At 38.6% G+C, this 144,179-nt stretch overlaps 1 protein-coding gene and 1 long non-coding RNA gene across 5 annotated transcripts; one reads left to right on the plus strand and one right to left on the minus strand.

Moving 5' to 3' along the window:
• Positions 1-12,602: 12,602 nt before the first annotated feature.
• On the minus strand, positions 12,603-15,956 carry LOC138742506 (uncharacterized). Its single transcript, XR_011344223.1, has 2 exons — positions 15,117-15,956; positions 12,603-14,444 (listed from the first exon to the last, which is right to left on the minus strand). It is a non-coding gene; the product is annotated as an uncharacterized lncRNA (long non-coding RNA).
• On the plus strand, positions 14,182-112,131 carry LOC138742505 (ephrin type-B receptor 3-like). 4 transcript variants are annotated; one of them, XM_069897003.1, is made up of 16 exons: positions 14,182-14,326; positions 44,520-44,584; positions 48,579-49,251; positions 77,471-77,626; positions 86,184-86,519; positions 90,819-90,943; positions 91,338-91,500; positions 91,827-91,935; positions 92,052-92,116; positions 92,728-92,862; positions 92,959-93,206; positions 93,786-94,001; positions 97,353-97,502; positions 102,426-102,619; positions 109,218-109,373; positions 110,082-112,131. In XM_069897003.1, exons 1-16 carry the CDS (start codon positions 14,272-14,274, stop codon positions 110,188-110,190), a joined length of 2,955 nt encoding a protein of 984 aa, XP_069753104.1. In that variant the 5' UTR covers positions 14,182-14,271; the 3' UTR covers positions 110,191-112,131. The 4 variants fall into 4 exon arrangements, with proteins under 4 accessions (XP_069753104.1, XP_069753105.1, XP_069753107.1 ...); XM_069897004.1 differs by having other exon boundaries at positions 92,728-92,850; XM_069897006.1 differs by lacking the exon at positions 93,786-94,001.
• The last annotated feature ends 32,048 nt before the right edge of the window (positions 112,132-144,179 follow it).

A 144,179-nucleotide genomic window follows, 5' to 3' on the forward strand; every position in this document is an offset into this window, starting at 1 on the left:
TGATAAGGATAAAATAATAGATAAAAAATATGAACATTTAAAATTGGCACACCTTGCCATTAGTTTGCCATTCCACCACTTGCACACTAGGTGGATTTGTCACGGTATATTAGACTTGTCTGGTGAGCTCAAATTATTGGATCATGAGGCAGTGGATGGATTTTAGTTAGGCATTAAAAGAGAAAATCTCAAGCAACCAGAAAACACACTTATCCAGCATCTAGCAATCCCCATTGGTGCCAGATACCAGGGGTTTAACTGTAAATATAGAAATGATGATAATGAGAGCTACCACCATGTTGTAAAATCCATCTGGTTCACCAGTGTCCTGATAAGGACATCTGCTATTCTATCTGGTCCTTGTGTGTTTGAGTAAGCCATTCCGCAATTGCATTAGAGCTCGGTTCAAAAATAAAAAAAATAATACAGGACAGCATCAATCTAGGCACTAAATTCAAACCTGGTGAGATGCTTCGATGATGATCTCACAACATCTGGGTGCTTGTACCTGACTTGGGAGATGAGTCAGCCAACAGCCTGATGTAATTCTCCTCACTGCCAGTGTGCCAGTTCTTTCCATTGTAATCCTTGAGCAAGACAGACCCACCAGAGGTGGTGGCACAGTAGTGTACAGCCAGGAGAGTGTGCCACTTAGAGTCCACAATGATGACTCCATATCTCAAGTTGGCTGGTGAATCAGTCTTACTCCATGCTGAACATTTGGAAAAAAATATTGCACGTCAAAAGTATATAAAATTTACCATGTGGGGATGTTTTATAATTTATTATGATATAATGATTAGCAAGACTAAGATTTATTGCCCATTGCTAATTGCCCATGAGAACATGGTGTCTTGTTGAGCCATTGCAGTCCTGCTGAATAAGGAATTTCTCCAGTGCATGTTCTAGGTTTAGATCCAATAATCATGAAAGACTGTCAACATTCTGAGTAAGAATGCTGTGCAATCTGGAAGAGAAACTGCAGGTGATAATGTTCCCATCCACCTGCTGCCCTAGTTATTTGTAGTAGTCAAGGTTCCAGGTTTGGGAGGTACTGGGTGAGTAACAGCAGTGCATTTTGTAGATGATACGAACTGCAGCCACTCGTTGTGAAGGGAATGAATTTTTTTGGGGGGTGGGTGAATAGAATGTCAATCCAATTGGCTAATATGCTTTTGATGATGGTTAACTTTTAAAGAGTTAGTGGGGTTGCACTCATTCAGACAAATGGAACATATTTCAGCATGTTTCTGAATTGAGACTTATAGATAGTGGAATGATTTTGGATGTCAGGGGGTCAGTCATTCTTTACTGGATATCCAACCTCTCTTCTGTTCTTGTGGCCATACTATTTATTCAGCTAGTCCAACAAAATTTATGGTCAATGGTTATACCGAGCATATTGAATACATGGCCTGTGTAGATGGTGGAGACAAGCACTCTCTGAACATTTAAGAACTGTTTAGATAACAATTTAAATCTCTAATACATAGATGACTACTGACCAAATATTGGTAAATGGAATTAGTGTAGCTGGGTACTTGATGACCAGCATGAACACAGTGGGCCAAAGATAAGATTCTTTGAGTCTATGTCGACATTTGATGAATCCCGGTCTTTCCAAGAACTGGTTACTCCTGTCCCTCAGATCATTTTTACAATACCTTCCTTTCCCCTGATGGTAGACTCACAGGTCATTAATTACCTTGTTTTATTCATGTTGCTTTTCTCAAAGAAAGTTATCCCATTCACTGTCCTTATAGGACAGCACAAAAGCAGGGCCTTCGACACACAGCAACTCTAGACTAACCTTTTAATTCTCACCACATTCCCATCAACTCCCCTCACATTCTACCACTCACCTATCCACTAGAGGCAATTTACTGTGACCAATTTACCTCTGGAGATGTGGAAAGAAACCAGAGCATGTGGAGGTATCCCACATCCCACAGGAAGAAAATGGCAACTCCACCTAGACAGCACCAGTAGTGAGGATTGCATTGGATCTCTGAACCTGAAAAGCAGCAGATTTAATTACTGTACCACCTTCTTATCTCCCACTCTTACTATTAAATGCTCTACAGTTGAGCTGATGGAAATCAACATTGCACAAGGGATCGAGAAACAACTGCAAGCAGGTTGGCTTTTCTGTACTGTTTTTACCTGTGCTGAAATTGAACCAGACACCAAGATATCAAATTCTGCATTATGGTTGATTTCACAGATGTTAATGTCAAAATGCCACCACATAGTTACAACCTCCACATTAAGCCCAAAGTCTTGCGTCAGACCCAAACTCTCCTTATGCTGTTTTCCAGTTTATTCAGACTTACAGGCAATCCTGCCAGTGCCTCAATGTATAGAAATCCTCCTTCTTCTTCAGGAACAGAACATGGCAGTTGGTGCTCAGACTAACCTTCACTCTGCCTTGGCTGCTGTTAACCTATGGCTTGAACCCTCTGTGGATTTGCAGCAAAGCTGCCTCTTCAGTTGGCAAACTTACAGTTTTAGGGATGGGTGCAGGGAGAAATTGTCAGCCTGAGTGACAATGTGTCTTCCGCTTCACTTTCCTCCAGCTAATTTCCCACCACTTCCGAGCCAAGTGGGACAATATTGAGGATGAGAGATATTGGTGTGGGAAAGAGGCAAGAAAGAGTTGAAGGGTTTCACCATCTGTGTTTTGTAAATCTGAGGAGCTGTAATATAAAATGGGAATGGGGAGTGAGGAGGATTGGATATAAGAAACTTGGACAAAGCTGCGCTCAGTACCTTTCGTTGGCCATTTAATGTTTACTGATATTAAATTTAACCTGATATAAAATTATTGTTACATGAATATGTCAGAAATCAACTTCTGCAAAGTAAACTTAAATCTTGGAAATTCTGAGGAAAAGTTATGAAATTAATACCTTTGTTCAGTTTCTGGTGTTAGATGAAGAAAGAATTTGGCCAAGTCATTCGTTATTTTTGCCAAGACTTATTTAACTTCAACTGAATTTCTGAAAAACAGAACCATCTTACAACTCAAATAACTCACAAACCACTCTGTCCCGATTTTGTGTTGAAGTACAGAGTGAGATTTTGACCTAATATCTTTTTTTAAAAATTAGAGTCTTGTGAAGTGAGCCAAAGTCACATGTAGGGTAATTTGTCTTGCTCGTTGCACTCATGATTTATGTTTAAGTTTTTCATTACTTGCCAAATACATAATTTTTCTTCAAATTATTTTACCTGTATTAGCTGTGAAAGTGGAGGTCTAGAACTTCCCAAGAAGCCCTCTCAGGCAATTTTCCAACATCACATCATCGACATTGCAATATCCCAGCAGTTACACTGGGAATCCATCAACAAATGTTCCCAGGTTAAATCTGGCACAGGTTCAATTACTTTTTAAACTTCAATGAGAAGCATGTTTCAGGTCATTTGTCTCTTTTTAAAATTAATAATTGAACTTATTTGAATGTTTCATGTTTTTAGTGGTTTTAAGATTTTTTTAATTTAATTTTTAATAGAACAATTATTTTTGTTAGTTTTCAATAATATTAGTTTTCAGTAATTCACAAACATTTCAATAGCAGACCACCTATTATCTGAGGCCAGGTTTTTGAAGAGCACAGGAGACATGACTAATATGCTACCTACAGTACAAGGGTTCAGCTCCCGTACTCCTTTGATCTCTTGAACTTTTTCAGATGAAATGGCACATTTCCAAAAGAGGTATTATTCTCACATGAATACTGTGATCAAGCGACATGAATTCTTGGAGACTGCATGCATTCATCTGACACATAGCTGTGGGAATTTGAGAACATCCACTTCCGAAAACCCTCAGTGATATTTGTACTTGAATATCAACCTGACGTTGGACCCAAAACTTTGCCATTGAGGAGGTGAGTTTGGGCATTTCAAAGAGCAAAATGGAAAATGATTGAGGTGGGAAGAAATCCTTGACCAATGTGTTACTGATTATTAGCTAGATAATTCTGTTCCTTTGTGAATTTCAATTGTCCTTGTCTCAACATTTCATTTTAAAACAATGGAGACAGTAATTTAATACAATTGTGTCAAATTTTTGAATGATAATATCACTTGCAATATATTTAATCAATTATGCTGAAGTTTTGGGGTACAGGGAGTCCCTGGATTACAAACAAGATCCATTCCTAAGTCTTCAAGTTGAATTTGTAGATAAGTCAGAACAGGTAGACAAGATTCTTATTTAGCATCAGTTAGTCAAATGTTTGTCTTAGTACAGTAAAAAAAATTAAAGGAAGGGTACTTAAAACAGTTTAGATAGAAAAAGAGAAAAATGATCATGATTAAAAAAAAAACACTCAATCTTGTTCCATCAATATCTTGCATACGGGAAGGAGGATTCGTGAGTAACATCATGCGCGTGCGTGGATTGGGGGCACAATTTGTTCGTAAGTACGAGTTGTCTGTAAGTTAGATGTTCATAACCCAGGGACTCCCTGTAATTCAATAGTTAAAGAGTAAAAAGAGGTTTCAGATTTGTCATCAGAATACATACATCACGTACAACCCTGAGATTCTTTTTCCTGCAGTCAAGGCAGAATCACCACTTATTAGTAGGGCAAAAAAAAACTGTACTCAGTGTACACATGCAAACAAATAATGAAATGTAAACAAAAGAAGGAGTCCTTAAATTGGTCCCTAATTGAGATTGACTTTTGAAGAGTCTGATGGTGGAGGGGTAACAGCTATTCTTGAACCTGATGCTGTGAGTCTTGTGACATCTATACTTCTTTCCTGATGGTATCAGCGAGAACAGAGCATGTGCTGGGAGATGTGAATCCTTGATGATTGCTACTGCTCTCCAAAGGCAGCATTCCCTGTAGATATTCTTGATGGTGGGGTCGGTTTTGCCTATGATGTCCTGGGCTGTGTCCACTACTTTTTGCAGGGCTTTATGCTCAGAGTTATTAGTGTCCCCATACCAGACTGTGATGCAGCCAGTTAGCACACTTTCCACCATAAACCTGTACAAATTTGGCAAACAAGATGCTAAGATGGATGAGAGTGCTTTGACTTTTAACCATTTGCTAACTGAATTTGTGAGGAGTTTAAAATATTGTGTTCATGACAAAAATGAAACATTATCCAAAATGTATGAATGTTCTTGGTTTTAGTCTGTAACACCAGATTGTTTGCATCCAGTCAACCAGTAACGTTCAGTGTAAACAAGAGACAATGAAGATAGTGGAAAACTGGAGCAACACACAAAATGCTGGTGGAATCAACTTTCAATGTAGTTTCTGAAAATTGCTTTGACAGGAATAAATTGAACACATAGTGTTCATGTGCATGGTTGCTACATTCTAGTTAACTTAAAACCATTATTTGTTTGCTTTAATCTAACCTTTTCTTCAACATTTCCTTGGAAATGAGGATAATGCTTCCAAGATGTATAGATTCTGGAATAACTGTGTGAGGAAACTGAAGATTAGGTCACAGGTGGGGCAAGACATATGTGGCAAAATTGGGATGGGTAATTTCTTTGGGAGGTGCTATGTTCCTATTACCTTTAGCTCTGGAGTTCTATATTAATCTGACAAATGGACTTCTCTGTCCAATCCTGATGGGTCCTACCCAACTTTTCCTTAATCAAATAAAAGCTACGCTGGAACACTAAAGGAATTATGTCAGATGCCTGTCTTTGCTAGGAAATAGTTGCCAGGGTATTGGAAGTACAGGTACTCCCCGACTTGAGACCAATGCAACTTACATCCATCCACACATATGAACAAATTTTTTTAAAGAAATAAAATAAAGAAAAAATATAAAACTTGCACAATTACGGTGAAAATTTGGACTTTCCGTGGTGGCCAACCTTTTGCAAGTCCTGGCCTTGGTGGCTGCCAAGTTGACTGGTATCCAATCTCTCACAGGAGCTGGCCTTGGTGGCTGCCATGTTGAAATATTTCACCACATTTTAACTCCTTGTGTCCCATTTTTTTCTGATTCTGTTGCTCTATGTTCTGATGGTCAGACAGATTTTAGAGGCCAGTAGAGTCTGCAGGGTGTTCAGGGTTCACAGCAACAGAGAGAATGAGAAGGATTCATAGATAGAGAATGGAAGGAAATGGATCGTTTTACTCTTCAATAAAACAGGCAAGGCAATTCCGACATACATCCATTCTGACCAGCCATCCAGAACGGAACGTGTGTCAGGGAGTAAGTACCTGTAGTCATGATTTTTAGGATCTTGCAATTAATCCCTTTGTCAGAGGGTGGCGCTACAGAGAGGGGCAGGTTGGAAGATGGCCTTTAATTTTTAGCTATAAAGAGTATAAAAGGAATACTCCCATCAGCTTCAGTGAGAAAGAGAATGTTTGCTGTTGAAAACATCAGACTGAAAAGACCTTTGTGCTCAGAAATGTTTGTTGTTCAACTTGTATATTTTAAAATTTTCACCTGGTGAAATTATTTTATCTGTAAAATGAAAATTGAATTATTCGAGGAAGACTACCTTGAAACATTTTAATTTTCTTTTCCTTCAGTTTTGCAAACAAATGTATTTTGGAAAGAGACAAGTGTTTTGGATTTTTTTTAAACTTAATCCAGGCTGAAGTGGATGAGTTTGCACTGTAGACTTGCTACATGGAATCAATGGAATAAATGGAAGCTATTAAAAATAACTGAGAATTCAAAAGAGCAAAATCCACTCTTTTTGGTAGGTTATATCATTTCAAAATTTCTAAATTCAGAGTTTCACCAGTGTAAAGGCCTGGAAGCTCCACATGTGAGTTTATGGTCAGTCAATATTGAACAATCTTCTGTTTTTATCTCAAATATGTTTCTCCATTTTATGTTTAGTTTAAATTGGGAGGAAAAATTGAGAAGTGTTGTAAAGGGAAGTACCTGGAATGAGATTTATTAACAAAAATGGTAAACAGATAGGAAAAATATTTGGAGTTATGGTCTAGTCTTATACACATCAAACTGCGTCATAGCTTCGCATCATAATGACTGATATTTCAACTGAATGAAATGTCACAGATCTGAAATCTATTTGACTGCAATAACAAATAAGGCACATCTTGAATTTAAACCATTTTTTTAAGCAATATGAACATTTTGTGAACCCTGAACACTGCTTCTCTCTACACATATGCTAGATGACTAGTTGAGTGTCTCCAGAATTTGCTATTTTTATTTTTGATTCTCTGCAGTTTCAGTATTTAATTCAACTATTCTCAATAGGGGACAAAAGCACATTTAAGTGGGGATAGGGTTTGGATCATCAAGCCTTTGGTTCTTTCCACATGCACTACAACTAAGGTAGATTTTCTCTACTAATAATATTTTAAAACTTACAATTTTTTTAGATTTCTTTCATTGGGTGATCACTCATGTGTTTACCTGATACCGATTATTTTCCCTTTCGAACCTCTGTGTCCTATTTAATGTGTGGTTTTTTTTTTCCATATAATTTGCACTGTTACACCTCGGCATTAAAGATCTATTTAGGAAGTTTAGTCATTTCACCCCGTGCGAGAAAAAAATAACTCCAAAAGAATATATTTGAGTTCGAACGATGCCGGTACATGGTCGCTCCCTCGGAGCTGCAGGGCTCGGCTTCTCCACGCAAAGTCACCTTTCCGATGAAACTTCTGAGTTGGTCTCTCACCACGACCCTGGGTGGCTGTCTCGCCATCCTCTCAGTTCGCTGAATCCATGTGAAAGAAGCATCTTGAGTATGAGATAAGACCATTGCCATTCCACAAACAATGGGAGCTCTCACCACACCACCCCCCCCCCCCCCCCCATTCATTCTCTGGATACAGTCACCTCTCAGAAGGTGCATGAACGCTGTGCTCCTCAGTGCCAATTGACCTCTCAGCGGCCTCCTGCCACTGCAGTGAGCTGGTTCCCTGCTGCGATGGAAGGAATCTGGTTGAAGCCACAGAAGTGCGCTCAGGTTCAATCTCATTGCAATAACAACTTAAGAGTTTGCTCTACTTTCGAGTTATTTATTTTCTGAACAAGCATTCTATTCTCACATGCGTTGGTTATTTTTCAACACTTTAGGGGGCGCAAGAGGCTTAGCATTGAACTGGCATCCTGTCTGAACTAGTTTCTGCAAACAGATCGAGAGACACCCAAAAAAAAAGCATGCTTTGCAATGCGCTGACAACCTTCCCCTGCGTACCAGATCCCTTTATTCTGCGGACACTGTCCCGGCGACTGGGTACAAGTTGTTGATGATGCCTCATCTCTTATCTGGGTTTGCCAGTCAGATGCCTGTGCATACGCAAGTGAGAAGATTCTGTGTTCATTGCTCAGAGAGACTGAATCAATAGCCGGAACCATGGTCTCCCCTGCGATGCCATTAGAAATACACCTGGATATTTGTTTTCCTAATAAAAAGATTTGCAATGGATTTTATGACATTGCTTCACAACCACTTTTTTCCTCTTGCCCTTATTTAGAAGAGATGTTTGGGCAATCTGATTATCAGAAAAATATTAGTTGTTCATAATGGACAGCCAGGAAGAAATAAAACCTCAGTGTATCATGAAAGAGTTGACTGGGGCACAAAGAACATGAAACACTTCACCCTTTAATCCAGACCTAACCCGTCTATTTTTGATCATTTGGTGTTAAATTCTACACTGCAACCTTTCAGTCCCTGTATCAAGCATACAGGAGATTGATTTCCTGTCAAATTTCTCCATATTTCAATCTCTCTGAAGATTTGTAATCACTAAAATCCTGTGGCCCATCCTCCAATCTGATCGTAGGCCGGATGAAGCGACCCCATCCACACTTTTGTTTTCACTTATGAAGGACACAGAAGTTGTTGAACTGAATTGCCTGCCAGCTGAGGAATTTCCAGGAGCAGGCCTCTGAACATCTAGCTTGGGCATGAGTGGGTTGTAGTTTAATATCTCCTTCACTTCGCTTTCCATTTTTAAGATTATTCCGTTGTGAAGAAGTAAAGATTGTGATGGCTCATTGTCCTCTGCTTTCGTGGAAATCTCCTGATTTTATTGACGTCCCCTACCCCATGCTTATTTATTTGTGGGATATGGCGTAGGGAGCACAGAATACATAAGATTTTGCTATCATTCCAAAAAACCAACACCACTCGTGTGACCAGTTAAATGAGTTGGCAAGGATCTGCCAAATGGAGTGTAATTGGGAAAATGAGAAATCTTCCTTTGTCAGTAAAATAAATTATTACATTTCACGTTAAATGGCGAAAGATGGCAAAGGTCTGCTTTGCAGGCGGAATTGTGTGTCAGAGAGCAAGGTTTGTTGATACAGAAATTAATTAGGAAAGTCAAGGGGTCTGCTTAGGGAATTGAATAGAAGCGATGTTTTACTTCAGCTTTACAGGACATTCGTGACACCACATCTTGAGTACCATGTTCAATATTGGCGTCCTTACTGAGGAAGAATATTTAATCCATTAGAAACAGAGAAGGTTTACCAGACTAATTCCCAGTATTGGGAATCAAAAACAATCAAGAAGCTCTAAATATGAAACAAAACAGAAAATGTTGGAAAGGTTAGTCAGACAACATCAGTGAAAAAAAAAACAGATCAACAGTTGACTCCTCTCAGTTACTATTTATACAAACCTGTTTTCTTTTTTACTCAATTCTGCTTCAGTCTTTGATCTGTTACATTAAATGTTTCTCTTTCTGCATATACTGCCTGACAAGCTGATTTTCTACAGCATTTTCTATTTTTATTCCTGGAGCAGGCAAGTTATTTTATGGGGAAAGATTGGATAGGCTAGAATTACATTTGCTGGAGTTTAGAAGAACCAGAGGAAATTCATGAGAACATCCTGAGAATCTTGACAGGGCGATTGTGTGGAGAGGATGTTGCCCTCGATAATTATAATAATGGCAAGGAATTTTATATACATTGTGCAATGTACAAATCAAAATTATTACTTGCGACAGCTGAACAAGTTCTTTGTGGAAAATTTAACGACAATAGTATACTTAATTAAATTAAAAAGAAATAATAAGTACAAAAACATAGTTAATAAATATTCAGTTCTTTGGCTTGGCTTCGCGGACGAAGATTTATGGAGGGGGTAAATGTCCACGTCAGCTGCAGGCTCGTTTGTGGCTGACAAGTCCGATGCGGGACAGGCAGACACGGTTGCAGCGGTTGCAGGGGAAAATTGGTTGGTTGGGGTTGGGTGTTGGGTTTTTCCTCCTTTGCCTTTTGTCAGTGAGGTGGGCTCTGCGGTCTTCTTCAGTTAGACCAGTGCAAAAGGGCAACTTGGCAAAAGTGCAGACAGTCCTTTTGTGGTGTTGGAGCAGTCCCTGATTAGTGTAACAAGAGAGTTTCAAGAACCTGATAGATGTTGGAAAGAAACTTCTTGAACCTACAAGTGCTGGTCTTCGCGTGTTGGTACCTTCTGCCCAAAGGTAAGCAGTAAAATGAGGATCTCACCAGGGTGTGGAAGAACAATGATCCTTGTTTACAAATAAGGACTGTACACAGAGATGGGAGGGGGGGGGGAGAGAGAATTTATAAATCTTTTACTCCAAGGGTCATGGAAACAAAACCAATATATTAATTTTAAAAAAACACATTGATAAAAACGATGGATAAGCACGGGAATGGGCAACTGAGAATGCAGAGTTGCGTTGTAATGTCATCATCTACGATCTCATTTAAAGGCGGAGCAAGGTGGAGAGCCCGAGTCACCCACTTTCCTGCTCCGAATTCGTACGTTCATATCCCTCCTTGTATTTACTGTCAACATTCCGTTCAATTGTTCGTGCTATGCTGAGTTTGTTTTAGGTGATTTTTTTTAATGCTAACTTCGGTTGCAATGGTTTTGTTATACTTGATTGTCCCTCAATGCAAATAACAAGTTACACATGAGGGTAAGCACCTGTAAAGTCGGAAGTGTTGGACGTGTGCCTTCGCTACAGAAATACAACCCTGCGTGAACAGAAAGGAGGTGGGGTGGGTTCCAGGGATGAGCCCTCCCAATCTGAAATAATAACACTTTTAACCAAACTGCGACTGATACGTACTTGATACTCGACTATAACTGATTATAAAATTACAAGGTCATTGATTGAAACGTGTGCAAATTGGCAAAGTGAACCTATTACACACCTGTATTATAAGGGTATAACGTAGGATTTGACCCACCCCCCCAAAAAAATCCTCTTTAATCTTTGAAGCCCGTACACTAAACGATTATTCTCAGCTTGCTTTCGCCGCATTTAAGGTTCTGTAGTTTGAAATCCTTTGTAGGCGTAATGCGAGTGAGGGTCAAAGATTTGATGACTGCTTGTTAGTGAAGCAATACACCGTTCAGCTGGCTCACGCACATCCAGGTGACGAATCATTCCTATCTGTTGCTCACCTATCGTATTGATTCCAATTACCCGAGTAAAAGTAGCAATTGTTAAAGACAAGAGATCATTGAATTAAGAATTTCTAAAAAAAACTCTTGTGTGGAACTGCACATTTTATATGGAAAGTCAACGTCAGAATAAATGATAATGCCCTTTGCAGATAAAAGCAAATAATACACTAGAACTTGATTGTTTACTTTCACGTCTAACATTATTAAACTATCCATTGATAACGATCTGACAAAATAGTATATCATGCGATAGACTCACATTAAAACGATCGTCTGAACGGTTCCTTATAAATTTCCATAATAATTCTATTGATGGCACCGTTTTGCACATATAAATGTGGATAATGCCTTCTTTTTCAGGAGGGAAAAATAGTTTTCAGAACACGTCCTATCTTACTCTTAGCACTTTGTAGCATTAGATTTTGTTCCTCTCTACAGGCGGGAGTCACTCTGTGAAAACCGATAGCAAACTCACGTGTGATTTTAAAAAAATCTTTCAACTATTCTGGCTGCTTCAAAATCCGAAACATCAATTCAATAGAAGACTCTATTTCCTGCTGTAATCATTTCGAAGAACAATAATTTCCACAGGTTAAATTAAACCTAAAAGTACAAGCCTTAAATGTTTATAGTCTCCAGAAATGCTTCAAGCTGGGAGCAATCTTGTCTACTGGTTTTCACGTAAGAATAGAGAAAAGGAATGAAAATAAATGAGGGAGCCAACTCTTAGCTTCTTCTTTCAAAGCTGTGAAGAAATATTGTTTCGGTCAGTGGAGATGCCTTAATAGGGTTTCAAAAAAAGATGATTTTTTTAAAATTCAAACTTAAACCTGCCGATCTTTGACATAAAAGGCAACAGTCAGACTTGTTTTACTCTGGTAGGTGTTCCGTCAAGATCTCTTTGTAGACAAAATATATTAGAAAAATAAACCAAGCGCGGCTTAACTCTGGGGAATTCTTCATAACTTAAGATCGTCATTTTTGGATTGAGCATCAGTTGCTTGATTTCTAAAACACATCCTGGTTTCAACAATTGATAGGACGAAAAAAAAAACACATGAAGACAATGATTTGTGGAACAAACATTGCAGACAAAGTTTAGGTAGACTCGAACACTTTATACAACAGAGGTGGATGTGACCATTCTGGAACATATTGATAAGACGGACGTTGCTGTGAGCTGTTTATTCAGCCGACTGCACTTAATATAGGACCATTAACCAAACACTTTTAAAACCAAATCCCCATCTTTATTATTTCTATAGACTCCCATTTGTTAGTTACAAAATCAAATGTTTCTTTCTGCTAAAATGCTATTTTCTAGACAGCTTTGACATTTATTTTAAAATTTAAGGTGCTGAGTATTTTTCTCCCTATCTTCAGTCCAGGAGTCACGTCCACGTTGTACGAGTCTGAATCCATTCTTTGCTCAGTTGAGTTTATTATTTAGATGTTCGTATTTGAAGGTCCTTGGAATTGCTGTGAATATTCATTGCATTCAGGAGTGCGTAATGCGATTAACCTTCAACGATCGCAGAGGGCTTGCTGACCATGTATAAGGATTTTGAGACGTCGCAAAACATGTTCTAAATTGTTATTAGGTGATCTATGGAGCTGGTTTGCTTCCGCCCAGCAAACAAGCGCACACACAAAACATGCAAGGAACACGAGCTGAATCGGACAACTGGAACCAACGAAGTGCAAAGCGCGAATTGAAGAGGTGCATTGATCTGTTTCGCAACAAAATAACACCGCAGTCCGGCGCTGCACTCCGAATGTTTCAAACCAAGTCTCCTAATCCATTGTTTTCAGCCAAAATGAGATGTAATACATGAGGGGTTTTTTTTTGTGTTACTTCTAATATATTATCACATAAAGTTTAGGAATATCACAACCAACCAATGTTTAGAAAATATACGCCCTCCCCAGGAAAGGAAATAGTTGAGTTGCCAAAATAATGGCTGACGGAGAACATCAATATTTTAACATACTTGTTAAGCCTATTGTGAACACAGTTCGGTATCAATAACATACGCTAAGTATTCCAGCAAGGTGAACTTATTGGACAACAAAGTTATTTCAAGTTTTATTCTTTATCACATTAAAGACTTGTAATTAAAACGAGCGTCAAAGACCCGCAAGTCTGTTTTGCACCTGAACAGATGTGCCTTCTTTGTTCAAGAAGCACTTTTGTACTTCACAATAATAATAATCTTTAGCTTTGAGGTTAACGATATATAGAATGAACAGAAACAATGCGGCTTCATTTGAATATGAGCTATACCTATGTTTATATAACATTTAACGCTTCATGCTGAATATATGTCTGTGTGTGCGAGAGAGAAAGAGATGTTTAACACTCCACATAAGCGATGTGACAATCTGGCGAAGCAACTAATAGGTTTTGGAGATTCCAAAATTGGTGAGATGCCAACATGACCGACGAGATCGATATACAACTCTCCCTGCGAGATGACCTATTTGTCAATACGTTTTATACATTGTCCCCCCCCCCCCCAAAAAAAAACAAATCAGCAATATCTCTGTGACCTTTAGTGATTTGAAGAGTAAATCAATAAACCAGGGTGAAGCCTTGCAGATTGTTTTTGTTAAAGAGCCCCATTCTCTTCGAGTTCACCAGCGAGCGGGTGCTGAAGGTGTTGGTGTCCGGGAGGAGGCGCTCAGAGCACGCACTCCAAGCCCGGGATCGCCGCCCTGCTCCATCGCTGAGCCTGGTGGGCGGACGGCTTTGTGACTGACAGCCCGATGACTTTCCCAGCAAGCCGCACTCATTCACTCCTGTTTCCTGACGGAGTGCCAGGGCGAGCGAGCAGTGTGAGCTCAGCACTGGACTAAGAGGAGGCGAAGGAGAGGGAAAAGGGGCCAACCTTAACATTATGGATACCTCGGTGCTTTTGTACTTCTTCTTCCCGCTAACGATGGCTGTTGAAGGTAGGACAAGGCTGTCCCTGTTAATCTGTGGCGAAACGCAGCAGTTTTCATGGGATTTATGCAGGGGATGGAGAAGGCATCAAGATCGCGGCAGCTCCGTTCAAGTGTCTGAGCCCATCTGATGGGAAAACAGAATGATCTTGATATTTTGCCGACGTTTAATCCTCTCAACGCAAAGCCAACCACATTGTTATGGACGTAGAGTTCATCTGGAAACAGTTGCTCCATTAAACTTCGTGCTCGTTACTTCGCAGTGGCTGGTTCCCGTATCTTTTACGAGCCGTGCAGTTAACGTTGAACCTAGCGGTACGGGGTGCATTTGAACACTCGGATGAAGCACTCAGAGCAGAAGTTTAGGCTCGACCGGGGTGGGCGGGGGGTCCGGGCTCAGCAACTCATTCCGGGGACCTGCACGGCGAGGGTTGCGGGGGTCGCCCGATGTGCGTGCGGGCGGGTCGAAGATGTTGCGATCACCCCGCCCGTTCCCGTCAGAGGGGCGGCCACCCTTCCACGGGCCGCCGAGCTGTTCGTACCCTCTTACTGTTCATTTCGGGGCAAATCTCAACAAGAGGGCGATTGAAAGGGAGGCTGGAGGGGTTGGGAGCTGGGAAATGCGCGTTTTATTGATCGCCATGCACAATTAGCAACTTTCTCGCGGCGGATGATCAGGAAAATAAAGTTGGGTGACCTCTGATCTGTGGACAAAGTTGAAGTCTCCCCAATCCCATGCGGATTTGAGGACTTTTTGTTTAAAAAATCCGAGTATCAGAATGTCTAGGATTGTACTCACCGATTGCACTCCCAGAAATGTCATTCAGGGTTTGGTATCGTTCTTAAGTTCGTCTCCTGCCGCCTTGTTTTGGAAAACAAGGTAGCTTGGAATCGTATCCACTGGATACAGTTGACCGCCAAACCTACGTTGCCTCTTGGTCACAGAAGGAGGATTCCTGGGCAATTGTGGACGAGCACAGGCATTGCAAGTTGTGCTCATGGTTCGGCGTGAGCGCAGACAAAATGGGTTTTTTTTTCCCAAAAAATCCCCAGAACGATTATTTGCCTTCTAAATGAGGTTCGATAAGGCGCCCAGATTACTGACGATGGCTCCTCTTGACTCGACAAGGTGGAAAAGTTAAAATCAAGTCAGCCTATGGAATTTATAGTCTTGGAGTCACATCGGCTGTCTTTGGTTTTAGATTTTTTTTTGTGGTCGTAACAAGTTTATGTGAAGTTATCTTCTATCAACTCAATGGATTTCGGTCATAGATGACTGGGTGGAATAGAAATTGGCAGATCCGATATCACATTTTCATTTACGTCAAGGAGTAGCAAAACCAAGCTCTTGTAAATAGTTCTGTAACAATACACACAGCGTGCTGGAACCATTGGATAATAAAGCACAATTAGAAATCTCCCCAGGCACGAAATCACAATAGATAGAACCACGCTTCCCACATGTCTGCTGTCATTGAAACCCCGAGAATAGCATGAGCCGGAGAGAGAGAGGGGGACGAGCGGCGGCGGTAACAAAGCGAGGTTGTCTCACTGAGAAAATTGATCAATCCGTCGCTCACCCGCAAGTATTGCCATTATATTTCGCGTGCTAGATTAAGCATCGTTTCTGTTACATGCTGGTCTGGCGAATTGATGCAGCGTTTAGTTTTATTGTCTGATCTTCTCCAAAACTGCATAGAAGCCTGGCTTTCCAGGGCGGATCGTGTCCTTGGATACCTCCAGTGCTGAATTGCCAGGAGGTTCACAGAAAGTCGAGTGTTCAAGCCCCAGCATATCCTTTCCACTTTAAGTTCGCACAAATCGGGCCAACCATTGCAATTTTGGATTCGTGGAGGAGCTCAGCGGATCCATGAAAGGCAAATGGGCAGTCAACGTTTCGGACCGAACCCTTCATCAGAACTGACAAGCGGGCAGAGCCAACTTTCGCATGGGGACCTCACTCCGAGAAGGTCAATCTCCCCCCCTCCCCAAACACTTCTATTTTAGAAACGCTGGCGCAGGAAACACTTAAATCTGATCTTTGTATGTTTCATAACACAGTAGGATTCAAGCTGAGGAATTGTTACTCATGATGACTGATCTTAAATTATATGCAGGCTGACATTGCTTTAATCTTTTGCCGCACTGCATCGAGTAGGGAAACCTGTCTCTAAATATTTTTCAGGGATTTGGATTCTTTTTAAATTTCCGCAAGGCAAGGATCCTAAAATTGACTGCGCCGTCAATTATGACCATTGAGGTTTTAATATTAATTCAAGAACCATAACGTTTCGGTCAAGTCAATAAATTGCTAAATATATACACGGCCAGAAACCAACCCACCCATTACTGAAACATTCCAGCCTTGTCAATAACAGCAATCGCTGAGATCCCACCCACTGGCGGGTCTCTGCCTGGCCGCCCCCCAGCCGCGGAGGTGAGGACGCAGCGAATGATTTGCGAGCTGGAACCAGATTGACAACAACTTTATTGCGGTAGCACCAACGTCACCGGCGAAGATGCATCTTTTGTTGGGCGAAGAGCCGACGAGGGGGGTGGAAGAGGAACGCCGGCGCTTCCGCGGGGCCGAGCCCTGGGCTGCGGTCCGTCTGAGTGCCCGGTGTGGCGGCCCGGGTCAGCCTCTGGTTTCCGCCATCCAGTCCATTCTCTTCGGCCAGACCTGCTCCCGATCTTTCAATGAGGGAGACGGCGGCGAATAATGCAGCCCTCTTCTATTGATCAGCCTGTGCTTGCTGGTTGAGGCATTTGCACACCTTCAGTGGAAAGGAAACAAATCTCCAGATCCTATGAGTGTGATTTTTTAAAAGTTATTTTAATTGTTTTCCTCTTTTATTTTAACCAACGGGCTAGATTTGCAACTCTTGAGAGGACTGTGTGAAGCAGTCTCCAATTATTTATCAACAGCTCATCTTTAATCCCAAACTTTGATCGTATTTTTTATGATGGGGCGCCACGAAGTACATGGTTCCTTGGTTGCAACCTGACACACTTTAACATGACTAAAAATAATATCCTGGAACAACTGGATCTGATGAAAGCTTCTCATTCTTCGTTGACTGTGTCTCATTTCCCACGTGCAAAGCTGTGTCATATGTCTGCACTGTCAATTGCCACACAAGTGAAGTGGAACAGGTCTTTCAGGGTTGCTAGATTGGGCTGGTACTGTGTGCGGACAGATCATGAAAAACAGGGCCACTGCAGAGACTTGCCAGAGGAACAAAAACCGCACTTTCAAGTCGCTTGATCAAATGGCTGAAACCAACAAAATTAATTTCACCTATTTGAGGGTGCCTACTGGGATAGAATTGTTTCATTTTAGGGTGGGGTACAGAAAATAAATGAAATAACCCATGATTGAATGCACTTTTAATTCCTTGGTTTTAATCTTCCCTGGATGTCTTGTTTGGTCTGCTATCAGACAATGTGGACTTGGAATATTTGTTCATGTGAAGGCAGCTGTGTTGAAAACCAGCCCTAAAGTATACACAGAAGAAACCTTGGAGTAGAATGGTGAATTGAATTAATGCACTGAGACCTTGCAGTTTTTAAATCCTGAGGCATGAACTGTCATCAAGAGGGCAGGAAGAGGTCATGAACTCGCTGATAGAAAATCAGAAATAGCTATGGCCCAATACCGAAATGGCTGATTGGGAAAAGGATAGATCCATTGGATTATATTTAAAATGTACGATGAGGTGTGGCAGGAGATGCAGCATTTAAAAATATCGCATTCACTTTTTTCCTCAGTTGTTTCAAAATCTTGCTATTCATTGACTCCAATTTTCATAATTATTTTCTCCATTTAAGTGTTAATGATTTTAATCAGTTTCTGAAATTATTGTTCCTTTTAAACAGGTCATGACAGTGTTTGCATGATCATCTAAAAGTTGGAAGCTGTAAATTAGAGTCAGGGGGGTTGAATAGAACAGGAAAAGGCCCTTCAACTTCAGCTCACCACAACCTTGCCCATCTGCGGATATAGTATTTGCCCACATTAGGCATGTATCATGATATTTTGTGTATTAAAATTCCTGCCCAAATATTGCTTGAATATAGTGATTATATCTGAATCCACCTCCTTGTCTAGCAAATATCAATCTCTCTTTGTGTACATTTAAAAAAAAGCTTTTCGTTAAATCTCCTGTACAAAAATTTCTCACATTAAATCTATGGACTCTTGAATCATGGGCAAAAGATTCTGTTCTCTTATATTTTTAATTACCTCCTTCAGGTCACCCCCTCAACCTCCTCCATTCCAGGGAAAACGAACCAAAACAATTTGAGTAATCAACTAGATGCAAAAGCGCATAGTAAAAGTGTTGTGGGATGGCAGAGTATCAGACATTATGTGAGAGGGTGGGGTGGGGGGGGGGGGAGCTGTAGGTTAGGCAGCTGCAGGCTGTACAAACAATTGAAACAATAGATAAGTTTGTTTTTACATGAAGTGATAGTAATATAAACTATGACCCTCAAATATAATTAAAGATGCAAGACATGGCATTAAAAATCTAGATGAATACTGACATTTGTTGGCTGCTCTGTTGTTCACTAATCTACAGGTTGGTGTCTCTCACCAGCCGGTCAGCCACATCCTCATTTGAAACCGAGCTGGATTCTAACTGTAGGGATGATTCCATAAATGCTTGCACTCACTGAATCACAGTTTCAACATCAATGGAATGAATATTAGAGCGGAGAAGCAAACTTTGATATTGTCACATAGGGTTACCGATCAAGGATGAATTCTAGTAATGGATTTCAAATTTGATAGGTGAAATTCCATGGTAACCCTTGCATACATTACCTTTGCCTTGCTGTGAGGAAAATTACTCTTCTTGGTCTTGAACGTAGTTATTTTTCAAATATATGTTATTAATATGCATATATTTTATTGCTTCTTTCATACTTTGTGTCAATAAACCAAAATGATAAGACAACATACATAAATTTCCTGTACAGTTGCCTTTTTGTTCTAATAGTCAGTTTAAATTGATGTAACTGTTTTGGGTGTATACAAAATACAAGGACATAGTGTAGATAATAAACCTATAAATGTTAGATGAGACGGTAGCACTAGGTAATACTTCGGGATAGATGAGAAGGATTGTGAGAAAATTAATTGTCCTCGGTGCAAGATGTGACTCTTTTTTAAGTAGGCAAATGGATCATGTTTAAACGTCAACTCTGCAGATGCACAAACCAGGGCCTTGATAACACTTCACACAGCCCGCCCGCTCTGCAGACAAGCCTGTGAAAAAAAGTCAATGACTCCCTCTGTCAAGTGCCCTTCGAGACAACAATGAGCATGAGTGTGTGCTTCACTAGGGAAGGGGAGGCACTCCACAGCACTAATGGAGCTTTTGATTCCTCCCTTTGCGGGGCAGTAATTAGTGATCGATGGTGTGTGCAGCTGGCCAGATGTTTTACAGTCTGTTTTGCCTTTTGCTAAACATTCTTAAGCAGCAGGAGTTTGAAGTTAACACAGGACAAATGAACAGAACATTGTGATAGCTTGATTTAAAATACTGAGCAATCAGGAAGTAATTTAATTAAAGAGTAAAATGAAGGACAGCTACAGTGGGGTCTGAAGTGCTGGTCATCTAATTGAAATTCAGTTCAATCACAAGATTGACCTTGAGTTTTATGTTACTGCATAAAAAATTCAAAGAAAAAAATATATGAAGCAGGTCAAGATGAAAAATGGGAAAAGTGTCTAATTATTATAAACTTTAATATCACTGAAAACCACAAGTTTTATTTACCCTACCAGTAGTTGCACTTAATATTTTTGTGGGGGTTATGAAAGTGAATAGAGAAGGTAAATTTGTGACTATCTCTGTACCGACTAAACTTTAGGAGTCAAACCTAAACAACTTCAGTTAGTCGTGGTCAGCAGCCCAGCATTGGATCGGTGTTTTACAATTTAATATTGTACTCTGCATTCTGAACTCTCTAGATGGAGAAAAGTTGTTTTTTGTTGGAATATATTTCTTCCTTTGACCTGTTTCTACATCAGATTGTTGAGACTTGCGACAGTGCCTTGAGCGAAATTTGGTAAAATTTTGATTACAATTCACTATCTACCAACCTCAAACATTAACACAATAAATGCAGTCAATGAACAAGTCTGAAACAACCAGTAATTAGTACAAATGACCATGTTTGAAAACAAATCATACCGATTCATCATTGACCATTTTAGCTTTGAGTCGTAGAATTATTTAGATATTTATTTTCTCTTGAACTGGTGTTGAAAGAACATTTTTTTGTATACCCTTGGTTTGTGTATGTTGTGTTTACATTTTATAGTTTGTGTGAATGCATGAATGAAGTTGGTTTCTGAAAGTTATTGACAGAAGAACCAAAAACTCTGGAACAACAGATTAGAAACTGATGTTTGATTCTAATCATGAGTACCATCCATTGATTCACTGTGCACAGATAAAATGTAGGGATGCTGTTAGTACAATCACACTACCCCAGTTCTGACAAAGGGCCATGAACCTGAAATATTTATATTATTTTTCTCTTCATAGTGTGCTGCTTGACCTGCTGTGTTTTTCCAGCATAAATAAAAAAAATCTTTTTATTTCTATTAATCTTGGTGTCATGATATCCATGTATTATTTCATGTTTGTGTCTGTATGATTTTATATATATTACATGTGTGTGTGTGTGTGTGTGTGTGTGTATGTATTTCTGTATATTTATCTCCCCACCCTGTTGGCCATTCACGTCTTCTCTACAAGCGCGATCTCCAATCATTCCATGTCAACCATAGTGACTGGAAGGGCTTCACAAAAAATTGCACTGCATGGTGTTCCATGATTCGCAGTGGCACATCACAATGTGCCAACAACTACAAAAAGTTCTGTGAGGACAGAAGAGCTACAAGGCACCGTGTTCATCTTTGCTCGCGAAGGGATGGGCCATGATGATGGATATATATATATATAAAAACATGCATACATATATACACACATATATGTATGTGTATGTGTGTATATATATATGTGTGTGTTTGTGTGTGTGTGTTTATGCACATACTGTATATATACAGTACATTGCTCTGTATCAAAATTCTGAATACCAAAATGATTAAAAAACTGAACCTTTTTTAAGCATTGACATGTTGTCACAAGTTGAAAAAAATTTATCACCCAACTTGCCCATGTGGGGCTCTGATGCTCTGTTGGTGCCAGCTTGGTAACAACAGAGCTCAGAACCAGCCAGGAGGACAGATGCTGAACTGCTGAATAATGTTTGCTCAGAGAAACAGGCTGAAACCTTGAGCCATCAATGTCTGGAGGAAGTCAGTGGGTCAGGCAGCGCATGGAGAGAAATTAGGTGCAAGGGGGCTGCTCTTAACCAAAGGGCATAAATCCTGATTGCTCTCGTTTCAAGTCACTCTCTCCCCCTCTCTCTTTCCATTTCTTCTTTACCCTCTGCTGTACTTGGTTTGCAGTCTCCCAGCTGCAAGTGGTCAGTAGAATCCTTTGTTGTCCCAGTATTATCAAGGAGAGTGGCCTCCCAGGAAGGAGGAGGGACCAAAGTCGCGACCAGTGTAGATGGGGAGATGTCGGCGATCGGAGGCAGCGGTGGTGGTGGGGAGATTTCAGGGATTAGTGGTGGCAGCAGTGGGGAGGTGTCGACGACTGGTGACAGCTGATGCGACTGTGCTGTTTTTGGTTTTTTTTAGTTTTGTTCCGATAACTGAAAAAAAAAATCAAAAATCGAACAACGTCTGGTCCCAATCATTTTGGATATGTGGAAATGTGTCATTTTTGCATAAGAAATTGTGCTAAAATGTAGCAGGGGTAGAGAAAAATTAGTAATAAACATAATTTCCTGACAGAAATTTAAAGGGAACAAATGTGGTAAATATTACCAATCTTGTAAATTCTGTATTTAATAAAAATAAGTTGCACAATTAATTATATGGCATTTTGCTTGTATTACAAATAATAGACAAGATGAACATATTATTGCAATCAAAAGTTTGATTTTAATAGATATGTTGGCATCCAAAGACTTCTCACTTTTTTGCAATACATCTTTTTAACCATTGAAGATTTTATTCAGTATCTTGAATTTGGTGGCAAAATATTTTAGAACTATATTCTCAGTTGGCTACAGTTATTTGGTAAATTATCATTCCTGATTTCAGAATTTCATCTATGGTATCGAACTACAATTATTTAAAATAAACCCTTGAAAATGTTGGTGGATGTAGTGTGTTTAAAGTGTCATCTGATAGCAGCAGCAAAATGGCAGTTTTCAAAGGAACCCAGAACAAGTGTCTTTTTTTTAATTTGAATTTTTTGAGTGCTTGTAAAAGTAATCATAACTAGTCAAAGGGTTATTCTTGAATTTTATTTCTAATGGTAAATGCTTATTTTTTTTTAAGGATCCAATTCCATGAAATAATCTCTGGCTCCCTTTTAAGTAGTGCCCACAAAATAAGGGTTTCCAGTTCAAAAAAATATAACATTTTGCTGCTTTACTGAATATTTTCATCTTCCTTTCTCTTCGGTCCTCCAAAAGATACAGTCATTCAGGGTCTTGTAGCTAATGTTACATACTGGAAAAATATTCCCTTGTACAAGTAAATACTAAAATTTGAATGCAGTATTACCCAGATCCCAACTGATCAGAATGCTGATTGAGAGACTTAACTTCAATCCATATGAAAGAGTAAGGGTTTCCTTGATATGAAGCTTTTTGAAAATTAACATATAATTCAACATGAGAAAATGCAGGAACTGATAGTCATGATTTACATATTTTTCAGAAAATAAACATTACCTCATTCAAATTTTGTGAAGTCTGTCCTTCATTACGTTAACCACTGAATGCGCACTGATAAGTACAAAGGCACGTATGTAACTTATCACATCTCAGTGTTGACGATACATGCCGGTTTCTATTTAACCAAACCTCAATTTTTTGAGTAGAAAATTGATAAATGTAAAACAAATCTAATTACATGAATTTCACATACACATGCTGTTAATATAAATTTATAATTAATTTAGTAAAAACTAGCATTTGGTTGAAATTTGAATAGGATCCCAATAGGTTTTTGTTTATTTTCTTACTGCGCCCAGAGGAAAAATAATATTTAGTGATACAGTCTGTGTGTGGAATTGAGATTGGCCATTTAAAATCTATTGTATATCGGATGTGAAATGAAATCTCATACAAACATTAGCAAAGCTTACAAACTACCTGACATGTGACAAATTACCTATTTTATGGAACATTTTGTGCAACGCACTTTGGATATGCTGATTGCCACTTAAATTTCAAGTTATTTTCCTATTAAATAAAAAATTGAAACTGGTATGTAGTATAAAATAAATTAGGCATATCATTGACTTTAAAATCTCAGGATTAGAAATATGATTCTAGTTCTTTGATTAGTTAAATTATCACATATACATTAATTGTAATGTGTGACATGAAGTACATTTTTTACTTGGTACACATCATATAATGTGTGTTATGTAAGGTTTCTTTCTTTGTGAGGCATTATATATGGCAGGCATGTTTTGGTGAATCGAGTGTGGAACACTTGGTAGGGTACATAATGTAAAGTAATTTTTTTGTAGGGTCTGTGATAAAGAAACTAATTACATGAGAACATTGTAAAGAACTTGTGCCAAGAGTATTGTGCTTTTGAAATTTACAACTTCGTCATGTGCTTCACTGGGAAACCCACTGGTAAAACTATCCTAACAGAGGCTGTATTTATTTTAGTGAAAGAATTTTTTAAATGACATTTCCACATTACCATATATACTTTAAATTTTTTGTGAAGTTTGTGCATTCAGAGATAAAACTTCACCAACATTAATGATAGCGAGGTGAGTGAACAGAGTTGAAAATAGTTTACTAAATGGATTGCAATCTTTCAGGAACTGATACTATCTGTGATTTACTGTGAAGTTAAACATTAATGGGTTAAGTGGTCTTTTACTTTGCTGAGAACATAGCATAACCCATGAAGTAAAAACAATTGCAACAGGGTAGGTAGTGGATGTCTGCTAAACCACGGGACTATACTTTTTTTTAAAAGGAAGACACCAAAGATAAGAACAAAGATAATAAAATAACTTTCCAAAGCTCTTGTAAATTGTCTGTGCAACAGCAAATACTGCTGGCCTCTCTCTCGTCCCTAGGCTAAAAAGTGCAAACGTTTTCCAGAAATGTTGCAAAGAAGACAAAAATACATTCAGCAGTCATTGAAAATGTAACTCGTTTTACTCTAAACAAAACATTTTTCTGTGGTTTTTACATAACCTGGTTATTAAACATAGGTACATGAATGGAAGCTATGTAAACTATAAGGTAAGACGTGTGCATTAATAAAACAGTGTAAAGCGTGAGAAAGGGTTTCACAGTACAATTTTGTTTTTGCCTGGGGCACCTCCATGGTCAGGAACTAGTTAGTGATTGTGATTTTCAGAAAGCCAATGCCAAACTTACACAGTAGTCCCTTTGTTACACCATCCACACCATCACCCATACTTAACCAAATTAAGCCAACTCATCCTTTCACATTCTTTAACTGTCTGGCTAGGTTCGAGGCTGCATATTCAAACACTGCAGTCATTTCATGGTTTTGCAGACTAATTACATGTTGGTTATATAGCAAATCTGCCAATTTATGCATTCTAAATACAAACTTTTTGACCTGTTAACATGAACAAGAAGCAGTTAGTTACCTATTACAATTTTATGTCAGCAGGAGCCAGAAAGTGGTTCTGAATACATTTAACCATATTCCAGTTTGCCTGATATTATAATGCAATGGGTAGATATGTTGCAAAACACCCCCCTTTGGTTTGTATTTGATTCCAGATGGAAATTAAAATAAAGTCAGTCATGCCTTTTGGGAAATATTTCCTTTCTACCATTGGTAACTATATTGTAAAGTCTTTGTGAAAAAATAGTCACAGAAAACAACTGCAGTAAAATCCCTTTTATCCGGAATTCAAGCAACCAGCAAAATAATAATCACCAAAAATAAATAGGTAAAACATTCAAAAGTTTAAATTTGGCACCCCTTAGTGGTTAGTTCACCAATCAAGCAACACACAATCTCAAGCAATCGGAAAATATACTTATCCGGCAACTACCAATCCCCATAGATGCTGGTTACCAGGAGTTTACTGTAATTATATAAATACACAGTAGATGTACTTCATTGTAATATGAATAAAGTCTTGGTTTAGAAATTGTTCATTGTCCAATTATTTGCACTTCTGCAATGGTGTTTATAGAGAACAATTGATTATATGTGCTTTAAGATTTATGAATTAATGCTTTAAATGGAGTAGGTGACTGACAATTTGGAGCAAAGATGCATACATCAGAATGCTCTTTATTGACTACAGTTTGGTATTTAACACCATTATCCCCTCAAAACTGATCAGTAAACTCCAAGACCTGGGAGTTAACACCCCACTGTGTAATTGGATCATGGATGTCCTCCCCTCCAGACCACAAGCAGTGAAGATTGGTAAGAACTCCCCCTGCTCTACTCACTTTACATCTATGACTGTGTGGCCCGGTGTGACAATAACACCATCTACAAATTTGTTGTCAATACCACGGTAGTGGGTTGTATAAAGGAAAGGAATGTCAGTGATCATTGGGGTCAGAGGTGGAGAGGGTGAGCAAATTGTGAGTTACCATCTTGGAGGACCCTTCCTGGACCCAACACACTAATGGCATCATGAAGAAAGCACATCAGTGCCTCTACTTGTTCAGGAGTTTGTGGAGGTTTGGTATGACATCAGAACCCTGGCGAATTACTACAAAGGTGTGGTGCATGCATCATGGTCTGGTATGGAAATGCCAATTCCCTTGAGCATAAAGCCTTCCAAAAGGTAGTGGATGCAGCAAAACCCTCCCCACTATTGAGTACATCTACAGGGAGCACTTTTGTCGGACAGCAGAAACAATCATCAAAGACCCTCACCACCCAGCACACTCTCTGTTCTCACTGCTGCCATCTGGAAAGAGGTGTAGATGCCACAAGACTTGCACCACCAGGTTCAGGAATGATTGCTACCCCTCCACCATCAGATTCCTCAATGCCAAACCTAATCAGAGATTCATTTAAGGACTCTCACTTGGGCACTTTATTTATTTTCTTTTTGTTCCCTCTGTATTGCACCCAGTTTGTTTACATTAATTATCTGTCTACAGTTCTTTGTTTGTTTACATGTTTTACGCTGTGTATAGTTTATTTTTTGCACTCCCAATTAGTGGTAATTCTACTGTGCCTGCAGGTAAAAGAATCTCATGGTTGTATGTGATGTCATTTACAGGTATGACAGTAAATCTGAATCTGAGCCCAGGAAATAAGAACCTCATTAAAAAAAATGCAAAGATATTATTCAGAGTATTGGTGCATTGTAGATGGATGGCTACTGTCAACTAAATATTCATATGTTTTTAAAGTTTGTGAAAATTACTAGAAGTTTCTTAAATCTTTTGAGTTTAACATTTATTCTATTCATAGAATTGACCAAAATTCCTTTTCCATACCGAGCAACTTATGTTAGCATCTGTATTCCTTTGTTATGCATTCTTTTCTGTGTTTATTGCAGAAATATATGTTAACACTATTCTTAAAAGAATATTTTTTACATCAGTTTGAATATTTTACTTTTGATATCAGCAACCCAGGGCTTTTCTGAGTGACACAGTGCGTGAATTGTGAACGTGGTTAAGATTGTCAAGATTTCTTTCATTTTAGATCTTAATGATAATCCAAGAGAGACTGATATTAGAGCTGGATTCCATTCTGTGTTCCAAGGAAAACTCGGGTGTTTTACCATATTGGACCACCCAGTTCCTGAATATTCTGCAGCATTTAAAATTTATGGTACTGAAGACATTAACATTTTAAACCAAGTGAAACTAGTTTGCATAAATTAGTGCCAGATAATTAAACTTTTTGTGTGCACAAACAAAACCAATTTGTTTAGGATTCACATGTGTAGCAGTTTAACAAAGTCACGTTTCATGCATGCATTATTCTCACAGTGCAATAACATTTGGTAAAACACAAATCTTCATTTCGGAATTATAAATATATTTTAGAAAATAATATGCTGAAAAACCCAACAGAGATGTGAGGTCTCTCATTTGCTCCTGTTAATGTGCTAAGGCCACTGCATGACTGGACCTTGCTGTGATTTTCATTCTTCTCAGTTGAATTACTGCCCGCTGAGATGTTGCTCAAGTTCTCCTGAACTCTGCGGCATTTTCTTTCATTTGAGTCAAGGCTCACTGCAGATTGGTAGGCAAGGGACAAGCAGGGCAGCCCGCAGCTCATTAGCTGGCAAAATTACCATTTTCACAGTTTTTCCCCCCCTGTTATAATTATTCCCCAAGAATGGGTTTGTATAACTGACTGCACTATAAGTGCAGGAACTGAAACAAAAGGCTGCAGTGGGTGAAAAAAAATCTGCCTTGTGCAATTAACTATCAACTTGCTTTCGGGGGTGGCTGATGCCATCATTGTTAACTCCCCCCCCCCCCCCCCCCCCTGTCAGATCCTTTTGTTCCAGGCTAGTGCATGCCTGAGTCCATTCTCAGAAGTCAATGCAGATTTATTTTCCCTGGTCTATAGTTCTCTTTAGCCTTCATAGAAGTTCATGCCTTATTGTATTCTGTTACGATACACAGAAAACATTAGGGTAGCAGAGGCCACACACAGAATATTGCTTACTGCACATTCTTTCCATGCCCACCCTCAGATACTTTGAAACTGAATAGTTTATGTATTTTCGGCATATTTTAAAATACCGTTGAAGCATTCTGAAGTGTGAATAAGAGGGCCATAGTCGTCACTTCAACTGAATGTGAAATAGGTCCTGCTTTCAATTATTTTAACAAACGTACAGTTAAAGAGAACACTTCAAGTCAGTAAACTAAGCAACTTTAATGCTTCGAATTGAAAAAAAAAGAAAGTAAACTGCGCAATCTTCTAGAAATAAAGACTGCAATGTAGTTTCAAAACCTGCAATCACGATTAACAGTAAATAAGCAAAATAGTAGAACTATTAAGTTTTCTGAACATGTAAGGTCAGTGCTCATCAGATCTGAAACTTGGTGCTTGAAATGTGGGTTAGCCAGGGCCATGTTCAGTTTCTTTAAAACTATTTTACAACGTTTAATTTGTTCAAATTAATGTGCAAAATGCAAGTACGGAATCCTCCTTCACTGATCTCTGTGCCAGTGTTAAAATGGATGTGTTGGCAATATTGACTAATGATCATCAACTGACCACTTATTTTCCTGTTTTTAAATACTACTGGATGCAGTCACGTTGAACTGCTGTCTATATCTGTTAATTTCCTGTGAGAAAGATTTGAGACATGGAGATAATGGCACTTGAACTAGAAATAACTAAATCTGTTCTCCATGGAAGGCATTAAAATAAATTGCAAACAAAACAGAAAGTGCTGGAAAATCACAAGTCAGGTATGGCAAGGGAAACAATGTTTTGGATCTGAGACTTAACTTAAGAAGTGTGAACGAGAGAGATGAAAGTAGGCTTTCATGAGCAGGAAAAATTGGGAAGGGATGTGTGGAACAAAAGGAGTGGTTGTGTTTGGCTGAGTCAAAATGTCATGATGTGATGGCAATGAACACTTTGAGATGGTTAATGGTGGGTGTAGATTGGAAGGCATTGACTATGCCAGTTAAAAGTGACTTCCTTTGTTGCTAGCTTGAAAGGGCCCATGTGCAATGATTAGAACTGCAAAATTGGAGTTATTTTTTTAAAATTATGTTACTAAAGAACCATAGAAAACTACAGTACAGAAACAGGCCCTTTGGCCCTTCTAGAACTATTATTATTCCTAGCCCCACTGACCATCACCCAGTCCAAATCCCACCATACCCCTCCCATCCATGTAACTGCCCAAATTTTTCTTAGGTCAAAATTGACCCTGCTTCCACAAATTTAACTGGCAGCTTTTTCCACTCTATCACCACTCTGCATGGTTTCCTCTAATGTTCCCTTTAAATTGTTCCTCTTTCACTTTTAACCCATGTCCCCTAGTTTTTATTTCACCTAACTTCAGTGGAAAAAACCTGCTTGGATTTATTCTGTCTATACCCATCATAATTTTGTATACCTCCATCAAATCTCCCCTCATTTTTCTGTCCTCCAGGGAATAAAGTTTTAACCTACTTAACCTGTCCCTGTAACTTAGTTCCTCAAGCTTCAGCAACATCTCCTCTGCGCACTTTTCATCTTATTGTTATTCTTCCTGTAGTTGGATGGCCAAAATTGCACACAAATTTGACCCCGCCAATGTCTTATGCAACTTCAACATAATGTTCCAATCTCCATACCCAATACTTTTTTTTTCTTTTAAAAATATTTTTATTGATTTGATAGAGAGAAATATTACATTTTATATTGTCTACATATTATATTAGATGCATAACTTTTCAATAATGCAATACAGAATTTGAATCAGAAGTGATTTATACATCGTCTTGTACATAATGCTCGAATAAAATGGAAATTCCCTTATGAAAACTTCACTGTAATATTGCGACATATTCATTGTTGATTATCTAAATGGACTAAACTCTTCTACTTATAAAGAAACATTTAAAACCTTGCCCCCCCCCCCCACTGCCCAATATTTTGATTTATGAAAGCCAATGTGCCAAAAGCTCTTTTTACAACCTTATCTACCTGTGACGCCACTTAATTGTTTCACTTCCAACAATCAAATACATATCTCAAATATGAATATTTTTGATGGGCCAATAACAGTGTGCAAATGTTCATGTAAAAAAAATCTTGCAAGTCATTTTGCATCTTACAAGTCATTTTGCTGTAGTTACAAAACCAGAACAGAACTAAAGGCAGTATTTTGCTGTCATTTATTTAAACAATGAAATGAATTCATTTAGTATTCATATAATTTGTTTATAAATCAATAATCTGAAATTGAAGACAAAAATTGCATTGATATCAGAATTGATTCATGCATTAACAGCGAGCCATGTGTTAAGTAGCAACTCACGAAGTAGCTCTGTAGTGTTGTCCTACAAAACACCATTTATGAGACAGAAATAGTTCTGTTCATGAAAAGCTGAACAAACTTCTCAGCTGGCTCAGCTATGCCCACAGGCCTTCACACCTGTGTAAAACTTTAAGTGTTCCGAAGCATTCAACCACCAATGAAAGTAACAAAACAATTCAAGTAAAAGCTGTTCAACAAAAAAAATGAACAATATAAAAACATTTTTTTAAATGTGATTGATCTGAAAACATGTAAATAAGTTATTACTTGCCTTGGTGCCAAGGAAGGAATAGATCTTCTGTTCTTATGCAAGGTCTATCCTAGCCTAGGTTCAGCAGACAGCTTAGATTCCCTTGCATGTTATGCTAGGGAAATGCTAGAAGTTTTGGCAGGATTCTATGCATAGCCTGAACAATGAAGTGGAGAAATAACAGGAGAATTGGGCAACCAGCGGAGGATTTTTCAAGTTTATCTGAAAATCTTGATTTATGAGGAGAAATTCCAAAGTGCTAGCTTGCTTTCTTGGCTACTTGAAACACAGAAAAAAACTTCAGATTAAAAATATTGGACCAAGATTGAATTTCTACGTAGTGAGACTATCTGTGGTACATTGGGGATTATACCCAACCATGTTTTAAATGTCCTCTGGCACTTCTGCCAATTTCGGCATGATCCTACTACCAACCATATTATCCCCTATACAATTTTCACAGGGATACGTTTCTCTGAGATTCCCTAGTCTGCTCTTCCCTTCCCACATTCCCTTCCATCTCTGAGGCACTTCATACTGTAACCACTGAAAGTGCATATCTTGTTCCTACATCTCCTCACTCAACTCCATCTAGAACCTCAAACAGACCTTCCAGGTGAGGCAGAGCTTCACATATACATTGTCCAACCTAATCTACTATATTTGGTATACCTGCTTCATCATCATCTAGGTTGGTGAGACCCAACACAAATTGGGTGACTGCTTTGCTGAACACCTTCATTCTCTCTGTCTCAATGAGCTTCCTGCAACCAACTATTTCAACCCCCTCAACCATTCCTACAATGTCACATCTATCTTTGGTCTCATCCATTGACATGGTGAGGCTAAATAAACTTGAGGAGCAACACATTACATTTCTCCAGACTTAACAGCGTGAACATTGATTTTTCTAATTTTAAGTAACCCCCATCCTCATTTGATTCCACCATTCCCATCTCTACCTATTCCTATTTCTTTTCCCTCTCTATAACTTTTCTTCCAAATTTCCTGATATTTCTCCCTCTCCACCTTCTATACCTTCTGCCAATGTTCTAACATCTCTGGACCTCCCTACCCAGTTTCTCCACATCCCCCCGCCCAACACACTTTATAAATCCAATTTAATTATTCTGTCTTAATCTTGATAAAGGATTCAGGCCTGAAGTATTGATCATTTCTATCCATGCATGCTGTCTGACCTGCAGTTCCTTCAACAATCCTTAGTCTGCTCAAGTTTCTAGTATTTGAGCTTTTGTGTTTCTCTTGAGCTTCAAATATGTTGCTTTGTATGGGGGTGAATATTCCTCACACTTCTGATGCATTGCTGCGTTACATAGAGATGGGCTCTGACATTCCTGAATGCAGTGCATGCTGTGGAGTTTCTCCCTTGCACTGGTAAATGAGCCCTAAACTGGATCAGTGATGTGGGAGAAGATGGGGATAACTGCAGCAACATTACACACACGTCTAGCTGGTATCCATAGTGAGTTTGATCCTGATCTTTCACATACAAGGGGGATAAAAAGAAAACGCTTAATTATCTCAATACACCACTAGGGACATTGCTGAATAAATTCAGCCTTGCGTTGAAAGGGAAAGTTTTATTAGTAATTGGTAGAAGTAGGCAGATGAGAAGGGCTCTTCATAATTCAGCCAACAGTCTGTTCATATTCTCCTAACTTTGAAAGGATAAGTGATGCCAGTTCAGAAGGGCATCCAAAACCACATCTCTCCTTCCAGTTGTCAAGAATTTTGCTCTAAAATTTTCAAGCAAAAGGTTTAATTGAAATGTTTCCTCCTCTCGATTTTCATAATGGAAGAGTTAGAATTCATTGGTTGTTGCTGGAATTGGCATGGGAAACTGCCTGAAATATACTTTCTCTTTATAAGCACAGCTTGCATTTGGATGCACAACTTTGACTGAGGAATGTTAGAGCCCATTATTTTTATTGTGTATAAAGGAAGAGTTAGGGAGGTGAACTGTCAGAAAAGACCCTTCCCTCCTCGGGCTTTTAAATGATGTATTTGACCTTCTGTGACAAGAGTGAGGCCCGAATTAGTTTTGGCACTCTCTGCAGATAAATGTGTGGTATTGTTGTTCATTTAATATAGAGGTTCATTGGTGGCATTAACCTACTAAATTTTAAATGGGTAAGTGCTTTTGTTAAAATAGCAAATTAAGGAGATTTTAAAAGTGTCTGAACTGCTGTCTATTAATATTGGCAACAGCTATTATTTCCATAACCAGAGTTTGAAACATGATGATGGATCAATGTGTGCCCCAGTTCCCAAAATACACCCTCAGGAGATGACAATCTGCCAGGCATATTGCAGATGAGAATCTACCCCTGTGGATTTGAATCAGCTTGTTGCCACAGCTGGCTGGAAACCAGACAAGAGGTTGGATACAAGTTCAAACTGAAACATGGAGCATGTGTATTTCCAATCTCTTTGGACCACCTGGATAGATGCGGTTCAATTTCCACCGCACCCACTTCCTGGCTCTCCCTGCAAAGGGAGATAGAAAATTAAAAGTGAGGCACTCGATAAATACAAAGTCCAAGCGCTAGAAATCGGAACAAAGAGAAATGCTGGTAATGCACAGTCGTACAGTTGGTAAACAATCAGCCTGGCTCTGATTATTAATGACCAAAATGTTGACTGTTCTTTGCACAGATATTGAAGGATCCTGTCAGCTCTTCCTCAGCCAGATGGCATATGATACCTTTGCCTAGTTAGTTACTTGAATTATAATATTCATACAGAGAAGCAGTTTGTTTTTAATCACCATGCCTGTTCAATCCCTTGCTGAATTTTACTCTCAGTTTCTCTGTAGTTCTGTTTGTGACTTTAGTAATATAATCCCAGTTACACATTAGTCTGTCTGACCTTGTCATTGCATTTGATTGTCATCTGATTGTACCACCCAGTTGTTTCATTAGGATGCTTAGAATGTAACTGGATAATTGTTCTTACTGGTGTTGCAAGAATGAATTCACAAAAACTCACATGCGTCTCTTGAGTGTACCCAAGTTTACTGTGGATCTGATAATACTCCAAAGTGACCATGGTAATGTAGTGTGCCCTCCTCTGCATCAATGAGACCAGTCAATTGGACGACCACTTTTCCCAGCACTTGCACTTTCATTTTAATTACCTTTCCCATTCCCATACAGACATGTCTGTCATCTGGCTCATCCATTGCTAGTGTGAGGCCAAGCATAAGCTTGAGGAACAGCACTTCATATTTCTGGACAGGCTTAAACCTAACGTCATGAACATCAGTTTTCTTTTCAATTTTAGGTAACCCCTGCCCACCCCCCCCCCCCCCCCACCTTTATATCTCGTTCATCTCCTCTTTACCTACCTCCAAAGTTTAAAAGTGTGCAGTTCTAGTCTCCCTACATGAGAAAGGATAGACTGGCTTTGGGGGCAATGCAGAAGAGATTCACCAGGTTGATTCTTGAAATGAAGGGGTTAACTTATGAGGAGAGATTGAGCAGCCTGGGACTACACTCAGTGGAGTTTGGGAGATCTTGCAGAGACATAAACACATGGAAGGGATAGAGAAGATAGAAGCAGGGAGGTGAGAGTAGAACGAGGGGCATCTCCCCAAGATTCAGAGTAGTACAGTTAATACAAAGATAAGGAAGAACTCCTTTTCCCAGAGAGAAGTGGGATTCTATGCCCAAGGAAGCAGTTGAAACTACCTCAGTAAACATAATATGACACAGATTTTAGAATGGGGAAAATTAAAGATTATGGGGTAGAGGTGGATATGTGGAGCTGCCCAAGGCCAGATCAGCCATTATTTTATTGAATGGTGAAACTGGCATAATGGGCCAAATGGCTGACTTATGTTCTTATGCCATTTTTTTCTCTAATCTTTCTCCCCCCACCCCACCCCCTGCCCCTTGCCACCCCCGTGATCTCTCCCTCTACCTGTCTCTGCAACTCTCCCACCTTCTGTCCAATACCCTAGCACCTCTCAGCCCCTTCCCTGCTTCTTCCCCTATAATTTTCCCACCACCTTTATATTACTTGATATCACCCTTTCCAACTTCGGTGTTGATAAAGAGTCCCGACCTGAAAAATTAATTGACCATTTCTACCCATGGATGGTGCCTGGCCCGCTGAATCCCTCCAGCTTCTCATTGTTTGCTCAAGATTGCAGCATCTACAGTTTTTGTGTTTCTCTAATTTAGTTTATCAATATATGGGGGATATTGTTGAGATTTACAAAATATCTGGTTAATAGTTGAAATGTGATTCCAGCTTAACACAAGAAGTGAGTGCCAAACAACAGAATTAATCCTAGTTGATCAGCACTGTGAATTGCTGGACATGGCTAAAGTCCTTTCCAATTATAGCCACTTAGGCACAAGATGTAAAATTTCACCCTAGACGAGTACGTCTGCTTTAATTCTATCCACAACTGTTCTGCAGAGAATATTTGTCAAGCCCTTCCTAAATTAGAATAAATTGCTGTTCGATATATATTACATAAGACTCATTATATTTTCTTCCCTTTATTTTCAACCTTCTGATGCCTTTGGAGACACATGGTAAGTATAATCAAGAGTCAGGGATCATTTCATCACCTCTGATGAAGATAAATGACTTCCAGTACAGGAACTGAACCTTGTCACAAACCATTTGCACAAAATGGCACACTTGGGCTTTACATAACCCTGTGGGGAATATGACGAAAACCACAGGGGTTGCCCTTACAGGACACGCAAAGCTTGCTGTTTTAAAATCACTTTCTCTGATTTGGTCCATCAGAAAAAGCCCACTTTTGTTAAGATATCTGCATCGTTTGACCACAACCACCAACCAGGAAAGTAGTTGTGACTTTGTTCTTCCCATTTTAAGATAAATACTCTCTAGTTTATCCCTTGAATCAGCTGCTGTGCACTTTGTAACAGAATATGCTTTGAACTTACCTTGGTCTGCTGTGCAAGGTATGTGGCGTAGCAAGATAAAGTATAAGATAACTTTGCAATATCTTTTTGCTGTATTTGCTCTGCATAATTTTCAAAGAATTGGAGAGCAAAAGGAAACTGTTCATAAAAGCATGAATTAATTAAATTGAGTGGTAACAAAAGAAGAAGATAAAAAACAAAATAAAAGGTATCAAATTTTGATCGAGAGCTCAGAAGAAAGAATACGAAGTGAAGAGAAACAGACTGAGATGTAGCCAAAACACTTCACAAGATCATTATGTATCTGATGACCTGCATTGTCACAGAGTAATCAAAAGGTGAATGAAACCTTCTGTTGTACATTTTCAGCCTTGTGTTTTGACAATGATAAAACAATCCGACGCCCTTAACAAATGTCCGACATTTCTAGCCCTCTCAGCAAAGAACACTGTTTGTAAGACTAGCACAAAAAGTCAGATAAAGAAACTTTTTTTGAAAGCAAAATATCTGCCAATGCTCAAAATTTGAAATAAAGGCAGAACGTTTTGGAAATATTCAACAGGTCCGACAACGTCTGTGAATGAAGAAACAGTGTGAACATTTTAGCCAGTGATCTTTCATCAGAATAGAATAAGCTAGAAACTAGACATGTTTTAAGTTCTGAAGAAGGGGAGGGCTGGAGTCCAAGAGAGATGGAATGACAGAAATGTGGTGCTGCAGGTGAATCCTGGTTAATTGCAGTTGATCTGTCTGTAGGAGATGTAAATCAATGATGAACAATACAGGAAAGAATCAAAATGTGGAGATAGTGAGTATAAAACATGGCAGTGCTGGAAATCTGAAATGGCAGAGAATGCTGGCAATACTCGACAGGTCAGGCAGCAAATATGAAAAGTTAAAAATGCAGTTAATGTTGCAATTTGATGGTCTTTCATCAGAACCAGCCAGGCTGGGAAGATACCTGATCTGTAATTTTTCAATTTACTGTTGAAAGCTGTAACATGCCCAGTTGACAGAAAAGATCTGTTCAATGAGTTTATTCTCCCAGTTGGCAGATCTGTTCGATGAGTTTGTTTCCCCCAGTTGGCAGTAGAGATCTGTTCGATGAGTGTATGCCCCCAGTTGGCAGATCTGTTCGATGAGTGTGTGCCCCCAGTTGGCAGATCTGTTCGATGAGTGTGTGCCCCCAGTTGGCAGATCTGTTCGATGAGTGTATGCCCCCAGTTGGCAGATCTGTTCGATGAGTGTGTTCCCCCAGTTGGCAGATCTGTTCGATGAGTGTGTTCCCCCAGTTGGCAGATCTGTTCAATGAGTGTGTTTCCCCCAGTTGGCAGTAAAGATCTGTTCGATGAGTGTATGCCCCCAGTTGGCAGATCTGTTCGATGAGTGTATGCCCCCAGTTGACAGATCTGTTTGATGAGTGTGTGCCCCCAGTTGGCAGATCTGTTCGATGAGTGTATGCCCCCAGTTGGCAGATCTGTTCGATGAGTGTGTGCCCCCAGTTGGCAGATCTGTTTGATGAGTGTATGCCCCCAGTTGGCAGATCTGTTCGATGAGTGTGTGCCCCCAGTTGGCAGATCTGTTCGATGAGTGTGTGCCCCCAGTTGGCAGATCTGTTCGATGAGTGTATGCCCCAGTTGGCAGATCTGTTCAATGAGTGTGTTTCCCCCAGTTGGCAGATCTGTTCGACGAGTGTGTGTGCCCCCAGTTGCCCCCCCACACCCCAGATCAGCTTCTGTCAACAGCAAACACAATCTGTTGGAGGAATCTGTTTATTGTGTTTTGCCCCAGATTCCGGCGTCTGCAGTTTCTTGTGTGTCTTTAGCTTCCATTAATTGTCTTCATTCCATTAATTGTCTTCACCACCCTCTTTCAGAGAGCATTTGTATCATTCACTTTCTCTTGACCACCATTTAAACACAGATCTTCCCTTTGTTCTTTACACAATCCTCCTCTTTAACTTGTGACATCAAGGCAAGTCAAGTTTATTGTCGTGCGATTGCACAAGTACCAACATGACGAAACAGCATTCTCTGGTCCTTGGTGCAATGCACTCAGACACACAACCAGATGTATCACACATACATGCAAACAAAACTGATAATTATTCAAATAGACACATAAATAAATAAATATTGGTTTGCAAATATGAGGGTCTCTGATAGTGTGAGCAGTTTCTTTGGCTGTTCAGCATTCTCACTGCCCATGAGAAGAAGCTGTTCCTTAGCCTGGGAGTGCTGGCTCCTTCCCAATGGCAGCAGCTGGAAGGTGTGTGCAGGGTGGAAGAGGTCCTCAATGATTTTGCGGGCCCCCTTCAGAAAACAATCTCAGTAGATCATGTTAATAGGGGAGAGAGAGAGACTCTGGTGGTCCTCTCTGCAGCTCTTATGGTCCTATGGATTGACTTCCAATCCATAGCTCTTCAGCTACAGTACCGTACTGTGATGCAGCCAGCCAGAATGGTCACGATAGAGTTCCATTAAAAGGTTGACATAATGGTGGCTGGTAACCTCACCTGCTTCAGCCTTCTCAGGAAGTCCAGTTGCTGTTGCGCCTTCTGGATTAGTGAGGAGATTTTGTCTATCCGTGATTGGTCACCAGTGAACTCCAAGGAACCTGGTTCTTTCCACTCCCTCCTCTACAGAGTTGTTAATGTGCAGTGGAGGTGGTCATTCCTGGTCCTCCAAAGTCCACCATTTCTAATTTTTTTCTTGTTCTAATGGAAGATCATCCACCCAAAATATCAACTGTACTCCTTGCTTCTGGGGTGCTTGCAGACCTGCAGAATATTTCCAGCACTGGAGTCTTAGTTAGATGGTTCTAATTTACTTTTTAAGTTAAATTCATTCCAAAAGCTGCAAATTCTGGTTGTGATGAAGCCTATTTCGAAAGATCGTGCAAGGGTACTATTAAATTAAGTCATTGTTTTCATCATTTCAGGGAATGTTTGGATAATTTGATTTTAACATTTTTTGATGGAAGACAAAAGCATCCTCATTTGTTGCTTAAGTTTCCTCTGTGCAGAGAGGTCCTTAAGGAATTCTTACAGCTGTGACCTTAGGTCACTTTTAAATTTATTGATCTTTGTTCTGATCCCCCAATATCGTTAGATGCCTTTGTGATTGACAGGTTGGACTTCGGCAGAATAAAAATTGATCACTTTGAATTCAATTCAGATAGCATTCCTGTTCAATATTTCAAGAAGTAAATGGTTTTGAAATGTGAACTTTGCTGCAGCCACTTCCCTTGAGGGTGAGGGGTATTGATTCAAACTGAACAAATTGGCAAGCATGCATCTTTGAGCTCTGGAGTATCCGAAGAAGATGGTGGCCAAAAGATTTGGCATGTGTTATTAATATTAAATTTGATCCTTTTTTTTAATGCCAAGAATTTAATTTGTGAAATGGATTGACATTCAGGGAGGCTGAGGCAGTGGGATGGATCTACTTTGGATTACATTTTAAATCACATTGTAAGAAGTACATGTTGGTTATTGCCATGTGAAAGGCTAATAGAGACAGATTGTTTAATGCATTTTAATACTTGAATTTCTGAACATGATGAATGTTGACATTTTATTTTGACAATGATTAAATTATTTGAAATAATGTAGCACAGCTGACCTTTTGATCTTTTGCTGCTTACCACTACACGGTTAAAGAGCATTGCTGCTAATTGGCTTGATTCACTCTCAGTCACTTCCATTAGGGGAAATGAAATGAAAAGCAAATTTCAGGACATCAAGAAAAGAACCTGCTGGAGATTCCTTTGTTAGGAACATCATGCTTTGTATTAAACAACACATTGTGCACTCCCACAAAACCGCCTGATGCTTTATAGCTTTTAAAAATGCAGATGCTGTAACACTTTAATGGCAATATTATTTTTCCTGAAAATGCCATTTTCTACTTTAAATTCACGAGAACAAAGCAAAGCAACGTTGTTTATCATCTATCATTGATGCTTTGGATTATCTGCATTGTTTGAGCAAATGCTGAGCAAACGAGACAGCAGCAGTTGGATCTACTCAGATTTGCCTACACAGCATATCACTTGATCCCACTGATCAAGAGTGCCTGTCGATTTACATCTCATTATGGAACTAATGAATGGTTTAGGCAACAAGTACATTTGGCAAGAGTCTTCATGAGTTACCATGCATAATTAATCAGACAGGGCATTTGTTAATATTTGAAATTACTGTCCCTGTTTCCTGATATCTAGCTCAAAAATATTGACACAATTATTATCTTTATCTGACTCACATCCAAGAGCTGTTAAGTATCTTTTTTTGTTTGTTAATGGAAAATACCAAACAAAAAAAATATTTATTCCTATGAAGTGAAGATGTGTATTCCTCTTAGAGCTAGGCTTTTATTTGCAGGATTTTGCAGATCTAACATCAGGCTACAGGGTGAATGTAATATGTTGAGAATATTTATTTTCTTGATTACTTGTAGTTACAATTTAGAAAATTCAATAGAGGTATGCAAAATACTTCATTAAATATGAAGACATATCTTCTTTTCTTCTTCTTTGGCTTGGCTTCGGAGACGAAGATTTTTGGAGGGGTATGTCCACGTCTGCTGCACCCTCGTTGGTGACTGACAAGTCCGATGCGGGACAGGCAGGCACGGTTGCAAGGGAAAATTGGTTGGTTGGGGTTGGGTGTTGGGTTTTTCCTCCTTTGTCTTTTGTCAGTGAGGTGGGCTCTGCAGTCTTCTTCAAAGGAGGTTGCTGCCCGGCGAACTGTGAGGCGCCAAGATGCACGGTTGGAGGCGATATCAGCCCACTGGCGGTGGTCAATGTGGCAGGCACTGCGATTTCTTTAGGCAGTCCTTGTACCTCTTCTTTGGTGCACCTCTGTCACGGTGGCCAGTGGAGAGTTCGCCATATAGCACGATCTTGGGAAGGCGATGGTCCTCCATTCTGGAGTCGTGACCCACCCAGCGCAGTTGGGTCTTCAGCAGCATGCTTGCGGACTCTGCCAGCTTGAGTACTTCGATGTTGATGATGAAGTCATTCCAATGAATGTTGAGGATGGAGCGGAGACAGCGCTGATGGAAGCGTTCTAGGAGCCGTAGGTGATGCCGGTAGAGGACCCATGATTCGGAGCTAATTTATATATGTATGTGTATAAAGGAAAGATCAATAACAAAATACTTCATAATGTGTATTTAACCTGAAATGAATATTGATAACTTGTGGATATATGAAAGTCTTTCCTCATACCAGTGTAGCACACCAATGAATCATTCAGGGTTGTAATGCAAATAAAAGAGCAAATTTTACTCAATTTTTCCTTGAGTCACCTGTGATAATATTTTTATCTTATTCCATTTCTCACATCTTTCAATATTTCATTTCACCCTGCTTCAATTTTCAAACTCTTATCTCTGAGCCAGGAATCAAACATTAAACCAGTTTTGAACATATTTTAGATCAATACTCTCATTAGAGGTTGAATCTTTCGTTGAAGAGTCAAACTGATAACCCATTGAAATGCAGAGATGAATCCAAATTGTTTAAAGTTTGATAAAAGAGCAGGAAATTTTCCTCATGGTCTTCCAATATTCCTCCCTTAATGTAGACCATCAAAATCAGATGAATGTCATTTTTGTCAATGAGATTTGCATGCAAATTGACTACCACATTTGTCCATGTAGCTCTATGACCTTCAAAAAAATAACCATTGGATATAAATTACTAAGAGACTTGGAGGATGTAAAACACGCTTCTTTCCTCCAATTAACAAGATTAATATCCTTTATAGAAACTTAGGAATGTTGTATCAATAGCATATCTGTGCGAAAATGTTCTGACTTTATCCTTATTTTAAACATGCTTTTCTGATTATTGGGAATTTTGGCCTTGAATTTCCTTGAGCTCATCACTTGTCTACCTGTTTGACCCACTCTTATCCTGAGAAGATTTCAGATAAGAACTTCTTTTAACAAAGTTGCCTCTAATCTGATGAGTATAGCTAAGTGCATCCACAAGGCTATCTGATCATGAATCCCATTGACAGCAGATATAGCTTAACTGCAGAGGCTGTCAAAGCTGCCATCTAGCTTGAATGCAAGTGAATATCTTCAATATTCAAAAACTAATTAAAATAAAACACTTAACAGCTCTATAAAGCTTTAAGTACAAGTAAACATTTTTACACAATTAAATTTAAAAAATACTAATACCTGAAATTTGCTTCTCTCCCAAGCATCCAAACTCTTGCTATTGAGATGAGTGGAATTTTGCACTAACTTGTTGCCAATTTAGAATGCAGATTTTCCATTATAAATTGAGACAACTGCAGGAAGCTTCAACAGAGCTCTTTCACTGTAAGTTTAAATGAATTTTCAAAAGAAGTTAAGAAACCATTTGAAAATTTAGTTCATCCTCAGAATGGGAGTAGAAGTGCACAGTTGGCAGAAAATTTAGAATTTTTGAGTTTGTCCATAGTTCTACAGAATTGGTGGCAATTCCATGTGGTATTTGGGTTAGGATTGTGATAATAATCCATTATTTTGTTTTCACTCAACAAATTTTAATTTCTTTCTCCTCATGACTGTGACCCCCCCCCCCCCCTCTGATCCTGGTAATATTTTGAGGAATGAGATGTCAAATATTTTTAAATGTAAATATGCTTAACAGTAAGAATTTTCACACTTTTGTTTTTAGCCAGCTGATCAAATAAGAATATTTTCAAAAGTATTTTTATGTACTTGACTATTTTTTGCCTCCTTCAATCAACTGCACCAGTGCACCAAAAGTTTTCACTTATTTTAAATTTGATAATTGAGTGAGACATTCTTCCCCAAGTCTCACTTAAGGTATATACTGTATCAGATTAAAATGCATCTATAATCTTCCTAACTGACATGATCATGATTTCCAATAATTACAAATTTTGAAATGTTTTCTTTAATTTCTTTGCAAAGTTCAATTCCAGCTCACACTGCAAATAACAGCAGCATCAACAAAATGCTGCGTGCTATATTGCGGTGGACCTGATACAAGTTGGTCACATATTTATTGCTGTCTTAATTAGCAGTGTTCATTTCCACTGAGCCTCCACTGGCTGTTGTTGGTCATGGAATTCACAGGTGTCCCGTCCTTCTGAGCCTGTGCTGGGTAAAACAATGCACAAGTATAGCACAAACACAAAATTGCTGGAGGAACTCAGCAGGTCATGCTGCATTCATAGGAGGTAAAGATATATAACCAACATTTTGAAGAAGGGTTCAGGCCCGAAGCATTGGTTATATATCTTTACCTCCAATGGACGCTGCGAAACCTGCTGAGTTCCTCCAGCATTTCTGTGTTTTTACTCTTTGGCTTGGCTTCGCGGACGAAGATTTATGGAGGGGGTAAATGTCCACGTCAGCTACAGGCTCGTTGGTGGCCGACAAGTCCGATGCGGGACAGGCAGACACGGTTGCAGTGGTTGCAGGGGAAAATTGGTGGGTTGGGTGTTGGGTTTTTCCTCCTTTGCCTTTTGTCAGTGAGGTGGGCTCTGCGGTCTTCTTCAAAGGAGGTTGCTGCCCGCCGAACTGTGAGGTGCCAAGATGCACGGTTTGAGGCGAGATCAGCCCACTACAATCACAGCATCTTGCAGACTTCGGTGTTTCACTCTACAAATATAGCACTCCCCCTTTTAAATAAAAAGAGCTATTTGCTTCCAGGAATCTTTTATTAAAGACGACATTTAGGGTGTGTTTTTTACTTAAGCAAAGCACTTTCCAACCTATTAACAAATATTCAAAAGAGTTGCTGAATATTTGTGACTGTCAAAGATATTCACAAGCACTCAGTAGCTCCCAGTTATGCTCTGATGACCTTAGCTGCTCCCAAACCTGGGGCCAGGGCTTGGCCTGCTGGCAAAGCCATTTGTGGCCTGCTCTCTGCACTGAGATGATCCCAGCGCTACGCTGGGGTATGCTGGGAGCTGATGACTTTGCTGTTGCCATGCTGGATTTTGGGGCGACCCAAGATCTGCCCCATTGTCCATGGTGCCATGAAATCCCCTTTTATCTCTTGCATTTTGCTCACTAATTATCACTCCATCCATGTGTTTTCAATGTTGTCAATTTATCCTTCAAAATGTAACTTGGAGCGTATGAACCTCTGCACAGGTTTGAACTGATGGTAACTCTTTGTAATGGTCAGGCTGGTGAGCAGCTGTTCTTCCTCACATGTGGCGACCGGATCAGTCCCGTTTTCCTGATTTGTAACAGTCCTCCTCTGCTGTCGGGCATGTTTAATGTGAATTACCCTGATCCATTTTAAGCCCTTCAATGCTTTTGACCCTGTCCTCCCTCCCAAGCAATTTGTGCCTCTAGTTTCCTTAACCTTTGCCTTTTAAAGTGGTGATTTATGTGCTGAGACCCCCAGGTTGCATTCAGCATAAATCAAACAATTCTGTGTCTGAAACACAAAACATTTGTTTCCAAATAAGTAAGCACACCTTTTGTATAGTTCTTTCTCTGTGATTGGAAAGCATAGTGGGATTATAAAGGAAAGAGACCTTAGTGTAGGGCGCGTCGAAAGAACCAAAGACTTGTTGATCCAAACCAAGGCTTTTATTGACTAAAAGACTGGAGCATATCACAAGTAGGTTGACCAGTCCAGAATGACCTGGTCTGGCTAGGAGCAATCCTTTAAGACCTGCCAGTAGATGTGGCTACACTCTCAGCCAATCACAGTCATCCTACACTACCATCTGTACATATGTACATATACACATTGGTGATAGAATCTGTACTATCACACTTAGGTAGTAGGTAGCCACTGTATTTCTAAAGAATAGGTTCAAGGAGTAAATTTCATCCTTCTGAATCTGTGCAAGTACCTAAGCAACTGTGAACACTGCTTGACATTTGTATTGCTTTTTTTTAATCCCTCAGATCTTTTAGTTATTTTGCTTTTATTCTGATCCACAGAGACCCTTATGGATTCAAGATGGGCGACTGCCGAGCTGGGATGGACTGCACATCCAGAAACAGGGGTGAGGACAATTTACACAGTATACCACATGCAGGCTTTGAATTGGTATTTTGGGCCAACATTCCAGATATTACTGAGGGTACTAATGATAGAGCTGCTGCTTGTTGAAAACTGTGTTAAGCCAAGGCACTCTCCAAAATACGAATCAATGTTGAGAACAAGGTTAACTTGGAACAAAATAATTTTGCACATTTTGGGCATCCCAGTGGTGCAGAAGATAGCACCACTGCCTCAGAACTCCAAGATTCGAGCCGGACTCATGGTTCTGTCTCTGTGGAGATTGTGCATCCTTTCTGTGTTTGCCTGGGTTTCCACTGGATGCTTTGGTTTCCTGCTACATACTAAAGATGCACTGGTTGATTGGACAATTGGATACTGTAAATCAGCCATTCTCAACTTTTCTTCGGCTACAGCCCCCTTAGGACCTTTTGAACAAAGTTTATGGACCCCTTTCCCTCTGAAGCAGTCAGGTTTAATCGGTTTCTTCCATACTTCTCTCCTTCTAACTATGTAAAAAAGCATTTTAAAAAATTTATGATTCAGTCTGTGGCTCCCTTATATTTGCTGTGGCCCCAGGTTGTGGGGGGGGGGGGGTCCTATATGTTTCTCATTGGGAATGGCTGCTGGAAATGATCCTCAGTGTAGGAGAATCAGAGATAGGACAGAGAATAAGTTGTAGTGAAATACTTGGAAGAATAGAATTTCTCTGAGGTGCTGCATAGACTTATTAGGCTGCCTTCTTCTGTGCTGTAAGAAAAACTGAGAAATAAAAGATGCGCTTCCAGGTTTTCTGGCATCAATTACTAATTTTGCTTCCTCACTTACATTGAGATCTTGCTCGTGCTGTACTTCCAGTGTAAATTCATCCAAATAATAACGAAAATAGTCATCACTTTCTTATGAGATTCTCAACCACATTGCACTGCAAAACAACAGAGGCTGTTCACTTGCAAAAGAACTTCCATTTCCTACTCCTGAAGGCTCAGAAATAACATTATAGTTGCCCTCAAATTTGAACCGTAACATGCCATACTCACAACTTGTTCTACTCAGTACATAGACTGAGCATTGTCTCTTCTTTACATCCTCAAGATGCATTGCTGCCACCAAACTGCCTTCCAATTGCTTTCTAAACTCCTCTCTGATCATTTGAGATTGCAGAAGGCACCTCTGTGGCACCCATGCAACAGGAAGCATACAAGGGCATAGCACCGAACAACTGCCACCCAGATTAGGAAAGTCAATACATCAGGACTCATTGTGCCATATATTACATCTCATAATGTTTATCTTAAACAATATAATGAATGATGTGCAACAGAGTTGTTAAGATATTTTATGCATTATATTTGATTATCAATATTTCAATAAGAGACAGGAATTTTAGATTCATAATCTTATTTTATTCCCTATTTATGTCAAATGTTGGTGAGATGAATCTGAGAAATTCTCAGTGAAACACTGAAAATGCATCAGTATATTTGGCATACTGTTAGTGCAAACCTACAAGAATCTGCTTCCCTCTGCTTTTATTTTCCAATTGACAATGCATTCTGGTCGGCAGAAGTAGTAGACTGGTTCTAAAATGTATTGGCAAAATAGAAGCTCTACTCCACACATCCAAGATTTCTTTTTCCATTGAAACCGTCAATATATCAAAGCCTTTACATGACTCATAGAGAAAACAAGAAATCCAGTACTATATGCAACAAAGTTCTAAACCAAAAATTAAAATATAACTCTTTGCCCACAGAGATAAAGTATCTTCAGGTGATAGACTAATTGTCATGTAATTGTCGAATATCAGTAATATGAAATCTCAAAATGTACTGAGCGCAGAATTGGAAGTTTCTTGGTTTTATGACACATGATTTTCCATGAATTTTCTGATTTGGTTGTGGCCAACAGTGAAATATTTACCATGTCCATTAAAAACATAACATTTTATCTTGCCAGAACTACAGTTGTGAAGCTTCTATATGGAAGAATGTAGTTGGCCATTGAATGTACATTTCATTAATCTATATTTTAATGCGACAAAAATTGTGGACAGACTTTACCTTGTGTGTCAAGTATGCCTTATCCCTTAGTTTTCATCATTTACAATATATGCGCTTGGTCAATATTAGTGCTTTCCACACAGGAGATCCAAGAGTTCTGATCAGAAGTAAAATCTGAGTTTGACTTGATTTTTATATTCAATAAATATTGACAGTTTTTAAAAGGACACTGTTTATATAAAAGTCACAACTCAAGAGTGGATGGAAATGATAAATTTGCAAATGATCTTCCATATTACATAGTTTAATTTGCATTTATAAACTAGTAAAGAAACTCTTCAGTTTAAGTACAATACACATAATGTTATGATCTGTTTTGAATAAAATTGTGGTTGCCAAGTACTTGAAGAAAGATGCACTGCCTCCAACGGTTAAATTTTAAAATGTTTTTGTGATAATTCTTAAAGATAAATAAACTGTATGTGAAAATATGGTCAGTTTAATTCATTTTTAAATGTTTTAATAGTGTTGCATACCATGTCATACCCCTTTTTGTTTCTTTACCCAAAATTGATGGACATAATCATTATCATTCTGCAGCTCTAGTCCAAGACAATGTCCTTTTTAGAAGGACATTGCTAACTGCACAGAGTGCAACAGCAGGGACTTTCCAATGGCCAAACATTTCAATTCCACACCACTTTGCCACATTTACATGTCTGTCCATGGCTTCATGTTCTCCCAAGATGAGGCCATTCATAAATTGGAGGAACATCTTATATTTTGTCTTGGCCATATTCAACCAGATGGCATCAATACTGAATTCTTCAACTCTCTTTAGACCCCTCCCCCTGGTTTTTTGCTTTCCCTCACTCCCTGTCTCCCTTCCTCCAGCTCCATAACCATTTCCCTTTCCATCTCCTATCAGAAAGCCACCATTCTCAGCTATTTGCCTCTGTCCCCATCACCTCTCACCTTCTTTCTCTTTTGCCACCCTCCTTTATCATCTATCATTTGCTGGTCTGTACTTCTCTCCCTACCCCTTCCCCCCCCCCCCCACCTTCTGATTGGGCATCTACCTGAATTCTGAAGAAGGGCTCCCGAAATGTTGACTGCCTTTTTCTTTCCATGGATGCTACGTGACCTCCTGAGTTTCCTCAGTTCACTTTGTGTGTACTGTACTAGACCACACCGCCCCCCCCCCCCATCTACAGATGTCTTGTTTACCTACAGTGTACTCACACTCTTTTGTTGCCCATTTAAGTTAACCAGAAAATAATCTTAGATAAACTTATTGATGTAATTGACACCAGAATAAGGGGCACAATGACTTTCATTAATATTCCATTAACATTTGCAGCTCATTTCAAAACCATTTGCTCCTTCATTAGGATCCTAAGTGAGGTCAGGATTACTTCAAGTAAAGCAGCAGCCTTGGGCAATACATTGATATGGCCTGATTTGAATGCACCTGTGATCTTTGACAGCCATTAGCAACTGTCTAATCTAGAATGTATGACAGTCACATTTTAAAAAAAAAATCTTCATAGCCAGTTTTTGTTTGCCTGAAGCAGTAGACTCCAATGTCAATCTTTGTTTCAGGAAGTCATTTCCTCAAAGATTATATACATTTAGAGTATTGATTTCCCTGTATGCAATGATCTTTTAGCTCATGAAAATTGTTTTATGTAGTGCATTTCAGAAGTTAATTAAAAAAGGAAGTGAAATATTATGTGGATTTTTGTTAATACATTATAAAAAGAAGTGTGTCACCCTCAAATAATTATTATAGACAGGTGAATGCTTTTGGAAAGAGATCAATCACTGAAACAGCCTCAAAATGTATTTTATACACGAATATAAATGTTGACAGTACAAATCCAGTGTCACACAATGATAGGAAACCTTAATAGTCAATATGTGAATTAACATTGCAACAAAATGTTTGCAAGTTCTTCAACTGTTACAACAAATATTCTTTTTTGTTTTATTCAGTGGGAAGAAGTAAGTGGATATGATGATGGAATGAATCCCATTCGTACATACCAGGTCTGTAATGTAATGGATGCAAACCAGAATAACTGGCTTCGAACTACTTACATAGAGCGTAAAGACGTTCAGAGGGTCTATGTGGAAATGAAATTCACTGTGCGGGACTGCAACAGTATACCCAATATCCCAGGTTCTTGTAAGGAGACTTTTAATTTATTTTACTATGAGTCTGATACAGATTCAGCAACAACGACTACTCCATTTTGGATGGAGAACCCTTATGTGAAAGTGGACACTATTGCTCCTGATGAAAGTTTTTCCAAGCTGGAGTCTGGCAGAGTTAACACGAAGATCAAAAGTTTTGGTCCCTTATCTAAGAGTGGATTCTACCTGGCATTTCAGGATTTGGGATCGTGCATGTCAATAATTTCTCTCCGTGTTTACTACAAGAAATGCCCATCTGAGATTGCAAACTTTGCAATTTTTCCCGAAACAGTTACTGGAGCAGAACCAACATCACTTGTCATTGCTCCTGGTACTTGTCTCAGTAATGCTAATGAAGTATCTGTCCCCTTAAAGCTTTATTGCAATGGGGATGGGGAATGGATGGTGCCTGTTGGAGCTTGCACCTGTTCTGCTGGATATGAACCTGCTGAGAAGGACACTGTTTGCCAAGGTAGGATATTTATGAAGCATGTCCAGTATTTCTGATTGTAACTACTCCACTGTACTAGAATATTGAAATCTTGAAAACATTAAGTACTTAAATCTAATCTAGATTTTGCTCTTTTCCAATGTTATTACAAATTAATCCATTTGGCTCATGAGTTACGTGGGAATTTGATTACTTTGGAGGAGAATGTTAAATGCCTATGCATGACTATGTGAGCATATCCTTAATGAGCTGAGTAGGGGGATAACGGGAGGCCTGAGCCATTGCATATGGTCTCCTGCTCAATTGGCTCTTTGGAAGGAAATAGATTTAAATATTCTTTCTCTCCATACTTCACCTAATGGAATAACCAGAAACTGTGGACCAGCTATAAAATTGTGCAAGGATTTTTTTTGCTATGTACATTTTATTTCTTGGAAGGAGATGATTATAGAATGTTCTTCATGTTGGGTGAAGCTAAGGCTGGCCATTCTGTTTACTGCATTATATACACCCTCCCTCCCTACACTCTGTGACTTAGTGTTGGTTGAATACGAAAGGTATAACATAGTTTCTCCATCAATTTCATTTTTCATATGCTCATCTCCATATTCTTCACCATTATGAGGTGACCAAGTAATGAAGTGAAAGGCAGAGTGCTCGTGATTCAAACGATCATGTATAGGGGTGTTGTTTGTATGGCTCTGTCCAGGTGTACAGTATAGGGGGGATTTGGTCATTAACTATGTTTATACTGAATGGTTGTGACTATAGAATTTAAAAGTGAGTGTTGAGGAGTACATGATTATGTCATTAATTTGCAGTTTTAACTTTGGTTGTGATATTTCTCTTGGAGTCTTTAGTAGATTAGCATTGTTCATGACAAGACAAAATCTTTTTGGACAAATAAATTGATAGCAATATGTTTTCCCATTCTAGGCTTCCTCATGTTTCCTTAATCAAACCTGTCTATTGCTTGACCACGAATGGTTTCAAAAGAAACTACTGGTGGAGGGTATTCTTTTCTTTTAGACATATACCACAGTAACAGGCCCTTTCCAACCATGAGCCCATGCCACCCAATTAATTACACCCAATTGACCTACAACCCTGGTTCATTTTGAAGGGTGGCAGGAAACCAGAGCACCCGGAGGAACTTCATGTTGACACGAGAACATACAAATTCCTTACAAAGTGCGCCGGATTTGCTGGTGTTGATAGATTTAGACTGTATTGGGAGAGATATTAAATATCTTTGAACCAAGATTATATTGGGAATTGAAACTGCCCTATTTTGGATAGGATTTTGCAGGTGATTAATGAGTTTGGTTCATTGTCTATAACCTACCACAGGTTGTGCCAAACTTTGCATTCAGTACATCTACTCCAAATAAAATTGATGTGTTACCAAAAGTTAAAATATTTTTCATTGGGTTGAAGGTTATTTTTTTCCCTGCCAGTTTTTGTTATATGGATGACAAAAGCCCCACAACCCATTATTCCTAAGTGCCCATGATTCTTAGAGATAATTGAGCAAAAGTCCAGAAGCATTTTTAATTAGAAACTGGATGCAATATTTCCAAGTTTAGTCCATTGTGGTCCAAATAACAGTTGATTTTTCTCAACAAACATTTGTAAGAATGCTTCTGGTATCTTATAATTTCATACCTGTTTCTTGGCTTCACATTGTCTTGCCACTTTTTTATACTTGCAATGTTTGCAACTTTACATTTATTATTCCTGACTCCTTTGACTTATGTTCATTCGAATATGTTCAGGTTTCTTGCTTGCCATCATCCATTCCATCATAAAATCTCTTCATGGATCACTGTCAGACCAGAACACAAATGGATATTCCAGGATAAATTTGTTTAACCTTTGAAGTGTTCCCAGTTATTCCTGTTGAATAACCACTACATAGGCAAAGGAGGAAAAACCCAACACCCAACCCCAACCCACCAATTTTCCCCTGCAGCCGCTGCAACCGTGTCTGCCTGTCCCGCGTCGGACTTGTCAGCCACAGACGAGCCTGCAGCTGACGTGGACATTTACCCCCTCCATAAGTCTTCGTCCGCGAAGCCAAGCCAAAGAAAAGAGATATTACATGTACAGTGGAAACACTCCTGATGCAGAGAGACTATTTTTGTGATGTATTTTTGACAAAATCACTGTTCGGAATGGGTTGTTGAGGGAGTTCTGACCCTCAGTAGTTTCTACATCTTTTTAATATTACTTTCACTGATGGAAAACAAAATTTCTGTGGTCATCCACAAAAAAAAAACAATGAGGTTCTGCAGTTGCTGAGCAAACATGATGATACTATCAAGTGGATGATTAAATTCTTAACAGTACATAACTAATTGTTTTCCACCTGAAACTTCTGGTTTTCCAGGAATTTTTTTTAAATGCTGGTCATTTCAAGAGGATAAATACAAAAATAAGTTGATTTTCACAGCAAACATTTGTAAGATTGCTTCTGGTCCATCTGAATAGTGCAATTGATTGGCAAACATAGACTTCTGTAACTTGTAAAGAATTGTTCTTTGGTGCTTTCAGGATGTGCGCTAAATCTAGCTATGAGTCAGACTAATTTGCCTAAGATGATTTCCACACCCCACATTTAATTTTACAGACTATCTTTGCAAGAACGGCTTGTTAAATAAAGTAAAACAATCAACCTATGCTAAAGGCTTTCTGCAAATGCAGGCAGTTACTGGGAATAGTTGGTTAAGTGTGAAACTTAAAATCATTTTCATGCAGGGCATCTACATGGATTATGACACAAGCTGTTCATTCTAAATCACATTGGTTCGATGTTTCACCCTAAACATTTAGGTGAGAACCCATCCAAATGGCATGAAGCTGTGAAGCCAAAAATTATCCCAATGTCTTCAAAGAGAACCAAGTTTAATTCCAACGATTTGAATGCAATGAAATCCAGAGGAGCACTTTAATGTACCATTCACTAGCACCTCTCAGCCAAAGTGATGAAAGCAAATATTACCCAGTTACACCATGGCACATGTGTGTGGCCCTGGTCAGGAAGCATTTTAAGAGAGAATGTGCATCTTTGCAGGGGAGTATTCAACACAGATACATTGTTTTTTGTTGTTTTGTAGGAAAGAAAGTGTTGAAGAAAATAATTTGCCAAGTAGTTGAGCGATGAGTTTTCTTAGTTTGTCACAAATATTAATCTGCACATTTTTTTCTTCAGTTCTTTAATGCTATTTTGAAACAAAAAAGTCCAACAAGAAAAATTAACAGGAAACCTTCTTTGCATGGCATTATGCAGAATACTTCTAGTTGTCTGTTTAACAGCATCTTTTCCTTTTCCCATTTTAAAAAAAACCCAATGAATTCAATGTCCTCATTTAAGTGCATAAAATATTTTGCCAAACAAAACATGTGTTCATGCAGACGACATATCTGAAGATTAATCACATGATTTTTTGGCTTCAGTTTATACTGCACAATATATACTATGTTAAAAACACTCAACAGGCTTTACTTCATCGGAAATGCTTTTTAAATTGAGTATTGTGAAAACATAAAACAGAAGCTTTGTTTGATGATGTTTATTATCTTAGGACAAAAGTTCAACACTTTCAAAATGTAAGGGAGCATTGACTACATTGAAAACCATTTGAAATGACTGCTCATTTAACCACGCTTCTGTTTTTTCAGCTAGTGAACTCAAGGCTATAGGCAATTCAAACTGTCGTTGACAGTCATTCAATGGTTGAGCTTTGCAGTCTGAAAAATATTAATTGTCTATAGCCAAATTTCCTTATTTACACCTGAATACAAAACTAGAGCTTTCATTGATATTAATATTCATGGTTTTTCCACATTCAGCAAAAGACCATCACAGTTAGTGGAGGCACTGCATGAGCACCACCAAGGCCGGCTGGTGAAAGATTTCTTGTGTATATTGTTGGCCCAGTTACTGATCTGCAGTTCTATTTAAAACAATAATTTTATTTTTATGTAAATTTGATCTTTCTGTCTGAAAGAATAGTCTATGATAAATGAAGCTGTTAAATAAAATCACCTTGTATTTTGTTAGGTGGCCACTGTAAGCCCTTATGGCATCAACAGCTGGCTTTAGTCATATATCATCCTCTCCAATTGGAGAAATATGCTTAATTGCAGCCAAAACAATGTCCCATATGGACACTGCAGCTGAATATTGATTTTACTCTCTTGTGGGTGCGTTAGACCTCCCCCTACCCTAATTGCATGTAACAAGCATACTATATAGCAAAAGCGATTCATGCCCCTTGTTGCCTTGATAGATAACAGTCTCCCTGAATCCTCATTGATAAAATATTGACTGAGTTCTTGTTTAGCTGAACATAACTTTGATCACCCATAGACTGATGAATTGTTTACTAACTGCAAAAGAAATTAATTACAGCTACCTGCTAATACGAAAGGTGCATGCATTAGAAAAAAAAGTGCTGCAGTCATATAATTATCGATTCATGAATGATCCTAAAATATGAACTGTGCTCCAGGTGGACCTCAGTATCACAGCAGCAACATTTAGATGAACTGGGAAATGTGCAGATGTGACCTTCTTGTGATTTCACACATTGGTCTGCATTATTTTTAGTATTGGGACCAAGCAGTAGAATCACCAGATCCAGGGAGAATCAAAATCAGGATTTATTGTCATGGACAAGTCATGAAATTTGGTGTTTTGCGGCAGCGTCACAGAGCCCACCTCACTGACAAAAGGCAAAGGAGGAAAAACCCAACACCCAACCCCAACCCCAACCAACCAATTTTCCCCTACAGCCGCTGCAACCGTGTCTGCCTGTCCCGCATCGGACTTGTCAGCCACAAACGAGCCTGCAGCTGACGTGGACTTTTTACCCCCTCCATAAATCTTCATCCGCGAAGCCAAGCCAAAGAATAACAGTGTAAACATACTTACTATGACCACCTTACAACATCACTTAAAAAAAAAATAATAATAATAGTGGACGAAAAGTAAGGCCGCGTCTTTGGTTCACTGATTATTTAGGAATCTGATGGCAGCGGGGAAGTAGCTGTCCTTATGCCGCTGAGTGCTTGTCTTTAGGCTCCTGCACCTTTTCCCTGATGGCAGCAGAGTGAAGAGGGCATGGCCTGGGTGGTGAGGATCCTTGAGGATAGAGGCTACTTTTTTAAAACACCCCCTCATGTAGATGCCCTCGATGGAGTGAAGTCTGGTGTCTGTGATGTCGCAGGTCAAGTTAACCCCCTCTGGAGTTTATTCTTGTCTTGAGAGTTTGCGCTCTGTAGTGATGCATGCAGCCAGAATGCTCTACATGTACACCTGTAGTTTATGAGAGTTTTCGGCGACATACCGAACCGCCTCAGACACCTCACAAAGTATAGCCACTGACGAGCCTTCTTTGTGATTGCATCAACATGGAGACTCCAGAACAGATCCTCAGAGATGTTGAAACCCAGGAATTTGAAGTTCTTGACCGTCTCCATTACTGAGCCCTCAATGTGAACTGAGCGTGTTCCCCAGATTTCCTCCTGAAGTCTCCTTGGTTTTGCTGACGTTGAGCACAAGGATGTTATCATTGCACCATTCAATGAGCTGAAGTTGCAAAGGGAGAGAGAGATGAGGTAAATGGATATAATATCATGAGACAAAAAGACGCTGAAAGGAAAGCAAAAAAATGGGGATGGAATTGGCAACACAATATAATGGCCAGGTATGGTGATTAGAAACAATGGTCAGAGGGAGAGGGGGAGAAAGGAAGAAGATGATGGAAATAAGGCATGGGGCAAAGGTTGCAAAAGTTGATGCCAAAAATGCTAGTTAACATTTATTAAAATGTTAACATGGGAGTGTGCATTGCAATAGTTAATTTTCATGCTCAGGCATTTCCATTAGTTTGATGTGGGATTCAGTGATTCAATGGGTGGGGGAGACAGTGAAGGAGGATGGATGGAAATCTACATTGGTTTTCATCTCAGTGGTGGGTGGAGAAATGGGGGAATGGTGAGGAATTCATTCAGTTCTCATATTAATGCCGTGGATAATGGACCTAAATTCTTACCCTGTGAAAGAAAGGATCAAGAGATTTTCCAACCCACGAGGAAAGAACAGCTGTGGTTAGTTCTGTGCAAGTGAAGAGAAGTCAGAGTTACTTCTGAGGGTGGAGTGCAAGGAGGGAGAAGGTAGCAGCTTGAAGTCCTTCATAGCTAGTAAATGTAAGTTGTTATTCAGGGCTGGGCGAGGAAGAATGTTGGATGAAGATGGATACAAGTATTGCTTGTTACTTGCTTGGATCTTACACTTGTTTTCAATAAAGGGGATGGATGTCTCTTTGGTGACGAGTGGGAATAATTTTTTTTTCAACTTGTGATCTCATACTGCAGAGCAGAAATAAAGGCAGCTGGTACTGTTAAGTTTTCAACTTTATCCTGCTGCTTTCTAGGTATTACCATGCAATATAGCAGGTGTTCTAGTCAGAGCAGCGCTGATGGCTGTGCAGGGAACCTCAACTCCAGTGCATGTGAAAATCCAATGCAATTTTAGTTGAAAAGGCTCCCTGGTTATTTGGTGAACTAAATTGCATTGATGCTCATTTGGAGCAGTGCGCATGATTTGCACCCAGCCTTCCTCAGATCAGAGATCCTGACAGTTGGCAGGTATTATATTTAAGGGCAGAAAGGAGTACAACCCCTGAAGGCATTGGAGCAGAAGTGGGTTTCTGTCTACTTCTTCCCAAGTGGAAAGTGATGCTTCAGGAGACAGGTCAGTTTTGAGGAAATGAAGCAGACTGTTAGAAAGTTCTGACCCTGGATGTTGAGGCTTTTAATGGAATAGAATTAATTTATTTGTTCTTTTGTAATCTGCACATTGCTGGGAAGGTGGAGTGAAATGATTTACCCATTTTTCCAATGCATGTGCAACATTATTCTTTTTATTTTTTGTTAATTGGATAAATCAAATCTGAGATATATACATATATTTATTGTGTCTGTTTCTCTGGGTCTCACTACACATCATACTTTAAATAAATATGTAAGAAGCATGAGAAGCTGTTGGGAACATCATTAAGCAGGTGCCATTTAACAGAATATCACGCTTACAATTTCTAACATTTGTGCATGCTGTGTGTTCATTCATAGTTCCTCCCATGAAAGCTGACTGAATAGAATTGACATAGAGCTCAACAAGGGATTCAAGTTAATGAAACCCAGCAGTCAAATTGTTCCTTAGATTGTGAGACCATTTCCAAAACTCTTCAGCTGGTACTTATTGGTTATTGCATGAAAAAGCTGCAGATGCCGGCATTCTGAAATAAAAAAGAGATGGCTGGGAAAACTCAGCAGATTGGGCATCATCAGTGGGAAGGGGAACAGTCAAAACTTTTGATCCGGAGCCTTCTGTCGAAACTGGGAAAGAGCTGTCAAAAGTTCCCGGTTTTATTAACGAGCCAGAGGCACAAAATGTTGACGGCTTCTCTTCCCACAGGTCCTGCTTGTCACAGGTCCTGTTTGTCATGGTGAGCTTTTCCAGAATTTTCTAGTATTGTTTTGGAAAACCGTGAAGTCCTTGCTAATGATTGTGATGAGAACACGTGCAGATGTAGCCGCATCCGAGGTTTACAATGTATGAACTGGCTCCACGTTAAAGGAATAGAGGACAAACAACAGCCATAGCCTAATTGACTAGTTCTACCAAAGCGCCACTGACCACATCTCTCTGCAGGACAATGAGGATTTGCATCCAGAGGGTCGTGCTGAGCAAAGAGCATGGGTCAGACATTTGTCTCATGTGCTGTAATAGCGTGCAATATAGTTCAGTAGCACTAGTGAGTACTGAGGTCTTAAACCGGCCTCTTTTCACCTCAAGTCATGGAATCGTGGTCTTCAGTAACCAACCAATAGGGGGGAATCGCTGGATTGTTTGTCACTTTCCTTTTCTACTTGAATACTTTAAATACTTTCCTCTTGGCTACCTTTTGGTTTCCTTTCATTTTTGATCCTCATTTCTTAGCCATACTCCCCTTCAACCAAAGAAAGGTGAAAATGTAATTCTTTTACATTTAAATGTAAAATGTTTACATTTTATTTTTTAAAACTTAAATTTAGACATGCAGCCCTTTTGACCTTTGAGCCCATGCTGCCTGATTTACACCCAATTGACCTTTTTTTTGAAAGATGGGAGGAAACTGGAGCACCTGAAGGAAACCTACGCAGTCATGGGGAGAATGTGCCAACTCCTTACAGACAGCACAGATTCGAACCCCGGTAGCTAGTCTAATCATCTCTCCCCCCCCCCCCCATATCTGTATCCTGAGGCTTTCCCATAACTGCCTGGATTTTTCCATATTCTGCATTGAGACTTTTAACTTTTTTTTGCATTTGATCCACTTGCATATTTCTATTTGTAATTTGTGGTTTGTGCAGAATGTTAATGTTGAGATGATAATGGCAGAGGATGATCTCATTGTAAATCACATTTACCCTGGTATGGTATTGATGTACATGAAGTGCCATGGAGTATTTGTACAATTCTGTCAAAGTTTGTCAGAGGCCAGCAATGAAAATATAATGCTTCAAATTTTTGCAGATCAGAAGCAGAGTGACCTTGAGGAACACTGTCCACAAAGATTTAACAGACTCTGTGACTCTGCTTTCCCCAATTAGGACATGACTTTGAGTCTGTGGTATCTGCAGCGAATATGTGGTGCTCAGGAACATTGAAATCATTGAGCCACCAATCAGATTGAAAAAGTCTGACAGAAAATTAACCATGAAGAATGCGGATAATTATTGTTTTATTCATTTTACAGAAACTAGATCAAGGTCTGAGGCATAAAAATGGCATGTAGAAAATGAAATATGATCATTTTAAAGTACAATATTACATTTATTAATTTGCCATGCGACTTTTATCATAGAATAGTGAAGTCGCATTTCACAGTCATTAAATGGTTTGTTGCACACACCCAATTTTGTACTCATGGGCTCCCATGCGCCCAACCCTTCACACAAATTAAGTCTACCAGTAAATTGGAGGAACAACACCTAATAATTCCATCAGGGCCCTCTCCAAACTGAAGGCATTAACATTGATTTCTCCAGTTTCCATTAAACCCCTTCCCTATCTCTCTCAATCTCTTTCCCTATCTCCTCTCTTTCAGCTCACCACCCCCTTCCCTTCCTTCTCCTTTCAGAGAGTTATGACCTTAGCTTTTTTTCCTTTTCTACCCTCCCACCTATATTCAGCAGTGATTTCTCACCTGTAAGCCTGTGCTCTGTCCCCTGACCCTTCCTTTGTCCCTCTCCTCCACCCACCCCCACCCACCCCCCCCACCTTTTTGCTCATTCCTTGATGAAGGGCTCAGGCCTAAAACATTGGTTACGCCTAAAACATTGGTTACTCTTTACTTCCTATAGATGCTGCATGGCCTGCTGAGTTTCTCCAACACTTGTGTGTGGCACTGCAATCAAAGGATTTGCAGACTTTCCTGTTTAACTACAATCTTCACACACCCAGCTCTCTGCACGCTTTGGTTCCCATGCACCCTCTTCACACACCCAGCTCTCTGTGAGCCCAGCCCACCATGAAACCAGCCACCCCCTATTGTACCTAGCCTTCTGTGGAGCCAGCATTCCGAACCCAGCCCTTCGTGCACCCAGCTCTCCCTGCATCTAATTTACTCTGCATTTTGTCGGAAGCAGCCCTCCATGTGCCCAGCTTTTGCAGGTAACACTCTTGTATTCCCAATCATCTGGATGGACTGTTATTATGTTGTCACTCTGCCACGTAGTTGTTTTTTTTTCTAGTAACACCTATAATTTCTTTTCCTTCAGGCATCCATTATCAAGATCACAGGTTTTTTTTTAAATTATCTAAAACAAAAACTGAAAATGCTATAAATACTCAGCAGGCCAGACTGCATTCATGGGAAGAGAAACAAATTCAAAGTTTTTAAGCCTGAGACTAAATCAGAACTGAAAAGGATTTTCCCTGTAATAGCCTCTCCTTTATAAAGTTCTTAATCTTAGCTTTTAAAGGGTATCAGATATGAATTCTTCCACCATGTGGCACTGAATGACATTTGTGCAAATCTCCTAGAGTTTTAGACATGCATGTGCTAGACATGACCATTCAGCTGTGGCTGTGGTAACAGCCTGTGTGATGAGGTCCATCAAGAGTCATGCTGAGACCCTATCATCAGCCTTAAATAATTTGTACGGCTCTGATCATTTAGGCATGAGAAAGGGCTTTTCAAAAGTCTTCAGCAGTCTGTTGGTTTTGTATCCTTGACAGAATTTCATATCAACAAGGTAACACTCAAATAAATGTCCAAGGACTTTGGACAACACACTTATTCAATATCTATAGCTGCCTGTGGTGAAGAGATGGCACAGATGGCTATTTCTCACGCAAGCTAATTCAGGCAGAAGAATCCTTTCCACATCAACAGTAACTTGTGACTAATTGCAGTCATCTGTTACCAGGGAATTTTTGCAGGTGTTAGCATTGCAAGGGATAACAGAAGAATTGTTCCTGACAAATTAGGAAGCAAGCTAAAGCTAACAAATGATACAGCCCTAACACAGCAAGGGACTTGAAGAGGAAAATGTGATCATTGAAAAGAATAAAGACATTTCTGTCTATTAATTGCAGGTTTTGACATTCTTTTCTCGTGCAATTTTAATTCGCAGGTTGGTGGGGGAGGGAAGTAGCAAGTGATTTTGTGCAGATTTAATGTTTGGTCTCTCAGTATTCCTATTTTGACCCAACATTTTACACTTGTAAAGAACTTTTGTTAAATGCTCTTCATGTAAAAGGGATTCTTTCAATAGAAGAGAGATGGACTCTGAGCAGAGAATGGGGTGATCACTAGAGGCAAAGTTGTTTAGGTTATTTAGAACCTATGCAAAGCAGAGGGAATGATTCTGGAAGTGATGTCTGCAACATCACTTGGTCTCCAGCTTTGTAGGTTTACCAAGGTACTTTGTAAACGTTTCTGCCTCCACTGCCTTCTCAGGAAGTGAGCCCAGACTTTTAACGTCTCTTAGGTGAAAAATAAACTTTTTTAATTAAACAAGGGAGGAGATAGTCAGAAGCATTTACTGGCACTCAAATTTTTCTGCCAGTATTTAAGCCTCAGGTTATGACTAAACTATCTGTGAAAGCTTTTCTGGGATGAAGCTTGCATTTCTGGTGGGACAGACTTGCTTGCTGGTCTTCGTAAACCAGGACAGTATTTTGATGACCAACTCGCTTCGGCGGGAGAGGGCAGATGGTAGAGCAGGGAGCGCAGACAGCACACTGAGCTGAATTTGGGCTGGACTGGACTATCCCAACAGCTATGTTGCACTGTGAACTTACTGTTTTTAGATAAATCACCCACCCTCATCATCATCTCAGATGCACAATAAAAGATGATATGGCATGATTGAATAAGCTGTATTCTCCCAGTGATGTGGCCAACATTAGTCTGGCATTGAAAAAATAACATAAAACTGAAAATGGATTTTAAAAAACACAAAGTATGTGAGTGGGAAGGGAAGGGTTGAGAATCACTGCTCTAGACCCAATTGTTACTGAAATATTTTGCTTGAGAAAAATTGTCATTGGCCCATTTCCTTTAGAGTTATGAAACCATGCACATAACGAGTCAATTAGCTATGATTAAAACAGTTGTTTTTCAAACTTTTTCTTTCCTCCTACATACCACCTTAAGCAATTCCTTACTAATCACAGAGCACCTCTGGCATAAGGAATACTTAAAGTGGTATGTAAGTGGAAAGAAAAAGGTTGAGAACCACTGGCGTAGCTGTTAGTGCAACACCTTTACAGCGTCAGCAGTTGAGACCGGGGTTCGAATCCCGAGCTGTCTGTAATGAGTTTGTACATTCTCCCTGTGTCTGCATAGGTTTTCTCTGGGGGCTCCGGTTTCCTCCTACCATTCGAAACATACTGGGGATGTAGGTTCATTGGGTGTAAATCGGGTTACATGGATTCATGGGCCAAAATGTCCTGTTACCATGCTGTATATCTAAATTTTAAAAATAAATTTAAAATTAAATTCTTCCAAGCCCTTATTAAGAGGATATTCATAAATCCTGGTATAAAAATGAGCAGCAAATAAATCACTACAAATAATGATGTCATATCGATCAAAGGCTGTCCTTTTCTTGCCCAGGCAGTTATTAATAATAACAATTTTCATGTGTACCATTTTAATCATTAGTTTTAAGGCTGGGCTCTTTCCAAAATGAAACATATTAGGAGCTCAAAGACAAAATTCATTGATGTTTGTGGCAAGGTTCTTCCAGTATCGACCTGCTTTGATCCAGGGTAGCTGGGGTGGAGTTTTTCAAGTCATAAACTTGCTATTGATCAGAGATGGAGTAGATGTCTCTAAAATGGGATGTTCACTCAGAAAGATAGTAAAAAATGTAAAAGTCTGCTTTTATAAATCTTTAAACTTAAATCAGATCAACTTTTAAAGTGGGTCAAGGAATGGCAGCTGGAGTTTAAATGTGGTGATGCATTCTGGTACATTACCCCAGGGCAGAGATTACAATGTAAATGGTAGGGCCCTGGAGAGTAATGTACAAGAGAGGTCTAGGGCTCCAGATACAGTGGAACCCTGTTATATATAATCTGTTGGTTTGGGTCCAAAAAAGTCGAATTGCAAAAAAAGCAGGGTCATGAAAAACAGCGTTTTCAAAAAATTAAAGTACGCATGTACAATACATGTATTTGCAATTAGCTTTTTTATTTTTTATTATCTTCATTTTTTTTTTAAAAGCAATCGAATGTTCATTGCCTGAACGCAGCAGGTCGCTGGTGGCGAGCGAAATCAAAAATGCTTCTGAGCTGCAGGACTTTTATGGGGTCCACATCCTGGGTCTCCAGCTAATGTACTCAATGGCTTCAGACACTTTCGAGGGTAGGGGTAGAGGCTCCTCATTGTCATCCTCCTGTGGTTCAGGAACTGGTGCTATAGTAACATTGCAAACTATCTCGGACTCCATCAGATGCTCATATGTTGGGCATTCATCATTGCCAGGGGACCACTGGTGAATATCCACTTTAATTTGAAACAACCTCTGTGCCTCACCTACCTCTTCATCTGTGAAGCCATAGAATTCTTGTTCATCATCATCTTCATCTCCCTTGGTGGATTTTTGTGATGAAAAGGCTGGACCCAGACCCTTCTCTCAATATTTTTACACACATGAGGAGCTGACTGCTGCCAGCCCTTCCCACCTAAGTGGCAAACTTCTTTAACGTTCATGCTTTTCAGATAGTCTTCCAGTGTTGTTGATTCATCTACAATTCTATGAATTAATTCACACCTGTAATTCTGCTTGAATGTGGAGATGATCCCCTGATCTAGGAGCTGGATCATAAATGTAGTGTTCTTTGGGAGGTAAGAAACTCGGATTTTTCCATTGCAGCTTAATAGGTTGGCAGCTGGCGGGTGGGCAAGACAGTAATCAGGCAAAAGAAGAGCTTTGGGTTCTAGCTTTTGCATGCACAAATGAGCGGAGATGGCAAGGACAAAATTTATGTAAAAGCAATCCTGGAAGATAACACTGGTCATCCAAGCATTGCTGCTATGCGTGGACTTGAACGGTTACGACTTCATGTTGGCATGGTGGAAACAGTGGGGTGAGCAAAATTTGCCAATCACGAGTGGTTTTAACTTGTGTGTCCAGACTTGTTAACACAAAACAACAATGTCACGTGACCTTTGTGTTGTTTGAACCCCTCACATCGAAGGGCATCATCTTTGCTTGACAGCTTGCAATCTGGGATCATCTTGTAGAATGATAATTGCCTATTTTGTCACAGCTGTACGCTTGTTCTTTGATGTAGCCACTTTCTTCTAAGAGAGTTTTTAGTTCTGCTGGGTACTCGCTGGTGGCCGCACTGTCGGCTGAGTGAATTTCTCCAGACACTAACACTTGAGAAATCCCATGACAGTGTTTAATCCGGTCTAGCCATCCATTGCTAGTTTTGAACTGTAAGGTTTCACTGGTGATCAGCTGGTCTTACTTCTTGGCTTGAGTTTTGAGATAGACCTGGAAATTGGAAGACCTTCTGAGTGGGCTTGAACGAACCATTAATACAGGGAATCATCGAGGCTGACATCTTTGGCTGTCTTCATGTGTTTGGCCTTTAGTCCCGCCTCTTCCTCAACTTTCCAAAGCGATGTGCGTAACTTAGCTTCCTGAAATTTCCAGCCATGAAGTGTTGATTTGGGTATGCCGAGGTCACATGCAACTTGGGTTTGACTTTTATTCTTGATTGCATCAAGTGCATGAAGCTTATCTTTCACTGATAAAGATTTTCATCCTCTAATGGTGTGTTCCATTTTGATCTGAAAACAATTTCAATTCCAGAAAGAGGGGGAAAAAAAGGGGTCCTCTATCTAATTGCATTACATCTGGGTTCATGTGAATGAAGAGACCAGACTTAATGCACAGTTCTATTTGTTCAGCTGTAGGAGTAATGTCACTAAACAGGAAAAGGTGCAGAAACATTTCACAAGGATGTAACTGATATTGAGGGCTTGCGTTAAAACAGAGAATGGATTGGCTGATACTTTTTGCCCTGGAACATAGGAAGCAGAGAGAGGGGATGTTATAAAGCTTTTTCTTATCATGAGGAGTATAGATAAGGTAAATAGTCATAGCCTTTTCCACAGAATAGTTGAATCTAAAACTAGAAGACATAGATTTAAGATGAGAGGGGAAAGATTAAAAGGGATGTGAGGGGCAACCTCACAGAGGGTGGTGGGTATATGAAATGAGCGGTTCAAGGAAGCTGTAGAGATGGGTCCAGTTATAATGCTTAAAAGATATTCAGGCAAGTACATGGGTAGTAGAGGAAACATGGAGTTTATGGGCAAAACACAGGCAAATGAGACCAGCTCAGATAGACAACTTGGTCAGCATGGACAAGTTGGGCTGTATAATTCTATGATTTTAAGTTACAAAATATGGGAGGGTTCAAGCATAGTGCTCTGAGTTAAAAGTGGCGTAATGTTAAAAAAAAGTGATATTTAGAAGGTTACCCTGCATTTTAATTTTAGGCCCGTTCAGCACAAGAACTTCACCTGAAAAAATGCTTCTTTGCAATAGGAATACATTTAATTTTAGTTTTATTTTCATTTCTAATCACAATCATCCTGCAGAATTGATTCTACCAACTGTTGACAAAAGAATGACTTACAGACTGCCCATTCAAATAATTACTTTTAACACCATGCAATTAACATTTTCAAATGATCTGCCTGATTTTTAGATGCTAAATAAATACCTGAATATGTAATAAAATCAATGGAATTCTCTGCAGGATAGGTAACAATTATCTGCTGCTTCATGCAGAAATCGAACACCAAAGAAGGGGAAAATCTCATTTATTAATTATCTTTAATTAACAAATTTTTATTTTACAAGTGACTGACTGATTTAAAGTTGTGGTCTCTCAACACTGAGGGCATTTCAATAGACTTGGGCAATCGTAATAAGTACTGATAACAGAGTGTTTGGCTTTGGTGATTACTTGATTTAGGATAGAAACTTCATTGACCAAGTTATTAATTAACTGGACAACAATTTTTTTCAAAAGATTTGCTACCTGAAAAGAAATTGGGGATTAAGATAGACAACTTCAAGATGATCACAAAGATAATTTCAGATTTTCTGTATCATGTCAGAAGTCAGAGAAACATTAAATTAACTTTTATTGAATTTATTATGGGTAATCCATAATGATGCTGACGCATTGCATTAGTTCAACTGACCTAAAAACATTTTGCCATTGATTTTCATTTGTACTCAGCATCTGATGCCTTTTGTGTCAGTGTCTAATAATAGTTGGCTAGCATTAACGGATACCAGTTGCCCTGATGCTGCTTTTTCATGGTCACAATGTCCTGGTGAAAACTTTCACCATTTTTGTCACTGACTGCATCAAGATCAGCAGGGAAGAAGCCCAAGTGCGAATGCAGAAAATGGATTTTCAATGGCATGTTGCATTTTGAGGTTTTGAAGTAGACTTAAAATTTGAGAGGAAATCACAAAAATAGATTATATCTTAAAAAAATGGTTTGGGATAGGAAAATGTTGAGGTAATTTTTTGTGATCAAGCCCAACTCCATAAAATACAGCTAGAAGTGTTCAGGAAGCAAAATCTTTATTGTCCGGTGTTATTGGAACAAAAACAATTATAGGCCAATTTGCCTCTTGCTTTACCATTTCGTTGGATTATGGCAGATCTCCAGCACTACTTGTTCATGAGAGTTCATGCAAACCCCATTCAGATGGCAAATGCAGGCAATAAGATACCTAGGTGTACAAATAAACAAAAATCTAGGCCAATTATATAAACTCAATTACAATCCACTAATGAAAAAATTACAGGACGATTTAGAGCATTGGAAAGAGCTACCACTAACACTGATAGGAAGGATAAACTGTATTAAAATGAACATTTTTCCAAGGATACTATACTTATTTCAGGCATTGCCAATACAACTGACAGAAAAATTCTTCAAAGAGTTAAAGAAAATAATAAGGAAATTTTTATGGAGAGGGGGGAAACTGAGGATAGCACTAGATAAATTAACAGAATGGTATAAACAAGGAGGCTTACAATTGCCAAACTTCAAAAATTATTATAGAGCCGCACAATTAAGATACCTATCAGATTTTTATCAAACAAGGGAAAAACCAGACTGGACGAGATTAGAATTAGATAAAATAGGGGAAAAGATACCTGAACACATATTATATAAATGGGACGAAAAATTGGTACAACATAGAACTTCTCCAGTATTACACCATCTCCTCAATATATGTAAGAAGATTCATGTAGAAAGAAATAAAACAAATTATCAATTACCAAAACTAATATTGACGCAAAATAAGCTACTCCCTTTTACAATAGACAACCTTTCCTTTAGAAAATGGGAAAAAAAAGGGATTAAAAGAATAGAAAATTGTTTTTCAGGAAGTAGATTCTTATCCTTTGAACAAATGAGAGATAAGTACAATATAACTGGAGATACAGCGCTGGCATATTACCAACTGAGATCCTACTTGAAAGATAAATTAGGAAGCAATTTGAGTTTACCAGAGGGAAGTAACCTTGAATATGTGATTACAGATACAATGTTAATCAAAAGATTTATAACAAATATGTATATTAAACTGCAAGAAAAGGAGAATGAGGAAACAAATGGTAAAACTAAACAAAAATGGGAACAAGATTTAAATATAAAGATAAAAAAGGAAACATGGGAGAAATTATGTTCTGGAACGATGAGAAATACAATAAATACGAGGCTGCGTATGATACAATATAATTGGTTACACAGACTATACATTACACCGCAAAAGTTAAATAAATGGGACCCAACAGTATCTGATAGATGTTTTCGATTTAAAAAAGAAAGGGGAACAACAATTCATGCAATCTGGACATGTGAGAGAGTAGAAAAGTTTTGGGATGATCTCAATCAGATATTAAATAAAATAACAGAAAACAATATACCAAAGAATCCAGAGATCTTTCTCCTAAGTAACATAAAAAATAAAGAATTTGGAATTGACTTGGAAGATGCACAAAAAAGATTTGTTAAGATAGCCCTAGCCGTAGCAAAAAAATGTATTATGTCAACCTGGAAATTGGAAGATAATTTGAAAATACAACAATGGTATATAGAAATGAATAAATGTATGCCATTAGAAAAAATAACATATAGTTTAAGAAATAATATTGAAATATTCGAACAAGTATGGGAGCCTTACATTAAATACAATAGCGAAAACCTACCGGGAACAAACATTACCTAAGTTGATGGAAGGAGAAGAAAAGAAAAGAATGGACTCAGTAGAATTTCTGGTGTATTTTTGTTGAATGACAACATTGTCTGACTGGCTTAATGCAACCTAGATTGTATACCTAAAATGGATGAGGGGGGGGGTGGGGGGGTGGCTTGGGAGGAGGGAGAGGGGGGGGGAGAAAAAGTCACTGTATATGTGTGAAAAAGAAAAAGTGTATATCATGGCTAACGTGATTTATGGTGTGAAAAATAAAAAATTAAATAAAAAAAAAAGAGTTCATGCAACCAGTTTCAGTAAATTGATTTAAAAAAATACATTTATTCATTGAAAAAGTTTTGTGATTGGATTTTGAGTACATCACATCCATTTTATAAATGAATTGACCACAATCCCCTTGATCAACTTAATATTAAAAAATCTATCCTTCCCTTTATTATATACCCAGTGACTGAGCCTCCACTGCCCCATATAAAATTCCAAAGATCAGGTACCCTTTGGATCAAACTTGCCATCCATTCTTCTGAGACTGCGACCCCTGGTTGTATGCACTCAACTGGAGACAAATCATGCACCTTCCCTTTCAATCCCTGTAAGAATGTTACATGTTTCAGTGAAATTATGTTTCTTTATCTAAATTTTAAATCCTATGAATGATTGCATTGTCCCTGTTTCTGAAATCCATGGTCATGTTATGAACAGATTTTATATTTTAACAAGAATTTAGAGTGTAAGGAAGGAAAATAGTTGGTGAAATCGGTTGCCTTGATTACATAGATTTGCAGTCAATTTTCCACCAATATCTGTTGTTCATCACAGATCAAAAATTCCCATTGAAAAAGGTGTGGCATAAGATTCATGTTGGTGTCCTATATTAGCACCATTGACAATTATGTGCGGGCGGGAGGGAGGGGGCTGAGTATGCAATGATCCCCAAGGGCATAGAGCATTTCTGAAATAATCATGACCTGTTTTACAAATAAATGTTGTCAGGTCCCTCTGGGAATCAAAATAACCAGAGTGCAGACAAGATTTTTTGTTGTCATTGCCCCAGTGCAAAGAATTGCACAAATTAATTATGCTTTCTGCCAGGCAATAAATCCAGAACATGTTATTTTAAACAACCTTGCGTATTTGATATGGAGTGATTGAATGAAGTGTTTTACAAGTATGTAAGAATCAATGTATATAATTCCCTCTCATTTAAGCATGATAACAAATGGAAATTAAATGAACATATCTTTAAAGCACTACTTGAAATTGCTTTGAATTAGATGTTCCTTTTTTTGATGAAATTTCTCAACCGAAGATTTGGTGTAGTCAAAGAATGAGATTACATATTAAATGAAGCATCAAGGAGATCCTGAATGTAAGACAATGGATGAAAATATTCTCAGAAGTTTCTCCTCTAATTCAAGTAATTATGAATGTAACTACCAGACAATATCATACACATACAATTGTGTTGAACAAGGTCATAAATTTTCATCTTTAGAGGTGTACAGCTGTCTATGCTTTATTTGCATACATTGGAATTTAATTTGCACATTCTTCACAATTTTTCATCCAATAACATTCTGAAAATTATAACTGCCTTTAAGTCCCATCCCCATTTTTAATACGTGATCTTTGTCCATGAAACTCTTTTCTGAAATGCTAACAATCGAACTTTCCATTCTGCATTTTTAAAAATAATTCTCTGAAATCGCTTATTAAATACTCACTGAAATCTCTATTAATTTTGCTTCCTCCATGCCCTTAGTTTATCTTGCTGACTGCCTTGGGTAAACTCTTTCATGCCATCTCACAATATAGTGGCCAAGAAAGGAGATTCTCCCCTCCAATGCTGAACCTAACAGAATTGCTGGAAGAAAAGGGATGTATCAATTTAGCATGAAGAGGAATGTGTAGCACATGGCATAGAAAAGGGAAATCTGGCTTTGGAGGCCGAATGACATGGCCTCTGACCATGACCTCCATTCACTCTTGTTCAGCAAGTTTATTACTGAGTTGCCCATTCTTCCAGAGCTCCAAATACTGCCAGCTGAATACTGTAAAATTGCATTGAATGAAGAAAATTCGGATCTGGCAGAATTTCAGCTCAACTTTGAAGATGGAGACTCTTAGAAATGCCTCTTTCTAGGTGAATACCCCAGTTAAAAACACAAGGGAAAAAAAAGCTGAGGAACTCAGCAGGTCTCGCAGGGTGCATATATTAGACACTAAATTTATATTGTAGTCACTGCTATATAAGTATATTTTTATCTTATTGTTTTCAAACAATATGAGGTATTTTGCAGTATATTTTTAAGTTAGCAATAAGCAGCTCTAATGCTGCTTAATAATTACTAACCTAATACAAGAAAAGTACAACAATTAGTTAAAGATCTTACTGGCTGGACTTTATACATTGCAAGAGTACCAGTCATCATGTAAAATATCTACAAAGCCTCAGACTCATTTACAGAATAATACATTAAATGAATGGAATTGGTCAAAGAATTTTTCCTGAATAAGCAGAACAAGTGAATTTCATTTCACATACTGGTATAAAACAGCAGAAACACATGATAATTATTTTCAAATCATCCAGTGAAGAAATAAAACGTTATAACGTGGAGTGTTAAATTATCCCTTTTTTGTGTCCTGCCACGACATTTATCTCTCTTAAATCTTAGTGTTGTTTAGTAGAGGCACAAGCCTCAGAGCTGTAAAGTTTAACTCCCTCCCTACAGTCCAGCCCTTGCAGTTGTAAAGATTAACCCATCCTTCACCAGGCCTTGAAGCACACAACCATTCTTTTAGAAATCAGGTCAATTCATTAATTGTGATTGAAGTTGCACAGCTGGAAAGGGACAGGATCGGATTGCCCTTGAACGATAAAGTCAGTGTATTGCATTGAATCAGGATCTTTACCTTCTGTTTGGATGTTTTTTTTTCCATTTTAGTACAATTAAGGATTTCTCACTTTATTTTACTCAGCAAGGACAAGTAACATAAAGCAGAAGCATCACACTGGCAGTAGATGGTTTTACAAGCATAATTTGTCCAAGACAGACAAACAAAACATTAAAGAGATCCTGCTGTTGAGTTGGGCAGGAGCTTTTTGATCCTGACCTTCTCATCTGCTCTGGTTCCTTGTAAATATAATGGAAGGAAGTCAACAACTAAAATCTATCAAATCCTCATGGATATCCTTCAGTGCAAAGAACTCATTTTGTGTGCCACTGAACTAAATATTTACCTAGAGTCAATGTAACATCTAGCTAGCCAAAGAAAGGGATTTTTTTTGTGCGATTAGAACTTAATATTGATTATTTTTCAATGTTATGGGCAGGAATATTTGAATGTTATGTTAAGCTGTAAGTGTACAGTCGAGAAGGAATCTTCAGGTTTGGCAATTGCGAAATTATGAAAGGAAATATACATTTTGTTTCTTGAGCATTTGCCTATTAACATTTGTGGGACAAGCTTAGTTTGTGTAAAAAAGGCCTCACTGCCCAGCACTGTTGAGTTGGTTCCACAGTATACTAAGTATATAATAGTGACTGCAATATAAATTTAGTGTCTAATACAAATATTATATATTGGTATATATATTAAGCCAAGTAAACCTGTAGTTTAATTCAGAAGTTGGACAATTTATTACTGTTTTCCGTTTAATTTAAGGTTTGCCTGATGAATTAATTTCCTGCTGATTTAAAAGAGTTGATAATGTCTGCAGGCCCTCTGTTTTTTATTAATTCAACATATAGATGTTGACCACAAATTAATTACAACAAGATGCACTGCTTAAGGCAGTTTATTCTCAATATTGCCATACATGTATTCATTCAATCATTTTATTACCTGTATTTGTATTAAAAAGACCATGGGAGCTTCGAGTTTTTTTTTACACTGCAGTATTCAAATTCTATGCTTTTCAGCATGTTTCATAAACATCTGCTATTCATTAAAACAACTCTGTATTCTTATCAGACTACAGAATGGACAACTTATGTACAGAAACATCTTTCAGTACAACACATTGGTGAGGGGACATGCATCCTTTATGCAAAGAAAGGATGAATTTCAATCTGAAGCTGTCTGAATTTTTCCAGATTTAAAAATACATGTAAGCATAGAAAGACCATTCAAGAGTTTAAGTGCAAGTAAAGTGCAGACATGATATTGTACAGTACTTTTTGGCAGACCTGAAAGGTAGCATATTAAAGATGTAAATATCACAGAAATAGGCTACATGATGTATCAGGCATGATGTGTTAATATACATTTTTAGTGCAACAGTGTTTGAAGGGGTTGCATGACCTTTGAGACGAAAAGCATTCTATTCACAAAAGAGCCTTTGGTGCATTTTATGAAGATCTCAGTTCACAAAATGAATGTGTCTTTCCATGAAGTTCACTTGGCATCCAATTGTACCAGTACAACCCAACAAAACGGTGTTGTCCAATCCACGGTGCAGAAGAGTGAAAACAAACATACAAACAAATGATACATATACACAGTTCATGTGTACATATACTCAAATATATATTAATAAAAAATGTTTGCAATGAGGCCTACTAGTTTTTTTTCCCACTTTGATGCGGCATTTCTTGAGACCAGCATTGTTGATCGCCTTGGGAGAAACAGCAGCTGCCAGTGTCATTGGTGTTTCCAGCATCCTCACACCCCACCCTTGCTGTGGGCTATCAAGATAGAAGGATCCAAGAGTATCAGAGATTGGTTTTGTGTTCTAAATACACAGAAAATGATTTCTCATATTGGATACATCTGCTGCATACAAAACAAGCCTTTAAACTTTTCAGCATTTTTCTTGTTCAATGTGTGCCCACTTTACATGGATTTGGGGGTGGGAACATGGAGTTTACATGTTCTAATCTGAGCAACTACAGATCTCTCCATGAGGAGAAACCTCAGTCCTTAGTACATCCTACTGTGACCCAGCTTCTATTGAGGATTTATCACTAAAGGGAGTCAATGACCAAAATATTGTAATATTGCTAACGTGCGGCATAAAATAGGCAAAATAAAAACACTGTCCTTTTTTTTTAAATTTTTTATTTTTCACACCATAAATCACATTAGCCATGATATACACTATTTCTTTTTCACACATATACAGTGACTTTTTCTCCCCCCCCACCTCCTCCCAAGCCACCCCCCCCACCCCCCCCTCTCATCCATTTTAGGTGTACAATCTAGGTTGCATTAAGCCAGTCAGACAATGTTGTCATTCAACAAAAATACACCAGAAATTCTACTGAGTCCATTCTTTTCTTTCAAAACACTGTCCTTTAATGTCTTCTGTGAAATATTATTGTTAGAATATCTGAAACAAAGACATGAAATACCTCAAACGACCATAACAATGTTCATAACATTTTGTGGTCTGGATACATTGCCAGCCAATCTTTCTTCAATAGAATTTCTGCCATTTTCATAAAGAGGATGAAGAGGGCTTCATTCAACTTCCTTGCACATTTGCCACGTTATCAGTTGTCCATGTGCATTGAAATTCTCCACAGATTGATTTAAATGGACACATTATAGTGATCTACCATAATGTCTGTATCAGCACTAAATATGCAGCCCAACTCACAGAAGGGCTGCTCACGAAGTTTACTAGATGAGCACCGTTTGTTGAGACTCGTGAATGAGGCAGCTCTCTCTCAGGAATCAGGATACCAGAACCTTAATAACATTTGGACACAAGGAGATACATGCCCTGGATTGGAAAACTGGTCTATTTATTAATTTCTCAACTTTCACCATCAAAGACTATGGGTGTCTTTAAAATGAGCTACTTCATTCTTCACCTCATTGGACCCACTTTCCCACTCCAATAAATGGTGCAAATGCTCGCAGGGCAATTATCTTATTTTTTTAACTCGTTGCAGATTTCCACCTTGTACTTCTTCTCCAAGTGAGTATTGGATGACATGTTGACAGCATCATTAGATCATGCTCTTAATTTGTGGAATGAAGCCAGTGGTCACCATTCCTGGTGATATGTACCTGGAATTTCAGAGATGGTTTCAACCTGATAGGCAGGGGCATACATAGGTTTTGATTTCTTCTGTGATTCCCTGATGTACTGCCTCCCATTAGCCAATTGTGCATCATTCCCTATTTACTCCTTATACTTATAACTTTCTGTCTTCAGTGATTTTGCTTGTTCTCTCTTCTCACTCTCATATTGACTTTTTTTTAAAGTACTTCTATCAGTTATCACTTTGCACATTGTACCTGCTGATGATGTACAGTGGACCTGACATGCTTCCCTTTGACTTGCTGAGTCTTTTCAGCATTTTCTGTTTTTATTCCATCTGTGAATTGCGTTATGAAGTATTCATAAACTGCTCGATGAACTTACTTTGATATGGAAGGCAATTTTACTCCGGAAAAGCATCTTACATTTGTTAAATACCTACCAATGACGAAATGTACAATTCCAAAACTGTGTGTTTCCCTGTCTTATAAAGTTTGTTCATGTCGTTCTTTGAGCCAAATGGTAAAAATATAATTTAATGCGTTTTCTTTGATGCATTCCTTGAGAAATTTCAGCCCAATTTAAAAGCCACCTGTTTTATTGAACTCAAATTTACTTAGATAATTGATCATCTCCAAGGATTGAATAGACAAAGGGGTAAAATAGTTTTGTCACATTCTATTTCTCCTATTATTTTCAAAGCTCAGTGTATAAAACAGTGTTTTACCTCAAATTTTGCAAGGTAATGAAAGGTAGGTATCATTTTAGCTATACTCTGAAGAAGTTGGTTAAATTAGTTTGACACAAAATCCTTTTGGTGTCTTGAAGGGCTCTGGAACCAGTCTGCTACAAGAGATCAGTGTTGACATTAGTCAGATTAGAAAGGAATGAGTTTCCTGTCCAATCCTGTTTGCCAAGAGACCCTATGTAGATTTCTATTTTCATTTCTGTGATGATTGTTGAAGTCCATCTCATATCAAAGCAATGCACTCATTAAGCTTTCACTGTCAAAATAAAACACAGATGATAAAAATGTTATCACTGAATTCAGGAGACCCAAGAAAGTCTGCCTGGCTCTGTGCTCCAATGCATTGTGGCTCTATTCAACTTTGCAGCGTTGGATCGTTTGAATGATTGCCAACAAAGTTTTGATGAGCTAAGAGGGGAATATTCAAAATAGGGCTGACAGCTAAAGTTTAAGGAATTGAGCCAAAGGCTCACAAAGCCTTCAAACTATTTTAAATTTCACTCCTTTTCTACCCTCTGGAGAGACAACTGAGAACAAAAACAAATGAAGTGATAAATAACAAACTAGGGCAACAAAGTGGAGGGGAAGAATTTAACATCCATTTTGCCCAATTTCTTGATTAAGCACAAGTAGAGGTCACTAGATAATGGTGGCATCTCCAGTGGCCAGTGGCACAAAGCATCTTCTAAACATCAGAATCCCTACTTAAAAGTAAAGCCTCCCCCACCACCGCCCAAACCTTGAATAAACATGTTTGTTTAGGATCTTTTCACATTCAGCAAAAAATAGACATGATCTGCTTCAGATTTTTGAGCCCAACACCCAACCCCAACCAACCAATTTTCCCCTGCAACCCCTGCAACCGCGTCTGCCTGTCCCGCATCGGACTTGTCAGCCACAAACGAGCCTGCAGCAGACGTGGACATTTACCCCCTCCATAAATCTTCGTCCGCGAAGCCAAGCCAAAGAAGAAGAAGAAGAAAGAATATTAAAACACTGGACTTGATGGGCTTGAGGCTTAATTTGTATCAGTGTTAGTCTCCCTGACCCTATAGTGCATAAGGGCCTGTTGTCGCAATCCTCTGATTTCCCATTTTTGTCAATGATCTCCCAAGGCCTTAAACACAACAGATCCTAGGTTTTGAGCTTTAAATGTTCAAACTACTTTAGTGTCATGTACACAAATGCACACAATGAGGTGTCACTTCAGACAAATAATGATTCCCAGAATGGAATCTGGGAATGTCATTGTACCTCGGAAAACTGCTGGTTCGTCTTCATATGGAAAATCATGGGCACTTTATAGCAAGAGGAATCTGTGGCCAGAAAATGAACCAATTCACAAAATGTAGTAATCGGAGACATGAGCTCTTAACACATGCATGAAGAGTTATTGGAAAAGTTGTCTGCAGATTCGCCCCAGCCAAGTTGGTCCCCTGTGAAGCGTGTGTTAATAAGGTGGTCTCCTTTGAGAAGAACAGGAATCACTCTCTTGGTCAGTTCATTAACAGAGTTAAACTGTTCCTCATTTAGAAATGACACAATGATACCAGAAACAGAAAACACTCTCTTCAACACTTGTTGAATGAATTGCAGGGGCAAACGGTAAAGCTGAAGAAAAGAAATGCAGAGTTGCTAAAAGTGGCACAATGTGGCACAGAAGCTGAAAAAAATGACTGGAAAAAAATGTCAGTGAGGTTTTATTTAATCCATTATTTTTTTGTTACTTTAATCCGACCAAGTAGGCTGGAGCAAGTAGTTAGTTCTGTGCTCATTTTATAGGGTGAGCGGAGTGCTGGAGGCTGGCAGAACACAGCCAAGGAAATGTGGTGAGTCTGTATTATTAGTGCTCACATCCTGTAACATCGCATGTGTTTGGCAGCGGTGCAGCCTCTGGGATGTTGCCAGATTTCTTGCCTCAAATGTAGCTATGGTGCCCTGGGCATACGGGCACAATTTTACAATTTCCTCTCAGTTTCTGCATTGGCTCGGACTTGATACTGAAACCATGGAAAATTGGCTCAATTATTGACAAGCATTCATTTCCTTTAAGTGGAAAATAGTTTTGGTTCAGATTTACATTTTGATTTAATATAAGGCTACATTCATTTCTGATTATTCTGGAACCTCAACTATCTGTGAAACTGCTTTTATGGGAGTCAAAGCACATTTGGATAGAAGTGGGGAAAAGAATGTTGTTTGTTGGAACGGGGCCAGGGTTGTGTTGTAGTCAGAGATGGTAGACTAGATGGAATCAGGTCAGGCAAAGAGCTTTTAATAGGCTTCCAGTATACTTAAGTTCAATGATGGCAGTTGATACCCTGGACCAAATAATTCAACCCACACCCTGAGACTGACCATTGATGAAATTTAAAACATAAGTAATAATTTCCCAGAAAACCCTGGCAAGAGGTGGTTGTGCCTGTTGCCAATGACCATTGAAAACTTGGGGCAACGTCACTGTGATTTTCCAATACATGCCAGCAATCAGCGTAGTGTTTTGTCACCAGTGCATTGCCAGAATGCTACTTTGTCTAAATCGGCAGGGGAGCTCCGACACACTTGTATTTTCCATTCTTTATACCAGACACATGCAGCTTTGTGGATTCTGGAGGGTCACACAGGTGTATCCTTCAGTATAATTCAGTGGATGTGAGCACATGTCTCTGCCACCTCTTGTTCCTGACAGCACAGCAGAAACTTAAAAAAAACACACACACACACACACACACACAGATATTTGGTCAAGTACTGAAAATCGCAATGAGTCCTTTGTGCACTTCCTATTCTTGCGCTTGAGAGATGCGAGATCTCCATTATTTTTCATTGCTTTAAGCAATCACACACACACAAAAAAAATATCATTGCAAATTATGGATCCTTTCAAGTTCAATTTTGTCTTTCCTGATACAGAAAATGAAGATCAAAATTGTAAAAACTGAAACAGTGAGCAGATATTTTTAATTTCATGTCAAAGTGAATGAGCCAAAATTTGCATTTGTAAATGACGCTGGAGGGGAAAGTCATGAAGTCCACATGTTGTTGTCTGAGTAACACTGCCCTGTATTTGGCCTTACAGAAATGGCATTGCATTATCTATCTTGCCAAACTAGTGCCATGAAATGAATGTATTAAAAGTTATTCCACGTAAAGAAAGATCTAAACTCCCAACAGATATTTGGGTCTGGCAGTTGTTAGCTTAAGTACAATGTGCTAAATGTTATTTGTTGACATCCAACCTTTCTGGCATTAAGTATTATCTATACAACTGTGTATTTCATGCCATTAGATTTGAATTTTTCAGGCATTTTAAAAAATGTCAAATTGCAAAGTCTTAAATGGTTTGCCTCCCCTTTCTCCTCGTTGAAGTCAATGGAACCAAACTTCGAAACACATTTTCCATACATAACACATTCAGTGCTTCCCACCAGGACAAATTTCTGGGCATGTCTTTGTTACATTGATTGTTTCATTGGAAAAGTAACTATTTGTATCATTACCAATGCTTGACAATGTGATGTTTTTAGGTTTATCTCTGCTGGAGCAGCTTCCACCCCAAGCAAAATGAATTGATCTGAGAGAAGACCTGTCCTCCAATTTGCTTACAGTTAAAAATACAAAATATATAATGTGCCTAATGACTGTTTGTTCTTGGTTTTTAGCATGTCACCAAGGAACTTTCAAATCCAGGCAGGGAGATGAACCGTGCTCCCTTTGCCCATCTAACAGCCGGATCAGCTCAGAAGGAGCCACTATCTGTCCCTGCAAAACCGGATTCTATCGAGCAGATAGTGACCAGCCTGAGATGGGATGCACAGGTTAGTCTCCAGCTCTTAGTTGCTAAATTCTCATATTCAGGAAACGATATTTATATATTTGTACATATGAATACTTAACCTGCATGTGTATTGTTTGTCTGTATGTGTGTTATGTCTGGTTGTGCGTCTGTTTGTTTTGCATTGACGACCGGAGAATGCTGGGTTGTGCTTGTGCAATCAGATAACAATGAAATTGACTAAAAATCATTGCAGCACTTTTCAGAATTTTGATAGCAAAGATTCCATCTCCCCAGAATTTTCTCCTGTCCCAGAGCATGTTTCATGCGTCTGTCCGAACATCCAGAGTATTTGATTTTGTTTAGAACTTCAGTTATCGTACTGAAAACTGACAGAATAACCTATTAATTTCCAAAATAATTTTCAATATTAATAGTATATTTAGATTTGCTTTTTTATTTCAACAGATCTTATTTATTTTTACTTTATTATGTATAAATTTGTTTTCCTACAGTTATAAATATTATGATAATGAAGTCAGACCACAGCTAGATCATGTTACCACAGCTAGATCATGTGAAGCTGCGCACACTCCCTGTGGTGTGAAAGTACATAGATCTTATTGTGATTAAACAATAAAAACAAATAAACTGCAGATGCTGGAAATCTGAAACAAAACCTGTAAATGCGGGAAGCAGTCAGCAAGTCAGACAACATTGCAGAATGCGAAACAAAGTAATCACCATTGTGTGACAGAGACATTTCTGATGTTGCAACCATTTTTATTCTTGTTCATTGATAATTTTTAATTTAATTTCAGTCACTTCTATGCTTAATTTTTTCAAATGAAAATTAGTGTGTTTCTTTGATTCTCTCATCATCAGTCAGCAGTGAAGAACTAAGCCATAAAAACACACTAAAATTGACTTTATTTATTATCAATGGTCCAAATATTGAAAGTAGCAGTGAGGAAAAGCAGCCTTTCTCTCTTTTTTTCCGTGAATCTTTAACAAAAGATTCTCATATCATTAGCGTTAAGGATCCAAGCAGAAACATAGCCAAATTGACAGGTCCAGTAACTTAGTAAAATAATACTGCCTACAACCAAATTCCAAATTTTCTAAACATTAATCAAGTCCATTTTTCTTAGTTCAGTGATTGCGGTGCTAGCTGCCTTACCCAAGGTATAATCCCCCTTGCTTTGAACAGTTTGTGTTCCTAAATAATAGTTAGTCTTGAGAAGAAGTTTAAGACAGACAATAACTTAAAAGAACAAAGACAGCCGTTTTTAAATCACTTCCAAGGCTTTTATAATCTTCTTTCTGTTTTCTCTGTGATCCCAAACCCATTAGTTTATGCTTTTTATGGCAGAAGAAGGAACATGTCTGGGACGGATATTTTTATAGTGCCATTGGGATATTTGCAGTTTAATTATCTAGAATAGTAAAAGCACCATTAATGGCCATGTTGCAAGTCTGTAAATCTCAAGCAACCATGTCTGTGTGCAGTTACTTAACACTAATTGTAAACCTGAGTACCATTCTAAGTATGGACATGTGTACTTTGTCTACGTTTGAGCTTTAATGCAAATACAGAATCTTTCAGCTAAAAACTGAGATTTTTCTTCAAAACATTATCTCTGATGCCACTGAGTGATTCATCGTCTTTGCTGAAGTCTATCCTTCTGCACCTATTATTTTTCTCCTTTAAAACGATTTGTGTTGAAGTAAACAGAATACAATGACTGCCAAGTGTACAAAACTGAAAGTTTTTTTTAAAACCAGTGGGAATGCATTTACTGCCTTCAATTTGTAGGAACAATTCTAGAATAAACTGTACATTGGAACCTGTCATCCATTTTATCCACAAACTCCATGAACACCTATTTCAAAATCCTGGGAGGCAGGTCATCAGTTCCTGAGATTCATTATCTTTCAGCCCTTTCTCTATTTTTATTAAGTCCGATATATTTCAGTGCCTCATTTACTCTGAACTTGTTCTTCTCTATTTCTGGGTGGTTCTCTGTTTTATGATAAGAGACATACAGTATTTGCTTGACCTTCCCACAACTTACCCAATCTTCAGTATAATTACTTCTGTCTCCATCTTAGGGAATTCATCTTAACTTTTTCTAATCTTTTCATTTTTATGTAATTACAGAAGCTTATACAGTTTTTTTTAATGTCCAGTTAGATTACTTTTCTTTATGAATGTCTCAATCTCCCATTTACTGAATTCAGAAAACATCTTAATCTTTAGTTTGTTTTTGGCAACATTAAAACCTTTTTCATTTGATTTAACATTATCTGTAACTTGTTAGTTATTGCTGGTAGGGTTTTCTGCCATAAGAAGTGATTTGCTGCAAAGTTTGAAATGTTAACCATTCCATACTTTTAATGTAATATATCCCAGTTTCATTTTTCAATTTTTTTTATATTCAGTATTCTGGTTTCAATTGAACTAACTGACTTTCAAATTTCTGATAAAACTCATCATATTTTAATCACTCTTTGCTAAAATTCCTTTACCAGGTTATTAATTAACCCTTTCTCTTTCTCCAATATTAGATGTTAAATTGCCCAATCACATGTTACATGCACGGGGAAAAAAAAGAATACATCTCCATGGATATGCTCCATGATGGCCATTTAGCCCATCGAGTCTGCTCTGCCATTCAAATCATGGCTGATGTATTTTTTCCATAAACCCCATTCTCTTGTGTTCTCTCCATAACTCTTTCTTTAAATTTTTTTTTTCACACTATGAACCATATTGACCAAAATACACATAAACATTTCCCTCTTGAATATACACATGTCATTTTCTCCCCTTTCCCCCCTTCCTTCCCACCCCCCTCCCCACCCACTAAACGTTCAACAAAGACAATACATTAAACCCATTAAACAATGTCATCACACAATGAAAATAAACAAGAAAATTGTTGTCACCTACTTTTACACACTGAGTCAGTTCATTTCCGTCTTCTTCTCATTCTGTCATTTTAGGTGGTGGAGGTCTGCGATAGGACTTCTCTGTTGTGTTTCATGTACGGTTCCCAAATTTGTTCGAATACTGTGATGTTATTTCTTAAATTATATGTTTTTTTTTCAATGGAATACATTTATTCATTTCTATGTACCATTGCTGTATTCTCAGGCTATCTTCTGATTTCCAGGTTGATATTATACATTTTTTTGCTACAGCTAAAGCTATCATAATAATTTTTTTTTGTGCTTCATTCAAATTGAGGCCAAGTTCTTTACTTCTTATATTACTTAGAAGAAAGATCTCTGGATATTTTGGTATGTTATATTTTGTGATTTTATTTAATACCTTATTTAGATCTTCCCAAAACTTTTCCACTTTCTCATATGCTCAACCTCGTGTTTATTGTATTTCTCATTGTTCCGGAGCATAGCTTTTCCCATGTTTCATTCTTTATGTTTAGATCTTGTTCCCACTTTTGTTTGGGTTTACAGCTTATTTCATCGTTCTCTTTCTCTTGCAATTTGATGTACATGTTTGTTATAAATCTTTTAATTATCATTGTGTCTGTAATCACATATTCAAAGCTGCTTCCTTCTGGAAACCTCAGCCTGCTTCCCAATTTGTCCTTCAAATAGGTTTTCAGTTGGTGGTATGCAAACATTGTAGCATGAGTTATACCATATTTGTACTTCATTTGTTCAAAAGATAATAAATTATTTCCCGAAAAACAATTTTCTATTCTTTTTAGCCCTTTTCTCTCCCATTCTCTAAAGGAAAGGTTATCTATTGTGAAAGGGATTAGTTGATTTTGCGTCAATATTAATCTTGGTAGTTGATAATTTGTTTTTTCCTTTCTACGTGAATCTTCTTCCAAATGTTGAGCAGATGGTGCAGTACTGGTGAATTCCTATGCTGCACCAATTTTTCATCCCACTTATATAGTAAATGTTCAGGTGCCTTCTCCCCTATTTTTATCTGGCTCTAATCTGATCCAATCTGGTTTTTCCCTTGTTTGATAAAAATCTGATAGGTATTTTAATTGTGCTGTTCTATAATAATTCTTAAAAGTTTGGTAGCTGTAGGCCCCCTTGTTTGTACTATTCTGTTAATTTATCTAGTGCTATCCTCGGTTTCTCCCCTTTCCATATGAATTTCCTTATTATTTTCTTTTGCTCCTTGAAGAATTTCTCTGTCAGGTGAATTGGTAACGATTGAAATAGGTATTGTATCCTTGGGAACTCCCCATAACTCTTGACACCTTTACTAATCAAGAAACTATCAACATCAGCTTTAAATGCACCCCATGACTTTGCCTCTAGTCTGAGGCAATGAATTCCACAGATTCAGCATCCTCTGGCTGAAGAAATGTCTCCTTATCTTTGTTCAAAAGGGACGCCCCTTTGTTTTGAGGCTATGCTCTCTGGTCCTAGACTCTCCCACTACTGGAAACATATTCTCCATGTCCACTCTATCCAGCCTTTTCAATATTCGGTAGGCTTCAATGAGATCTCTTCTCATCCTTCTAAACTGTAGCGCATACAGGCATTGAGCCCTCAAACACTCCTCATTTGTTAACGGTCTCATCCCCAGGATCATTCCCATAACCTTTCTCTGGACCCTCCCCAACACCAGCACAACATTCCTTAGATATGGGGCATAAAACTATTCCAAATGTGGTCTCACAAATGCCTTATAAAGCCTCAGCATTTTTATTCTAGTCCTCTCAAAATTAATGCTGACATCACATTTTCCTTCTTTACAATTGACTTGACCCATGAATTGACCATTTGTGAATCCTGTACTGGGACTTACTTTCTGAATTCTTTCCCAATACTTGTGCCACTTCTATTCCCATTTTCCCAACCTATCCAAGGCCCTCTGCAGATTCCCTACTTCCTCAATACTACCCACCCCACCACCTATCTTCATATCATCTGCAAACTTGGCCCAAAGCCATAACTTCTATCATCGTCTTAACCATTACAACACAACATGAAAAACATTGAACCCAACACTGATCCTTGCAGGTCACCACTAATCACTGGCAGCCAGCTAGAAAATGTTTCCTTTATTACCACCTTATGCCTTTTATCAGTTAGCTGATCTTCTGACCATGCTTGTATGTTCTCCTATCCTGTTGAGAAGCCTCGTATACAGCACCTTGTCAAAGTTGTTCTAAAAATCCAAGTAACCAACATCTACCAACTCTACTATATCCTGCTCATTACGTCCTCAAAGATGTCCACCAACTTTGTCAGGCAAGATCTCCCCTGCAGGAAACTATGCTTACTTTGGTATTTTATTTTGTTCTTTCAAATACCTTGAAATCTCATCCTTAATCATGGTCTCCAGAATCTTGTCAACCACTAAAGTTATGCTAACCGGCCTATAATTCACTGTCTTTTGCCTCTCTCTTCTTAAAGAGTGGAGTGATATTTGGAATTTTCCAGTCCTCTGGAATCATTCCTGACTCTTGCGATTCTTGAAAGATTACTACAATGTGCTCACAATCTTTTGGGCCACTTCATTCAGAACACTGGGATAGAGTCCATCTGGTTCAGTTGGCATCCACCATCAGCCCCTTCAACTTCCCAAGCACCTGCTCCTTAGTAATACAGGCAGTCCCCGGGTTACGAGCATCTGACTTACGGAAAAATCGTATTTATGAACGGACTACACGCGGATTCAGGTGTGTCGGCTCGAGTAAGGAGAATGCCGTCCACCATTTTAAATTAGATTATGTTGCTGTTAATACTGTATTGAGTGTGCCTACTTCAAGAAATTAACTCCAGTAGTTTCAAATGCATAGAAAGGTTAAATATATACGATTTACTAAAACAAGTGTTTGACTAACTGATGCTCCCTGATTCTCTTGAATTTCTGGCTTATCACTTGTATCTTCCATAGTTCATCTGCCAATTTTTTTGTTCTCTATTACCACATCTCCAGCATCAATTTCCATCAGTCTGATATCCACTCTGAAAAAAAAACTTTTGGTATCCTCTTTTATGTTATTGGCTAACTTTCTTTCAGATTTCTTTTTTCTCCTCTTACTGCTTATTTTGTTGCCTTCTGTTGTTTAAAATCTCCCAATCCTCTAGCTTCCTGCTAATTTTTTACAAAACTGAGCACCCTCTCTCTTGTTTAATGCTAACTTCCCTTTTCAGCCACAGTTGCCTCACCCTCCCTTTAGAATGCCATTTCTTTGGGATGAAATGATCCAGTGACTTCCAAATTATTCCCAGTAACCCCCGCCATTGCTGCTCTATTGATTTCCTGCTAAGGTCTCCTTTCAATCAACTCTTGCCAGTTCTTCTCTCATGCCTCCGTAGTTACCTTTACTCAAATATAATCACGACCCATCTGATTTTAGCTTCTCCCTCTCAAACAGCAAAGTGAATTCTATCACATTTTGATGCTTTAGCTTTTCAATAATAAATGCATATGGTAAATATTTAAATTTCAAATGAGAATTGGATCAGAATATTGTATCAACCACCAATAAACAGATCAGATCTGGTCAGGGATCACATTGCAATGCAAGGTTGCAAATGAACTATAAGTGTATTTTCAACTAAGTGCAGCATTATTTGGGAAGCTGATAGGGCCACGGCTATCACTCTAACAAAGCTCTGGAATTAATAGTCAAAATCAAAATAGTTCAGGGAGCAGACAATAACCTAACCCAAGAAATTAGAAATTATGTTGCATCAAGCATCATATGTATTTGGAGGATTAATGAGAGATCAGGACACTTATAAAGTAATAGCTATGCAAAACCAACCATAACGTGTAATGCAGAGAAATGAAAAATAGTTGATATACATAAACAATAAATGGTATTTAAATAACTGAACTGAATCTGAATGATTCTTAACCATAAAAATATACAATTAATGAAGCTCAGAATTAAAGCTGTAAAACACGAAAGTCTGCAGACACTGTGATTGTCGTCAAAACACAGAAATGCTGAAGGAACTCAGTAGTTCTCAGGAGGTAAAGATAAATTGCCAACATTTCAGGCCTGAGCCCTTCCTCAAGGTAATATATCAAGGTACACCTTGAGGAAGGGCTCAGGCCCGAAACGTCAGTAACATATCTTTACCTCCTATGCACCCTACGAGACCGACTGTCATAATTGAAACTAACCAGTGCATTGGCCAAATTGCTATTTGAATCTATTTCTGTCTACAAATGACAAATAAGAGATTCAAAAGTGGTAACCATGCAGGTAAAAGTGCTGAGGGTGGTTGCTTTCAGAAGGCTATAATGAAAGATTAAAGTGGTGTTTTAAAAGAAGTATAGAAAATAGCTAAGATAATGATAAATGTAAAAATAATACCCAGATATTCATCCTTGGATGGAAAATGCTAAGCATGCTGGATAGGTTTGTCATATTAATCTGTGTTACCACTTTAAATGTACTTATTTGCAGATGCTTGAGACCATATAAATGAGGGATAGATAGAAGAAAAGAAAGCAGGAAAAACACCAGGTTTCTCTTCTGTAGGATGCATATTTGCCTTTTCTGTTTGATGGTGACCTCAAAGTTGTCAAAACAGAAAGACAATTTATTTTATTTGTCATCTGTTTCAAACTGTGTGTTATCATTTCAAGAAAAAGTTTTTTTACAAGTGATTTCCCACAAATGCATCAGGTGAACAACTATCTCACAATGGCTTCCTGATATTGGAGGGATTGCCATTATCTCCACTGCCTTCTATTTATTTTATCAGAACAGTGCAGGCAACAGACTGGCTGTTATAAAGTGCATCTGAAGTTGTTCTCTCTTGTAGAAAATTAGGATCTGAGGTGTTCTGGGTCTGCTTATCAGTAAAAGCAAAACCTGACCATAGATGCCATCTCTGTGAACGCGCTTTAATTTTATTTCAGAACCTTTCCTTTTTAAAAGATTATTTGCTTTCCTAGTGACCTGCAAAGAGTATTTTTGAAAGATAATAATTATTGCCTATTTTATGCATGTTGTGCGCAGTACTCTAGGTGTCTCAAGATGACAATTCAGGTATTATTTGGATAGATACACACAGCATAAAACAGGCCCATTGAGTCCATGGGGACAATTTACAGTTGAAAATTACAGTCGAAACCCCTTTTGGACAAAACTAGAGGACCCAAAGAAAGCCCAAGCAGTCAACATGGAGAACATGCAAATACCACACGTACGGCACTGAAGGCCAGGATTGAATGTTGATATCAAATGCTATGAAGCAGCAGAAAGAAATATCCATACTCTAAACTAATATCTAAAAAAGCCAGTTGATTGCTTGTTAGCTTATTTGAATTTGTTAAATGAATCAATTGAAAAGGTTTAATGCTATAAATATATAAACCGAAGTAAGAACACAATACTGGAGAAACCTAGCAGGTCAAACAGTATACTTTATATACCAACATTTATAAAGTTTGACCTGCTGAGTTTCTCCAGCATTCTGTTTTTACTTCAATCATGATGTCTGCAGATTTCTGTGTTTTACTTCTAATATAAAAAAAAATATGTATATATCTCAAGTCAGTGATTACAAGCCCACAACATGTACGTTGGGAATATAATATGAATTCAAGCTTGCCTTTCAAATTAATTTTCCTTCAGGTGTGCCTTCAGCAGTACGTAATGTTATTTCAAGTGTGAATGAGACTTCTCTGAGCTTGGAGTGGAGTGAGCCACGGGACACTGGTGGCCGAGATGACCAGCTCTACAATATCATTTGCAAGAAGTGCAGTGTCGAGGGCAAAATCTGCTCCAGATGTGATGACAATGTTGAGTTTGTTCCACGGCAGCTGGGCCTGACAGAAAGGCGGGTGTTTATCAGCAATCTTCTGGCTCACACGCGCTACACCTTTGAAATCCAAGCAGTAAATGGCGTTTCCAACAAGAGTCCGCACCCTCCCCAGTTTACAGCTGTTAACATCACTACAAATCAGGCTGGTGAGTAGGGATGTATTTATAAATAATAACTGTCCCTTTACCTCTGTTCACCTAATATTGAGTTGAGTAGTTCACTGAATACTGCCACTGTCGATCAGCAAAGTTTAAGGATGCACTGAACTAATTTCTCTTAGACAATTCTAATTCTGCACACCTGCAGCTGGAGAAAGAAGTTAGGTAGGAAGAAAATGTGAGTGTGGAAGGGATTGGGAAGGAAGGAAGGAGCATGTTTTGTAAAACATGTTGTGAAAAGAAGGCAAGTAAAACATTGCAAATTAGAAAACAGATTCTAGTAATAAAAAATGTCATCCTGGGCTGAAAAGATATGAATGACAAGGATTTGAAAGGAGAGGCAATAGTGATGGAAAAGAGTAACCTGTCCAGGCTTGGAGAAGGTTCAAAGTTTAGAAGGAAGTTGTTCCAAAACCTTTTGCTATTTGGATGTGAAGTAGTAGAAAATGCAGCTTGAATGGTAAGGAAAAGACGATCATGATTCGAGGGCTTGACTACTAATTGCGCAGATTTTGGGTTTGTAATATATGGATCACATGACAGTGATCATTAGGCCAAGGCATGACACAGTTGGCTGGACTTTATGTGGGCAGTGATGGGTTTGGGAAGCAGCAGAATGACAAGGAAGACATTGGTAACAAAGAGGTTCTGTTTTTACAAATGTCCAGAAGTCAATTTTGTCTGAAAGTCAGAACATAAACATAAGTCACCCCACTTAGTAACCACATCTCTACAGTGGCATCAACTATGGATTAAAAAAAACATAATAAGACTGTTGAGAAAGAACAATTGCCAAAAGCAACAAGAGAGAGAAAACTAGTTCTGCCGTTCTTAGAAATGAACATAATTAACATGAATGTTGGACTTGTAGGAGCTTGTTTATATGTTGTGGTATCCATAATATGGGCTTTCATAAACTAGCACGGAGACAGCCTTGATTAAGAAAGGCAGAAGACGGAATCAAGCTTTACTGCCTTGGATACATAATCTCTGGATAGTTGAGTCAAAGCAATTTCCCTAATTAACTTCAGCTTCAATTCATTCATCACATTGAAAACAAGCAATAAGACATGTTTATCCGGAGAGAGGTTCTAGGGCATCATTCTGCCAAAATAAATGGGGAGAGTCAATTTTGTTGAGTGAAGATTCAACATCATCAGAATTTCAAGATCCTCTCCCACACTGTGCTACACCCAAGGACTCCAGTAATCCTGCCAACCAGGTAGAAAGGAGAAAATCACTCTTTTTATTTTCATTCTGAGTCTTTACTTTTTAAACTGTTGGGTTTTCTTTAAATCAAATCTTTTTTTCTTGCTTTAAAACAAACTTATTTAGCTATAGACAAACTGAAATGATTTTGTTGTGCTGAAGAGCTGATGTTAAAACATTTTGGCCAAGGCAATGCAGGTATCTTTAATCTTTACATCTTTAATCTTTACATCTTTAATGAGTTTCTTTTTTAATCTCGTAAGAACTGATTGCGAATTTGTATTATTCTCCCTCGAATGCAGTCCGTATTCGAAATATGAATGGTTTCCCGCACAGTTCAAGTCAATGCATGGCACCTGCTGATCTCGGAAGTGTCTATATCAAATATTTGTGGTTAATATTAACTCACGCACAAATATTTGAAAATGAATTCCCTTCACTCTGCTCTGTTCTAATTTCTCCTGTCACTATACCTTAGTGTACTCTTATATGTTTTTTTACATTGAAATCACTTTTTTCTGCCTTTCGGAGGGCCGTACACACACAAGCAACCAAAACTCAAAATCTCCATTTCATTATGCGAGTTTACACAGCTTACCAGAAGAGGCGTGACTTGCTATTCATTAGTTCATTGTTTCAGGAATGTCTGCAGTTAACTTTAGACTGCAGGTGTCCCAGAAAATTTACTAGGGGTCTAGGAGGTAACATTTCAGAACGGGAATTCCAATCTTTTTACACAGACTGCATTCTGGAAATTTGGGAATAATTTCCAAGAATACAATGACTGTAAAAAACATAATACATTAACTGTAGCTAGGTTAGGAAAGCGGCATTCTTATACGTGCCTATGGCTATGTTATGATGCATAACTTGTTTCCCTATGAAATTGTTGCTATATACCATACAGATTACAAATACAGAAATTATTTTAAATTGTTAAGAAAATCTATTGAAAGATTCTAGCCTTTGGTTACAGAGAAAACTTCCAAATTCAGAAGAAAAAAATAACTGACACTCCTGGGCTACAAAGAGTGCAGGATTTCTATTTTTGCTGCGTTTATTACATAAAAACACAATTGTGAAGAAACTCAGCAGAGGATTTCATTTATGTCTCACACACACACACACACACACACACACACACACACACACACACACACACCCACACACTCACACACACACCCACACACTCACACGCACACACTCACACACACACACACACTCACCCACACACTCACACACACACACTCACACACACACACACTCACTCACACACACTCACACACACACACACTCACTCACACACACTCACACGCACACACACACACACTCACACACACACACACACACACACACACACACACACACACACACACACACACACACACACACACACTCATACACTATATTTGTTGAATCTGCCACCACACAAAGGGCATGTGTTGCAAAGGCAACACTGCCAGAGATTCCTAAACTCTGATTCCAATTATTGAAAGCTCTCAACCCTTAAGAAAGGATTTATTTGAGGGTGGTCATCCTCAGGGTTAGGACTTGTCTGACTTTCGCGTTAAGCCCTCCTTTTGTATTGTAGCTTATCGTCCAGTGATTAGTTCCTGAATATTCATTCACAGGGCACTTTTTAATATTATAAGTCTGACACAATGAAATGGTGCTAGGGGACTTGCTAAGTCGCTGCCTGAAGCAGCTGGTGGGATGCCATCAGCCTTTGTCATTCAGGAATTCACACTGGCAGTCCAGGTGCTGGATGGTGGAGCTGTAATTATGTCCTGAGAGATGGCTGTGTTGTGGCCCAGGCCATTAGGGAATCTTAGCTCAAGGCAGTACGTATGTAATTTGTCCTTTGATTTGTGTTTAATGGATGGTATTAGCTTCTATTGTTGTGTGACTGGATTAAAGGAATTGGGCAGCAGGAGCTGTAAATGGAGGAAATCTTTTGTCTTCTTTTTCTGGGTAAAACTTTAAAAATACTTTGCGTTTAAACTGGACGATGGAACATGTTCTGAGTGCTCACAGTTCCACTTAAAGCATTGCATAAAAAAGTTAAGGATATATCTCTCAAAGTGGATTAAAGTTTCAAATAATAGATAAATAAGCAAGTCAGCTCACCATTTAAACATTTTTTCCTTGGTGAAAAATCATTACAATAATTCCGAATCATTCCACTGCAAATTAAAGAAAGATTAATTTATTTGATTTTTTAATGAAGTACTTTGCATATAATTAATACCTTTTATATATTATGGGCTCAGACCAATAACTTTGTTTTAGTTGTGACCAAAATGCTTGTGTTATAAATAGTCGATGCCGCGAATGCAATGAGTTGTGATAAATAACTACACTTACAAGACGGAACATACCTCAGAACAGACTCATAATTTTCAGCAATCACTGGTGAAAATATTGCAGCTGCACCGGATATACTTTTAAATGAATGTCTCTCTTTGTGATCGAACAAATGTAATGCTTCATAGAATTGTGGTTTTAAACAAAGAACAGGATCTACACTTTTAAGTGTCAGACATGGATCAGGAATAGAGTTGAAGAGTCTTAATTGAGGTTTTTAAATTTATGAGAGACTTACACTGCAAAAGACCAATTGCTCTGGTAGGGATGTCAGCTTGTTCTTATGTCAGATGATAACTAATAGAGTGAGGAGATGGATAGAATTTTTTCTAATTTATAATTGTCAAAGAGATGTGAATGTTTTTTTTTACAATAAATGATTCAGTGTAAGTTTCAGTTTGTTTATCATATTACATCTGGTACAGTAAGTGAGAAGGGTTCTTCCATGAGTAGTCAACTCTAATATTCATACAAATGTATAAAGTAGAAGAACAAGAGAAATTTAAAATGTAACTCCACAATGGAGAGAATTTGCCTTGGAATGGAAACAGATATAGAAAGTATGTAATGGAAAGAGAGAGAGACAAACAGTGCAACTTGTTTTGGATAAACATTGTAAAAAGCCAATAGAGAAAACCTGGGGCACAAAGCTTTTTACCTGAACTGTAATCTTCCTAATGATGGGAACATTGAATGTTTATGTTTTCTTTGCAGCTCCTTCACCTGTTCTTATGGTACATTTGCTGAGCGCCACTTCAGATAGCATGACCCTTTCATGGCTTGCTCCCGAAAAACCTAATGGTATAATTCTGGACTATGAGCTGAAATATCGTGAAAAGGTACTTCATGGATAATTAGAAGAACCGTTCTCTGGCATGATGTCATTTTGGTTTGCTAAGCCTAGACTGTGGAAGCATTGTCTTGCCAATCATTCTTTCAAATAGATAAAACAAGTGCAGTCAAGTTGAATGCTAGGAAGACATAACAGACATTAATTTTTTATTTAAAAAATTGTACAGAAGGCAAAGTAATTTTTTAACTTTTTTTTAAAGAATATAAATATGTTTTCAAATGTTTATGTGTAGAAATGATCATTTCAATAGTGCATCAAATATATTTTTCATAAAGATGAACATCATAAAGTCATTTTTTCAAATATTGTGTAAGGAGATTATCTTGAGATCTTTGATGATGTTTACATTCCTCAGTATATTTACATTTGTTTCATTCCAGAACCAAGATGAATCAACAGCATCGACCATTACTAGTCAGAAAAACAGTATCCGTATTGATGGGTTAAAACCAACTGCTTTTTATGGTGTTCAGGTGCGGGCCAGGACTGTGGCTGGATACGGGAAGTACAGCAAAACTGTAGATTTCCAGACACTGATGGAAAGTATGTCCATTTTATTTGGATCTTGATAAACAGTACTCAACAAAAGTATTTCCAGATGTGAAATAAAGTTAGTTGCTATAAGTTATTATCATTATTAAAATACATAATCCCCTCTACAAAATGAAGAATAAAATATCTCTTTATTGATCAGTGGTATATTTGTCAAATGATTTTATAACCATGCTAAGTTGTTGAGAATTGAATATATAAAATAATACTCAAATTAATAAAAGACTATGCATTTATTTCATTGTCACTGTGTTTGTGCAATTACCCTTTTTATTTGTTGGTTTATTAACTAAAACCCCATTTTTTCCCCCATTTAGGTGAGAATAGTAAAAGCATCCAGGAGCAACTGCCTTTGATTGTCGGTTCTGCTACTGCAGGCCTAGTTTTTATCATAGCTGTGCTGATTGTTGCTTTGGTCTGCATCAGGTAACATCATATTTTAATTTAATCACAAAATAATTACAGAAAATTCTTACTATATATACTTTATGTTCTGAGGACCTCATTTAAAAAGGTGTATTTTTCTCTTTTTTTGCACTAAGGAAACGTGGAAGTGACTCAGAGTCGGAATACACAGAAAAACTCCAGCAATATAGCACTGGCCACAGTAAGTTCTTTCAATTTTTCAGAAAGAAGTAGGTTGGGGTAAAAATGAGTCCAAATCACTTCTGTATAGGTGTCAACAGGCAACTTTTAGGTACAGCTAAAATTAATTTCGGCTCTTGATTTTCGATAAATTTGGCTTACCTGTTGTGCATCCATTGGCAGTGTTTTACGTTTCAGGGTGCTTCCCTCTTCAAGTTGTTGAGGGTTGGGTATAATTTGTTGGCATTGAGGAATTTGAAAGTATTCTACTACTTTTAAGTTACACAAGTGTTAATTTTATAAGTTCCTTTCAAAACAATGGTGGCAGTAGTGTATTCTGACAAATTATAATTGGGGCAAAAGCAGCTTGCCCTGTACTCATCTCTGTTCACAGCAACTATGTGTTAATAAATGTTAGGGCCCTCGTTTTGACAGGTTTCATTGGGCAAATGTGTCATAGACTTGTACAGCATGGAAACAGACCCTTTGGCCAAACTGACCTATGCTAATCACTAAAATTAGATTTACTGTACACATTTCTGGCCCTTTAACATATTTCAGCTGATTATCAATGATTATCAATCCAGTATTATTTATTAATGATGTTCACCACTTTCCTATTTATACTAACAGTTACACCAGGAATGAAGGTGTATATCGATCCTTTTACCTACGAAGATCCAAATGAAGCTGTCAGAGAATTTGCAAAGGAAATTGATGTATCCTGTGTAAAAATTGAAGAAGTGATTGGAGCAGGTAGACTAAAAGGCATTGACATTCTCTTCTACTAAAATATACTTATATTCATCCATTTTTACTGAATTCTCAATTTGACATTTCATTTGTGTTTTTTTTTAAATGCAGGTGAATTTGGTGAAGTATGTAGAGGACGTCTTAAACTTCCAGGGCGAAGGGAAATTTTTGTAGCAATAAAGACTCTCAAAGCTGGGTACACGGAAAGGCAACGAAGAGATTTCCTGAGTGAAGCCAGTATCATGGGACAATTTGATCATCCAAACATCATCCACTTGGAGGGAGTGGTCACTAAAAGTCGCCCTGTCATGATCGTGACTGAGTTTATGGAGAATGGTGCCTTGGACTCCTTCCTCAGGGTAGGTAGAAGCAGAGGAAGATTATACATTCAGTTTCTCTATAATAGTGGAAGGCAATTGGGCAAGGTACCCAGTGAGCTTCAGTGCATATCTTCTCACTTAACTCACTGTTGAATATTGTCCTATGAAATGGTTCAGATGAAATGTTTTTGACCTGAAGTATTCCTGTTTCTCTCTCCCTACAAGCTGCTTGACCCACTGAGTGCTTCCTGAAATTTTTGTTTTCATTTGAACTTGTGTTATGAACTTTCTTTTTGTCAACAGCTTTCTCTTAAACTAAGGCTAAAAATGCCATAGCAACCTTTAATTTTCATGGAATTTCATAGATACGCCAGACCAAACAGGAATGTCCTGTTCAGGTTTAATGTGTCATACCTGTCACATTTCTTTGTGTGATACTCTGCAGGTGTGCTCTGCACAGTCACCTGCTTCAAGGAATTTCATTTTTTTTCCATCACGGTTACCTCAGGAATTTACCTTAAAACCTGATCTCTTTTGCGGCTTTTATGGAAACTGAATATCTAATATTCTTTATTTGTTGAATTTCTGACCTTGCTTGTTATTTTGCTTGGTTTGCAGATGAATGACGGACAGTTCACAGTGATCCAGCTAGTTGGCATGTTGAGAGGGATTGCAGCTGGGATGAAATATTTGTCAGAAATGAACTACGTGCACAGAGATTTGGCAGCCAGGAATATTCTTGTCAACAGTAACCTTGTGTGTAAAGTGTCTGATTTTGGTTTGTCAAGGTTCCTGGAGGATGATGCAGCTGATCCAACTTACACAAGTTCACTGGTGAGGGCATTATCAGGTTATGTTATGTGCATTTCATAGTCAATTGATGAAAACGTGGATACATTTAAGTGAAAGGAAGGAGTTACAATTCTAAAGAAACCATTGTAAATTTTATGTTGGTTGGACATGAATGAGAAAAGAATAATCTGAAATTTCAAATGACTGATCTATTTCTTGTATATTCAACTTCAACAAAAAGTTCAAAGACTTTTTTAAATTATTGGTACTGTTTGGAAACATTCCTGTTGTGTCCTGCTGTTGTTTGTGTTGAATTGTACCTAGAATGGGCTAAAAGTGTATGTTGGATAGAGTGAAAAGTAATAACTACATTTGAATCACTTTGATCAACACTTCCTGGCCTGCATTACCCTTTCCAATGCAATTTTGAGGTCCGATGGCATTCAAAACTGTTGAGTATGTAGCAGACTTAATTGGAGAGGGTGGTAAGTCACTGCAGTAAAAACACACCAATGCTGGAGGAACTCAGCATTTTCAGCCTCCTTTCAGCATCTATAGGAGACAAAGATGTATTGCCAACGTTTCAGGCCTGAGCCCTTCTTCAAGGAAAAAGCAGTATAAGCCAGAAACAGGAAATCTCAGAAGGTCTCAGAATACTGACAATGCTGGCTGGAGGAGGTAAGGGATGAGGTAAGAATTTATCATGTTTGTACAAAAGGAGACAGAATGGAGAAACAGAGATAGGGAAAGGTGATGGGGGAATAGGGAGGGGGGAGGTGGTTTTAATGAAAGCTAGAGGTTAATATTAATGCCATCAGGTTGGAGGGTGCCCAGTCGGAAGATGAGGTGTTGTTTCTCCAAATTATGGGTGGTCTCAGTCTGGCAGTGCATGAGACCATAGTCAGACATGTCAGCAAGGGAATGGGATGGGGAATTTAAAGGGGTGGCCACTGGGAGATCCACGTTGTTATGGCGAACAGAGCTGAGGTGCTCAACAAAATGATCTCCCATCTACATCCAGTCTCTCCAATGTAGAGGAGACCACAAAGGGAGCACTGAATGCAGTAGATGACCCCTCCAGATTCACAAGTGAAATGTTGCTTTACTTGGAAGGAGTGTTTTGGGCCCTGAATGATGGTGAGGGAGGAGGTGTGGGTGCAAGTGGAGCATCTCCTGCGGTCACAGGAGTAGGTCCCAAAGGGATGATTGGTGGGGAGGGAGGAGTAGATGAGGGAGTCACGGAGGGAGCGGTCCCAGCAGAAGACGGAGAAGGGAGGAGGGGGAAATATGTGTCTGGTGGTGGGATCATGTAGTAGGTGGTGCAAATGGTGGAGGAGGATGTGTAGGATGTGGAGGTTGGTGGGGTGGTTGGAGAAGACAAAAGGAATCCTGCCCTTAATGTGCATGAGGGCAAAGGGGGCCAGGGCAGATATGCTGTTAATGGAGGGTTGAGTGAGTGAGCGTCGAGTTGCTTAAAGGAGGAGAACATCTCTGATAATCTGGCATAGTGTAGATGTGGCAGAGATGGAGGAATTGAGAGAATGGAATGGAATCCTTCCAGGAGACAGCATGGGAAGAGGAGTAATCAAGGTAGCTGAGGGAATTGGTGGCTTTCATTAAAATAACTCCCATCCCCCCTTTTCCCCCGTCGTTTTTCCCTATCCGCCTTCTTTCACTCAAACATGATAAATTCATATTTGTGCAAAATAACGCCATCTCCAAATTTGCCGATGATACCATGGTGGTGGGTTGTATAAAGGAAGGGGATTGAAAACATGGCTGAATGGTGCACCAACAACAACAACTCAACGTCACCAAAACTAAGGAGCTTAATTTTTGACTTCAGGAAAGGGAAGCTAGAGGTAGACAATCCAGTGATCATTGAGGGATCAGACATGGAGAGGGTGAGCAAATTTAAGTTCTTGGGAATCACTATCTCGGAGAAGCTTTCCTGGACCCAACACACCAATGGCATCATGAAGAAAGCACATCAGCGCCTCTACTTCCTCAGGAGTTTGCAGAGATTTGGTATGGCATCCAAAACCTTGACAAATCACAGAGGTGTGGTGGAAAGTGTGCTAGCCAGCTGCATCATGGTCTGGTATGGGAACACCAATACCCCTGAGTGTAAAACCCTCCAAAAGCTAGTGGATGTAGAACAGGGCAGCACAGGGAAAACCCTCCCCACTATTGAGCACATCTACAGGGTAAGTTGCTGTCGGAGTGCATAAGCTATCATCAAAGACCCACACCATCCAGCAAACGTTCTGTTCTCTCTGCTGGCATATAGGTGTCACAAGACTTGCACCACCGGGTTCAGGAACAGCTGCTACTCCTCCACCAACAGACTTGTCAACGATAAACCCAATCAGAGACTCATTTAAGAACTCTTACTTTTGTTCTCTCTGTATTGCACAGTCGGTTTGTTTACATTTGTTATCTGTTTACAGTTCTTTTATTTGCTTACATGTTTACACTGTGTATAGTTTATTTTTTTGCACTTCAAATTAGTGGTAATTCTGCTGCACCTGAAGGTAAAAGGAATCTCAGGGTTGCATGTGATGTTATGTATGTACTCTGACAATAAATTTGAAATTCTTACCTCATCCCTTATCAAATCCATTTAACATCTTTTGTGGGTCTGGATTCCACCCCAAGCCAGCATTGTCTGCACTCTGAGACTTTCCGACATTTCTTGCTTCTGGTTTATACTGCTCTTCCTTGAAGAGGCCTCAGGCCTGAAACATCGGCAATATATCATTGTCTCCTGTAGATTCTGAATAGTTTGGCTGAGTTCCTCCAGCATTAAGGTGTATTTTTACAACAATCACAGAATCTACAGACTTTTGTGTTTCACTGAAGACACTGCAAAAGACTTGGGAAGATTTGGAGCAGAAACTTTTGTGGGACATGCAAGAATCATAGTTCTCCTGCTTCGGAAACTGTTTTAAGAGCTACATTCTGCAGCTGTTGCCACTGGGCATCATATGCTTCATCACATTTTTACTTGAAAGCAGCTGTCATCATCTTACCTGATTTGCACATAAAAATACCTTTCAGGCAACCTTAGATTTGCTTGCTGGGGTCCATTTAAAGGGGAATTGAATACAACTGGAGTTTATCATTAGGATTGCCAAAATACCCATTCAGTTTTCCTTTGATAATCTCTTATTTTGCCACGGTTGACTGAGAATGCACTCAGATTCTTTTCCTGGACAGGGATCTGATATATAGTCATGGGATGAAATCTGGCAAAGGAACTACTCATTTGTAGTTTTCTGTCGAAATGACCCTTTTCTCACTCAGCATAGCCATGTATTTTCTGTTGTAAATACCATGATATTAGAGGGTTAGAAATACAGGAGGCTGAACAGAGCTTTTTACTTTGACCAGGGTGGAAAGATCCCTATCAGATGGACAGCCCCTGAAGCAATCGCTTATCGCAAATTCACCTCAGCCAGTGATGCGTGGAGTTATGGTATCGTCATGTGGGAAGTCATGTCGTATGGCGAGAGACCTTACTGGGACATGTCCAACCAAGATGTAAGTATTTGAGTCAACAAGCAGGTAAACATATTCTGTGACAGATTCACTTTGAATATTAGGTGAAATTTGTTCCATTTTTGAATATAAGAAAAACACTGCAGTCGCTGTGAATCTGAAATGGAACAGAAAATGCTGGAAACACACTGCAAGTCAAGTGAAGCAGTCAACATTTCCAGATGAAGTCCCTTCATCAGTTCAGTTTGTCTTTCAAGGATGCTGCTCGACCTGCTAAAATTTCAAGCATTTTCTGTTTTTTTTATTGTTTACTCTTTCCCCATTCCCTTTTGAGTTTGAATTGGATTAATTTGGGTACATTCTGGCATCTAAGATTCGGACTGGCAATTAGTGTGCTCTGATTTGGTGAAGGGATCTGTCCCTGCTCCTTTGGCTCATTAATGTGAGCATGAATGTATATTTTAACACCTAAATCCAAGTTCTGATGACCATCTGCACACCAAGCTTAATCCATGAGGAATCCAATTCTTCATGTAATTAGCAGGAACATTCTCTAGTTGTGAATGACTGCCTCGGCTATATATTTTACCTCACAATCCCCCAAATAAGCAACAAAATGGTCAAATGAATATGTATGACAGTGGGCCCATTAACTGTTGCACCCATTCTTAATCCATCCCACTGGAAAGTGGGGTGTAATTGTATGTGTGAGACGAGGAGCAGACAGAGAATTGGATGGGAAAGCAGCCAGAAGAAGACAGACATCCGATGATTGAATGGATGGGAACTGGAAAATAGGATTGGAGAAGAGGGAGAGGGTGTCAGAATTGAGAGTGTGGATTCAGAGGGAAGGAAAGATTGGAAAGTGAGAGCTCATAGGACAGGGGAGAGGGAATAGAGAGGTGAGGGGATTTGAAGGGGGAAAGAGGATGTGGGGAACATACAAGGATTAGAGCGAAGAAGGGAGTGCAAGGGGTTGGAAACAAGAGAGGTAAGGATTGTAAAGATTGAAGACAGTTTCTGAGGACAAAGAGGAGATTAGTTGCCAAGATAAACAAATGATTGACCAGCATATTGAGCTGAAATCCTCAAACCATGCAGTCAATAATCACTGGTACCACCACCATCTGCCTCTGCATAGAGCTCTGTGCCCCATTGCAGTGGAGCGATAATGTACGATTTACAAACGTACCCAAATGTATTACAAAACTGCAAGTTCGCATCCACTGTAATTATGTGCACATTTTCATTTTCAGCTAAAAGCATATAAGAGCACAATAAAATAAGAAATAGAATCAGGGGTATATCATTTCCCTTCTCATAAAGACTGCTCATTGAATAAGTTCATTGTACATAAGCACCATTTTTCTGAACCCCTTGATTTGGAACCCCTTGATTGCCTGAGTATCCAAATATCTATCAGTTTCTGCTTTTCATTGACTCAGTAGCTGAGCCTACGCAGCACTCTTGGGTGAAGAATTCCAAAGGTTCATATCCTCTGGGTGAAGAAATTACTTCTAATTTATTTCCAAATGGGCAACCCCTTAGAACAATAAACTTTGGCCCATTATGTCTGCGCTGACCAGGACATCAATCTGAACTCATCTCATCTGCCTACACGTGCTCTATTACATCAATCTATGTCCTACCTCTCCATGCATCTTAAATATTGCTGTTGTATCTGCTTCTACCACCATGCCTGATAATGAATTCCTGGCATTTACTGCTCTCTGTAAAAAAAAAGCTTACGTCAGAAAGACACATCTTCCCCTCGTCATCTTCCATGAGGATCCCTTCCTCCATGACTCCCTCATCCACTCATCCCTTCCCACCAATCACCCCCTTAGTACCTACCCAAATGATAGCAGGAAATGCTACTCTTGCATCCATGAGTCTTCCCTCACTACTATTCGAGGCCCCAAATAATCCTTCCAAGTGAAGCAACACTTCACATGTTGTGAATCTGTAGGGGTCATCTAGTGTATCTGGAGCTCCCATTGTGGCCTCCTGTACATTAGAGATGCTGGATGCAGATTGGGAGATCGCTGCATTGACCACCTTCTCTCTGTCTGCTATAATAGCACAGATCTCCCAGTGGCAACCCATTTCAATTTCCCACCCATTCCCATGATGTCCATTGGTCTCATGCACTGCCAAACTGAGGCCACCTGCAAATTGGAGGAACAACACTTTGTATTCTGTCTGGCAGCCCTCCAACCAGATAACATGAACATCAACTTCTCTGGTTTCCATTAGCCCCACAGCCCCCCTCTCTCTCTTTCCACAACCCTCTTTTTCCTTTCCTCCATCTCTGCATTTATAGAGCTACCCCTCTCCCCCAATCAATTCTCAGCTTTTCTCCTCTTCCTCTTCCCTCCTATTCATGTCCACCTCAATCCTCTTGACAATTGGCCTGTGAACCTCCCCCGATTCTTCTTGCTTCATCCCCCCACTATTTTATTCAGACACTTGCTTGCTTTTTCTTCATACCTCGATGAATGGTTCAAACCTGAAATGTTATTTACATATATGCCTATTGTGAACTTCATGGAACCTACTGAGTTTCTCCAGCACTTTTGTGTATTAACTACATTCACAGCATCTGCAGACTTGTTCCACTTGCTTTGTAAATCTTTTTTAAACTCCCCCCACCCTCATCTTAAACCCATGTCTTCCCATATTTGGTTTCCTCCCTTAAAAAAAAAACTCAACTATCTATCCTCTCAATGCCTATCATTAACTGTATATACTTCTAACAGGTCATCCTTCTGGCTCCAATAATCAGACAAAACAACCCAAGTTTTTTTTCCCCGATCTCTCATCATAGCTAATGCTCTCCAATTGAGTCAACATCCTGATGAACCTCTTCTGCACCCTCTCCAAGCTTCCACATCCTTCCTGTAATGTGCTGACCAGAAATGGATACAATACTCCAAATGTGCCCTTACCAAAGGTTATTCAGCTGTGACATGACTTGCCAACTTTTATACTCAACACCCCTCATTCTGAATATGAACTTTTTCTGGGTATCCCAGCCAGAGAAAATTTTAATCTTGCATCTGTCCTGTACATTTGTACATTTGAATGAGATCACTAAAATTTGAGAGAATTGGCGTGGGTCAGAATAACCTTTCACCAAAGGACAACTCCACTATTCTAGTAAACAATCTTGTGAATCTTCACTGCATTCCCCATCACAAGAAAATCCTTATCGTATGTATTATTACAAATGGGCTTTATCCAGGCTCTATTTAACTGGAACAACAATCGCCAACATACCACTTGGCTTCCTTGTTGAACATGAATGTTAATTCCCAGTGATATGTGTACAAATACACCCAAATCTTTCAGAACACAAAATATGTGCAAGAACTCATGTTCTGCTTCATTTATCTCCCATGACTTTGTTGTTCACTTAAACTCTCGAAATCGCTCTGATCCCATTTACATCCTCTTCAGAGCCTAATCCGCCATCTGGATTTATTTCATCAGCCGACTTGGATATATGATACTTGATCCATTCAAAGTGATCATTGATATTGATTTGAATAATTGAGGCCTCACCAGTGATCCCTATGAACCCCACTACCACAGCCTCACAAAGTAGTGAAGAATCCATTTATTCCTTTTCAGTTCTGCATTAACCAATCCTCAACTAACACCTGTGTATCAGCCCCAATATCATAAGCTTGAGTTTGTTAAATAATATTTTATGCAGCACCTTATCTATGGCCTTCTGAAAGTCCCAACTGTCCCCATCTGTTAGCTCACCTTCATCCATTTTGATATTTACAAACTCGGAAAAGCTTATTCCTCAAACATAATTGCCTTTAATAAATCAACGTTGATTGTTCCTGGTTACTTCTTAAAGTCTTCTGGTGGTTCATTGCTTCTCAGTTTCACTGCTATCTGATTTTGTGGGTTTTTTAAATTAATTATTATTTCCTTGAGCTTGTCATAGACTCTCATTCTATAACCTGATTCATGTACCATGTAACCAATATTTTCCTTACTGGCTATTTTGTTCTGCCCCCACCTTAAGCACCCATATTCAGTTTAGATGTGATTGTTGTCTCATCGTCACAGCAAGTACTTCTCCAAACAAAGTTTGAAACTTTTCTGTTTGGCATTATAATGTCTAATGGATTGGAAGCAAATGTTTTAGAGGATTGGTGACAATTGTGCTGGAACAAACTTGCTCCACATAAAGCAATATAGTACTCCCAATGGAACCTCACTGTCACTTCACGATTTTCCACGTGTGTTTCTGCCCCTTTGAAAGGTAGTTTCACATTCTTCCTGCACTCTGCATTGTCTTTTAACGACTCGTGTACACAAAGAACTAAATTTCTTCGCTTTTCCTGACCTTCCAGTATTCAACATAAGAAAATCTTCAGTGAAATTTTCACATTTCCTCACATTTAACCAAGCTCCCATTTGCTTTATCTGTAATCCATAAAATTTCCTGCTCCCATCCTTAAAATATACTCTACCTACTTCGTATTATCTATAAACTTCAATAGACAATTCCCTTTCCTTGTATCAAATACTTATGAGCAAATACTAAGGGGCAAGAAGGAATTATTTTTTTAAATCCATTATTACTTTACTTTCTAACTTCCCAACTGAATGGTGGGCTGAGTCACAAGACACCTTCAGTTTTGTGCTCTATTCATTAATAATCTCTTCTATGGAATCTTGTCAAAATTCATCATAACCTCATTTTCAGAAGTCTACATTTTCTCACTTTTATCAGCGCATCTTATACTTGTCCAAATGTCCAGACATACAGTTTCCCGCAGTTCTAAGCATTCTGAACAGACAAGTTTATAGTTTTCTGCTTTCCTCCTAGCCTTCTAACAGAAATTATCATTTTTTCAAATTCCAAAACCACCATTCAGAAATCTGATGAATTATGGAAGTTAGCTTACATGTATCTACAATCACTTCTGCCTTCCCTTACAGGTTATCAATGCTGTGGAACAAGACTATCGTTTGCCTCCTCCAATGGACTGTCCAACTGCGCTTCATCAGTTGATGTTAGACTGCTGGGTGAAAGATCGTAACAACAGGCCCAAATTTGCCCAGATTGTAAACACACTGGATAAACTCATTAGGAATGCAGCAAGCCTAAAGATAGTCTCCGTTGCAAATTCAGGGTATGTTTTAATATTGTTTTGAAGATCATATAATGCAGCTTTGGATGGTGACAAACTTCCCAGCTTTTAATCACATATATTAGATATTATCATTGTTTATTCATTTTAAGGATGCTGTTCAAAGGAACATAGTTTGATCAAAAAGCATTTCATTCACAAAAAATGCAAAAATACTTTCAAGTGACCAACTTTAAATTCTTAGTAAAAACTCAATGCTGGAGAAACTCAGCAGGTCAAACTGTGTCCTTTATATAGCAAAGATAATAATACATAACTGACCTTATGTATGTCCTTCGTCAAGGACACTTTTTGACATGAGTTTCTCCAGTATCGTGTTTTTACTTCAACCATGGTGTCAGCAAACTTCAGTGTTTATTGCAGTTCGAGTAGTGAGGCCCATACAGTTCATGGCCCTGGTTATCTTAGGGACTTTGCTATAAATGTCAATCATGTTAGCCAAGCCATGGGACCACCAAAAAAACAATATGTTCTCTTCAGTAAATGGAGAGATGCTCATAATATTTCAAAATGATTTGGAGATTTTCTTTCTCTCTACACTTCCTGATGAATGAAAGACAGGAAACAATAATAAAGTGACCTTTCTGTTTTGAACTGAAGGTCAAAGGTCAGATAACCCATGGCGATAAGAAACCCAGTGGAAGAATTAGAAAGGAGCACAAAACAAGGCGCACTATTTTATGAGTTATACATATGTATAATGTACAGATGCACTTGGTTAGATCAGTGGGGACACAACATTTTCAAAAACTGATTGTAAGAATAAACATTGAGCTGTCAGAAAGTTTGACCAGCATATAACCATATAACTATTTATGGACCGGAAACAGGCCATGTTGGCCTTTCGAGTCCGCACCGGTTCACTGATAATATAAAATAAAAAATTCTGAAAGCAATATTGGATTAAATCCTCTTCAAGTAATAGCAACAGAAACATTCAACTGAAACCATCTGCGAATTTGACCTGAATTGCATGTCAAAACTTAAATCAAACTTTCATGGCAGAATGATTAAGAAATTTGAGGTAATTATTTTCATTGTCAATGAGATTTTGTTTTTTTTAAAGGATCTCTTCACTGTTGCATAATAATGAATTAGAAAGAGTGGGAAAGACAAGAGAGGAACTTCGATGATAGAATTGATGTCTTTGGTCTTGAATCTTCAGATTAGGCACAAAAAGCAGGGCTTGCTGGTATTTACTGATGTAAGATGTGATCAAGGAGACAAGCAAGAAGTCAGTGCTTGAATTATACTATTTGCTATTTGTCACCACATAAGGTTGTGACATCTATTGTCATCGATTGATCAAGTGAGATAGAAGCTGACCCTTGGCCAATGAGCCAGAACCAACTCTTGGGAAAGGTTTATTCAGATTAGTCCCCTTCACTGTTCTTTCAGCATAACTCTGCAATTCTTTTTCTTCAAGTATTCATCCAAGTTCCATATCAGTAGATCTGCATTCATCAGCCTTTCCAACTATATCAGCTTGATGTCAATAAATCAACCAATGTCTTTACTGATTGGATTCAGGGAAACAAGTTCTGTGTCAACCAAGAGGTCTTAATTGACAGAAATGACAGACTCTCAATTATCATTCCTTTGAGTTCTCTTCATCACCATCGCAGCTAAAACAAATCTCCCAGTTACTTCCAATATCAACACTGGTCAGATCTCTTTCCAAAGTATTCCTCTGAAGCCACTAGCCCTGATCACCAGAGGATTTCTTCAGTGCTATTGGGATATGTGGCAGCTGGGTACAGTTCAATTTCAAGGGGTCCTCATGACTAATTATCATTGTGCAGTGGTTTTCTTTCAAGAACAGAAGTAAAAGAAGCTGCTTGTGCTTGTAATGTTGAAAAATTCATGCTCTTCTCTTCACAGTTATGTGAGAATTGCAGATTTTAATTCCATCATTGAATTGTCTGCCAGAATATATTAGGTTCACTCTTGAAAAGTCGCATCCTGTGCATTGGCTGGGGTAGGGGTTTAGGGCAGATGGGTGAGTGCAGAGTTAAAGGATGAACCTCTTAAATACCTATAAAACTATAACATTTATTCAAAAGATGGAAAAAATAGATGGGATGGAAATGATTCTTTACTTCTGTTGAGCACATGTTCACTGAAATATCAAAGACATCCACTCTTTTCCCTCCATTCTTGTGTAAATAGAAAAGATGTATCAAGTTAGATTCATACGGGCCTAATTTTGAGACAAACACTCCTAGAGGTGGAAGTAAGTGAAATAGATGCTCTGAATGACCATGTTCGCTTTAGCATTTGGTGTGGAAAGATCTGTAAAATATCAGGCAGGCATTACTTCCCTCAATGTAAAAGATTAACAGGGAGAAATGAAATGGCAAGTTAAGAGGATTAGTGCTCTGGAAGTGAAGGGTTCATTTTGTTTGTGCCTTCAGCCAAAGTAGAGGAGACGTTACCCATGAGAAAATGTTTTTCTCCCCTGTAAGGAGGTGCAGAGGACCAAATTCTCAAATGTTTTTATTTAAGATAGAGTACATCCTTGCTACATCCTTGATTTGTTCCATATCCCTTTCCTGTTCAGATGGTATTGATATTCTCAAATACCAAAGGGCCTTAATAATTTTTTTTATCATATATGTATCATGAGTGGCATCATCAGTTAGCAAGCTAATTTCAATATTGGCCTTTGTGGCAAGATGGTTTATTTAACAAAGCTTTCTAATCACAACAGCTTGATTTGTTTCCTCAAGAATTCTCATCCTTTTCCTGTGCAGTCTGTTTTACATTATCTTTGAATTTACGGATGGATGCCTTAGTTGGAACATTTTGGCAATTTTCACTGATAAAGCACTTTGTGTGTCCAAAGCAAACTAACCTTTGTGCAGTGTTTGAAGCTGTGTATCAAATTCTTTCCTGATGTCCTGATCATAAATTGTTCTGACTCAATTCAATTGAAAATCTTTAAGTAGTTTATCTTACACATTTTTCAGATATTGCCACAATTTTGAACGATATAGTCTCGTTTAATTTCGTGCTCATTGTCAATAATGCTATAGTTACATTTTAATATATTTTCTTTTTAGCTACTGAATGTTTAGATCTTTACATTCTTAATGAAGAGAAGCCAATTATTTTTTCTTGTTCTATCATAAGGTAAACCCAATAAAATGACTTTAGTTCCTTCTATAGATATTCAAAAGAAAAGTAAAAACATAAAACTAATTTCTTTTGTGAAAGCTAACAACCAATGCTTCTACAAAAAAAAACAATTTTTAAGGAGTTCAAGATGCTAGCAACTGATATTTATTAAGAATTGCCTCACAGTCTCTCCAACATAGATTCAGTTGCAGAATTAACCAAGGCAGAGTGCACACATAATCAGCCAAGAAACTCTACTCCCTGGGTCCAGGTTATAACATAAACAGAAAGATGGAAAATTCCACTTCCCAACTGGTCAGGACTGAAATCCTTTCAGTCTTGAACAAAAATAAAGCACTTATTTTCTTTGTCCATCGATTTAATCATAAATAAAGAAGTGAAAATGAGCTGCGAGGAGAATATAAAGAATCGGCAAAAGGGCATAGAAAAGTTAAATGGGTGGATACTATCACGAAAATGTGAAATATGGAGAAACCTGATAATATTCTCTTTGGTGGGAAGAATAAAAAGTGGGGAACTTGTAGATATTTGTTCATTGGTGCTCTGGGACATGATTGAACATGCAGGTCTGCCAAACACTTTTGAAATCAAATAGGATATTGGCCTTTGTTATAAGGGAATTGGGAAAAAAAAGAATGAAGCTGTCTTCTTGTCACTGTGGTGACATTGGTGAGTTCACATCTGGAATTTCACATGTTGCCTTACTCCTTCTGTTCCATTTTTGCCTTCGAGATACTGCAAGATTGATTTCTCAGATGGAGAGCTTTTTTTTTAATCTGAGGAGAGATTTGAATAAAATGGGATTGTCCTAACCCATATTTGTAAAAATGAGGATGGAATTTGAGGCACACAAAATTCTGAGAGAGATTGAACAGTAAAATAATGGCAGTTTTGTTTTCTGTAGTCACTAAGCTAAGAGTTAAAATATCAGGATTAAGCAATAGGCATTTAGGACTGAAACGAGGAAAGATTTCTTCACTCATAAAGTTATGAATCTGAAGAGTTCTGCAGATCAGAGGGAGGCAAATGCACAAAGAGATCAATAATGTTTTTGACCAGACTGTAATGTGGATTTAAGTTGTGTGATCACCCATGACCTTATAGCCAACAGCAGATTTTTGTATGTTCTTACCTCTTCACCTCATTCTCTGTAATACCTTTTTTTCGCTTCTCTGTTCCATTTAATTAGTCATTGGTACTATAGAATTGACTTGTTCCTTTTTATGTTATATCAGTGCTGGGAAGGCTATTCAAAGGGAATCTGAGGGACAGGATTTGTTTGCAATTATAAAGGCAATGTCTAGTTATGCATAACCAGCATGGCTTTGTGCTGGGAAATCATATCTCTTGGATTTGATTGGTTTTTTTTGAAGAGATGACCAAAAGGATGAGGTGATAGATGTTGTCTACATGGACTTTTACAATGTCTTGGACAAGGCTCAGCGTGATTTGCTGATTCAGATTAGAAATTCAGAATAAGGCATTTTGGGAAGTTAAACCAGGTAAGAACATACCTGAGTATGAAGCACAAGGCCATGGGGAGTGTTGTTTAAGAAGAGACATTGTATTAAGTGCGAACACAGGTAGACAGTAAGGTGAAGAAGGTGCATGGCATTCTTGTTTTCAGCAACCATTTTATTGAGAATAGGAGTCGAAATGTCATGTTAAAATTGACCAAAATGTTGGTTGTGCTGCATTTGGATATTGTGTGCAGTTCTGCTCACCATGAATGGAAAGATATGATTAAATTGCAGATGATGCAGAAAAGATACATAAGAAGGTGCCAAGTTTTCAGACGACACGAAACTGGATGGCATTGTAAGCTGTGTAGAGGCTGTTAAGAGTGTGCAGGGTTGGGTGAGTGGGCAAATGCATGGCAGATGCAAAATAATATGGATAAGTGTGTGGTTGTCCACTTTGGAGGAAAGAATGGGAGGGCAGAGTACTATCTTAATGGTATCCAATTAGGAAAAGGGAAGATGCAAAGAGACCTCGGTGTCGCTGTGCATCAGTCATTAAAAGTGGGCATGCAGGTGCAGCAAGCAGTAAAAAAGGCGAATGGTATGTTGGCATTCATATCAAGAGGATTCGAGTACAGGAGCAGAGAGGTATTGATGCAGTTACATAGGGCCTTGGTGAGACCTCACCTGGAGTATTGTGTTCAGTTTTGGTTTCCTTATCTGAGGAAGGACATCATTGCCATGGAGAGAGTGCAGAAAAGGTTGACCAGATTGATACCAGGGATGGCGGGACTTGCATCTGAAGAAAGGCTAGAATGACTGGGCTTGTACTCGCTGGAGTTTAGACGATTAAGAGGAGATTTAATAGAAGCATTCAAAATTCTTACGGGATTTGACAGGCTAGATGCAGGAAGATTGTTCCCCATGTTGAGCAAGTCTAGAACCAGGGGGTCACAGTTTAAGGATAAAGGGGAAGTCCTTTAGGACTGAGATGAGGAAGAATGTTTTCACTCAGAGGGTGGTGAATTTATGGAATTCTCTGCCACAGGAAGTGATTGAGGCCGGTTCCATCGCTCTATTTAAGAGAGAGTTAGATTTAGTTCTCGTGACAAGGGGGAATCAGGGGGTATGGAGAGAGAGCTGGAACAGGGTACTGAGTGGATGATCAGCCATGATCAAAATGAATGGCGGTATAGGCTTGAAGGGCCAAATGGCCTCCTCCTACACCTAATTTTCTATGTATTGGAGGGCATGAGTTTCAGGAGAGATTGAATAGATTAGGTTTGTTTTCCCTGGTGTAGAGATGAATAAAAATGACACAAGTTTAAAAACTGAAGGGCATAGGCCTTAAGATAAGATGAAGGAGGTTTATAGGGGAACTGTTGTTATCTGGAATGAGCTGACAGATCAAGCGGCTGAAGGCAGGAAAAGTAAATGTAATATCTTGCAATGTACGTGAATGAGGAGGCCATTGAGTGATAGGGATATAATAGAGAAAAGTTGGAGTTGCATGGTGACCAGCAGATGCATGGTGGGCAGAAGGGCCTGTTTCTGTGCTGTACATCTCTTGGACTAATTTTAAATTGACAAAAGAAGTAAAGGAGCAGTTCAGGATAAATGAGCAACATAAATAAGCAAGCCTTTTTGGTGAAGAAGTGATTCACTTGTAAATATATTATGATCACTGCTTCTGAATGTGGACCCAGCAAACATACGCTTTGGCACATATGCTTCATTGGTACATAGCAATGCAGGAAGCCTCAGTGGCAGTCACCCTTTCATCAGAATTACATCTTAAAGCAGTACAGATCTGCTCATATGACTATCAAGGATCAGACATGATCTGCTTTAAGTAGTGTAACTGTGGAATCTGTGATCCTTATCATTCTCAGTACCTGAAGTGACTTGTTCCAGACTCACTCTGGATACTGATGTAAGCAGGGCATAAAATGTGGACTGATTTTGTTTTATCTTCTCCACAGCCCTTCCCAGCCTCTTTTGGATCGTACTGTTCCTGACTACACCACATTCACCACAGTGGGAGACTGGCTAGATGCAATTAAAATGGGTCGGTACAAGGAGAATTTTATTAATGCTGGGTTCACCTCTTTCGACTTGGTTGCTCAGATGACAGCAGAGTAAGTATTAACCCTCATCACTTTCTCCAGCCTGTTCAAAGAATTTGTTATGAACTAAGGCTGAGGCAAAATCTACAGAAATGGAAAAGTGATCTCACTTGAAATCCCTTTATCCTAAAATGTGGACTCTGTCCCTAGCATACCAGGAAGAAGCCTTTGGCTTTATACCTGAGTTTTAATACTCATATTTTCCACCCCATCTCCTTAAAATTAACTTACTGAGCAGAAATTCAACATACAATCTCAACAATGGACAATTGGCATTGAGATGATTAGCTGAATGCCTTTTCCAAAATAAACATAGTTTCTAGTCTTCATTAGACATACTAAATCAATTGAGTCCAATGCATTTGAAGATTTCATTGTGCAATCTTGGCCGTATTCCTTTCATTAAGAAAATAATACAAAAGTCTGACATTTTGTTCAAAGAGAGTAATTTTGGACAATGGAGCAACGTGGCACAAAACAAATGTGGTTTAGTCAACCAACGTCAGCAATTTCATGCATGAAGGACATTTTTTGAATGTTGCTTTTTCATTCCTCATGAATTTTGAAGACTGTACTTTACAAATGGCTTTGGAGAACAAAAAAAAAGAACATTGTGAGGACATCAGCAATGAATTATTAAACATTCTCTGTTTACTTGTATTGGAACTGAGCCAAAATATCTTGCCAAAGAAAATGTAACAAATGTACTTTCTGTTACAGGGACTTACTGAGGATAGGAGTCACATTGGCTGGGCACCAAAAGAAGATTCTCGGCAGCATTCAGGACATGAGGTTACAGATGAACCAGACGCTTCCAGTGCAGGTCTGACAGCAAGGAACTCTGGAACTGATTAAGTTTGAAGTCAAATAGAATAATTGCGTGCAGTGCCTGGTTTCCAGTTTTTCCTGTATGGAGCCCCTAAAACTATTGTTTCAAGTCAACCGTCAGTTCAAGGATAATTGTAGCATGAATTGAAAAATGGGTTCCAAAAAGGAATGGAGTCTGAAAATAGTTATTATGTTTTTTTTGGGCAGTTGGTTTGTTTCATGGAATTTTGCTCTTCTTACATCAAACCTGTGACATTATCAAAGACTATTGAGCATTGCCAATAGAGGCAGATTCTGCCCAGAAGCTAGTACCTATTAAGTCTTCATATTGAAGATGTATTATTTAAATTGATGTGTAAAGATACCACATGGAATATTGGATCACAGATTTGATATTTAGCTTGTGAGTTGCTTTCTTTCAAAATATCACCTGTGAAAACATATAAAGATATTGAACAATGCTCTATGTAGCATGGCAACCACCTAGCTAAATCCTGAGCAAATCCCCAATTCTCAATTTGCAATAAAGTCAGATTGGAATACCTAACTATGAATGCCTTCAAGGTGTGCTCGCACCTTTTGGTTCAAAATGACCTTCCTTCACAACTTGTGTGGCACTTGAACATTGAATACTGGCATCAAGATAATTATACCTTAAGAGGAAATTAAAGTACACAGGCCCAGCAATTAGGCATATAAGATTTCACTTGGTTTTCCCAGGTGTTCTTATAATTTATGGTTACTCTAAGTAAGCAGATTACTGGATATATTGGGTCTACCTGTGCTAATGGCAAGTGAAGGATATACTGTGCCAAGAAACAGCTCTTATATTGTTCAGTCAAAGACGCCTGTGCAAAGATGGATGACAAGAACCTCAACAATGAAGCGATCCTGATTGATTCAGAACTGCTGTAATGTCGGGCAGAGTCTTTCTTTTGGATTTTATTATTGGGATTTCCTTGACTTCCATCTGAAGCTATGAAGTTGTCACCTGTGAGAGAAGAATGGAACAGAACTTTTTGAACTGTGCAACCAGACACTAAGCCGCCAAAATGATTTGGAACCCTTAATCGTGAGAGCTGTCAAGAAAAGTGAGAGACTATACATGACTGAGAAATTTCATGGCCATCTGTTTAATCAAGTGCTGTTAAATTTTGTTGTCATTGCCAAAAGACAGGAAACTTTATTTTTTCTAAAAACAGATAAAACCTTTGTAAGCAACTGAGTGCAGAACCTGTAATACTGAAATAAAAAGTATGGAAAGGCAATAAGCATTTTTAATTTAGTTGATATTACAGTAAATCATCCTTAGTTTGTCTGCAAAGGTTTTCTTACAAAGAACACGTGGCAGAGGAGACTGTACATTTGTACATACTATCAGATATTTTCCTTTGTTAATGTGTGGTTTTTAAACAGTAAATACAGACTGTATATTTTGCCACTCTAGATGGGACATGCCTGTATTGTATATAGACAAGGCAAAAATGTGTGGAATGCAACAGTTAAATTTGAATGTTCTGAGATCCTAAATCACAGCAGTAGACTCTTAATCCCAACTTATACTGTAAAATAACACTATGTTGTAAAAAAAAATGTCGTGATAGGTTATTCATAGTAGTTCATGGTGTCCACTAGACATCAGTGATCAAGGTAAAACATTCAATTATTGTTGCTGTGAATTTGGTGCAAGATTTAATGACCATTGCCCACCATTTCCTCTTGAGTAATCTTTCCCCTTAGTACTTCTGTAAGAGCCTTACAGTGGCTATCTTTTGTAGAAAGATCTAATGGCTGTCTTCCAGTCACTTTGGAAACAAACCTGTATAGTATTTTGCAAACTTTTTAAAATATTGAGATGTATTTAATGGTGAAAAATAATGCATTCTTGCATTTGTAGAAATATTTTTAAAAACACTTTTGCAATTAAATTATTTAAGAAGTTTATGGTATTACTTTGTGCTTTGCTTCTTTTGTTTTAGGCATCAAATTCTGTGTCATTGCCAGTACTCAGAGTTGGCAATCAATAATATTATGTTTTATAAGAGTGATTATTTACAACAATCTGTTGGAAATGCCCTCAATTGAGAGTAGTGTTTGTTTTCGAAGAGTGTTTCTTGGCAATGCAGATCATTTTAAATACATATATTAAGACATGCCATGCTGGCCAAAAGCAGTAATGTAATACTGTAAAATGACAAGCAAACTTCTTTTCTAATGAAAAATAAAATTTCTTAACAAAATTTAAATTTCATATTCTTCTGCTGGATACAGGGCAATTAGATACCCACACTTTCTATTTTAATATGGACAGCTGATTGACATAGGTCCTGAATTGATGATTTCGCTGAAAGAAGAACGAACATCTTTCAAAATGTCCCAAAATCATAAGTTACAGAATAGCAGAATTGCATCCAAGACTGAAAACTAAAAACCTTTATTGCAGTTGACTTGTCTTAGAATTGATTATTCCAATTAACAGAATCTCAAAATATCTGATTTTATTATGCTTTATCAACTGCAAAGATCTTCTACAGCAGAAACCAAATATTACAAATAAGTCAATGGATCCAAGCAGCATCTGTGAAAGCAAAAGTTTAAGTTGACATTTTGCGTTGAAACCCAGCATCAGGAAAGCCTGTGATTAAGTAGGTGGGGGGAGGGTGGGGTGGCATAAAGCTTCACAGGTGATAAGTGGAACCATATGGTGAGGTGATAAGGAGCGGGTAAAACCAGGTGGGGACAGTAGAATGGACAGAGTCTGGTAGGTGGTCATTGGAACTGGTTGGGAAAGAGAGAGGGATGTAAGGAATGAAAGTTGGTAGGTGATAGGTGGAACCAGATGGGAAGGGACATTAATCAGATGGAAATGGGTTAGGAAGTAGGTGAGGGCAATGAACAAAGGGGGAAGAAAGTTGTGTAGACAGGTGAGTGAGTGCGAAAGAAGGGCACAGGGAGAGTGGCTTACATGAAATTGGAAAATTCAGTATTCATACTATTGGGTGGGAGGCTACCTGAGGGAAATATGAGATGTTCTTCCAATTTGTATTTGGCCTCGCTGCTGGCTTTTCCCAGCATTCTGTTTATGTTTAGCATCTGCTGTCTCTCTGGCCTTCAGAGATCTTACTTTTATTTGTCTTCCTAGACCATTTTGCAGGTCCGTAACGTTACGTTTTAAAACAGTACCTAATGAATGACTGGTCAACTGGAGCTGTGATTACTTTGATGGAGCAAAGTACATTTACCCCCAAAAAATGGAATGCTCCAATAGAATTAGGAGTCATAGCTTGAACCTTTAATTTATTACACTAAGTCTATCGGTTCAAGTGTCCCCAATCATTGAACTCAAAATTATGACCTCCACATTATGTAACTGCTTTCTTCCTGATACCTTGCTGGGCCCTCTGTTAATTAGTTTGTGCAATGGATTTCATGCCATCCTCTATTAATGATTTCCTTTCACTTGTTCAAAGGAGTTCGGATTAAGCATGACCATTTAGAGGCTATAATGCTAATGCCAAGAACTTCAAATTTTTGATAGAATGGACAGATTTCATTTCAATCTGTATTACTTCATGTTTCTCTTTCCACCGAGGAATCAGTGATCACATTTACTGAGAAGAGATTTTATTCCTTTGAGGTATTTTTTTCAATATGACTGTCTCTGGGTACTAACTTATTATTTCACTTTTCAGCCTTATATCCCACAAAAATAACTGCAAGTACATTTGACTGATTTTCTGAGGGGTGATATTTTCTGGGAGGTGTCACAAAGGTCTGCTCAGTTCACACATCACACACTAACTCAGCTAAAGAATGAAGACTACTTTGAATTGGAGTAGGTAATTGCAGTTAAGTTTTGCCCGAAGTCACCAAAAATAGTTAAGTATTTATGCAAGTTCTGGTCTGTGTTTTAATGAGAAAATGCATGTCATTTGTTTCTTTTCATTCTTGCTGACAGGAAACTGAATTTAATACTCTGGAATGTTCGATGTTGAATTTAAAGTTCTGACCCTGCAAACGTATTGACTGAGGCGAAGACAGTTAATATTCTTATGATCATGGAAATTTGGAGGCAGCTGTCGTCCATAAATTTTTATGGTTTTATACGATGGTACATATTTCAGCTTCAGCGCTCAGGGCACTTTTCTAGAAACTGGTTTCTTTTTCACTTCACTATTGATCTTTATTAAAACCTTGTTTCAGAGTTGAATTTTAAATGGCTCATTAAATGGTTAGTTAATGATCAGCGTATCCACTGGTGAGATGAAGTCTTGGTGGTACATGAAAAAAAAATGGCAGTGCTGCCAGAGCAGCTGGAATGGAGAGAGCGGAGACTGCAGACACAGCGTTGCTCCGAAGGTTTCCGCCACGTGTTCCTAATACTAATGGCTCCGTACTGGCTTCATACAGCATGTTAAAAGAGACAACAGTGTTTTTAAGTGAAATCCTGCAACAAAGGAGGTCTGTGTCCAAGATGCTGAAACCTGCGCTCAGCAGCGGCCTCGAGGCAGCAGAGGACCACTAATAATGAGGAGACACCCCCATTAAGAAGGAGAAGCCTGAGAGACAATACTACAGGATGGTGGCCACAGCAGCAGAATAACAAGGGGCTCAATGACTGAGCAACTTGCCAGTAGAGACTGGATCATGGGAACCAAGTATTGGAGCCAGGATTCAAGAGGTTGCTGAGGCCAGGAAAGACTTCCAAGGGGCCTCAGGAGCTGAAGGCTTCCTAATCATGTCAAAGGCTTAGATTTGGAGCTTGGGTTTCCTGTGAATCGAACAGGAGTCAGTGTGGCTGCAGAGACTGTGGGAGCAGTGGAGGTGAATCCATGGACACTCAGTGATTCTGAAAGGATGCTCTTTTGCTTCTTCTCTCGTACTGTAAGGGGCACCAGGCAACTAAAGGAGTCTCTGCCTCTGGCAGGCAGAAGATAATTTTGTGTAATATTACATGTTCTGTACTATTACATGACAAGTCTTGAATCTTGTGAGGGCTGAACATAAGAGTCTTGGTCTAACATTGCATCTAAAGGAAAGCCCCTCTAACTTAACCACTAGATCAGTGGTTTTCAAACTTTTTCTTTCCATTCACATATCACCTTAACTATTCCTTTGGCCATAGGTGTTCTGTAATTAGTAAGGGATTACTTAAAGTGATATGTGAGTGGAAAGAAAAAGTTTGAAAACCATTGTTTTAATCATACCTAATTGGCTTGTTATGTGCACGGTTTCATAACTCCAAAGGAAATGGTCCAATAACAATTTTTCTCAAGCAAAATATTTCAGTTACAATTGGGTCTGAAGCAGTGGTTCTCAACCTTCCCTTCCCACTCACATACCCCTTTAAGTGATCCCTTACTAATCCCAGAGTACCTTTGGCATAGGGATTACTTAAAGTGAAATGTGAGTGGGAAAAAAAGTTTGACAACCACTGCTCTAGATCATGTACTTACTTCATGGCCTCGTACCGGTAGTTCATTTGGATCAGAGGCAAGAGTCAGGCAATGAAGCCGGACAACCATTGCACTGAGTATATTTGTGTCTACATCTTTCTAGGATCCTACAAAGGATGTTTGGTAAGAATAAGTTTACTGTTGAACTTTGCATCAGAAGGGATGCAGATGCTTTCTTCCAAATTCCTTCACCAAAACTTTCATGGCATCTTCAATGCAGGAGGCAGCTCAATGATGCATTTAGTAGTGGTGCTTCTCACTGCTCCTGCTCCCCAGATCTTGACTCCCAGTGCTGTCAATGTGGAGCTCTCCCCGTGGTTCACTTTCCTTCCACTTCCATTCAATGTACAAACTGGTAGGTTAATTGGCCACTGTAAATTTGCCAGATGTGTGGATAAGTGGGAGAATGTCGGGAGAGCTGATCGGAATGTAGGGAGAATAAATAGAGTTACGTTGGTGGATTAGTGCAAAAATGTGTTCTTGAAGGTTGACATAGACTTCGTGAGCTGAAGGGTCTGTTTCTATTTTGCATCACTTATTATTTGATGCAAGGCACAATGAATTGTGGATATATTACTTAAATATTAACACAAAAAAAGATTATTCACTTTATAACTGTGCCTACATTTGCCTACACACAAAAATCAAGCTCATGCTTTCCTGGAAATATGTAAAAAAATATATTTTTGCACACCCTTCTCATAGATAGGATTAATTGGAAGGTGGCTTCATGAACTGGTAACTTAATTATGTGTCCTTCAAACAAATACATGAATGACTATCAAGGGTCTGAGTGGATTTTTTGTGGTTTTGAAACAATGTTTAATGGCCTAATTTGTTTTGGGATTTCAGGATAGCCTGTACAAAATATCGCCAGAAAGAATTTAAAGACCAATGATGGCAATTTTATTGGTAGAATCTGCTAAAATAGCAATACAATCACACTGAGTGTAAGAAAATTGATATACAGTAAGACCATTAGATATAGTAGGGAATTCAGCTTGTTGAGTCCACTCCATCATTCCATCACGAGCTGATCCATTCTCTCACAGCCCCACCCCATGCCTTCTCCATGTACCCTGACTATTCAGATAGCTATCAATACACCCAATGACCTGGCCACTTGAGGCAGCAAATTCTAGAGGTTCACCACTTTGGCTAAATAAATTCTTCCACATCTGCTTTAATAGTCTGCTCTTCAATCCTGAAGTAGTTTCCTCTTGTCCTTGATCCCCTACAAAGGGAAACTATTCTGTCCCAGCTTTTCAACATTAGAAATGCTTCTATGAGGTCTCACCTCATTCTTTTGAACTCCAAGAAGTACAGTCCAAGAGCCAGCATACTTTCCTCGTATGTTAACCCTTCATTCCAGGAATTATTCTCCAAAGCCAGCACATCATTTCTTCAATAAAGAGCCCAAAACTGTACCCCATACTCCAAGTGAGGCCTCACCATTGACTTATAAAGCATCAGCATATCCCTGCTCATGTATTCCTATTCCTCTATGAATGTCAAAATTGCATTTGCCTTCTTTACTACTGACTCAACCTGAAGGTTAACCTTTAAAGTATCTTGCATGAGGACTCGTCCCTTTGCACCTCTACATTTTCTTCCCCTCCTTTTATTCCTTCTCCAAAGTGCATGACTCTCCATTATGCAACATTGTATTTAATTTGCCTCTTCTTTGTCCATTCTAAAGCCTGCAATCCAAATCATTAACATAAAGGTAGTCCCCATTCCTAAGTATCTTTAAGTCAAATTTGTAGGTAAGTTGGATCAGGTTCTTATTTAGCATCAGTTAGTCAAATTACTTATTACACTTTGGAGGCATAGTTACAACTAGAGTACTATAGTAGGTAAAGTGGGATCCATATAACCATTTACGGAGCGGAAACAGGCCATGTTGGCCTTTCGAGTCTGCACCGGTTCACTGATTTTGTGTGCCCTCTTCAGGCATTGGTGATTTTAAGTGTAGTGTATCTTTGAGAATTTTAACATCTATCCATAGGTACTCTGTACTTTGGAAGTGAAATCTCATATTAAAATATTCAAAAACATTGGCTGTGTGGGAGAAGCCAGTGAGTGGCCGTGGACAATAGCTTCTCAGACTGGAGGCCATTTAAGAAGATTTGCTCTCCTAGCCATCAGGGTGGTAAAAGCTATCATTCGATGAGCAGAAGCTGGACAACAAAAAGAGCAGTTAAGGGATTTGGTTGTAGATCAATTGCATGGATTGCTGTAAGAGTACCAAAGATAAAATTCCAATACCTTTACAGAACCGGAAAGGACCAAAATATATGGGTCAATAAAGCCACTTGCGAATTACACTTATCACAGATTGGATTAAACTAGGAAAAATGTGGGCAAGCTTGTCCTTGGATATATGCAGTAAATACTTTCTCAGGCCCAATTAAGGTTGTACCATAAATGCTGGCATTCCATAATCCATACATTAACAAAAATGCTTGCTAAGTCCTCAATCAACAATTCTTAAAAAACCAGTCCAGTGGCTTCCAAGTCTATAAGAGACTGCAGTGATGCTGACTTTGACACCAATGAACTGGGTGTACATTTCACGTGTCGCATTCTCCACCTCTACACAGTCCATTTTGACACTGCTTAGTGGCCATTTATTTACATTTCTGTTTCTCCTTGAACGTTATTTTATAAAGTAACCTTACAGATTTGCAGCTTTTCTTGAATGTTGTTCAAGTGAAGTAAAGTTAATGTACTCTTATACGTTTTGAGTACATAAGAGATGTGTAAATCACAGTTAAAATACTCCATCTTTTAATTCCCTTATAATTTTCCCTGACCAAAAATAATGAACCATTCGTGGCATTGCATTGTCTTTCTAAAGGGGGCACAGTTAGTGTAGCAGTTAGCGCAACGCTGTTACAGTGCCAACGATCAGGGTTTAATTCCGGCACTGCCTGTAGGGAGTCTACGTTCTCTCTGTATCTCCGTGGGTTTCTTCTGAATACTCTGGTTTCCAACGATCATTCAAAACATACTGGGATTGTAGGTTAATTGGGCAGCATGTTATCATGGGCTGGTATGGCCTGTTACCATGATATATGTCTCAATTTTTAAAAAGATTTAAACAAGCAGTACAAGAGAAGGTCAAGCAACCAATGTTCTCAATCCATGTTGATAGCAAAGAGATATTCTAACTTTTGGCTTCTTGGCTATGCTCACAATAGCTTTCCTCTGCTCAGTTACTGAGCTCTTGATGGCTTGTAAGGTAGTTGAAAGAAATTCTTGCTTCAAATGAACATCGTCTTGACAGAAATACTACCCTCCATACCAGCTAAAAGATAAATTTCTAACAGCTGGACAGTAATTTATTGTAAAAGTGTCACAAATTGTTAAGTACTGGATGTTTTAAATGTTGCCTTTTTCCATAGTAAGCTTCGCTATTATTTTGTTTGTGTCATTCTTTGATTAATTTGTGTGCCCCTAGAACTGGATAGTTTGACCATGTCATAGTCATGGAAGGAATTTTCCTTTGCAGAGGACTTAAAGCTGTGCCTAGTTTCTGCTCATAAATCTTGAGCTGATTATCCAAAGGTTTTCTCAGATGTAATTATTTAAAGCTATTGTTGGTGCATTGGACCCACTTAAGAGGCTTTCATCCTTGTATTTACTTGTATTTATCCATTTTTTAATTATTACTTATTTTTTTAATTAATTTAGTGATCCAGCACAGTAACAGGTCCTTGTAGCCTACAACCCCTGCTGACTAAATACACTAATTAACCTGCAAACTCCATATGCTTATTCTTTCTATGGAAAACAGCATGAATTTTGAAAGACAAATTCATGTTCTAATTTTCATCTTTTCTCCTGTTCACCAATTATAGGCTGTGTATTCAATGCTTTGTAACAAAATTGGACTCCACAGTGAACAAATCTAGTCTGGTATGAATAAAGTCAATCCAACCTGTGATCCTGATGATGAGTCCAACCAACTTCTATCTGGGCTATTTTCCTGGGATGGTTACAAGATGGTGTGGTGACTTCACCAAAATCTGGAGTTGATCCAAGCAACATTGCTATGCTCTTTGATGGGTTGTACAGAGCCTGAGTAAAATGCATTTAAGGATACCAATGTAAATATTTTAATCAGTTAGTTTTGTACCTGACAGAGCTCACCAGTATTTAATTATTAATAAAATAGCACTGATCAAAAACCACGAACTATCAGGTGTGAAAATGAAAGTTCTCTTTTGATGTTACTTCATAACATCAAAACATTAATGCAATTTGGAAGTCACGTTTCTCAAGAGAAATTACCTGGAGCTCTGTTTGAGATAGACCTAAATGGAAAAGCTTACATTCAATTTACTCATTATCACTCCAGGTAGAATATTGGATGTATGGAAAAAAAAGTAATGGTTATTAAAATGTATCCAATTATTATTGAAATAAATTGGAAAATTAAATCAAAGTAGCAAATGAATAAAAATGTCAAAGCTTTAGAAAGCCTCACTTACTCAACATCCCTTCAAAAACTCCTCCCCGGACCAGGAAGAAGCCAGTGTAATAAATGGAATTTAAATTCACTTTGTGATCACGATTGCCCAGCAATGTGGTGATGCACATCCACATCTTTAACTTTTGCATAATATTTGATGAAATGCAAAGTATTCTACAGATGGTTTCAAGAAGAATTGCCCTTAATGAAAGTTAATATTACAATATGCTTAAAAGATGATTGTGTTCAGCCCTGTATGTAAGGTGGGACCAGATGTTCCGACAGCAGTTGGCACAACCGTCCTGTCCCAGATCCAAAGATAATATCTTATTATTGTTACGAGACAGATATTTTAGTGAGCATTTTTACAAGATATTGATTTATCTGACATATCTCATCAATTACTTGAAAAACTGTTGCTGAGAAACCAATAGGCTTTTATTCACTTAAGAACAATGGCACATCCATACTGCTCAACTATCCTGCACTGAGGAGGGGGCTATGGAACAGCCACCTTTATACAGGAGCCTGTGGGGATGGGCCACAGGTACAATTGGCCAATAGTGTGCCTGACGAGACAATTATACATAACAGTAGTTTACCGCATCTCTGTTTACAGAAAGCTGCATAGTCTCCAGATTTGGGTAATCTCAAGGAAGTATTCAAATCACTTTCAGTGAGGCAGTTGATTAACCTCCTCTCTGTTTCTTTTAGAGAGAGCCCTTACATCCAATGGTTGTGTATCAAAGAGAGGAATATTCATCTTTGTCAAGGACTCTGCCCAGTGATGTCTTGGGCTGGGGTGTTAAACCTCTGACAACCTTCGTGTAGAGTATGACTCCAACCATCAGATGTTTACCCTGTGATAACCATAGACTGCAGTTTCACGTGGGTTCCTTAATGCTAAACTTGCTCAAATGATGCTTTCATCTTAAGATAAAATACAGTAATTCTCTTCTTATCTCAGCATCACTTTCTTGCTCTAACCCTCTGTCCTTTGATATCCAAAAATCTATTGATCTCTGTTTTAGGTTGATTTAGCAATCATGCCCCGTAGCTCCTTTAAAAAGGAGAAATCCTAAGATTCATCACCTGTGAGATGATTGTTTTCATGTTGACCTTGAATAGCTGACATTGCGAGACTAGTGGCCTTGTTTATACACACCCAAGCAGGAAGAAATATCACACCATCAAGACTTGTAAAAATTTTATTTGTTTTTTTACCAGATCATCTCTCATTTTTCTATTTTCAACAGAGTGCAAGTAGAGTGTGATTAATCTCTCCTTATAGAACAAACTAATCGTCCCAGGAATCAATCTGGTGTACCTTCTTTCTCAGGTGTGTGTCAGAGCTAATATAAATATTCTACAGAAGTGTCCAGGCCAACTTCACCCAGAAAATTAGGGTGCAAATTGATTAGAATTTTTGGCTAATGCTCTTTCCTTCATTTGAAAAGTTTCAAATTTAGTGCCAAGCATATCATCAATGGTGGGTGAATTGTTGGAGGGAGTTCTGAGAGTCAGGATATATAGGTATTTGGACAGTCATGGACTGATTAAGGATAGTCTGCATGGCTTTATGAGTGATAGGTTGTGTTTAATGAATCTTGTAGAGTTTTTCAAGGAGGTTACCAGGAAGGTAGATGAAGGAAAGGTTGTGGATGTTGTCTACATGGACTTAAGTAAAGCTTTTGACAAGGTCCCACATGGGAGGTTAGTTCTGAAGGTTCAGAACTGGGTAGTCAAGGAGAGGTTGACTGGATTTGAAATTGGCTATGTGGAAGAAGGCAGGGAGTGGTAGTGGATGGTTGCTTCTCAGATTGGAGGCCTGTGACTATTGACATTGCGAGACTAGTGACCTTGCTTATACACATCCAAGCCTTATGGATCTGTGTTGGGACCATTGTTGTTTGTTGTATATATCAATGATCTGGATGATAACGTGGTGAATTGGATCAGCAAGTTTGCTGATGACACAAAGATAGGAGGTGTTGTGGACAGTGAGGAAGATTTTCAAAGCTTTTATAGGGATCTGGACCAGCTAGGAGAATGGACCAAAAAATAATAGGTTGAGTTTAATGCAGAGAAGTGTGACATGATGCATTTTGGAAGGGCAAATCAAGATATGAGATATACACTTAATGTAGGGCACTGAGGAGTGCGGAGGAGTGCGGAGGAGCAGAGAGATCTAGGAATGCAAATACATTATTCCCTGAAGGTGATGTCGCATGTGGATAGGGCTGTAAAGAAAGCTTTTGGCATCTTAGCCTTTATTAACCAAAGTATTGAGTACAAAAGTTGGGATGTTATGTTGAAGTTGTTTAAGACATTGGTGAGGCCTAATTTGGAATATTGTGTGCAGCTTTTGGCACCGATCTACTGGAAGGATATCAATAAGATTGAAAGAGTGCAAAGAAGATTTACTAGGATGTTGCCGGGACTTCAGGAGTTGAGTTACAGGGAAAGATTAAACAGGTTAAGACAATAAAGGGAGATTTGATGGAGGCTTACAAGATTTTGAGAGGTATAGGATGTTTCCACTCAGATTGGGGGAGATAAATATGGGAGGTCATAGTTTTAAGCTGAAGGGGGAAAAGTTGAGGGGGAACATTAGGGGGAAGTTCTTCACTCAGATAGTGGTGGGAGTATGGAATGAGCTGCCATCTGATGTAGTGAATGTGGGCTTGATCGTGTTTTTTTAAGAATAAACTGGATAGGTACATGGATGGGAGAGGCATGGAGGGTTATGGAATGGGAGCAGGTCAGTGGGACTAGGTAGATGATGGTCAGCACAGACTAGAGGGGCCAAGTGGCCTGTTTTCTGTGCTGCAGCATTCTATAGTTCTAATACACCCTTAAGACTTCTGCACATGGTGCCATGACACTTATTGGACTTAATTCCTTCTCTTGCTACCATTGAAAATGGATGCATGGTGACCAATAGAAAAAAAACAGCCCTGCCCATGTTACATGTTGGAAAGAATCAAAGGGGACATCAGCTGAATGATGTCAATCATCAACATTACAGCTAACAAAGAACCACAGCTTGGACTGGAATGCCTGAGTACAGGAGGCAGATTACTGTGGACAACAATTTTTTTTTCAAAACATTTGGTTCCTGAAAAAGAATTGGGGATTATCATAGACAACCTCAAAATGAACACAAAAGATAATTTCAGATTTGCTGTATCATGTAGGACACTGGAGAAACATTAAATTAACTTGTATTGAATTTAACATGTTTAATCGCATAATAATGCTGACACATTGAATTAGTTCAACTGACCTAAAAATGATTTTCAATTGTACTCAGCATCTGATGCCCCTTGTGTCAGTTTTCAAAAATAATCAGCCAGCATTGATGGAGTCTAGTTGTCCTGATACTGCTTTTCCATGGTCGCAATGTCCTGGTGAAACCTTTCACCATATTCATCACTGGCTCCACCAAGATCAGCAGGGAAGACGTCTAAGTGTGAATGCAGAAGATGAATTTTCAATGACATGTTGCACTCCATGGTTTTGTAGGCTTGAAATAGACTTAAAATATGAGAGGAAAACACAAAAATTGGTTATATTAAAAAATGGTAAGTGATTGGAAATTTTTAAGATAATCTTCACGATCAGCAGCCCAAAAGCCATAAAATACACCCAAAAGGGTTCAGGAAGCAAAATATTCATTGTCCAGTGTCATTGATGTGAACAGAAATTCTGCCATGTTAGAAGAATCACATGGCCCTGACGGCCTCCCCCGAAATTGATGTTGCAGAATTCTCCTGGTTCACCTCACTCTCATTCATGTTTAAATCTACCTTTTCATGGAATGTGAGGTGCACCAGTTCCCTTTGTTAGCTTGGATTTGTGAACAAGGACTATTCACCAGCTTCGGTGCATAGCAGCAGTGTTTCTTTCTCATTAGAAGATGCAGAAAATAAAAACAAAACAAATGAAGCAAGCAAAAAAAAAAGTCTTTTTGGTGACTATCCCAAATAATTAATTAGAAATATGTTCTAAATTAAATGAAAAAATTTAGAAGAAAATAAATCAACCGTGAAAGATGATCATGAAATAGAAATGTAGGAATAATCTAACACGATCGCTAAAAACCGATGTCATTCTTGTGACTTCACTTTGCCTGGAGTACCTCAACAATAATCAATTCTTGCACTTTAATTAAATGTCTTCGCCTATGTTCTCAGTACACAGTCATTCATAGCTTGGTGTAGCCCTGACAAACTGAATCTATCATTGAAATTACATTTTGGGCAATAAAGTGAAAGAAATAAAATCCTAACAGTCACCAGGTGCCTTTCCCTTTGATCCCTGCAGGATGCTCATAAGAGACAAGTACTGTTGCAGTTAGCTGTGATTCATCCCAGTTCCCACCTTCAATGACCTACTCCATTTCATTACAGATTTAAATACATTGTTGTTCGAATTTAATCATGAATTACATTGCTGGCTTACTCACAATTTACTGTGCTTTCCCCTGGGCTCGTTTCCAAGGGACCACTGGCATGTGGTCCAGTGCAGAAATTTACAGGTAAACCCATAGGAAATGGTTTATGAATACCATCTGCGTGGGGTTTTAGTGCGTGAAAACAAGCCTGTTCATTAAGATTTACAAAGTCTACTTTGCCTTTACAAAGAGCTACATTAAAAAGGGATCCAAATGCCTGTTCTGGAAATAATCTAATTTTATGCCAAAGCAAGAAGAATGGTCAGTTATTTTTTTTAAGTCTCAAGCTACATAAGGTAGGGAAGAACTTTTATTAGATTATGTTTATTTGAAGCAAAAGGCTTTAATGAGAAACATTCTGTGAATAATGCTGTGGACCTACTGCATGGAAAGTTAGTCTAGCTCTTTAAAAGGCAAATCAGTAAAAAATTGGTTTCTTCATGGAGGACCCTGGTGAGAGCAGTAGGGTGTTGGGGTGAGGGGAGGGGGAAGAAAAGGAAGCAATGATTGTGGAGAATGAGAGGAGCAGGGAGAGCCAAATGACAGGGAGCCATGAGTCCAGTGTGACTGGAGCAATGGTCATGCCAGATTCCAATCAGGAAGCCATTGCTATTTTTAATTTTTAATTTAAATTTTAAATTTGATTTGCCTGTTATGTTCAAGTTATATGTTGCCTTTGTCATGATTAAACTTGTTATGATTTTCCATTTTTTTTTGGTGTGGATCCAAATTCTGATTAGAGCAATTACTATTACAGCGTCAGTGACCTGGGTTCGAATCTGGTGTTGTCTGTAAGGAACTTGTATGTTCTCTCCATGACTGCTTGGGTTTCCTCCCATCCTCCAAATATTTGTGGGGTTTGTAGGTTAATTGGCATATTTGGACAGCAGGTCCTCATGGGTTGGAAGGGCCTGTATGTATTTCATTTAGACATACAGTACAGAATCAGGCCCTTCTGGACCACAAGCTCGTGGGGCCCAATTGCACTCAATACCACCCCAGTACTTTTGAAGGGTGGGAGGAAATCGAAGTTCTCGGAGTAAACAGACACAGGAAAAACATGCAAACTCCTTTCCAACAGCACCACATTCAAACCCGAGTAAACATGTTGCAATAACTGCTATGTGAACTGAGCCACCATATGTACAAAAATAAAATGGCGGCAGTAAGCAATTTTTTTTTGCAAGCTACCTGTATTACGTGCAAAATGAAGCTTTTCCCTGTATCTCAGTACACATGACAGCAAACAATACAAGGTTCTTTTATCTGCTGCCAAATATGTTTCATCTATAGTTTTGAGTCATTACATGCCATGTAGCATAAAGTTTGCACAAGAAGTGAAAGAAAACACAGTTGGTTTTGGGCATGGGAGCTTTATGTGTTGAAACTCAAGTGAGATACACAAATGAATGATTTAGGATATTGTTTTTTTATGTGTAGGACTGAAACAAGATTTTGAAGTATTAATTTAGATTAATCTAAAACCTTGGTGTTTTTGAACTGTTTGATCTTCTATTTGCAACAAAAAAATTTGAAAATATATCCATGAGAAATAGTTCCAACTTGCTGCTACTAGAATAAAGTGGAAAGGAAATTATTTGATGTTTGACTGTGACTGCAATAGAGAAGTGAGAAGTCGATGTTAACCAGTAGACTTTCAGAATTGCTTAGGCTATATGAATGATGTGAATTAAAGTCTTAGCTATTCTACTCAGTTCATGAATTTCTTCTTCCATTGGCATCAGACCCTTCCACTATCTCCCCCAGGCAGAGGCATGCTAGCTAGCAGGGCATAATTTTGAAAATATCAGCTAAGAACATCAACCCTCCCTCTGGGTCACAATCCACAACACCACATGAAGAAAAATATGACATGAGGGAGTGGCCTTGTGTCAACCCTGTTGATGGCTGGAGCAGCTGATTTGATGTTTGGCAATGACCACAGACACTAAACTTGTGAAGAGTTGCAGACAGCCTTTCAATCATAGGCATCTCACAAAATATACCCCCACTCCCCATTCCAAAAGGTAAGCTGCTATTATATGTACTTTTAGTATTTATAACTCACCCTGATAACTGTGGAAATGAGGCACATGCCTCAAAAAGCCAACAACTTCATTGATTGATCTGCTACTTGAAAATTATCCGGATAAAGCCATATGTTCTCAGAAAAAAAATGACTGGAGGTGATCACCTAAAATTATTAACAGACTTAATTTCAGATAAGGAATGGCGGTAGTGTTCAAGCTTATAGGAAAAAAAAATCCTTATCATTCGCTGGAAATATTTTAATTTCCATTAAATATACTTCTTTTTATTATTACTGTGAATTTATGAAATTTCTGGAGCTCAAATTGGAGATCAATAATGCATTTTATAATCTTTTTATGTGGATTCTATTCCATTTTCTGTTTTACTGTGGATTTTCTTTGAAAAATAAGGCAAAGAACTAATGACTGTGGATTATTTTACAGTTATAGAAACAGGCTCTGGCATTTGGAAGCTGAAAAACAGAGGTTAAAAATGACATAATATCTAGTTGCACAGACAAAGAATAAAACCCTGCAGCTACGTTCTTCATTTTATTAAATTTTGACATTTAATCAGGAGTGTTGTTCTCTTTAATCCATGTGTTAGGATTCAGATGCTATCTGCCACTTGGTTTATATTTGCATATCAGGTCTCTGCTCTTTTACTGAGGAGGAAAATTTGACAGAGGCAGAGAATCTGAAATAAGAACAAAAATGCTGAAAACATTTAAGTTTCATCATTTTACATGTAAATTTAGATATACAGCACGGTAACAGACCCATCTGGCCAACGAGCCTGTGCCACCCAAATACCACAATAAACCTGGCTACAACCCCAGTACATTTTCAAAGGTGGGAGGAAACTGGAGCATCTGGAGGAAAGACACCATTCAGACAAATGCCATTCAGACAGAGATGGATTTGCACCCAGGACGCTGGAGCTTTAATAGCGTCGTGTTAACTGCTCTGCTAAAAATATAATATTTTTATATTATATAATTTTATATTAAATTAAAGTTTTATAAAAATAACATTCAAGCAGTGTCTGTAGAATGAGAAACATTGTAACACTGGTGAGAAATGTTTGCCCTAAGTTAATGATGATGAATGTGTGAAGAATCACTCCATATGGAGTGAACTGGAAGAACAACCTCTGGCCTCCTCATAATATGGTGAAATATGGAAATCAGAAGTTGCCAAGTCCCTTTCTCTGGAGTCTACACAAGCTTCACCGCAGAATGGTGATGTTTCTTTTACTGTAATAAAGAAACTTGGGTTCTTTTAAAACAACTATATTAATTAAAGCACACAAGCACGACCGTGTGGAGACATCCATCTTGAATCCAACCAAGCTACAACAAACTAGTCTCTGACTCCCTCTAGGATCACTAACACTCTATCATTACATCCCCTTTCCTTTAAATATTCACTTTAACAACACTAATACAGTATTAATTTCAATTTAAAGTTTAACACAAACGTAAACACATCAGCATCACAAACATTTTAAGGGTGCAGTTCTTTTTCTTTCTGAGATTCAGTCTGTCAGGTGCTTTGATAACATGTGTGGATCTTTTTAACACAGGTGCTTGTGTTGGCTCTTCTGATCTAGCTCTGATGGGATTTCCTCTGCTGGCTGCTGTGCAGGTTGTTCCTGTAGTGGCTCTTTCAATTCTTCCTCAGTATTTGACCATCCTCTGTTCTGACAATGAAGGATCTTGGATTTACGTCCTCCAGAACAGTGGCCTTTTTGTGCCAAGTGTTGGAATCTCTGAGTCTCACCGTGTCACGTTATGCCAGTGGCCCTAAGCTTCTTGCAGACTTGTCATTGTTTGCTTTTTTCTCCCTTGCAGATGCTTTTGTTTCCATTCGACATCTTCGACATCTCTGTTCTTATTTGGGTCTGCAGAGTAGGAAAGTGTGGTGTGTCGTCTACGTCACATCAGAAGCTCAGACATGTTCAAATGGTAGATGGTAAAGGTCTCTCATAACTCAATAGAGCTAGATATGGATCTGAGCCACTGTAGTGTTTTTTTGAGCAACTGTTTAACTATATGAACCCCTTTCTCTGCTTTACCATTTGACTATGGATGCAGAGGACTTGAAGTCACATGTCAAAAATCACACATTTCTGCAAATTTCTGGAATTCTTACAACTGTAACATGGTCCATTGTCACTGTAGACCATTTGAGGAATTCTATGTATGTCTTGCAAAGATCAATTTCATATATATGATCACACAAGCAGCAGACGTGTTAGGAAACAGCGCAATCTCTGGATAGTTTGACAGATAGTCAATAACCTGCAAGCAATTCTTTCCATCAATGTAGAAAAAATCAGTCCCAACTTTCTGTCATTGTTCTGCTGGTAAGTCAGTTATTATCATGGGTTCCTTTGTCTGCTTTGAATGTTGTTTCAAACTGGTCTTATAGCTTGAAACCATCCTGTCAATGTTAGCATTTATCCCTGGCCAATAAACAGCAATTATAATCCTCCTCTTGCACTTTTCCATTCCGAGGTGCCCCTTGTGCACCCTTTTCAGTATTTCTTGTCACAGTGATTGAGGAATGACAATTCTGCTCTGACTGAGTAGAAGCCCATTGACAACACTTGGCTCAGTTCTGATGTTGTAGTATGGCTGACATTCATCTCTAAGCTATCCTTCATTCAGATTGTTGATGGCCTTCTGTAGAACTGTGTCCTTTTCTATTTCAACTGCGATCTGCTTGGATTTCATATCAGATACAGGAAGCGATTCAGTGATCAGATTCACATGGAGATTCACATCTGTCTTTGCGAAACTCTCATTGTGTGCTTCACTCTGCATCGTTGCCTTGGATAATGCATCAGCTAACAAAATAGGTTTCCCTGGTGTGTACACCCTCCTGACTAGGCTTAAGATTTCACATGCATTGTTACCCAGCAGTGATTCATGTCCTTCTGGGACTACTGTGAATCTAAGGTGGTGCTCTTTATCTTTAACTTTCACCTTGTTTGCATGTACCTTTTGTGCCGATGCATTGTCCATTGTAGTTCGAGCTGAACAGAATTTGAATGGTTTTATCTTCATTGCCCTGATGTTGTGCTCACAGATCAAATTGACCTTTGCCCCTGTGTCCAGCTTGAAAGGAATATATGTTTCATTTGTATATAATGACAGAGTCCACTTATCCTACACGACTCTGTTCATGCTTGGCTGTTCAGTGTCTGTTGATTTATAATCTTCCTGCACTACCATGACAACTAAAAGTGTATCACTGACGGCAGTGTCTTCTATAGCGTGTGCAGTGTGCACACTTACACTTTTGTTTTGTTTCCCTTTGGAAAAAAATTGCTTTGGATAATGATTCTGCCTTTTGCACTTAATACAGACTTTTCCATAGGCTGAGCACCATTTTGGTACATGTTGAGTGCCACATTGTTTGCAATTAAATGTAGTTCCATCTTTTTGTTGTTCCCTATGTCTCACTTTTGTTTATTTATGTGGATACACAATATGGCTGTGGCTATGCCTTCATTTTCACTGGCTTTTGCACTATCAACAAACTTTCACATGCTGCAGACCTAATTCACTGGCGTGGTTTATCAGCACAGCTCCAGCTAAAGTAAGGTATGCCTCTTGCAGCAACCACTCTCTCACTTCTTTATCAATAATTCTGCACATAATTTGATCATAGATCAGTGAAAATTGCATGTTCTTGCTTTTCATTTCAACTCCGTTTAAAAAAAGTATCCAAACTTTTTCCCTGCAGTTGTGTGTGTGTGAGCAAAATGTACCTCTTGAACATTTCATTTTACTTTGGTGAACAGTGTTCATCAAACATCTCAACAACTTTGTTGAACTTGCCATGCTCTTCTGACTCGGCAATAATTAATATATTGAAAACCTCTGCCACGGTAAATAGCAGTGCAATCTTCTGTGCATCAGGTTTGCTATCAATTCCAATGGCTTGCAGTTACAACATGAATCTTTGTTTGAACAACCTCCACTCATGGTCGACATTTCCATTCAAATTTACAGCATCAGGAACTTTCCATTTCTCTGCTGATAATGACTGATACACACTCTGCACACTCCTGGTGTTTCTTACACTCCTGGCACCATGTGATATTTCTTTTATTGTAATAAAAAAATTTGGATCCTTTTAAAACAACTATACATAATTAGCTAAAGTACACACACGACTGTGTGGAGGCATCCATCTTTAATCCAACTGAGTTGCAAGAAACTAGTCTTTGATTCCCTCTAGTGTTCAGGAAGATCACTATCACTTTGTCATTACAAGTACATCACAGAGCAGTTCACTATTCAAAGTTCAAATTTATTGTCAGACTACCCTGAGATTCTTTTTCCTACAGGTGAGGCAGAATGACTTATTGGCAGTGCAAAAAAAATGTAGTCAATGTACACATGTAAACAAATAAAGAAATGTAAACAAACTGACTGTTCAATACAGAGAGAGAAATAATCAATAAAGTGCAAAGGTAAGTTTCCTTAAATGAGTCTCTGATTGCGTTTGTGTTGAGGAATCCGATGATGGAGGGGTAGCAACTGTTCGTGAACCTGGTGGTGCACACCTTGTGGCACATATACCTTTTTCGTGATGGCAACAGCGAGAGCATTCAAATATGTTTCAGGAATTGCCGGCTATATAAATTCCACAATAGTAGGTATGGAATATCTATTTCAAATCAACTTCAATTTTATTTTTTTTTAATAACAGGTGTGTTAGATCATTCATTAATCCTCCTTCAAGGATCTCTCTTCAGTGAATGAGCCTCTTTAAAATCTAATTCCCAAATCCAACAAGTAACCGCATGGCTCAAAGAGCCAAGTCACTTTGCACAACTCTGCTTGTGTGATTCTTCTGTAATTTCACCAAATGTTACATCAATTGTCAAGCTGCTTGTCATTTTGACCTGGAGACTTCACTGACCTTCACCATGATCAGTTACTAAATCTGGGCATGCTCTGAATTCCTGAAAGTGTTTGCAGTCTTGGTTGCTGGAAACACAGAGTCAATGATCTGGTGAGTTGTCATGCAGTGATATATTTCATTGATCATGATTATGTCCTTATCTTTGAAAATGGGAGAGAAGAATGAGGTATTCCAATATTTTAAAGATAGATGCAGTAAAAAGCAAGATATTTAGTGAGTCTACAAAGGTAACTGAAACCCTGGTGACAAGCACATTGGGTAGAATGGGAAAAATACCAATTTAATCAGTCTTTCAGGTCAGCAAAAAAAATCTGGATTATTTTGTGTTAGGAACTCTTCACTTCTTTCTTTCTGTGTCTTCATAAATTTCAGCTCATTTTTCAAATCTAGGTAACTTTTATCTGTCAGGACAAGGATGCTCACCACCACGTTAGTAAAGCAGGCCAATGGCCTCTCCTACCTATTGGATTGCATAGACACTGAAAACAGAAGAAACCTGATGGAAGTTTTGTCAAGGTGTACATTAGTGGAAACGTTGGTGAATGGAAGTACCCTACGGTTCAAAGTACTAAACAATTTTGATTGAGTAAATTGGAAGAAATGTTTCCAGCCCCAAATCGCTGGTGATCAAGGGGCAATGATTTAAGACAATTGGTAAAAGACGACAAACAAAAAAAAATTCTGATCTGGAATATTCTGCTTGAAATAAAAAAATGGTGAAAGCAGATTCATTCATTAAAAAGTATAAAATAAACACCTACTTGCAGGGAAAAGTTTGGTGAGTTATCAAGGAGATAGTTTAGGCAGCTGTAGGATTCTTGCACTCACAAGCTGACAAAAACATGAACTTACTAATCAGAGGTAGCGGCCACAATATTAAAACAAACCTTTTTCTTAAAGACCTTTTGAATTATATTAACACAGGTGGACTTGATTACTTCTCTATGCATTAAACATGATCTTCTAAATGCAACAAGCTGACAGATTTGCATTGAAAGTTTTGTGTTTTCAATTGAGTGTGAGTCAAAAGAGAACAGAACAGTCCAGCAGAGAAGCAGGTCCTTTTGGCCCACCTGTCTGTGCAGAACATGATGTACAAATCAAACTAAAAATCTACTGCTTGCATTTGATTGATGTCCCTTTATTCCTTCATGCTCATGTGTCTATCTACAAGGCTCTTAAATGCTACTATTGAATTTGCTTCCACCACTGCCCTGGCAGCCCATTGCAAGCACCCACTATTCTCTTAGTAAAAGATTTGCCCTGCATCTCCCCTTTACACTTCCTCTCTCTCATCTTAAACCTATATCCTCCACTGTGTGACACTGAGGAAAAGGTTCTAACTGCCCATCCATCAATGCCTCATATGATTTTATACACCTCTTTCAGGTCTCCCCTCAGCCTCTACACTCCTGAGAAATCAACTCAAGTGTGTCTAATCTCTCCCTACAACTCAGAACCTCTAAACCAGGCAAGTTCCTGGTAAATCTCTTCTGTACCCTCACCACAGCATCCACATTCTTCCTGTAATGGGGACACTAGAAATGAATACAGTATTCCCTAATCAAAGTTTTATATACTATAGCTACAACATGACTTATTCAATGCCCTGCCCAATAAAGCAGGGCATCTACCTTGATGAAGGGCTCAAGCCCAAAAATGTTAGTGATATATCTTTACCTTTGGTATTTAAAGTACACTGTTTGACCTGCTGTGTTTCTCCAGCATTGTATTTTTATTTATATCACAGCATGTACCTTCTTTAGCACCCCATCTACTTGTGTGAACACTTTGAAGGAGCAAATGACCTGGAGCCCCAGATTCCTCTGCATATCAATGTTAAAAAGCCCTGCCATTCACTGATTTATTCCCCTTAGCAGCCTGAACTTGAACCATTACTTTGGAAGAATGGTGCAATTTCTATTCAGGTAAGCAGAAAGTCAGTCCCTGATGACCCTGAAGCAGAAAGTCAGTCCCTGATGTTTTCAGTGAACATTAGCTTTCACAATATTTTCCCATGATTTCTCTGATTGCGAGTGCTCCCTTAATAAAGTCAGTATTAACTGGGGGTAGGCACATCCAATCAAACACAACATGACTAAACAGAGGTCTTTTATATGCATGCATCAGAGTAAAATCAGGTTGGTAAAACCAGAGGAGGGTGGGGTCAGAGAAGGTTAACTGGAGTAGTCACTTTTGGAGTTGGTTATTGATTGAGATTAGTTTGCTATCTTAGCTTTGTTAAGCTGCTCCATGATGTCTGAATACTCACAGATATATTTTGGAAAAGGTAGGCCATAATTTTGCAAGTGGAATGAATAAAAGTTTTTTCTATTAGTGAGTTTAAGATCTTGCGTGTCAAAATATATACTTACATTGACATTTGCTTGAGAAAACTCTTTAATAGAGCTTTTTTGGAATTAAGGACAATCTCAATATGGAACAGTGAAAAATATTTTGCAAATTAATAGTAATCACATAATGTCCCATGACTGGTCATTGTACATTTGTTGGACAAATTTGCTTAGTTTCTCTTGTTTTTCGATACAGAGACATTCTGAATGTGGTAAAACTGATGCTGATTTCAATCCCATGAAATGTTGAATGTATTTTACAAAATGTGCAGTTTAAAGATGAAGACAATACTAAGGGAAATAATGAACAATGATTTCATTTGAACAGTTAATGAATAGCTTTATTGTTTGAGAAATATTCAAAATAATTTCCATGCTATTGTTTTTCATGTTTTAAACTGACAATTGCATCAGTTAATCATGAGTTTGTAAGTTGGCAATCTGTTCTGTTATTCAACAACCTCTGTTATGATTAAATTTGAAAGTTTAGCTGTTTATCTTTTAATTATATTTTCAAATTAAGATGACAACTGGTGTATTTAATCATATTTGATATCTCCACTGAATTACAATTCATTTTCCTATATGACTGAATTTATCAGATTAATTGATTAACTAATTCATGCAAATAGAACAGACCTATTTTATTTATAAGCTTTGTATAAATATAGCCTTTATTCAATAATAATTTTCAAAATGCAGCCAATTGACCAGTTGCTCTTTGGCCAAAATAATGACGATATGCATTTTGATACATTTAATTTAATTACTAAATTTGCTTCCAAAAATATGAAACAATGCACCAAAGATGGTTATTTTGCAAAATACAATATTTTGAAATTGATATTTATTTCAAGGAATTTTGGAAATTAAGCTTAATTGTGTGTATAAACATTTCCCATTGAATAGCTATTAGCAATTTGAGATGATGCTCCCATTTTTGAGCTTTAAGTTTTTAATATTCTATTTAATGCTCATGGTAATGTGAAGTATTTTAATCAGTGCCATATTGTAATGCAGTTTGTATCTCTCCTATCTGGCGCACTGTGGTCCGTCAACTCCCATGGTCCGGCACGTTTGAATCTTCGGCCGATAGTACAAATACCGCAGAACTGGAACCCTGATCCTGATTGCTGGCATTGTAAAGGCATTACGCTTAACCATGCTGCCCCACACTATTATTTCCTGTTTTAAGCTTTGTCCTACTTTTGATATGTTTAAATTGGGGGTTCCCCTTAGGGGGTCAATTTCTGTTTTCCAGTATTTTCTGTGGTCTAGCAATGGCCAGGTCCCAACATCACCGGATTAAAGAGGTACAACCTGTACTAGCTTCAGTTTGCCACGGTCCATGCAGGACAATGGAATAATACTCAAGAAATTACAGGAAAACTATTTAGCACTTTGAGCAGAACAAACTATGGTTACTGTTTCTGAAACAAGATTGCCGAGCTGGGTCACTCTCAGCATTAAAGAAGTGTCTGATGAGCAATTGAGTCACTAAGTCATAGATAATGAACCAAGTGCTGGGAGATGGAATTAATATGGAAAGACGTCCATTGGTCATCTAAGATGTGTGTGGCTGAATGGCCTATATATATATGTGCTATACAATTCTATGACTCTATGACAATCTTTCTCCTTCTTTGGCTTGGCTTCGCGGACGAAGATTTATGGAGGGGGTAAAAAGTCCACGTCAGCTGCAGGCTCGTTTGTGGCTGACCAGTCCGATGCGGGACAGGCAGACACGATTGCAGCGGTTGCAAGGGAAAATTGGTTGGTTGGGGTTGGGTGTTGGGTTTTTCCTCCTTTGCCTTTTGTCAGTGAGGTGGGCTCTGCGGTCTTCTTCAAAGGAGGCTGCTGCCCGCCAAACTGTGAGGCGCCAAGATGCACGGTTTGAGGCGTTATCAGCCCACTGGCGGTGGTCAATGTGGCAGGCACCAAGAGATTTCTTTAGGCAGTCCTTGTACCTTTTCTTTGGTGCACCTCTGTCACGGTGGCCAGTGGAGAGCTCGCCATATAATACGATCTTGGGAAGGCGATGGTCCTCCATTCTGGAGACGTGACCCATCCAGCGCAGCTGGATCTTCAGCAGCGTGGACTCGATGCTGTCGACCTCTGCCATCTCGAGTACCTCGACGTTAGGGGTGTGAGCGCTCCAATGGATGTTGAGGATGGAGCGGAGACAACGCTGGTGGAAGCGTTCTAGGAGCCGTAGGTGGTGCCGGTAGAGGACCCATGATTCGGAGCCGAACAGGAGTGTGGGTATGACAACGGCTCTGTATACGCTTATCTTTGTGAGGTTTTTCAGTTGGTTGTTTTTCCAGACTCTTTTGTGTAGTCTTCCAAAGGCGCTATTTGCCTTGGCGAGTCTGTTGACTATCTCATTGTCGATCCTTGCATCTGATGAAATGGTAGCATCCACAAACATTACACCTTTACAGGTGGCACAGGTAATGCTGTAAGTGCCAAGGTGAGGCTGAAATGTTCACACACTCTTCAACTAGAGGTTCCAAATAGATGACCCTGCTGCGTTCCCTTTGAGATTATACCCAGATTTCAATCAAATTGGTTAACCTCATTTGCTCTGGTTGAGTACATTAAATAAGGCAAAGCCCAAGGAACCTTGTCACATTGGGCTCATGATGCTGAATGCCAGTATCCCTGGGACCGCTGCATCTGGAATTGGCAATACCAGGATAGAGGCAAAACTAACTTTTTCCTCTAATGTAGAAAAACTACTCGAGTTCATCAAACTGGAACTAATACAAATCAGCTACATCCTAATACCCCTTCAATTTATTGGTGTCCTCCAGTGATGCGACGGAGGGAGTATCACAAGCAACCAAACAGGATTTACCAATGATTTGCTCAGTAATGCTTCGCTGGCATTTCACCACAAGTACCTGAGTTCAGATCTCATTCCTGTTCCAAACATGGATAAAAGAATTCAATTTCAGAGGCATTTAAATGATGTTTGCCTGTGTGCAAAATCAAGTGGCCCAAGTTAAAATGAGGTCAGTTGGCATAAGGCGGGCTGATCACCTTTACTTATGGAAGGTAAAAAGGAGTGTAAACCTCAGGTGATGGCGGCAGCCACTATTATCTTCATAAATTATTTCAAATGCTCAACTATTACAACATTGGAAATACCATACAAACAACAGTTAAGTTCAGTTAACCATCAACCACTGCAATAAACCCGATATGTTGCCCTTGATACTCCTGAACTAAGTGAGTTATGTCATACTCTACAGTACAGTGCAAACAGAACACATCTACACCATAAATGACATTTATGCTCATCTATGGTTTGATTTTGTGCAGATGGGAGCATTCTTGTCTTTCTTTTATGTTCTTCTTAAAACACTTTAATGAATGCTGTAATTAATTTAGCATCAATCAATGACATTTGGCCAGACATTTCACATTTCAATAACCCTGCAAAAGATAAATTTTCTAATCTCTTCTTTTATGTTTCTTGTCTTCAACCTGAGATCATAACCTGGCTTCAATTTACCCACCAATTTTAAAAAAAGTGAAATTTATGTGTGTCATAATCCAATCTTTAATTTTAATGCCCTCAGTTTTCCACTCCCTTCTCCTCCCTCAGTCTTTATTTCTCGTTTGTACTTTCCCCAAGAGAACAGGAAACCACAACGTGATGATTCTGCATGAAAGGTTTCATATCCCAGCAGTCCCTAGCATAAACATATGACATATTAGGCAGGCCTGGTTTAAAATGATTATAAAATTTAATCAAGGCAACATTCTTTCTGCCTAAAAATGGTTGTCACACCAATTATCCTTGGTTAAAATGAGTTAGTAAGGACTGAGCCCAGATTAAATGTTCTTGATGAATAGTTTATATAAATGGAACAAAAACTGTTTTAATCAGAGTTCTGCTTCAACTAACTATATATATAGAAATATATATATATAGAAAAAAAATATATATATATAGAGAGAGAGAGAAATATATATATGTAAAATAACATTATTCTGACAATTCCGAGAGTGAGTTTTACAGTTTGAAATCTTGCATCGTACTAACACAAGTGTAATTGAGTAGTTTGGAAATAGTTGAATTGTACTTCCAGTCAAATGCCACACAAAGCTAAAAATTAGCTGAAGTTTCTGCCAGATTTGGCGCCTTGCAAACTTGAGGTGCAGTAAGATGAGATATATGGGATTGTACGTATTTGGGAAGTGCTCAAATTCATTTGTTTAGCACTAAGATGTAATCAGGTTCCTACTGAAGAAAGTGTTTTGCCCCCCAGAAAGAAAGAGCAGGGCCTGTGTGGTTTTAAATGGAACACGTTCAATTGAGTGCAGCTGCTGATATTTTGTTGTACAGCAAACAAAGAAGGGTGAAAGGAAAAACAAAAATGATGGGCACTCTGCAGCCGAATGGCATTAACATTGACTTTTCCGGTTTCTGCTAACCTCCCTCCCTCTCCTCACCCCCCCTTCCTTTCCCTTTGTCTTCTTTTCCTCAGCTCTCCACCCCCTTCCCTCTCCATCTTTCACTCCCTACTCCACCTCCTGCCTTTGCTACCATGCTCCTCCCCCCACCCTCTTCTTTTTATTCAGATGCCTGCTGACATTTTTTCCATACCTTGATGAAGGGCTGAAGCCCAAAATGTATTCTTGTTATATAAAAGACACTGTTTGACCTGGTGAATTGCTCCAGCATTGTATTTTACTTCAACCATGGTGTATTTCTAAATGTTGGATGTTGTAGGAATGTTGTCTTATAAAGAGTTGAAAATAAGAAAACAGAAATGGAAAAGGAGGAAAGGTAATGATGGAAAAACGGAAAGAGAAGATAAACAAAATATAAAAGGGCTACGCTGAACTATATGTCTTTAAATATTAATGGAATACATAACCAAATTAAAAGGAAGAAACTACTAAATTTAAATGAATAAATGTATTCCATTAGAAAAAATAACATATAGGTTAAGAAATAATATTGAAATATTCAAACAAGTATAGGAGCCTTACATTAAATACAATAGCGAAAACCTACCGTGGACAAACATTACCTAAGTTGATGGAAGGAGAAGGAAAGAAAAGAATGGACTCAGTAGAATTTCTGGTGTAATTTTGTTGAATGACAACATTGTCTGACTGGCTTAATGCAACCTAGATTGTATACCAAAAATGGATGAGGGGGGGGTGGGGGGGTGGTTTGGGAGGAAAGGGGGGGGGGGAGAAAAAGTCACTGTATATGTGTGAAAAAGAAATAGTGTATATCATGGTTAATGTGATTTATGGTGTGAAAAATTTAAAAAAAAACAAAAAAAAACAAAAAACCATGGTGTATTTCTTGTGTTTTACTTCGAACAAAGAAGTGTGTCAGTCCTTGAATGTATGTTCCCAAGGCAGCATAAAGCACCAACACCCATGTTATCTAACATGGAGGAGAGAAAAACTTCAGGGGAGAAGGAGAAAGCTCTCAGATTTATACAAGGTGAGAAAAATATCCTGGACAATGGACCAATGCAGAAAAAAAATAATGATTTTGTGAGGTAGGGTAAGTTTGACAATGTGACATATGCCATAATCATATTTACACACTTACTCTTGCACCATCTGTTGGCCACATTTACTGGTAGTTTGACTCCATCCTCCATCCTCTCCCGTACAATGCCCATCCCCACCCATCTCAGGGATCAGCTACTCCCAGTCTTTTAATGCCCATCTCAGGTATAATAAGGAAGGAATCACTTCCATTTCCTCCTTGTCGTGATGACTTGGGTCACAGAAATGTAAACGACCTTGTGAGCAGAAGCAGAATGAAATCTGGCATTAGAGGACTGTTGGTTAACAATGCAACTTTGTATTGTGCATTTATGATGCCATTTTGTGAAAGCCCCCTCCATAAATCTTCATCTGCGAAGCCAAGCCAAAGAAAAGAATGTGAAAGAACAGAACACATTGGAGGTGATCGCCATACATCAGGATTGTTTCATTACTCTATGTCCAGACAGAGCTAAGTTACACTGAGCTGAGGGGACAGGTGAACTTCATACCTGGCCCCTCAGCCTAATGCCACCCAGCATCTGGTGTATCCAATGTTAAATGTGATCACAACTGATGGAAAGCAATGTGGTTTGATTTTCTCCTTGTATTAATCAACATTAATGTTTAAATTGTTTAATAATTTTTAATTAGTGGAATATACATTAGCTGTTTTTTTTAAATGTTAGAAAGATTTGAAAACCCTGAAACTATCACCAGGCCATGGGGGACACACGATCCACCAACTGAGCTCTCGCTGCTGCAGACAGAACATACACTTCTTGGGATGATTGCAGCTGTAATACCTGTCACTCATTTGGACCCCGCAGGACTGTGGAAGGATAATTTAAGAGAAGAGATTATACAGGACCAAACAGGAGGCTCATGCAGTGCCAAATACAATTGAGCCCTGTGTTTCATTGTGATTACAACATAGCCTTTGACTTGATCTAAGGTAAACGTCTCCATTCCTATATGTTAAACATGAAAGAGTTTTTGGAGCACCTTATATGGGATACTACCTTGTTTTGCCTTTGCCAGATGTGAGGAAAGGTTTCCTATTTTCTCTTTCACTTGAACAGCATGTATTGGAGAAGGAGCATGAAACATGGGGCAGTAAGAGATGACAATGATGTTCACTGTGTGTAATTGTGCATGACACTTCTCAGAACCATTTCCGAGACTTTGAGAGATGATCAAAATTCCCTGCCTTCTCTACCAAGCCTGGTGCACGTTCCCATGACACACACGTTTCAAACACACCTCTTCTCAGAGATCAGGTCTCTGTGACTGCTGCACAACTGGTGTTATGCAGAGTTTTGAACTTAAGTTATGCTATCATGGACAAGCGAATCAATTATATTGTTAGATGTACAGCTAATCAGAGGAAAACATCAGGCACGGTAAATTGGATTTGAACCACAAGAGCCCAATCCAATTTCACAATTGGTGTATTTTCATCTGGAAATAATTATTAAGGTAATTTACTCAAAGTTAAATCGGTTGTGGATTGCTTGGTACTTATAGAAAAATCAGAATCACCCAACTCATTTTTTTAAGACATTGTTTAAGATGGCCGGTTAATGCAATCATGAAAATGCATTTGAAGTTTAATTGTTTGGTTTAATAAAATGGTGGGATTATGCAGGATAAGTGCTCTCATTATTTTAGAGCATGAATAGAAATCTATTAATCAGCAGAAGATATCACAAACTTTGACATTTTCCTTCAGCACGGAGATAAGCTACTCCCAGTCTTTTAACTCAGAGATTCTTTGCTGAAACATGTCATGACAGCATCAGAAAGTTGTTCATAGTGAATGTTGAAAATTGGATGGAGCATCAGTTTGGATATTTATTGAAAATCCTTCAAACTAGAGTAGTCCGTAACAAAGGAGCTCAGTCAATATTCATGAAACATGAGTGAAATACTGACCCTTGAAGATGGGCTCATGCCTGAAATATTGGTTATATATCTTTACCTCCTAATATAAGGTGAGTGCATGACCTGCTGAGTTCCTCCAGCATTTTTGTGTTTTTTTTTATATATCTCAGTCAATGTTCCCCTAATTATTTAGCTCATGGCTCTTCTCAAGTAGTGATTTTCTTGTGATATTCATTTTTGATATTAAAAAAAAGTAAATGGATTATTCACAAGCGCAAGTTGTAATTGAAATACCAGCATTTTATTGGGCAATCAAGAGAAACAATGAGGATATATTTTATTAACTGAATCTGTGGTTTAAAAAAAATGAGAGGAAACAATACTTGTCTCAGTGGGCTCTTCATATGTTGCAAATTTGTGAACAATTGATGACTGAGGGTGTGATACATGATTCATTACTGGTAATGTCATCATTGAAAGATGTTTCTAATTTACAAATATATAGTTTCAATCAATTTCTATGAAGATCTCTTGGGAGTTAAAATTAATTGAAACGATACAGTTGTTGCAGTAGTGATGTGTTATGCTCAATTGCAAAAAACACAAAATGCTGGAGAGATTCAGCAGGTCCAACACTGTCCTTTATGTAGCAAAGGTAAAGATACAGAACCAACGTTTCAGGCTTGAGCCCTTCATCAAAGTATGACGGAATGCCGACAAGCATCCGAACAAAAGAGTTGGGGGGGGGAGGGGGAGGGTAGAAGATGATAGGTGAAGAAAGGAGGGAGGGGACAACAGCAATAAGGGGGAGGAGGGATGGCTGGGTGGGTGGGTGAAAGAACTGGAAAGACAGAAAAGAGGGGGGAGGAGAAGGGGAAAGAAAAGGCAAGCAGGCTTCATGGAAAACAGTAAAGTCAATGTTCCTGCCTTGTTGCTGGAGCATGGCCAAATGGAAAATAAGATGTTATTCCTCCAGTCTGCAGGTGGTCAGGTTGAGACAGTACATAATGCCATGGACAGACATGTAAGTGCAGGAGTGTGACCCAGAATTGAAATGATTGGCCATTGGGAGGTAGTAGGAGGGGGGAAGAGGGGGAGGGGATGGCAAAGGTAGGAGATGATAGGTGGAGAAAGGAAGGAGGGGATAGCAGCATTAAGGGGGAGGAGGGATGGGTGGGCTGTGTGTGTGAAAGAACTGGAAAGACAGGAAAGGGGAGGAGGGAGGAGAAAGAAAAAGCAAGCAGGTTTCATGGAAAGCAGTAAAGTCAATGTTCATGCCATGTGCCTGGAAAGTACCAAGTGTTGTTCCTCCAATCTGCAGGTGGTCCGGGTGGGACAGTACACAAGGCCATGGGCAGACATGTGAGCACGGAAATGTAACCTGGAACTGAAATGGTTGGTCAGTGTGAAGGACTCGAGCCCAAAATATCGGTTATGTATCTTTGCGATTGCTATGTAAAGGACACTGTTTGACCTGCTGAGCTTTTCCAGCAATGTATGTTTTTGCTTCGACCATGGTGTCTACAGAATTTTGTGATTTTTCTTCTGTTATGGTCAATTCTATTGCACAGAATGCATTCTATGCAAAAGGAAATGGCTTATCTTCTGTCTGAAAGATTTCTCTTTCTCTATTTTCATTCAGTTTCAAAAACTAAAGCCAAGAGGAGAGTTTGGATGGGATCTCACCATTCTAACATTTCAATAAGTATTTAGCTTCAAAACCTTACTTCACTTGTCCATCAATATCTCTTGTGCATTTTTCAATCCAAATCTTTTGAAAAGAAAAGAGGAAGAGAACCAGTCACCAAATCATGCTGTTTGATTTCTCAGTAGTATTAGGCACTGAGGATCAATGATGTGAAACATGTTCCATGTGTAGAGCACTGGTGATCAGTTTCTATCATACAAGAGTTTGATTATTGTTCTATATTTGCAAAGAACTGAAAAACAATTTTCATCGTGATATTTATATTCAACGTTCAAGATTTTTTTATTGTCATGTAACAGTACAAAACAGTAATATTACACAAAATTGTCTTCTGCCTGCCTTAAGCCAGAGTTACCATGAGTGTTGCCTGGCACCACTTACAGTATGAGAGAAAGAGAAGCCAAAGAATGTTCCTTCAGAATCACTGAGTGTACATGGAATCGCTTCCAGTGCTCCCATAGCCTCAGCAGCCGCACAGACTCCTGTTCGGTCCATCAGCAACCCATGTTTACCCTCTTACCTGAAGCAATCTCCTCAAGTATATGACAATTCCATTCTGGGAACAAGACTCTTTCTGCTCTGATCATTTCATATCAGTTCATCCTTCAGTTTATTACAAGATAAAACAAACCAAATTTGTCCAATCTCTCCTACGAAGTTTAAAGTGAACTTCTCTAAAGGCTAAAACAAATTTGTAAATAAGACAAGAGAATTAGACTGAGATTTCCTACCAGATGGTATAATAGCAGTTATTATCTCATGAAAAATCCTTCAGCAAATATCCACATCAGGATTGTTCCAATGACTCTGGATAAGTTGCCAGGGTAGTTTGTGAGAATCTGCTCTTCCTGAGCAGGGTATAAACTTGATCTGGCTGCTCTGATGAACAAGTCTGGAGTCGTAACAGTAACCACGCCCCACTTAATGTTCTTGGAAAAATAAAATGCATTGCCAGTCACTTCACCAAAGAACACGCTAGTGTTTTTTACATTAGAAACTGATTAGAGCAGGTCAGTTCTTTGCAGTTGGAGGCTGACCAGAATGGGGGAAATAAAAAGCTTTCTACCTTGTCATTCAAAAGTAGTTTTATGTTATGAAAGTATTTTTACAAGTTCTGTAAATATGGTCTAGCTCTGTTTTTAGAGATCTGCCAGGTTCTTT

This window comes from Narcine bancroftii, chromosome 9 (assembly GCF_036971445.1).
Source record: "Narcine bancroftii isolate sNarBan1 chromosome 9, sNarBan1.hap1, whole genome shotgun sequence".
Lineage (NCBI taxonomy): Eukaryota > Metazoa > Chordata > Chondrichthyes > Torpediniformes > Narcinidae > Narcine > Narcine bancroftii.

Coding starts and splice junctions, on each gene's coding strand:
- LOC138742505 (XM_069897003.1), top strand. CDS start 14,272: ATGGATACCTCGGTGCTTTTGTACTTCTTCTTCCCGCTAACGATGGCT. Junction 49,252..77,470: donor GAAGGACACTGTTTGCCAAG/GTAGGATATTTA, acceptor CTTGGTTTTTAG/CATGTCACCAAGGAACTTTC. Junction 92,117..92,727: donor GCAATATAGCACTGGCCACA/GTAAGTTCTTTC, acceptor TTATACTAACAG/TTACACCAGGAATGAAGGTG.